Raw genomic sequence first — 144,179 nt, 5'->3', positions numbered from 1 at the left:
AGCGGCCTGAACCAGCTGCATGTATTCCCTCACGCAGTTTCCGCCTTCAAAGTCTGGCTGCAGTGGTTTTGTGAGTACCTGTTCTCCATCCATGTAGAGAGCAAAGAAATTGATGTCATAATGCTTAAAGTTAAATGGGTTTTTATTATGGGCCCCGCTGAAGGATTCGTTATCCAGCAATCCGATAACCAGCAGCTTGGGCAATTGCCCCCAAAACAAATTCTCTTGGTTGCTGACACGACTTCCTGCAGGGATGCTAAACACTTTGATGCCCACGCGGTCCACAGGATATTTGGCATTAGCTGTGAAGAGCGCCTCGGCATGGCCTAAACGGACACCCGGGGCTACTCTGACTTTCTTGACGAAAAGGGAGGCAGACAAGATTTTTAATTTGCAGTCCCTGTTTAAATCATCCGCCATAAGGCAAAAAGCATCTTTACTGCATGTCAGTTTAATTTTGACATCCACGCCATTTAAGAGCAGTTTTTCTTGGAAAAATAAGTCGCTGTGAAGCTGACCCAGCAAATCTATTTTTCTGCTTCCAGCCGCTAGAGCTGCTCTTTTAACAAACCCGTCGTTGTCCCCATCCAAGGCAGTTGATTCATGTTGAGCAGCTGTGTCTTTGTAAAACAGGCCTGCAGAGAACTGAGTGTTCAGAGTATCATTGCTGTAATTCAGCACAGCTTCTATAAACCCTCTGTATGGATATGCGTTATGCGACTGCGAGATGAGCCTGTCTCCCAGAGTCACATCCAGTTGGCTAAAGATGGACGCTATAGGGTAATTCACCAGACTAACCCTTGCATTTCTGTCAAGGTCTGTCCCATCTTCTTTCACGATTTTGCAGCACAGGTAAAGCAGGGTATTATTTAATAATCATCTCCATTTCCAGCGATGAAAAAGTCAAGTGGCGCTGATTCTGACAAAGCAGCCAGGGGAGGAACTTCAATATATAGACATCTCTCAATGCTGGTTTGCGTAGGGGCTATTTGGAATAGGTCCAGTTCAGATTTGGCGCATTCTTCTGACCCGCTGTGAATAAAAGCCATTGCTGCTTAAAATATATCTCGGGGGCTCGGGAGACGTCTTCCTGCCCTTCTGCTTCTGAGGGGCCTTGCATTTCACAGCTTTTCTTTTAAAGGGGCATGGGGGGGCCAATTAGTTGCGCCCGCGATGCCTTTCTTTTAACTCCGCGCTGTCTTTTAAGGTACATGAGGCCTGAGCCCTCTTGTAGCATAGGGGGAATCATTTTATTTAGAACAGCGCCAGAAACGTGACCTACTACATCTTTGGCTATATTTCTGGCAGCGGTTCTCACTGGGGCTTCATGAGTTCAAACCCCCTTCTCAAAAGAGGGACAGCTTTTCTGAAAAGGCTCCGAAAAATTCCACCTACCCCCGCCCCATACATCACTGGGGCACCATGGTACCCAGGAAGAGCATAGCAAGCCTGGTTCTTGTAGTAATTCCTATAGAGGTCAGGATCCCCGTAGCTTTTTAAGATGACCATCTTTGCGTGCTTAACAGACCAGGCTTTTCCACGGACGAAAGTGAAGCTTCACGATCACCTTATCAAACTGGAATGGCATGTTCTTGTTCTGGTCCGTCTTTATTTCAATAGTGATGGTGTCTATGTGGTGCTTATTCACAGGAATATAGTGTGGCTTGTCATAGATATTGATACAGTTGCCAGTCTCCCCTTGCACAGTGATACAACGCAGTAATGGAACATATGCATCACCCACAATTTGGTGATCCACAATGTCTGTGTAAATGTACAAAGTGCTGAACACCCCTGTGATGTCTGCTGTAAAGTTTAAATTTTTTATTGCCTTATCTGGGGGTGCCCCTAAAAGGTGAGCCAATTCTTTAGAAGCTGAAAAGGTATAAGTAGACGGTGCTCTTAGATTGATCTTCCTACACAGTGGGTCATAGTCCATGCTCAGTTCAGGGGGGAAAAATGTGACTGTATGGTGTTGTTCAGTTTCACCACCAGGTCATGAATGCTTTTATAATAGCCGCTACTGAATCTGTATTTCCACTGTTTCTCCTTGGTAGCGATTACAATGGTGGAATCTTCGGTGATTGTCTTCCAGCTGTAAGGATACTGTATCTTCACAAGCCCAACCTCCCAAGCCCCTGGAAGGTCCAGTGACCGTGCTAGATGTGTGGTAAAGGCCGCTGTAGTGTTCTGTGGAAAAACACTTGCGCAAGTGTTGCTAGGGAGCATGATAAAAAAGCTGCCGTCAGCCATTTTTTTTTCTTTCTATATAGGATCACAGAGTTGAGAAGCAGGAACCCAGCTGTTAAATTTATCAGGCCACCCTAGCCACTTCACTAGATGCTGTTTTCTCTTACCCCTGCCTTTGGAGGCTAAGATTTTCTCAATTCGATACACTCTGTCTGCTTTACTCTTAACTTTTTGTAGCTCTTCAGGATAGAATGAGCCTAAGATGGGGTCTCCGGCATAATCTTTGAGCAAGTATACAGGCCTTTTGCCTCTACAGATGACCTGTTCTACTATAAATAGTTCATCTGTGAAGCTCCGTTCATATCCTTTTACAAAAACTCCTTTGCTTTTAGACACACGCACGTGATCTCCTTTTCTAATGAAAGGCCTCTCCTTTACATTTGTCCCAACACAGTCTCCGTAAAGCGTTTTCCACACGGTCTGAGCATTGGTGTGGTTTACATCTGCATGACGGACTCCAATTGTCCTGTGAAAGCTGTGGTTGTAACTTTTAATAAGCAGCGGCAGCACGTCAATATATCTGAAGGTGTCGTTGGCAGTAAAATACCTCCACATTTTTGTTTTTAATGTTCGATTGAAGCGCTCCACAATAGCTGCTTTGACTTCATTATGGGTGTAAAAGTGGTGGACTCCGTGCTGCTTTAACACGCTGCTTACAGACTGGTTTAGAAACTCTTTACCTGCATCAGTCTGAAGCTTGGCAGGTATTCTACCTTGTTTGAAAATTTCCTTAAGGGCTTTTGACACCCTCCCCCCTGTCTTGTCTTTTAAGGCCAAAGCCCAGGCATATTTAGACAATATGTCAACAACTGTTAAAATGTACTTGTAGCCATCATTATTTTTGGAAAATTTCTGCATATCAACTAAATCTGCCTGCCACTGGGCATCGAGAACAGAAACCATGATCTTGTTTCTCTTAAAGAGGACATGAGCCTGCTTATGCAATGTGTAAGCATCTTGCTCTGAAAGCCAGTTAGTAACATAGTTTTGAGTGAGCGCTTTACACTGCTTTTTGGCTGCCTGGAAGAGAGGCCTCACCCCGCCAAAGCTCCCTGCTTCTCCAGGCATATAATACACGTGTCTTAAGGTCTCCTCTTCATCAACTGCCCCCATCATCACCCCACTTAACTCAGAAATGATCACACAAGGTTATAAAACAAATGCATTTATTGTATCAGAACTACATCTTCCGCTTATTATTCATTTTATTCTTCTTTTTCTTGTCGCGCTGGGTAACTTTGGTACAGAAACACGACACACACGATAGATTCACGTCAACAGGGTTACCGATGTGAAGATTACTGAAAGTCTGGATAAAATTCTCATCAAGCTGTCAAAATAAAATAAAAAGAACAGCTCAGTTAAAAAGCCCATCACCCGCCTTCATTATACCCCCATTCACAAACACTGCTTTACCTGATTACCTGTGAGTTTGACACCACATTCTCTTGTTCTGTGGATTCGTCTAAAACCTCTTCAATTTCTGGAGTTTCAACATCTTCAAACTGCTCAGCAGGGTCCCGGTAAATACACCACAGAGGGTTGGGAATTCCCAAGTCAATCTCGTCTTCAGGGTGGCTGGAAAGCGCCATCCACGCATCATGCCGGCTTCCCCATGCAGGCATCATCGTGTTTTCTGTTCTGCCATTTACCTCTGGAGTTGCGGAGTGCTCGGGCATCTCCGCAGCCTCATTGGAGACCCGGTAAGAACTAGGGATGTGCAAAAAAAAAAAATTCGGAATTACACGGATTCGGAAGTACACGGGGAAAAAAAATTCGGATTCCCCATGCACTAATGAATACCGTATTCGGAATAGCCGCATATACGGTAGATGCACGGCTATTACCGAATATACGGCCCTATTATACCCTATGGGCCATTGAAATCAATGGCAAATAGGGTATATTTGAAGCCGCATGGAGGGGAGGGGGTTTGAGATAGAGCCCCCAAATTTGCAGGGGACCTGCAGGGGACTCTCCCCTCCAAGCCCCCCAAGTCCCAAAAAGATTGGGCCAGGGGATCCCATTCCAGGGGCACCCAAAGAGGGTGCCCCTATTCCATCATTATACCCTATGGGCCATTGAAATCAATGGCAACATAGGGCATAATTAGAGGCTACTGGGGGGCAGGGGGTTTGAGGGAGAGCCCCCAAATTTGCAGGGGACCTGCAGGGGACTCTCCCCTCCAACCCCCCCAAGTCCCAAAATGATTGGGCCAGGGGGTCCCTGTCTTTGGGCTCCCCAAAAGGCCCATTGCTAACAATGATGGGGAAAGCCCAATTAGCCACTTCCTCACTGTAATTGTCGTGGGAAAAGTGGCTCTGGGGAACAGGGGGTTTTGAGGAGAGCCCACCAAACTGCTGTGCAGCTTCAGGGCACTGTCCCACACAAAACCCACAAGGCCAAAAAAAAATTGGACCAGGGGGTCCAATTCCTGGGGCACCCAAAGCCAAACCTAACCACATCAGAGAATCTCTATAGGACCCACATGCACTACATCCCTCTATCTACTCTAACCCTGCAGGGCAGGCCTGGAAGCAATATAAAACCCAGTTGTAAGTTGTAACATCACTGCCACACAAAACACAATCTGTTCAAGGTCTGCTCTGCAGACCTGGCTGCAGCAAACCCAGATGCCAGCTCTCCAGCCCTGCCCCAAACAACACGGGGAGACCTGGCCAACCACAACAAACCTACTGGTTCTGGGTCTCTCACCCAGGTGCCAGCTTCCCTGCCACAGAACACACAATCTACAGATGCCAGCTCTCCAGCCCTGCCCCAAACAACACGGGGAGAGCTGGTCAACCACAACAAACCTGCTGCTTCTGGGTCTCTCACCCAGGTGCCAGCTTCCCTGCCACAGAACACACAATCTACAGATGCCAGCTCTCCAGCCCTGCCCCAAACAACACGGGGAGAGCTGGTCAACCACAACAAACCTGCTGCTTCTGGGTCTCTCACCCAGGTGCCAGCTTCCCTGCCACAGAACACACAATCTACAGATGCCAGCTCTCCAGCCCTGCCCCAAACAACACGGGGAGAGCTGGTCAACCACAACAAACCTGCTGCTTCTGGGTCTCTCACCCAGGTGCCAGCTTCCCTGCCACAGAACACACACAACCTACTCTATAAAAACAAGAAAGTGACCCAGCCCACACACAACCTCACCAACCCCCACACCAACCAGAGGCAATTTAAAAAACCAAAACAAAACCAGCAGAATCACAAAAGGCCAAGTGTTAAAAAAGTGGCCTTTTCACCAACAAGAAAATTAGGCCAAACAGCACCCCCCCCCCCAATAACCTGAAGATAAAAGTAACACAGCAGCAAAACAACACAGCAGCAACAAATCAAACAATGAAACAGTAAAAAACTCAACTTTTAATAATACAGGAACTCCCCCCCCCCAAAAAAAAAAACCCTTCACCCTAACCGCAAGAAATCCAAGCCACCCAAATCAGGAGAAGTAAAAGGGCACTGCACTTTAAAAAGTCCTCTCACTAAATTAAGATATGGGCAAATTAGCAAAAAACCCCCACCCCAGGCCCACACCCCCAGCAGAACCTAACCCCCAACCCCAAATAGGCTACTCACCCACCCAAATCTGAACAAGTAAAGGGACTCTAGTCCTTTTACCAACAAAAACTAAAACAAGAACCCCAAAACTCTTACCTTGTCTTCTCTGAGTCCAGGGAGGTCTCTGGTAAGGCAGTGAGACAGCAGCAGGCAGGAGCTAAAGCCAAAGGCAGCAGCACACAGCACAATCTCTCTCTCACCAACTCACACCACATACACCAACACAGCAATGCAGGAAGACTCCTTAAAAAGGTTCTCTGGCCCTACAGAGAGCAATTTCAAAAAATAGCACTGCTCTCTCTGATTGGCCAGAGAACATTGCTTACTTGGATACCCAAGTAAGCAAAAGATCAAAATAACAATGTAGCTGATGGCTGGGCCATCAGCTACACAGTACACAACAACAGCCCTGCAAAGCATGCATTTACAATGCATTTTGCAAATGCATGCTTTTGATTGGCTGCTGGGGCTCCTCTTCCCCCTCCCCCCCTCCCTGTTCGCCACTAAAGGTGCCAAAGAAAGCAGCTCCTTTGAAGCTCCAGAAGCTAATTGCCGCCTTTTGAATTGACAGCCGCGTGTGCTGCTTACGAATAGCTATTCGTAAATACACAGCGAGTCTATTCGGCTGCTGTATAATGGGCTCTTATGGAAGTCGGCTGCAGGCTATTCCGTATGCGGCCGAATCAACACTGATTCGGCTGTAAATACAGCTTGGCCGAACCGAATGCACATCCCTAGTAAGAACAGCGCATAGGGACGCCACCAAAGTACATAGTAGATGCAGAAGGGATGTCAAATACCATCTGCCTGCCAGGAGCGCCAAAGTTGTTGAAGCTAGGCCTCCCCAATGGCGGTGGTGTGTTGAATACATTGGACCTGGCCGGAGTTTCCATGTTCTCAGCAAGAGCCTGCGCACGTGTTTTCAAGAGCAAATGGCTTCTTTCCTAAAATAACCTGGCGAGGGTGGGCTGGGTGGGGGTGGGCCCCATTTGCTATTGGCCAGGGGTGACTGGGCCTGTTGTTAGAGGGGTCACATGGCCCTACTCAGGCCTTCTCAGTGGCGGCCCCCAATTTCCGGGGTGGGGTGCCACAGGCGGAAGTTCAATGACGCTGCAGTGGGTGGCCCTGGAGAAGGGGGCAGGGAGGGGGCTACACATGTGGTTTCCGGCCTGCTCAATTAATATGCAGGGTTGCTAGGTCACAGCGGGGTGGATGTAGACGCTGATTGGCCTGGCTACGCCACGTGGTGTGCGTCAGTAAGGTCATTTCCTGGAGGAGGTGCTTAATTAATTAAATATGCGGGGTTGCTAGGTTACGGCGGGGTGGATGTAGACGCTGATTGGCCTGGCTACGTCACGTGGTGTGCGTCAGTAAGGTCATTTCCTGGAGGAGGTGCTTAATTAAATATGCGGGGTTGCTAGGTTACGGCGGGGTGGACGCAGACGCTGATTGGCCTGGCTACATGGTGGTGGTAGCGGCATGACCTGGGTGACGTCATCGGGGTCATGACCCTGATGACGCAGTTTCCGGTGACGTCAGCGGAAGTGACGTTACTGGCCACGCCCCCTTCATTAAAATTCAAGGGTTGACAGAGCTTCCGGTGATGTCACCGGAAATTCAAGGGTTGACAGAGCTTCCGGTGATTGGCCACGCCCCCTTCATTAAAAATGCATGGGTTGCCACAGCTTCCGGTGATGTCACCGAAAGTGACATCACTGGCCATGCCCCCTTCATTAAATATACATGGGTTGGCCATATACTACTTATGCTTTTGAGTAATTCTGTTCTTTCTATCCAGTTGAATTGTTGCTTTGCCCAGTCTTTTAATTTCAGATCTATTTTTTTTTTACTTAGGGATTTGTAGTTATAGTCAAATAATTCACTTAAATTTACAGGAACATTGACTCCTAGGTGTCACAATGTGAGCACCATTGAACTTAATGGGGAGCAAGATGTTTGCTTTGCTCATGCCTGCCTCTGGTTCTTAACATTTCTACAATGATTGCTTTACAGAACTTCCTAATGGATTCTATTTCAAGCAAAGCTCCATCTCTGAAAAAGTGGGGGGGTTCCTTTTTAAAAACTGCTTACAAATTGCTCCATTTCTTAGTACATTAGTCGTTTGAATGGGAGTTTGGTGTAGTGGTTAAGTGCATGGACTCTTATTTGGGAGAACTGGGTTCGATTCCCCACTCCTCCACTTGCACCTGCTGGAATGGCCTTGGGCTAGCCAAAGCTCTGGCAGAGGTTGTCCTTGAAAAGGCAGCTGCTGTGAGAGCCGTCTCAGACCCACCCACTTCACAGGGTGTCTGTTGTGGGGGAAGAAGACATAGGAGATTGTAAGCTGCTCTGAGTCTCTGATTCATAGAGAAGGGCGGGGTATAAATCTGCATTTTTTCTTCTTCTTAACCTCTTTAATGTAATCTCTCCATGATCTGGAACACCATTTAAGGGTGGACTGAGAAGATTATAGTGATTTAAGAGACCCAGGGTAGGGTGGAGGGTTGCAAATATGTGTTGTTCCATAGTAAACCTAATGGGGTAAGAATTAGCACATATTCATGACACCTGAAATCTAACATGTGAAAAAAATGAAATGTTTAAGCAGTAATTCAATATTCAGTGGCATGAGCAAGGAACTGTATGTATCGGCATTGAGCTGAAACCTTGCTACCCATACCAAGGCAGCTATGGAGCATGGACAGCTCCCAATAAAAGGCAGTGAGGAATGAACTATGTGTGACTTAGATACTGAGGATCTAAAGCCTGATGTGTGGCTAGAAAACCCAAAATTGTGTTATAAGGAAAAGACAACCTAAAATAAGGTGTTTTTAAAAAATACTATATATTTCGATACTGGAGTCTGTATTTTGACTTCAGAGCATGATGACTGTATCACTTCACACCTGAATTTCATTTTTCTGAGTGAGACACATTATTTTAACAGTGACAATAACTTGGCTTCAAATGAGGTGAAACCACCATGGTGATAAATGGGATTTGCTTCGAGTAGTGAATTTATATCTTGGGAATAGGCTCGGCAAGACCACACACCTCTCCTTAACCAACCTTGTGCTCTTTTTTGTTCCAGAGCAGATGGCTACAGATGCTGAGCACTTGTTCCTGGAAAAAGGAGTGCAGCAGTACGGCTCCAAAAATTATCTTTTTCACTAGTTTCTGTGAGGGCTTGCTATTGAGCACTTAACACAGTACCTCCATTCTAATACTTATGACAAGATCTTTGTTTCTTAAACAACAAAATGCCCATAATGCGGGCTTTTTATTAAACAAGACTATTTCATTGAGTGCACAGAGTTTCTCTTGCATTTAACTCAACAGCAACATTTTCCTTCACTTTACTATGGTCGTTTTCGCACTCACCTTAATCAGCAGCGACGACCCTCTTCACCACGTAGGATCTGTGCGGATTTCGCACTAATTGCCACGGAGCACCCAGAAGAGCCGGAAAGTCCCGGCGCTTTTGCGGCGCAAACGGAAACCGCCAAAAACCAGTTTCCGTTTGCACCACAAAAGCGCCGGGACTTTCCGGCTCTTCTGGGTGCTCCGCGGCAATTAGTGCGAAATCGGCGCAGATCCTGCACGGTGAAGAGGGTCGTCGCTGCTGATTAAGGTGAGTGCGAAAACAACCTATGTGTAGAAAGAGGAAAGAGCCGGTGATGCTTGGTGACTAACAACATGACTGGATAGTGCCCAGCTCAGATTTGGCCTCTGTTCCAATCATGTTCTGTGCTGCTGCCAACAATATGGGATCAGGGCTGAACACACTTGAACACAATGAATACATGAAACTGCCTCATCCTGAATCAGACTATTGGTGTATCAGGGTCAGTACTGCCTACTCAGACTGCCAGCAGCTTTCCAGGGTCTCAGACAGACCTACTGCCTAGTCCTTTAACTGGAGAAGCCAGGGGTTGAACCTTAGACTTTCTGTATGCCAAGCATATGTTCTTCTACTGGGCCATGGCCTCTCCTGGTTTTACAGTTCAGTGCTTGGGGCAGTACAATGAGGTGGGTACCACTATCTGTCAATGACATGGATGGTGAACGGCATCTCCTCCTGGACCAACAGCACCAAATAGGGTTTTCAGACCCTGCCAATGGAGGCAGGAGTCCCCCACTGCCGGGCCTCACCTCTCCACTGCTGATCAGCTGACCAGCAGGAGAAAAGTTACCTCCAAAATGAGGGAGCACCATCTAACATGCAGCAACACATCCATGAGAGCCAGTTTGGTGTAGTGGTTAAGTGTGTGGACTCTTATCTGGGAGAACCAGGTTTGATTCCCCACTCCTCCACTTGCACCTGCTGGAATGACCTTGGGTCAGCCATAGCTCTGGCAGAGGTTGTCCTTGAAAGGGCAGCTGCTGTGAGAGTCCTTTCAACCCCACCCACCTCACAAGGTATCTGTTGTGGGGGAGGAAGATAAAGGAGATTGTGGGCTGCTCTGAGACTCTTGAGTGGGGGGGTGGAATATAAATCCAATGCTGTCTTCTTCTTCATGTCACTACTCACATGACCCAGAGGTGACATCATCACATAACAACAAGCTTAATGGCAGTTTAATACCAACTGGAGAGCCAACTCACAGGTTGCAGGATGACAGGAGCGACGGTGCAGGCCGCGATTCTCGGTGCCTGTTGCTGTTGCTGGGGAGGCATCACAGTCGTCTGGGCCGACGCTGGAGTGGAGCCGGGTGTGGCCGCGGGCTGGCGCGGAGGGGGGGGTCGAGCCGATGCCGGAGAGAGGAGTGCGGAGGCCAGGCCGACACCGGAGAGAGGAGCGCGGTGCAGTGCAGGCCAGTGCGACGGGAGGCTTTTGGTGCCGCTGTGCGAGGAACATTGCAGCCACCCGTGCCGACGCCAGGTAGAGCCGGGGCGCGGCCACGGGCGGGCGTAGGAGAGGGGCTGAAGAAAGGACAGTGTGGGCCGGTGTGACGAGGAGGAGGTGGTGAGCGGAGCGTTCAGTGTGGTTGGGGCTGTTGTGAGCAGAGGTGGAAAGTTCTGGGGTTGGTGGGTCGAACGGAGGAGTGGGTGATCCTGGGGCATAGGCCTTGGTGAGCATCCTAACCTCTGTTTCGTCCTACCCCCCACCACCACCCCCACTCTCGCTCCTAAACCCGTCCTTACCCTCGGCTCCTTCCCACCCTTCTCCCCCCCCCACCGCAGCGGGACCAGCAATAGAGAACAACTGGACGCCCTGACCACGAAGCCCTATACGGCTCGGATGCCTGATGTGTGGGGGAGAATTACAACCCATCATCTTTGCCTTAAGAAATTCCATCTGAGAACTGCATACAAAAATCGCCCCGCACTTTAAGGTCTACATCTAGGAACTGCCCTGACACTTTAAACATCGCACCAGCACTTTATGAACGCTGTGACACGTCATAGACACTTATGTACTTTGGCAACCAGTTTTGACTTTTAACATCAGTTAATAGTATCTAACTGCAATATCCCATTCCACCTGCATTGATTTTAGCCTCACTTCGCTTGCTCAACGACTACTAATTTGGATTTATTATTAATTTTATTAGGAATTGGTATATTGATTAGCAATCAGGTTATTATGTATTATGTATTTATCTATTTATTTATTTATTTATTTAAATACATATTGATTGATTATTTACTTATTTGTATTAGCACCTCAGTTTGGATTAGAAGGGGGGACTTAATTTTATGATGTGCTAAGAGATTATTAAATTGACTAATCAGTTAGAGAGGGATAAATTGACTCGATTAGATTGTAGTGAGCCAGATAATTGGGAACTGAGGGTGGAGGGCGGATTAGGGACTATTTGCACTTCGATTTTAGATAACTAGTCAGGTGGGCACGGCCTATTATAGATTATAAGATCATTCTGGAACATAGCTGTGGATGCCTGGCCAAGGGATTCCAGTGCTCCTGGGGAGGGGAAGGTATGACGGTGGGAGGGGACGGAAGAGCAAGGGAAGGGGACCGAGACAAAACAGTGCTCGGCCCCCTTCCAGTCTACTTCCCATCCCAACGGTGACAGGTAGTAGAACTAGGAGGAATTGCCCGCACCCGTCATTGGTGTTATGCAATGCCAGGTCTATAAATAACAAGACCGAGACTCTGAGAGACTTCCTGCTTCGGCAGGATACAGACCTGGCTTGCGTGACCGAGACCTGGGTACAAAAGGGAGAGACAGTGGCTCTCTCCCAGATGACTCCCCTGGGTTACTCGGTCTTTCACCAATCACGGGCAAGCAAGCGGGGGAGAGGGGTGGCGTTACTCATATGGGAGGATTACTCCTTCCGGGCTCTCCTGGCCCCAACGATCGATGGAGTTGAATGTGCTTGCCTAGCGTGGGATGTCGCAGAGGGATTGGCGAACTGGCTGGTGTACTGTCCGCCTAACGCACCAGCCAGCGCCTTACCATCCCTAATGGAGGTGGCATCGGGCTGGGCGTTGGAGTACCCGAGGCTGGTAGTCTTGGGCGACTTCAATGTCCACGCCGATGACGCGATCTCTAATCGGGCAATGGACCTAGTGTCTTCCATGGCGACACTGGGACTCTCAATTTGTTACGACTCCTACGCATCAGGCGGGGCACACATTAGATCCGATCTTTGCGTCCGGGATTCAAGTGAACGATATCGCAACGGAGGCGGTGCCATGGTCGGATCACTTAGCCCTCAAGGCTCGTATGGAGGCGCCACACCAAACCTGTAAGGACGGAGAGCCTATTTTAGCTCGCCCGCGGGGCCTGATGGACCCGGAACGGTTCCAGATGGCACTTCGGGACCCCTGGTCCTCTGGCGATTCCCTTGATGCACTAGTCGAGGCCTGGCAAGATCAACTGTCTGGGACAATCAACAAGATCGCACCTCGACGTCCTCTGCGCCCTCGTTCGAAGCTGGCTCCATGGTATACCTTGGAGTTACGCCAGCTAAAACAAGGGCTTAGACGACTAGAGAGGCAGTGGCGGCGCACTCGTGACGAAGCGGCAAGAACATCCTATAGATCATTTATGAGGTCTTATGAGATGGCACTCAAGGCCACGAAGAAAGACTACTTCGCAGCCAAGATTGCGTCTGCAAATTCGCGCCCGGCTCAATTGTTTAGAATAATTGGAGATTTAACTACACTGCCTCAGGGCAGGCCAAATGTTAGAGAATTGGAAATAGGCTTGTGAGGCTTTTGTGAAATTCTTTGCAGACAAAATCACGTCGCTCCGCCAGGACCTGCCCATCACATTGGATACAGTACATGAACTGGAGGCTCCGTGGCTGTCTTCTGGTTTAGTCTTGGATCATTTCGACCCACTCAGTCTGGAGGAAGTCGACGGAATTCTCTCCTCTGCACGCCCAACAACTTGTGATTTGGGCCCGTGCCCCTCTTGGCTGATTAAACCTTGCCTGAGGGAGCTTGGATGCCCTTTACGGGACATCGTAAATAGATCCCTCTTGGAGGGGCGCTTTCCAACGCCCCTAAAAGAGGCCTTGGTCCGTCCCCTCCTGAAAAAGAGTACAGCAGACCCAGCCGAATTGGCAAACTACTGACCGGTCTCGAATTTACCGTTTTTAGGTAAAATTATAGAGAGGGCAGTGGCGTTGCAGTTGCAGGGCTTTCTGGATAACACTTCCGTCCTGGACCCTTGCCAGTTCGGCTTTCGCCCATGCCATGGGACGGAGACAGTGCTGGTCGCCTTAGCGGATGACCTCCAGCGGCACCTGGATTGAGGCGGTGTGGCGGTGCTGATGTTGTTAGATCTGTCGGCTGCGTTCGACAAGGTCGACCACCGGCTACTGACCCGCCGCCTCGCCGATGTCGGGGTTGGGGGGTTGGCCTTACAATGGCTTTCCTCCTTCCTCGAGGATCGGGGACAAAGGGTGGCAATCGGGGGAGAACTCTCCCAGAGACGCACACTACATTGTGGGGTGCCTCAGGGAGCAATTCTATCCCCAATGCTATTTAATATCTATATGCGCCCCCTTGCCCAGATTGCCAGGAGGTATGGGCTTGGGTGTCACCAATATGCAGATGACACCCAGCTCTATCTGCTAATGGACGGCCGGCCTGGATGCATCCCAGGGAATATGGACCTGGCACTGCAGGCTGTGGCAACTTGGTTAAGACTGAGTGGGCTGAAACTGAATCCAGCGAAGACAGAGGCCCTTTGCTTGGGTCGGGGCGCTCTGGGAGGAGAAATATCTCTCCTGGTTTTTGACGGGGCGCCACTGAAGGCGGCGAGCCGGGTCAAGAGCCTGGGAGTTCTACTGGAGCCTTCATTATCAATGGAGGCCCAGATAGCAGCCACAGCCAAGTCAGCCTTTTTTCACCTGAGGCGGGCGAGGCAGCTGGCTCCCTTCCTGGATCGTCGGGACCTGGCAACAGTGATCCACGCAACGGTCACCTCGAGATTAGATTACTGTAATGCCCTCTACATGGGGCTGCCTCTGTGCTGAACCCGGAAGCTGCAGCTAGTGCAGAACGCGGCTGCCAGATTACTGCTGGGGCTCCCAAAGTGGGAGCACATACAGCCATGACTGCGTGAACTGCACTGGCTACCAGTCACTTACCGGATTCGTTACAAAGTGCTGGTGATCACCTTTAAAGCCCTATATGGCTAAGCAAGTTCGCCGTCTAGGTAATAGCACAAAATAATTTTACTGTTTTAGAATTTTAATAGTTTTAATTAATTGTGATTTAATTGTGATTTAAAATGTTCTTTTGTATTATGTATACTGAACTCTGTTGTTAGCTGCCCTGAGCCTGCTTCGGCGGGGAGGGCAAGATATAAATAAAAGCTATTATTATTATTATTATTATTATCATCACATCTGAGACATTGGGACACCTGTGGAGGGCAAGGTTTGGGGAAGCAAAGGTCCACCCTCCACGGGAATTAATCCCAGTCACCTGGAGATCTGTTGTAATTCTGGAAGATCTCCAGTTCCCACCTGAAGTTTAGCAACCCCAATACTTCCTGAATAAAAATTTCTTTAACAAAAGTAATATCCCCATGTGCCAAAAGTAATATTCCCATGTGCTTCTAAAAGTTAGCAGGCTATGAATCACAGATTTAATTTCTTTATTCTCCAACTTCTTATTGAACTGGCTATGTGCCAGGGAGATGTAGTGACATAAATATGTGGGATGACTAGAAGACATATAAATTTTATTTATTTATTTATTTATTTATTTAGATTTATACCCCACCGAAGCGGGCTCAGGGCGGCTTACAGCTGTTATGGCTTGCAGAAATGTGAGTTGCTTTGACATCAGTTTAATTCTGACCTCTGTGGCAGCCTTTTGACAGAGTCTGGTGTAGTGGGTAAGTGTGAGAACTCTTTATCTGGAATAACCAAATAATAATAATAATAATAATAATAATAATAGATTTTATTTGTATCCCGCCCTCCCCACCTAGGCGGCTCAGGGCGGCTGACAACATTTTATACATTTACAATAATGAATAAAAACTTTAAATTTGACAATAAAAGATTAAACATTATAAAAACCAGTTAGTATATTTAAAATACATAATTTAAGTTGATTTAAATTAATCTGGCAGCGATAGTAATATTCTGACGCCGGTTCTGCCAGTTTAAATAGTTCCATAGTAATGTAGGTCCCTAAAGCAGGACCATGCTGGCGGATCCTTTATTCACAACAATTCAGCAGTCGATGTATGCTCGTTTAAAAAGGACGGTCTTGCAGGCCCTGCGGAACTGGTCAACGTTCCGCAGGGCCTGCACTTCCTCTGGAAGCTGATTCCACAGGGCAGGGGCTGCAGCTGAAAAGGCCCGTGCTCTGGTGTTCTGGAGCCTGACCTCTCTCGGCCCAGGGATAGTCATTTTATTTTTTCCGACTGACCTCAGTGCCCTCTGGGGTTCATATGGGGAGAGACGGTCCCTCAGGTAGGCTGGTCCTCGGCCATATAAGGCTTTAAAGGTAATGACCAACACTTTGTACTGGACTCGGTAGGTAATTGGCAGCCAGTGCAGTCCGCGCAGCCCCGGCCGTATGTGCTCCCATTTTGGGAACCCCAACAGTAGCCTGGCCGACGTGTTCTGCACCAGCTGCAACTTCCGGGTCCGGCACAAAGGTAGCCCCAAGTAGAGGGCATTACAGTAGTCCAATCTTGAGGTGACCGTTGCATGGATCACTGTTGCGAGGTCGCGACACTCCAGGAAAGGAGCCAACTGCCTTGCCCGCTTCAGGTGGAAGAATGCTGACTTGGCAGTGGCTGCTATCTGGGCCTCCATTGATAATGAAGGCTCCAGTAAAACACCCAAACTCTTTACCTGGCGTGCTGGTTTCAATGGTGCGCCATCAAAGGTTGGGAGAGCTATTTCCCCTCCTAGCGCGCCGCGACCCACACAAAGGACCTCTGTCTTCGCTGGATTCAGCTTCAGCCCACTCAATCTGAGCCAGTTTGGTGTAGTGGTTAAGTACGTGGACTCTTATCTGGGAGAACCGGGTTTGATTCCCCACTCCTCCACCTGCACCTGCTGGAATGGCCTTGAGTTAGCCATAGCTCTGGCAGAGGTTGTCCTTGAAAAGGCAGCTGCTGTGAGAGCCCTCTTAGCTCCACCCACCTCACAGGGTGTCTGTTGTGGGGGGAGAAGATATAGGAGATTGTAAGCCGCTCTGAGTCTCTGATTCAGAGAGAAGGGCGGGGTATAAATCTGCAGTCTTCTTCTTCTTCTTCTTCTGAGCCACGTCGCAACAGCCTGTAAAGCCTGATCCAGATTCCCTGGGGCGGAGCCGGGCTGGCTGTCCATTAGTAGATAGAGCTGGGTGTCATCTGCATATTGATGGCAACCCAGCCCAAACCTCCGAACAATCTGGGCAAGGGGGCGCATATAAATGTTGAACAGCATTGGGGAGAGAACTGCTCCCTGAGGCACACCACAATCTAGTGTGTGTCTCTGGGATCGCTCCCCCCCAATAGCCACCCTTTGTCCCCGACCTGAGAGGAAGGAGGAAAGCCATTGCAAGGCCAACCCCCCAACCCCAATGTCGGCGAGGCGGCGCTTTAGCAACTAATGGTCAACTGTATCAAATGCCGCCGACAGGTCTAATAACATCAGTACCGCAGCGCCGCCCCGATCCAGTTGCCGCTGGAGGTCATCCACCAAGGCGACCAGCACCGTCTCCGTCCCATGGCCCGGTCGGAAACCAGACTGGCTCGGGTCAAGAACGGAAGCGTCATCTAGGAACCTCTGTAGCTGCAACGCCACTGCCCTCTCAATGATTTTACCTAAACCTAAGTTGATTCCCCACTCCTCCGTATGCAACTTCTGAGGTGATGTTGGGTCAGTCATCATAACTCTTGAGCTGTTCTGCTCAAAAGCAGTTCTGGAGAGCTCTCACAGCCCCACCTACCTCACAGGGTGTCTGTTGTGGGGAGGGGAAAGGGAAGGAGATTGTAAGTGTTATGTATGTGCCTTAAAGTATGTACTTCCTGCCGGCTCATTGGAGCCAGGAAAGCAGAGCTTGGGGACTGTATAACAATGGGTAGTGGGATACAAATACTTGCCGCCCTGCACCAATCACAGACCCCTGAACCAATGGCAGGCTAGCGCAGGAGATTAGAGTTGTATATAGGTTTGGCCCACAGGCCCTTAGTCTTTGTTGGACTTCACCATCCTTCCCTTAATAAAGAGCTGTCCTCACTATGATCTCGTCTCTGCAATGCTTTGAACCCACTGTATTATGGTGGCGATGGATGTGGAATTCTGGTATGCGACGCAACAGGCAACAATGAGGTGACACATAGACCAGTTACAGCCTCGCAAGGCACCAGAGGGCAGGGTAGCAAGTAAATGAAAGTGTAAAAACACAAAAAGCAGCTAAAATGCACAGTTTGCAAGCTCACGTTGTTGTGATGATCTCCCTGGGGCTTTACTCACAGGAACTGCTGTTCTTCAGGCTAACACAGGCAAATAAAAAGAGGGAGAGGTGTTTTCCTCCATCCCATAAACAAGTTCCTATACAAAGACTCGGAAAACAATGCAAAACAAGCATAGAGACAGACACACACTATTACTGCCTCCCCTACAAAGACTTCTAAAAAGTACACTCTCTCTCTCACTGGGTCTGGTTCCTCCACAATGACAGGGGCTACGCTGCTCTCTCTCTCTCTCACTCACACACACATACACTCTCTTACTTGCTCTGAAATGAAAGCAAAACAAACAGAGTAACTGTGTTCCCAGAGGCTGCTGCTGACCCTTCCCCATGAAGTACTTTCTGCTTCCTGCTTAACTTTAAAGGCGTACACACACACACACATTTTAAAACTGGACTTGTTTCTAAACCTGCGGGAGATCTAGAAGTACTGGTGGCTGTGGGGAAGCCTGTAAAACCAGGGGATCCCTCAGTGGGACCTGGGGATTGGGAAGTCTAAGACAGGGGTTGATGCATATTTTCTCCTTATTCATGCATATTTTATCAATGTCTGCAATAGAAAATCATGGCTGTGTTGTGATAGTACAAAAACATTATTGTTAGACATGCATACTTTAGAGCAGTCTGGCATGATGCAAATCAAAACATACAAAAAATGCCCTAGACCACCCCTCCGCCCTGTTGCATTGCTGATGTTAAGGGAGTGTCAGGCAAGCATTGAGAAAATTGTTTTCTTTGTCTCCCAAAAGAGGCTTTATAATGCCTGCCAGCTGAAAGGGTCACCATTAAGCATCTTGATCCTCCTCTGTCCCGGAGAAAGCTTTGATTCCTGAAGCACAGATAATTCAGCTGGCTAGATCTGAAGCCCCTGATTCAAGCCCCAGAGATTCCTTACAGCAACTTTCATACACAACATAAAGCACTGCTCTGATGATATCTTATGAGCATCATAATAACATCAGAAGAGCCCTACTGGATCAGACCAGTGGTCCATGAAGTTCAGCATCCTGTCTCACACAGTGACCAGCTAGTTCCTCTGTATGGCCAACAACACAGCATAGAGGGCCTTCTCCTGATGTTGCTTCCTGACACTGGGATTCAGAGGCTGACTGCCTGTGTGGAAGTTCCCCTCAGTCACCATGGCTAATTGCCAGTGGTAGTATTGATCTGTCTACTCTTGCATAGTGTTCCTTCAAAGCTGTGCATGTGAACCGCACAGGATCTTGCACTGCCCATTGCCACATTTTAAGATTACAGCACTTACATTCTGCTCAGGCTGTGAACTGCTCCACTTAGTAGGGGAGAAAATTAGAGGGAACACTGCTCCTGTGGCCATCACAATATCCTCTGGCAGTGAATTCCAGATTTTCATTACGCTCTATGTAAAGTAGTGTTTCCTTTTTTTCATCCTGTTCCTAATGCCCATCAGTTTCATTAGAAGCCTTCAAGTTCTAGTATTTTGGGAGAAGGAGAAAAAGTTCTTTGCCAGCTCTCTCCACCTTGTGCATAATTTTATAAACCTCTATCTCCCTTTAGTCATCTCTTTTCTCCCTTTAGTCCTCTCTTTTCTAAACTGAAAACTGCCACACTCTTCATGCCAATACACAGAGGGAGCTTCCCAGATATGTACATGGCTCAGTCCTCGACTGAAGGGAAAATGTACTGGAACATACCTGGGGCTTTGGTTAAATTTCTTTTCCTGTTTTAAAGTTTGCAAGTAAAAACAGGAAAAGGCAACCAAATAGTGCCAAAATCGATCTGAAAATGACAGCTGCCTCCCTCTATCTTTGTACCTGCCTTTTTGTAACTGAAGGGGGGATGGGGTCTCCTTGTCACAACAAAAGAGGTTTGTGGGGAGTAGAGCTGAATGTCCTCCACTTCTCCCCTATGCTACCTCACTCTGAATTTTTAAACCAGACTGCAAAGAACCAGTGAATCCTCACTCACCCAAGAGTTTCTGAGGTAGCCACCCTCTCTCACAGGGTTGTTGTTAGAATGAAATACTGAAAGCAGTGTCTCTTGTCTAAGATGTGCAGTCCAGCACCACAGACACATCTCTCCTCAGCCCTGCAACCTTTTGTTGTTATTTATTTATTTTTATTTATTTATTTATATTTTGACTTATATCCCGCCGTTCCCACCGAAGTGGCTCAGGGCGGCTCACAACACATAAACTTACATAAGTTTATCTTAAAAACATTTACATAGTAAGGATTAAAACAATAAATTAATAAAACATAAGACATAAAAACCAGCGGTCTGTTAAATGCATTCTAATTCCATCCAGAAATTCTCAGTGTCAGTTAGTTGTTGTAGGCCAGCCGGAAGAGGACTGTTTTACAGGCCCTGCGGAACTGCCCTAGGTCCCGCAGGGCCCTCACCTCTTCCGGCAGCTGGTTCTACCAGTAAGGTGCCGTTACTGAGAAGGCCCGATCCCTGGTGGATTTAAGACGGGCCTCCTTTGGCCCGGGGATTACTAGCAGATTTTGTGAGCCCGATCGTAGTACTCTCTGGGGAACGTGTGGGGAGAGACGGTCCCTAAGGTAGGCAGGTCCTAGGCCATATAGGGCTTTAAAGGTAATGAACAACACCTTGTACCGGACTCGGAATGTTATTGGCAGCCAGTGCAGCTCCCGAAGCCCCGACCGAATGTGCTCCCATCTTGGGAGCCCTAGTAACAGCCGGGCAGCGGCATTCTGCACTAACTGCAGTTTCCGGGTTCGGCACAGGGGTAGCCCCATGTAGAGGGCATTACAGTAGTCCAACCTCGAGGTGACCGTGGCATGAATCACCGTTGCTAGGTCATCGTGCTCCAGGAAAGGGGCCAACTGCCTCGCCCGCCTAAGATGAAAAAATGCGGACTTGGCAGTGGCTGCTATCTGAGCCTCCATTGTCAATGAAGGCTCCAATAGTACCCCCAAACTTTGGACCCTGTGCACCGCTGTCAACGGTGCCCCGGCAAAATCTGGCAGGGGGATTTCCCTTCCCGGGCCACAATGACCCAAGCAATGTGAAGAAGGAAGAGACACATGACCTCCCAGGTTTGGCTGTTGCCATCATGTCTAGTTTGATTTGGAGCGCTGACTATCTTCACTCTGGTTGTTTCAATGTGATTTACTGACATAACTCCAGGTGGACTAGAGATAAACTGTTCAGTTTTGCATTTTTTACTTTGGTATAAGACATTTCATCTGGAATGTCACATGATTTTGCTTCAAGTGCTTACGGTTTGTCTCAGGAACATGGGATGAACTAACCTCCAGATTTCAAACAGCTGGAAATTATTTGCTGCCAAAGGAGCAGGAAATTTGTAATTCTCACATCATATATGCATTTACTACCTATGGGGGAAAATGCATACCTTTTGAGAATTTCTACTAACTAATTCATTTTGACACATTTGAGTTTTCACGGCTATGGCACACTGTGTTATATGATTCAGGTGGGAAGCCACATTGGTCTGAAGCAGCAGAACAATGATTGAGTCCAGTTTTATTCCAAGTATGCCACTTTTCAAACTGGATTAATGTTGGAGATGCATTCTGTTTTAGAAAGTGCAAGCTTGGTACACATTTACTCAGACAGGTCTCTTTTTTGGTGTAGTGGTTAAGTGTGCGGACGCTTATCTGGGAGAACCGGGTTTGATTCCCCACCCCTCCACTTGCAGCTGCTGGAATGGCCTTGGGTCAGCCAGAGCTCTCTTATCTGGGAGAACCGGGTTTGATTCCCCACTCTTCCACTTGCAGCTGCTGGAATGGCCTTGGGTCAGCCAGAGCTCTCTTATCTGGGAGAACCGGGTTTGATTCCCCATTCCTCCACTTGCAGCTGCTGGAATGGCCTTGGGTCAGCCAGAGCTCTCTTATCTGGGAGAACCGGGTTTGATTCCCCACTCTTCCACTTTCAGCTGCTGGAATGGCCTTGGGTCAGCCAGAGCTCTCTTATCTGGGAGAACCGGGTTTGATTCCCCACTCTTCCACTTGCAGCTGCTGGAATGGCCTTGGGTCAGCCAGGGCTCTCGCAGGAGTTGTCCTTGAAAGGGCAGCTGCTATGAGAGCCCTCTCAGCCCCACCTACCTCACAGAGTGTCTGTTGTGGGGGGAGAAGATATAGGAGATTGTAAACCGCTCTGAGTCTCTGATAAATCTGCAGTCTCCGTCTTAATAAACTGGGTCAGCATATCACCGCAGTCCAGACCTTCCTTTCTTCACATGTGCCTCCCCAGAAGATGAGCCCTGTCGCTCTGCTCATGAAATTAACTTTTGGAAAATAACTGAACCATGTTAATAAGGCTTTTGAATAAACATGCCCAAAGATGTTATAAAACTGACAAGTGAATCTAATTATATATCTTTTTGAAAAAGGAACCTCAATATGTGTGTACGGATTATATCCAGAAACCACGTTGGACTTCTTTGATATATTTTGGAGGATTTCTTTGATGTATCATGGACTCTGGACCTTGGTGGTATTTTTGTGATTGTAACGACCACTTAGAGTATTGCTTGTTTGTGATTTTTTCCCCCTTATGTTACAAATGTTATGAATGATCTCTACTGTTCCGGAGCCCCAGGAGCTTAGCTAGCTCTGTGTCCAGGTGTGGTCAACTCACGCAAACAAACTTGCAGAACTTTTACAGACTTTATTGAAATCCCAAGACATATTGCACTGTGCCCTGTCATCAGGCGGGAAATGCATGCTGTGATAGCTCTTACAAATTTCTCTCCCTGATGCTGTTTAACATCTTCATGCGCCCCCTTGCCCAGATTGCCCGGAGGTACGGGCTGAGTTGTCACCAGTATGCTGATGACACCCAGCTCTATCTACTGATGGGCGACCGGACTGGAGACGTCCCTGAAAACCTGGACCGAGCGTTGCAAGCCGTGGCAGGATGGATCAAGTCGAGTGGGCTGAAGTTGAATCCAGCGAAGACAGAGGTCCTTTGCATGGGCCACGGTGGACCAGGGGAGGAGATCTCCCTACCAGCCTTTGACGGTGCATCACTGATACCAGTGCGCAGGGTCAAAAGCTTGGGAGTGCTACTGGAGCCTCCTTTGACAATGGAGGCACAGATAGCTGCCACTGCCAAAGCCGCCTTTTTCCATCTGAGGAGGGCAAAGCAGTTGGTCCCTTTCCTGGAACATGGCGACCTAGCAACAGTGATCCATGCAATGGTCACCTTGAGGTTGGACTACTGTAATGCCCTCTACATGGGGCTGACCCTGTACCAAACTCAGAAACTGCAGCTGGTGCAGAATGCAGCGGCCAGGCTGTTAGTGGGACTACCTCGGTGGGAGCACGTGCAGCCTAGGTTGCAGGAGCTGCACGGGCTGCCAATTGTGTTCCGAGTTCGTTACAAGGTGCTGGTTATTACCTTTAAAGCCCTATATGGCTGAGGACCTGCCTACCTTAGGGACCGCCTCTCTCCATACATTCCCCAGAGAGCACTGAGATCTAGCTCCCAAAATCTTTTAAAAATCCCTGGACCAAGGGAGGCCAAATTGAAAACAACTCAAGAGCAGGCCTTCTCAGTAACGGCTCCTCACTGGTGGTACCAATTACCAGCAGAGGTTCGAAACATGCGGGACTACAATCAATTCCGCAGGGCCTGTAAAACCATCATTTTTCAAATGGCCTTTCAAGAATGAATCTTGAAATGACATCCAGCCATCTGACATACATTCGATAGGTCTTGTATTATAGCACCTTAATTGTAATGGTTTTAATTAATTAATTAATTAATTAATTTAATGGATTTTAATGGATTTTACTGTATAATGTATTGTTGTAATCATGGTACTTTCCATGTCTGTGAGCCGCCCTGAGCCTGCCTTGGGGAGGAGGGCGGGATACAAATAAAAATTATTATTATTATTATTATTATTATTATTATTATTAATTCATATCTTGCCCTCCCCACCAAAGGCAGGCTCAGGGCGGCTCACAAACCAAGGGTCGACACAAACACATTAGTGTGACCGATACAATAAACAATAAAAACATAAAAACAATTTAAAACAATTGCATGTGCTACTATCATAATTTCAGGCAGCTATTTAAATTCTGGTGGTTAGCAAATGATGAATGCGAGGTGAAAATACAGATGCATCCCCCTGGGCCTCCATGTTGCACCAGTTACTTAACAAAGGGTTGTAAAGCAGACAGGAAAAGGACAAAAAAACTTTCCCAGGTCCGCAGAGGGGGCCAGAACCTTCCACAATTAGCCAATTAAGGGGACTATATAATCCCATCTGACCTACAGCATCTAAAGAACTACAAAACCCATAACCCAACACACTTAAAGGTGCAGCATTTTCCTCTCCTTACTGAATTAATTCTCTGCCATCTTGTGCGGGCAGAACAAATGAGATAATATATTGTAAAGGTGTTGTGTTATTTCACTAGTTCATAATATAAAATTACACGTTTTTCATCAAACATTTGAATTTATTACGATTTTTGAAAGATTGTTGTAGTAAGATATTGAACTTCTTTTACTCACAATGTCTCTCTCTAGGGTCTCAGACAGATTTTTCACATCACCTGATCCATTGGTGAAGCTAGCGATTACACTTTCTGCATGAATTGTGGGCCCCAGTTTGGGCAGCTCTGTTTTCACAAATTGATCAATCAAGAAAAATTCCCAAGGACTAGGAGCAGCTATCATCATCCCCATATATAAAAAAGGCAACAAAGAAGATCCAAACAACTAAAGGCAGACCAGCCTGTTAAGTGTAACAAGCAAGCTATATGCTAGACCCCTTCTGTGGAAATTTAGAGACTGCCTCAAGAATGATTTTTGCCTAGGTGAGGAACAAGATGGCTTCAGAGAAGGTTGTACTTCCTTTTATCTGTTTTAACCTGACTGCTCAGCAATTTCATTGAATGCCCACGAGTTCTTGTATTGTGAGAAAGGGAGAAAAGTACTTCTTTCTCTACTTTCTCCATCCCATGCATTATCTTGTAAACCTCTATCATGTCACCCCACAGTCGACGTTTCTCCAAGCTAATGAGCCCCAAGCGTTTTAACCTTTCTTCAAAGGGAAAGTGTTCCAACCCTTTAATCATTCTAGTTGCCCTTTTCTGGACTTTTTCCAATGCTATAATACCCTTTTTGAGGTGCGGTTACCAGAGTTGCACACAGTATTCCAAATGAGACCGCACCATCGATTTATACAGGGGCATTATGATACTGGCTGATTTGTTTTCAATTCCCTTCCTAATAATTCCTAGCATGGCGTTGGCCTTTTTAATTGCAATCACACACTGTCTTGACATTTTCAGTGAGTTATCCACCACGACCCCAAGATCTCTCTCTTGGTCAGTCTCTGCCAGTTCACACCCCATCAACTTCTATTTGTAGCTTGACAATTCGATGGCCAAAGTATTTGAGCTTCACCATCTGACCTTCCAGGGAACAGTCTGGGTTGATTTCCCTTAAGACTGGCTAACTGGATCTTCTTGCAGTCCAAGGGACTCTCAAGATTCTTCTCCAGCACCACAGCTCAAAAGCATCCATTCTTCTGTGCTCGGCCTTCCTTATGGTCCAGCTCTCACAGTCATACATTACTACTGGGAATACCATCGCTTTGACTATACGGACTTTTGTTGGCAGGGTGATGTCTCTACAAGGAGCAAACATCTTTTAATTTCATGGGTACAGTAACCATCTGCAGTGATCTTGGATCCCAGAAATGTGAAGTCTGTCACGACTTCCATGTCTTCCCCTTCTATTTGCCAAAGTGTGATGGGACCGGATGCCATGATCTTCGTTTTTTGATATTGAGTTTCAAGCCTACTTTAGTGTTCTCTTTCACCCATAACAGGAGGTTCTTTAGGTCCTCCTCACTTTCTGCCATTAGAGTGGTATCATCTGCATATCTGAGGTTGCTGATGTTTTTCCCAGGAAGCTTGTGGTTTATTCAGGCCAGCATTCCACATGATGTACTCTGCATATAAATTAAATAAGCAGGGTGACAATATACATCCTTGTCGAACTCCTTTTCCTATTCTAAACCAATCAGTTGTTCCATATCCCGTTCTGACAGTTGCTTCTTAACCCTTATACAGGTTTCTCAGGAGACATGTGAGGTGGTCTGGTACTCCCATCTCTTTAAGAACTTGCCACCATTTGTTGTGATCCATACAATCAAAGGCTTTAGCACGGTCAATGGAACAGACGTTTTTCTGATACTCCTGTGCTTTCTCCATAATCCATCGAATGTTGGCAATTTGATCTCCAGTTCCTCTACCTTTCCAAACCCAGCTTGAACTTCTGGTAGTTCCCAATCAACATACTGCTGAAGTCTAGCTTGTAGGTTCTTTAACATGACCTTGCTGGCATGTGAAATGAGTGCAATGGTGCAATAGTTTGAACATTCCTTGGCATTACCCTTTTTTGGGATTGGAATAAAAACTGATCTTTTCCAATCCTGTGGCCACTGTTGCGTTTTCCAGATTTGTTGACATAATGTGTGCATCACTTTAACAGCATCATCTTTTAGGACTTTGAATAGCTCAACTGGGATATCGTCATCTTCACTCGCTTTGTTGTTAGTAATGCTTTCTAAGGTCCATTTGACTTCACACTCCAGAATATCTGGTTCAAGGTCAGCAATTGCACTGTCATGGTTGTCCAGGACATTGAGATCCTTCTTGTATAATTCTTCTGTGTATTCTTGCCACCTCTTCCTGATCTCTTCTGCTTCTGTTAGGTCCCTACCATTTTTGTCCTTTATCATGGCCATCTTTGCACAAAACGTTCCCTTGATTTCTCCAATTTTCTTGAAGAGATCTTCCCATTCTGTTATTTTCCTCTATTGCTTTGCATGGTTCCTTCAGGAAGGCCTTCTTATCTCTCCTTGCTGTTCTCTGGAAATCTGCATTCAGTTGAGTGAATTTTTCCTTTTCACCTTTGCCTTTCACTTTCCTTCTTTCCTCAGCTATTTGTAAAGTCTCATCAGCTTTCTTGCATTTCTTTTTCTTTGGGATGGTGCTGATTGCTGCCTTCTGTACAATATCATGAACCTCTGTCCATAGTTCTTCCGGCACTTTGCCTATCAACTCTAGTTCCTTAAACTTATTCTTCACCTCCACTGTATTTTCATAAGAGATGTGATCAAGGGCTTGTTTGACTACATCCAGCTTACCTTGATTCATAGATCTTACATTCCACATTCCGATGCAGTATTGTTCTTTGCAGCATCGGACTGTTCTTTCACCATCAGACACATCCACAGCTGAGCGTCCTTTTGGCTTTGGCCCAGCCGCTTCATTCTTTCTGTGGTTACTTGGAATTGCCCTCCGCTCTTCCCCAGTAGTATAATGGGCACCTTCTAACCTGAGGGGCTCATCTTCCAGTGCCATATATTTTAGCCTTTTGTCCATGGGGTTTTCTGTTACTGTCCATGGGGTTTCCTTGGCAAGGATACTGGAGTGGTTTGCCATTTCCTTCTCCAGTGGATCCCATCTTGTCTGGGTTCTTAGCTGTGGCCTGTCCATCTTGAGTGGCCCTGCATGGCATGGCCCACAGCCTCACTGAACCACACAAGCCCTCTCGCCATGTCAAGGCAGCAATCCATGAGAGAGAGTTAGTTATTACAGCCTTTCAAAGCAATACCTGAGTTCTCTTATGATAATGCTAGGGATATAGTGAAACAGAGAATATTGAATGTTGTCAGACAAACTGACCTTAATAGCACAACAAAATGGTAAGTTCTGACAGAACCAATCAACAGGGTGACCCCAATGCCCTACCTATACCGCTTAACAAATAATTAATCCTTGTCCTCACTCCAAGAGCGAGCACCCGATCAAGTAGGGGGAATGGAGTTGGATGAAGACCAACTAAGACCAGGTATTTCCCAACCCAAATGTAATGTAACTTGGGGGAAAGGGGGGGGGACCCAGGAAGACCCACTACTGAGTAGACCAAATAAATATTTTTAAAAGTAAATAACCACAGGATGGTTATCAATAAAAATAAATAACAGTATTGATTATATATATAATTTTTAAAATTTAATTTAAGTTTTTAATAAATATAATCAAACTGATATCCTTAGACGAGAACTGCAGAACACTCTTAAATGAATGACTGCAAGTGAGTGACCAGTATTAATGTAAAAAATGACAGCATTGGGCACTTTAAGGGGCCAAAATGCTGAGTCAAAGTTATGTAACTCCAGCTATACAGGATAATGAATAACATGTGAGTAGCATGTGCAGCTAGTTAACTAATCAAGGCATATGATTGGCTAGCTGCACTATAACAACAGAGGCCAAACTCTCAGTCTCTGGTGGGTCGATAGGAGAGGAGGACGGTGTGTAGGAGAGGAGAGATATTTGGATCAAGACTGTTACTCTGTTGGACTGGATAACGATATTGATGTATGGACTGGTATGTGTTGACTACTCTACTGGATTCTGATTCTGTACTGTTGACTTGGCTGGACTGATTATCTGCATACTGACCATTGGACTGACTATAACTACTTCTATTGCCTTAATCCCAAATATATCTGTTGAAACGGCTTTGTTTGGAGTTTGTCTTCATAGAACAGCAGCTGGGGCTACACTTATCAGAGTACTCAAACCGAAGAACTTCCCACGCACACTGTCAAAAAAGCTATGCACTTATCTCAAGAATGAAAACATTGAACCAAACAATGAATGAAAAAAGATTCACCTTTAAAATAAATCCTAACCCTAAACTTTTTTGACCCCTTTACTATTTAATCTTTCTCCTTATCAATTTTAATTTTTCTTATGCCACCTGATTATTAGATTTTTATTTTGACTTTAAGATTCATAAATCCAACATCCCCATGAAAAACATTTTAAACGATAAATATTAGCAAATATTTTAAGTACCCTTTACTGTTTAAATTTTTTCACTATCAAATTTTATTTCCCTTATACCACAAATTTCTTAAACCTTAATTTTAACTTTAAAAATCATAAGCCCCTTTGAGAAATATTAATTCCAAAGTTTTATAGCAATTATAGCAGTCTTATTGTGTCTTCTTTTTGAAGGCCTTCCAGGTTTTGATCCACTTGATTTTGCAATAACCCTGCAGATTTTTACTGAGATCTGCTAGTAGACTATTTTCCCACTGTATAGAGAGCATAGCAACAGTAAAATCTTTTTGAGTAATTTCAGCTTCTGCTTGGTCTTATACCATCTTCCTCATGGTATAACTCAGTCCAATAGCAAAATCAGTTGAGACAAGAATCCACTCTGAATTTCCTCAATTAATAAATTCTTCCTTCCAGATTTTACTTAACAATTTATCTTTTTTTTAATTCCAGTTAAATTTAGTTTAGTCCACATAAAATCCAAAATATATTTCTCATCAGTTGCTTTCAGCCTTTATAGTATTCTATTGAGAGTCCCATTCCTACTTGTTTAATTTTAAACCAAATCAATCAATCCAAATTCTTCTTTTTAAGATGCTAGCAGCTCCTAAGCTTTCAAGATGGCGGCGGCGGTAGAGCTCGGGTGCTAGAGCTCCCTTGAAACACCTCAGAAACAACTTGGTTCGCACTTAGCTAGCTTAAAACACCAAGTGCAACTGACAAGATATCCCACCTCAGAGCAGGAGAGTGCGGTACGGTGCTGAAGGGTCCCGCGGAGCTTGCCGGAGTTGCTGCTGACTTGCGGGGTGAGGCGGGGCCTGGGAACGAGCGCGGAGGAGGCTGAGATGCCGGGCTGGGCTGCGCCGTTGGCCGGGCAAGGTCGGACGGCAAGAGGAGCAGCTGGCGAGCGGAGGGAGTGCGGAGCGGAACAGCTGGGACGCCCACGCCCAACACATACGAGTGGCGTGTGGTGAGCAGAGAGACTGGGCGAGTGAACAAACAGAGGTGGGTGAGCGACCGGAGACCTCTGCAACCACGCAACGTGAGCGCCGAGTGAGGGCGCGGCCGGGGTGATTGACAGTGGCGACTGGGGCTGTTACCGATGAAGGGAAGTCTGCGGCGGCGGCCCCGAGGCCACTAGCCATCCTGGTGGACCAAGGGTCCCTGATTGGACTGGCCAACTCCACCAGAGCAACTGTGGAGGCCTGAGGCGTGACTGGGGGGCACGGGGGGGGGGGGGTTCGCTTCCCTGGGCCTGCCGAGTTGTGCCAGGGGTGTTGGCCGAGAACTCATGGACCCTGTTATACACCCCACCCTCGACCGCTGCCCCCACTGCCCCCAGTGTAACACACATCGTGGTATAAGCTCGATGCCTGCACCTGTCTTCGCACTTTATCTACTCAGCACCTTACTTAGCACTTTACCCAAGCACTTTATCTACTCAGCACCTACTTAGCACAGTCCTTGCACTGACTAGCACGATAGCACTTTCCTTATTCAACATCCTACCTCCATCCACTCACAATCGACTATTTATAACTTAAGTTTTAGCCAATTAACTCATTTGTGATTTGTGATTATTATATTGATTGGGTCTGATTTTTATATGATATGTTATTTGTGATTTGTGATTATTATATTGATTGGGTCTGATTTTTATATGTTATTTGGCAAATAAATTGAGGGTTATTAGGGAGGGATTATATTAATTATTGCCATTGATTTATAATATGTATTTTACCAATTAATATAAAGAGATTGTGGGGCAGGCTTAATTGGGTTGATTTGGAATTGGGATTAGTGGAGTGGAGTGGATTGGGGAGTAGTTAAGGGTGGTGCGAAAGGTTCTAGAAGTGGTGGCTACGATAACAACAAACACCACCAGCGGGAGATGACAGGCCCAGGGATTCCAGTGCTCATGGGGAGGGGAAGGTATGGCGATGGGAACAGACGATACAAGGGAAGGGGACAGAGACCAATTAGGGCTCGGTCACCTTCCAGTGTGTCCCATCCCAAGGGTGGCAGGTAGTAGGGCCAGATTAAATAACCCACCTCCGTCATTGGTGTTATGTAATGCCAGGTCCATTAATAACAAGACCTCTGTCCTCCGAGAGTTTTTACTCGAGCAGGACATGGACCTGGCTTGCGTGACCGAGACCTGGGTACAAGAGGGAGATCTGGTAGCTCTCTCTCAAACAGCTCCCTCGGGTTACTCGGTCTTTCACCAATTGCGGAGTAGTGGGCGGGGGGGGAGGAGTGGCGTTGTTCATACGTGAGGTTTACTCCTTCAGGGCACTCCCGGCTCCAAAGATCGAGGGTATTGAATGTGCGGGCCCGGCGTGGGAGGTTGGAGAGGGGTTGGCGATTTGGCTGGTGTACCGGTCGCCTAGCGCACCGGCCAACGCCTTACCGTCCCTGCTTGAGGCCGTGGCAGGCTGGGCGTTGGAGCACCCAAGGCTGATGATCCTGGGTGACTTCAACGTCCATGTGGACGACCCGACCTCTAAGCCGGCGGCGGACCTAGTGTCATCCATGGCAACACTGGGACTCTCTCAATTTGTCACAACCCCCACCCACCAGGCTGACCACATGTTAGACCTGATCTTTGTGGCTGGGGTTATGGTGGACGATGTAACTACAGAAGTAGTGCCATGGTCGGACCACCTTGCTCTCAGGGCTCGCGTGGACATTCCATTCCAAACCTGCTTAGGCGACGAGCGTATTATGGCTTGTCCGCAGAGCCAAATGGACCCGGAACAGTTCCAGATGGCTCTACGGGATCCCTGGCCCTCTGGCGGTTCCCTCAATGGCCTTATTGAGTCTTGGAATAGCCAACTCTCTACAGCCATTGTTGCGATCGCACCTCGGAGCCCTCTGCGACCTCGGATCAGGCTGGCTCCGTGGTATAACCCGGAATTACGCCAGCTGACGGCTAGAGAGGCAATGGCGGCGTACTCAGGATGAAGCGACTAGAGCATCTTATAGAGAATTTATGAGGTCCTATGAGATGGCAGTCAAGGCCGCAAAGAAGACATACTTTGCGGCTAAGATTGCGTCTGCAAATTCGCGCCTGGCACAATTATTTAGAACAATTCGGAATCTAACTACATAGCCACAAGGCAAGCCAAATGTTAAGGAATTGGAGATAGGCTGTGAGGCTTTTGCGAAATTTTTTGCAGACAAAGTCCAATCACTCCGCCACGATTGCCCTGCCATGTTGGATACAGTAAGTGGACTCGAGGCTCCGTGCCTGCCTTCTGGTTTGATCTTGGATTGTTTCGACCCCCTCAGCTTGGAGGACATTGACAGAATCCTCTCTGCTGCATGCCCAACAACTTGCGATTTGGACCCCTGCCCCTCCTGGTTAATTAAAGCTTGCCAGGAGGAGCTAAGATGTCCTATACGGGACATCATAAATAGATCTCTTTCAGAGGGTCTTTTTCTAACCCCTCTGAAGGAGGCAGTGGTCCGCCCTCTCCTGAAAAAGGTTACATCAGATCCAGCCGAATTAGCGCATTACCGGCCGGTCTCAAATTTGCCCTTTTTGGGCAAAGTAATAGAGAGGGCTGCGGCGTTCCAGTTGCAGAGTTTTCTGGATGACGCTTCCATCTTAGATCCTTTTCAGTCCGGCTTCCGCCCGGGCCACAGGACAGAGACTGTGTTGGTCGCCCTCATGGATGATCTCCGGCGACATCTGGATCGAGGCGCTGTGGCGGTATTGCTGTTGCTAGACCTATCGCCGGCGTTCGATATGGTCGATTACCGACTGCTGACCCGCCACCTCGCCGACACAGGGATTCAGGGGTTAGCCTTACAGTGGCTTTCCTCTTTCCTTGAAGGTCAGGGACAAAGGGTGGCGATTGGGGGAGAGCTGTCTCAGAGGCACCCACTTAACTGTGGGGTGCCTCAGGGGGTGGTTCTCTCTCCAATGTTATTTAACATCTATATGCGCCCCCTTGCCCAGATCGCCCGGGGACATGGGCTGGGTTGTCACCAGAATGCTGATGACACCCAGCTCTATCTATTGATGGGAGGCCGGGCCGCCGACGCCCCTGTAGATCTGGACCGGGCATTGCAAGCCATGGCTGATTGGATCAAGCTGAGCGGGTTGAAATTGAACCCAGCGAAGACAGAGGTCCTTTGCCTAGGCCACAGCACCCCGGAAGGAGGGACTCCCCTTCCAGCTTTTGATGGGACGCCACTGGTACCAGTGCGTGAAGTCAGGAGCTTGGGAGTGCTACTGGAGTCTTCCTTGACAATGGAGGCCCAGATAGCGGCCACTGCCAAATCCACCTTTTTTCATCTTAGACGGGCGAGGCAGCTGGCCCCCTTCTTGGAGCGAGGCAACCTGGCAACAGTGATCCATGCAACGGTCATCTCGAGATTGGACTACTGTAATGCCCTCTACATGGGGCTGCCCCTGTACCGAACTCGGAAACTGCAGCTAGTGCAGAACGCAGCAGCCAGGCTACTAGTGGGACTACCTCGGTGGGAACACGTGCGGCCTAGGCTGTGGGAACTGCACTGGCTGCCAATTGTACACCGGGTTCATTACAAGGTGCTGGTTATCACCTATAAAGTCCTATATGGCCAAGGACCTGCCTACCTCAGGGACCGCCTCTCTCCATATGTTCCCCAGAGAGCACTGCATTCCAGCTCACAAAATCTTTTGGAAATCCCTGGGCCTAAGGAGGCCAAACTTAAAACAACTAGGGAGCAGGCCTTCTCTATAAAAGCGCCCCGATGGTGGAATCAGCTGTCGGAGGAGATGCGGGCCCTACGGGATCTCAACCAGTTCCGTAGGGCCTGCAAAACTGCCCTCTTCCAAGAAGCTTTTAAGATGTAACCAGAATGAATATTACGCTGCCTGGATAAATAGAGACACTGTAGCACCACTGTATTGTTTTCGCTTATTCTTAAAATTAATTTATATTTTGTATTTATATTGTTGATTGATTTTATCTGTTATTGTCATACCATGATACTGTATCATGCTCTGTAAGCCGCCCTGAGCCTGCCTCGGCGGGGAGGGCGGGGTATAAATAAAAACTTATTATTATTATTATTACTGAAGATTAGTTTTTTTTAATTTGAAAGCTGATCCATTAAGGGGGGATGCCAGTTACCCCTCCCTCCTCTTTCCAGTCAAGTGGATATTAAGTTGATGGGTAGTATGCAAAAGTGAACTTACTTGCAAGGTATTTCTTTGTTGATTGCAGTAGAAAAGCACTTGAAATCAGATTATTTTAATGTCTGGTAGTCATGACTAGTGCCATTTCAAAATGGCGATTGCAACAGCAAGGCTTCAGAGCAGACAAAAGAGACCCAGGGTTCAGCCGTCACTAAATTCCCTGGCTTTTGTTGCACATGGAATTAGAAATCCATATGACCGGACTCCCTGAATCCATGCAATTCGAGGGGGGGGGCTGCAAGAGCGAGCGCTGAGATCATCCCCTCCCCCAATCTTGTCATGCTGAAGCCAGAAGCCCCCACAAAATCACATTGTTTCTGGGTGGCATGTTACATCAATATGGTGGCTATCACACAACATGGTGCACAGCATTGACAGGATGCTACATGGTCCTGTCACATTACACATAACCTCCTGTATATGGATGAAGATAAGGGAAGATTTTAAAAATGCTTGGACTGGGCCCATGAAACCACCTTCCCTAGGTTTCGCCAGCTCCACCACCAAACTCTCCAGGTATTTCCCAACCCAGAGCTGGCAAAAATATACACAGATACCAGCAGACCTTGAATTCAGCAGGAGCTCACAGAAGCACAGCTCCTGAACCTTTCTGAGGATTCCCCCCTTGTCTACCTTGTCCATTGAATGGTAGGTGTGGCTGCATAACAATCCATGGATGAGATCCACCACCTATTTTTCTACAAAACGACCCCTGGATACTCGTACAAACAGAAGATGAGGAGGTACATGATGTAGGTATGGACTTGATGATAGCTTGGCCAAAGCAAATGAACAGTGTGCATAAACCTCTAAAGAGGGACATTTGCTTTGTATGGAGAGCTTGTTACTCCAAGGCTGCTTTCAAATGATGATGATGATATTGGATTTATATCCTGCCCTCCACTCCAAATCTCAGAGTCTCAGAGAGGCTCACAATCTCCTGTATCTTCCTCTCCCGCAACAGGCACCCTGTGAGGTGGGTGGGGCTGAGAGGGCTCTCACAAGCAGCTGCCCTTTCAAGGACAACCTCTGCCAGAGCTATGGCTGACCCAAGGCCATTCCAGCAAGTGCAAGTGGAGGAGTGGGGAATCAAACCCGGTTCTCCCAGATAAGAGAGCTACGGCTGACCCAAGGCCATTCCAGCAGCTGCAAGTGGAGGAGGGGGGAATCAAACCCGCTTCTCCCAGATAAGAGAGCTCTGGCTGACCCAAGGCCATTCCAGCAGCTGCAAGTGGAGGAGTGGGGGAATCAAACCTGGTTCTCCCAGATAAGAGTTCGCATACCTAAGAACTACACCAAACTGACCCAATATAATCTCCCAGGTGGATTAAAAGGGCACAGTCAAACAGGCATAGCTGCCAGGATTCCACTCTTGCACTCATCCCTGTCTCTGACAGCTCAGAGATGGATTAAATAGCCACCAGGTGAAAACTGGTGGCAAATGCTACTTGTGCACTCCTCTCATGTTTCCAGATGTCTGACCATGGGGAAGCACAAAGAAAATGGATTGGCAGTGCAAATCAATCTGTTCCAGGCTTTTTTTGTTGTTCTTCCTTTGCAGTCCTGTGGTGTACTTATGCACATTGGTAAGGGATCTTAAAAAAAAACAACTTTCCAAATGGATGGCATGCTGCAAGTATAAACAAATAATAAAAAAGTGTTGACACTCCAACCTGCCCACTGTATACACAGGCATGTCAGGATGGTGTGTCTGACCAGATAAAACCAGAGAGATCTGCCCCACCTCCTACACACCCTCTGCTCATAGCTCTAATGCGCCCAAGTCAATCATTTTTATTACCACCACCTTCAAGCACACATACACACAAAAAAAAACCATACTCACTTCCAAACATAAGCTTTCCATAAGAACATAAGAGAAGCCATGTTAGATCAGGCCAATGGCCCATCCAGTCCAACACTGTGTCACACAGTGGTAAAAAATTTATATATATATAAATTTAATCCATCCACCGTCAAAGGCTGGTAGGGAGATCTCCTCTCCCAGCCCGCCGCGACCTACGCCCGTGCCTTTGGGCAATCTGGGCAAGGGGGCGCATGTAGATGTTAAACAACATCGGGGAGAGAACTGCCCCCTGAGGCACCCCACAATTAAGTGAGTGTCTCTGGGATAGCTCTCCCCCAATTGCCACCCTTTGTCCCCAACCCTCAAGGAAAGAGGAAAGCCACTGTAAAGCTGACCCCTGAATCCCTGCGTTATCAAGAGAAATGGTTTAGAAGGAGATAGACAAATTATTTAGTTGTATTTTATGTAATTTGCTAAGGACAAAGAAATGATTTTATGTGCTTCTTTTAATAAGGATTTTGCTAAATCAACAATCTAATTTGTGCTTATAATCGGCTTAAGTTAAATAAGATAAAAATGGCGTTGAGACAGTTTTGAAAGAAAAAATCTTTTTCCTTAACTGGTTATATTTAATTTGTGTTTAAGAAGAAGTGTTTTAGATTTACATAGATTTACTAGTTTATTAAAAGAAATTATTCCTTTTTTTATTCTGGTAAAGGAAGAAAGAAAGGTAATATTTAAGGAGATTTTTATACTTGTAGGTTGAATGATATGAGCATTTTATTGGGAGGTGGACTTATAATTGATATATTTGTATTGGTTTGTGTTTCTGCTTTTCCCATTCTGTCAAGGCCCTTTTCCCCACTTTTCCCCTCTTTTTTTTGTATCTTCTGCAATGCTTCTTTTTTTTTTTTTTTGTAGTTTAAATCAATAAGACTTTTTAAAAGTGAAGGCCTACAAGCTGAATGTGGAAGCCAAGGCTTCCCTAATTTTGGGTTGGTTTTTCCAATTAGTTGTTGCCCCCTCAGCATGATTCAGCATTTGAACGAGCTAGGGAGTAACTAAGCTTAGGACTGCACTGTGGAAGTATTATGAAAAAAATTGAAATGAACACATTGAAGCATATGTATCAGACTAAAGTAGAATGTGTCTCCTAAGGGACGGTAAACTTTTCCTACATGATTTTGTTTTACGTTCTCTACATAATTAATAAAAAGGTAAAGATAAAGGCAGTCCCCTGTGCAAGTACCAATTGTTTCCAACTCTGGGGTGGTCGCATCACAATGTTTTCACTGCAGACTTTTTAACGGGGTGATCTGCCATTGCCTTCTCCAGTCATCTACACTTTACCCCCAGTAAGCTGGGTACTAATTTTACTGGCCTCGGAAGGAGGGAAGGCTGAGTCAACCTTGAGCCGGCTACCTGAACCCAGCTTCCACCAAGAAAACCATACTCACACAAAAAAACCATACTCACTTCCAAACATAAGCTTTCCATAAGAACATAAGAGAAGCCATGTTAGATCAGGTCAATGGCCCATCCAGTCCAACACTCTGTGTCACACAGTGGCCTGCAGTACTGCAGTGTACCACTCTGCACTATAGGGTTCTTTCCAATATTTATAATTAATATCTTCTAGCAATTAGCCCTTCCCCTCAGGTTGCTAAATATAATAGCTGCGCTTTATAATGTAATATTTCTTTATAGTTTGAGATTGTAAATATTTCAGAAGATTTAATGCTACAATAAAACTTCAATGTTCTATTACAAAGCCTAGAAAGATCATTAGAATCTTTTTGGATAGTCCTTGCTTTCACTTAAATTATTGATTTATACAGGGCTTTTTTTTTTTTAGCAGGAACGCACAGGAATGCAGAAGGCTGGCTTTGTATCGTATACCTGATAAAATAAAGGGGAAAAATTCTCAATCAAATAATTCTCCAACACTAATAAACTAGGAAAAATTAAATCCACAATTTTCTTCTGATTATATTAAACCTGAAGTATATAAATACAAATTACATTTAAGTCAAATTCAAGAAAAGTAAATCAGAAGCATTGGAAGTGGATCTTCTGGAATTATAGCTCATATCTCAGTTACCATGGAGAAATGGATATTTTAGAGGGTAGATTCTTAACGTTGTACCCCACTGAGGTCCCTTTCTTCCTCATGCTCCACCCCAAATCTCCAGGAATTTCCATACTTGGATCTGGCAACCCTCATCACCTGCTGTTGTCCAGGGGGGACCTGGCAACCCGAGGAATATACTGGGCCTTTTGCAGGGTCAAAAGTGTGGTTATGCAAAGAGTTCCTGGACTGCCCCCAACTGCTCCCTTTCTCTAGTGTCCAGTATTCTTGCTCCAGTATTTTGCAGTACATTTAAAATCATCCTCAATATTGTTTTGGTAGCTCTACTACATATTTCTAGGAAGAGAATTCAGGAGTCCCTGATGCTATAGTGACATAATGTTGTAGCTGCTAGATATCTTCCTTGCTATTGTTATCTAAAATTGTTGGAGGGCAATGAAAGCAAAGTCATCAAATGAGGCATTGTGCTCATAGCTACAACCAATTACTAGCATCTGTGTGTGTCTATGCTGTACGTCTCTATGAATTTAAGCAGTGATAGGCATTCGACTGCCATCTTGTGGACATTCTCTGCCAGTACAGCACAGATTTTTAGTAAAACGTTTACACACATCATCCTGCTTTGTGATGCAGTGGATCAGTTTAGTGCAGTGGTTAAAAGCAGCAGAGAACCAGATCTGATTCCCCACTCCTTCGCATGCAACTGCTGGGGGACCTTGGGCAAGCCACAATTCTCTCAGAGCTGTTCTCTCAAGACCAGTTCTCAAAGAGCTCTCTCAACCCCACCTACCTCACAGGGTGTCTGTGGTGGGTAGAGGAAAGGAAGAAGATTGTAAACTGCTCTGATATTCCAAGTGAAGGGTGGGGTATAAATTCAATCTCTCCTCCTCCTAGGAGGAAAGACTTGGAAATGTTCATTCTGGAGAAGTGGAGGTTGAGGAGGGACATGATTATTCTCTATAAGTATTTGAAGGGCAGGGAGCTGTCCTGTTGGTAGCAGAGGAAAGGTCAATAATGGATTTAAATTAAGTGGTTTTAAATATGGGTTCGATGCATTGGTGTTCAAAACAGGAACATGCTTTATTAATAACTGAGGAACCATTAAAAAAATCTGCAGGGCTATGACTCCGCTTATATGCATGCAAAAGAACAACCCTCTGAATCCACATACACATATGAATCCACATATGGCCGAGGACCGACCTACCTGAGGGACCGTCTCTCCCCGTACGAGCCCCAGAGAGCACTGAGGTCAGTAGGGAAAAACAAATTGACCGTCCCTGGGCCAAAAGAAGTTAAACTTCAGAATACCCGCGCACGGGCCTTTTCTACCACGGCCCCATACCTTTGGAATCAGCTCCCAGAGGAGGTGCGGGCCCTGCGGAGCCTTGATCAGTTCCGCAGGGCCTGCAAGACCACCCTCTTCAAGCTGGCATTCATGAACTGCTGAAGTATAGTTTGTAATAAAGGAAAACGCCAAAATGGTTCGGTTCAGGGACCTTGTTATTATTATGTCAACTGACAGGGATAGCGTCAAAACAACAATGTTACCGTCAGATTTAGTAATGTTTTAATTAAGTATTGACTGGTTTTAAATAATGTTAATTTAATGTTTTTATCTACTGTATTGTTCGCTTATGGATATTGTTAGCCGCCCTGAGCCTGCACTGGCGGGGGAGGGCGGGATATAAATAAAATTTTACTTACTTACAACTGTCAAGCTTCGCACCGCAAATGCTCATGGGTTCCTGTTTAGAGTCCAAGTCTCAAAGGTGTACAAAGAGTCTCTTGCACCTTGCCAGGGGCATGAAAGCAGCCCACCAAATATAGTCTATTACATAACAGGTGGGAAGGTATCAACTGGATATTAGGAAAAATCTTTTTACAGTCAGAGTTGTTCAGCTATAGAGGGAGGTGCTGAGCTCCCCCTCACTGGCAGTCTTTAAGCAGCAACTGGTCAGAGATGCTCTAGGCCGATCCTCCATTGAGCAGGGGCTTGGACTGGATTGCCTGGATGGCCAATTCCAATTCTATGGTTCTATGATTCTATTATTCTAGTGGAGACAAAAGGCTGAAACCTGGTGTACCAAGTCATATTAATGGCATCATACTCCTATGGCAGTTCTGTAGGTTCTGTAGCTCACCATCATTATACCGTTACAACTGATGGCAAGGAGAGAGTGAGAGTTTCTCTCTTTTCTTGCAGTAGTGGTGGTGGTAAACGTAACATCTACAGCTGGCATCTCATTGTAGGTTGATGACATCACAGATGTCAGACTGTGGTACAAGCTTAGTACATGTATGGGTTGTCATTTTGTAACCTTAATTTGTAACCTAAATAGTAAGCTAAATTTGATGCGGAACTGCAGAATTTACGAGTAGCCATTGGACCATATTTGAACCCTGTATTTTTTATAATTTCATAAATCAATGAATATGTAAAGCTTTCCAATAGTTTATAGATGAAAATACAAATATCCGGTTTCCAGGTTTTGGCATCTTGAGCTCGGTTGGGTCCGTGGAGCTTGCTCTTGGCAGCCCCCTGAACCAGGCGGTAGGAGGGGTGCCACAGCTGTGGCATCTTGAGGGAGACCCTGGAGGGGTCTCCTGGCAACAAGGGGCTTTACAGGAGCCAGGGAAGCAGCGGCTGGTCCTTGTTCCTCCTGTCAGCCCCGATGCTCCAGCATGATGGAAGCAAGAGAGGGACACCTGACTGCTTTCTTCTTCTAACAAGCTTCTAATACATCATATTTCCTTAATCATTGAAATACTATCAAGTAAGTCTTTCTTTTTACTACTACCTGTAAGCACAGAGAAGAAATCACTTTATTTCTACATGGTATCATATAGTCAGTGACAATTCCTTGGTTTTATTGAGGAATTCAGCTGTGCAATGTATTACGTTTAGAAGAGTGTTTATTCTCCAAGGAGAATAAATGGATTCCTGTAAAGCCCTGAGAAGAAATACCTACTTTGTACGATTGTAACATAAGAAGTCAAAGTGACCATAAAAGACGAAACCTTGGTTTTCTTCAGGAATTCTTCTGTGTATTCTATTCAGCTTAGAAGCATGTATATTCTGCTAAGAGAATGAAAGGATTCCTGTATGCACTGAGAAGAAATCACTACTTTGAAACATGGAATTGAATTAAGCATCAAACGCAATTTATCCTTGAAAGAGAATCAGTGGATTTCTTTAAGCCCTGAGAAGAAATCACTATTTTGTAAGATTGTAGCACAGGAAGTCAAAATGACCATAAAAGACAACACTGTGGTATTTTCCAGGAATTCTTCTGTGCATTTTTTTAGAATTAGAAGACTGTGTATTCTCCGAGGAGAATCAATGCATTCCTATAAGCACAGAGAAGAAATCACTACTTTGTAACAGTGTCAAAATGCTGCACATTGTATTGTTAAGAAGGCTGCTTATTCTCCCAGGATAATCAATGGATTCCTCAAAAACACTGAGCAGAAATCACTACTTTTAAATGTGGTAGTCAAAGTGAGCATAGCAGACATTCCCTTGGTTTTATTCAGGAATTCTGCTGTATTAAGCTTAGATGGCTGGGGATTTTTTCTAAGGAGAATCAACGTATTCCTGTAAGCACTGAGAAAATATCACTACTTTGTAATGTGGTAACATATAGAGTCAAAGTGTGCATTAGAAGGCTGTATATTCTCCGAGGAAGTGAGCATAACAGAAATCTCTTAAGCTTTTTTCCCAGGAATTCTTCTGTGCCTTGTATTAAGCTCTTATTACTTCATCTTTCATTTTTTATGCAACAAAAAGACCTACATTTTCTTAATTAATTTTTCATTTGTATAGTAGCTTATCAAAGGGAGGCTGCTCTCATCTTTGAGGTTTATCTTTGGCAGTTCTAGATTCAATTTGCTTTCTTGACCACCAGTCCAAAATTGTTAGAAACGTATTGGTAGTTGTATCCCAATCTTTTTCAGACACTTTGCTGTTTTTCTATCTTGTTTTCTATCAAAAACTGCATTGTAGTCCCCAATCAGGCAATATTCTGGATAGTTATATTTCATTAATATTTGCTGCAGTGACAAGACTGATTTAATTTCCACCATAGAAGCAGAACCTAGAGTCATCAACACAAGCTGAAAGTCATATGTCTCCAGTAATGGCTGAGAACCCCCTTCTGAGCAGGAATAGTGAGATCGCCTGTATTGTACTGTATTAACACAGCACCATGAAATGGTTTTAAATAATTTAAATATGTAATGTTTTATATGTTTTATTGGTTTTAATGGTAGTAATGTAATGTTGTGAGCCGCCCTGAGTCCACTTGCGGAGAGGGCGGGATATAAGCTTAATGTAATAATAATAATAAATACGTCAACTAATTAAGCATCTCGAGTGGCTTGAGTAATGGATTTCATGATACCAAGGACACCTGTGTTTCATGATACCAATGAACTAACTAGTGAAGACTGACTCACCACCCCTTTCATACTCTCGCCATCCAAACCCTTCACCGTTCTGGCTATTAAGATCATCTCCTGGAATGTGGCTGGCTGGCAGAATAAGGCCAAGGATGCTATATAAGTTATCTTAAGGGGTTTGACTCCAAGAAACCTGGACTTCACACCAGTTCTAACTAGAAGGGTACAAGTCCTATTCCCTCCCAGCCTTCAGGAGTAATACAAGGGGTCGTCTATAATACAAGGGCTCGTCTATACAAGGATTGTCTATACTTGTCTCCTCACATTTTTCCTGGGAACACATCACTCTACAGGCAAACTTCTCTATGGTGCAGGTCATCAAGATTCTCAAAAAATTCTCAATTATTGTGAATTTATATGTACCACCCTCTTGAGATAAGCTAACTCTTTTGCAATATTGGGAGCACTTGGCCACACTCATGAACTAGAGAGGAAATTCCCAACCATAGAAATAATTCTAGTGAGCGACTTTAATGCTAGGGTAGGGAAGGACTGTAGCATATTTTTTAAAGCTATTGATGTTAACCAAGACGACACCCACCCATTTTCTCCTATCCAAGATACTCTAAGGATAGCCTAAATCCAGCAGGCATCTGTCTTGTCAAATTTTGTATGCAATACAGCAGAATTTGGTTAAATGGTCTTATTGGCTACCCAAACTCAGGACAATTTACCTGTCTCCCCGAGGGACTGTAGCATAATTGATTACATTTTAATCTCTCCTTTATTGAAACCTTATGTCAAAGATTTTAGATTTATTATCAGTGACCATTTCCCCCTCATTTTGACTCTTCAAATTGGTCCTCATATTTATCCTTCCTGCAACTTGTCCTTGCAACCTTACAAGACTGACTTATTGCCCAGAATTCCATGTAATGATTGCAGTTTGGAAAACCCAACAGCTCTTCAGATCTGGTCCCGCTGTAGAATACAGATCCTCTTTAATATGTGCATCTGACCTTAATGTATCTACATCAATTTACAATTCTTTAAAATCTTATATCTCTGAATCCCTGTCTTTCCCTTCCTCCTCTTCTTCAGTACTATTTCAATTTTTCTTAAAATTCTTTCCATATTTTCCCATGAAATCATTTGCTTTGAATATAGACCTAAAATATCTGGCCAGCATAAGTAAAGAAGATTCCCTCTTGTATCAACCATCTATAAGAGATGGAATTAGCATTCAAATTCCTCCTATTTTGTCTCATTTTCCAGGCAACTTCTTTCAGTATTTTTATCTAATTTCCTTTTATATTAAAAACTTTACCTCTTATTTAGTAGGTAAAATGTGGTTTGGATCCTGTTACCATTAGGTGGCTCTGTAACTGGTTGACAGATTGCACCAAAGAGTGGTGAATGGTTTGACCCAGGTCAAAACGATACAACATGTCTCCTGGCAGAGAGCAGGGTTAACAAGATTGAACTTCTTGGGAAAAGGCAAACTTATCTCCAAAGCGAAATTGGAAGGAAAATTAGGCTTTAAAATTATGTGGCTATGATATGCCCTAATTCAATCATTATTTAATTCCTCAACTATTAAAAAATTCATAGAAAGACTTTTCTTCTGAACTTCTACTGATTTTGAACTTCTACTGAAAACAGACACAAATTCTAAAGGCTTACTGTCTAAAATACGAAAAATTCTCCTTAATACAGGACAGCTCCCTATTTTAAAATACCAAAAACTTTGGCATGCAGATATTGGCTACACACTAAGTGAACAAGATTGGTTAAGCAAATGTAAACACTGATCTGGAATCAATACAATATCTATTTCAAAGTGACAAGAACAGAAATTCTCTAAGCTTCCCCCCCCCCCGAGTTTTCCTATTCTCTTTATTGTACCTTTGTTTCCCACTTCTCCTGCTTGTAGGTGTGAAAAGGTCTCCGTGGTGATATGCATTATCTTAAATGTGGCCTTTTTCACTTTGTCGTAATCTGCTGCATTGGCAGGATTAAGACCTTGTTAAATAGCAAGGGCCCGTCCTGTCAGAAATGGCTCTAAGATGGTTGCCCATTGGGCCAGCAGCCCAGCTCTGTGTCTGCCTCCAGTTTCTGCAGTTTCACCCCTCAGGTTCACTGTTTAAATCCCCCATGCTACCATCTGGCTTCCTTGTCAGCAGCTGTGGCAGGTTCCCTGTAGGGATCGGCTGTGCTGCTTTCAGGCATCCATGCTTCAAGCAGACGCACTGCTCTGTTCTGCTAGGCTCTTTATAATTTCCTTATCAGAGTCTTTCAAAATTGTTTCCAAGGGTCTGCTGGGAATCTGCTGCATCTCCCACGTCTTTTGCAACACAAAAGGTACTAACCTTCCCCCCAGCAAGCCCTGAAGTTCCCGCTTCTTCTCCTGGGCCTTCTCTTCTCTTGAAAAAAAATGGCGTTTGGCTCCTCCCCTGGCCCAGATGAAAGCTCTTTATTAACTGCTCAAACTTTCCATGCTGTTATAACGTGCTTGGAAGAGACCATAGGGGATAAAATCTCCAATGCGATTGCCCCCATTCAATCTGAACTTAAAAAAATAAATGAAACATTAGGGGCAGTAACCCAAACTGCTGATGCAGCATTTGAGATGGCCACCAAAGCTCATGACGCTGTGGAGAACCTCCAGCGTTCAGACTTCTGGCTTCGTGAAAAGGTCCTATATCTGGACAATAAATTAAGGGCGGCAAATTTGAAATTTAGAGGGCTGCCTGAGCAAGCTGAAGAAAACCAAGAGACCAAGACTTTTATTTTATCCCGGCTTGCTTCTGCCCTTCTGTTCCAGCGGTCCAAGAGCCAGACTTCTTACTCAGGGAAATTCCTTCTTCCAAAATAAAAAGCAAAAACCGACATCATGTCTGCAGGAAGTTCCCTAAACCATCTTTCAAAGCAACCAGAGAGCAAAGACCTTCTTCAAGACCTTGTAGAACAAACCACTACTTGGCTTACGCAGAAAGAAAGATCAACCATGAACCTTTATCCTTGAGTTTCCGGAAACATCCTTCAGACTGATGCAGGCCATGTCTCCCCTAATAATGCTTCCACCCCTCTGAGAGACCCCAGGGAGCACCCACAGCTTCTGGAGTATCCCTTCTCTCCTCAGTCTGCTAACAAAGCCTCCGATTGGCTTCCTCTCCAGCAGAACTATGGGAAAGATTCAAGAAACCTACCCAGGCCGGAGGCCTGTGATCAGCAAACTGCAGCACCATTATTCTTGGGAAACTCAGAGGGCATGCTGGCAGACGGGGCTTATCTTCTGACCCAAAAGATGCGCACTCTCACGCCACCAGTGCTCAAGAAGCCCAAAATGGTCATCACTAACACTAATGATTGCTTTAAAGCAGCGTGTGATAGCATTGCAAAGCTTAGATCTGGTTTTGATAATTATATAAAGGAAAAAATGAAAGTTCTAGCTAAGTTTGTGCCGGCTTTGCTGTGGACAGAGACACTGTCATAAGAACATAAGAACATAAGAGAAGCCATGTTAGATCAGGCCAATGGCCCATCCAGTCCAACATTCTGTGTCACACAGCGGCCAAATATATATATATATATATATATACACACACACACACACACACACACACACACACACACACACACACACACACTGTGGCTAATAGCCACTGATGGACCTCTGCTCCATATTTTTATCTAACCCCTTCTTGAAGGTGGCTATGCTTGTGGACGCCACCACCTCCTGTGGCAGTGAATTCCACATGTTAATCACCCTTTGGGTGAAGAAGTACTTCCTTTTATCCGTTTTAACCTGTCTGCTCAGCAATTTCATCGAATGCCCACGAGTTCTTGTATTGTGAGAAAGGGAGAAAAGTACTTCTTTCTCTACTTTCTCCATCCCATGCATTATCTTGTAAACTTCTATCATGTCACCCCTCAGTCGACGTTTCTCCAAGCTAAAGAGCCCTAAGCGTTTCAACCTTTCTTCATAGGGAAGGTGTTCCAGCCCTTTAATCATTTTAGTTGCCCTTTTCTGAACTTTCTCCAATGCTATAATATCCTTTTTGAGGTGCGGTGACCAGAACTGCACACAGTACTCCAAATGAGACCGCACCATCGATTTATACAGAGGCATTATGATACTGGCTGATTTGTTTTCAATTCCCTTCCTAATAATTCCCAGCATGGCGTTGGCCTTTTTTGGCCTCTCCCGAGGCTTTAGAAGTGATGGAGACCATCCAGGCAATGGCTGCCTCCTGTGACTACATTGTAGAATTTTTAAATTTGAGCCCCACACGCCTAAGCATGGAAAGGGGTCAGTTGAGGCTGAGGCCAAGGGGGGCAGGCTGGGTCAGGGGGTGCCAGCTCTCACGCCAAAGGAAAGGCAAGCTTTTGAAGTCAGAGAAGTTGTCTCAAAGAGGTCTCTAAAGCACCTCAATGCAAAATTGGGCAAAGCTTGGCCGAAAAGGAAGCGTGCCTGTCTTACATCTTCTAAGTATAATCAGAAAACTTGAAAGGTGACATGATTGCAAGGTTGTTGGTGATTTTTGCTTCAGCTCAGGAGGAAGAAGGCCCCAGCCGTCTTCCCTTTGTCACTGTCCTTTCTTATTGGCCCTCCTTCCTAGCTTTGTCTGTGAGCCGCCCTGAGCCTGCCTTTGGCGGGGGAGGGCGGGATACAAAAATAAATTTACCTTACCTTTACCTTAATCTTCAGGATGGCATTGCTCCCCTTATTGACTCTGCTTATCACTTAGGTGCCTTACAACCTAACTCAAAAGACTTCCCACATGACATTCTGGCTATGATCCCAGATTCCAGGTCCAGAATCTCGATAATACAGAAAGCCCGTTCTGAAGAGGGCTTACTTTTCAAAGGAAAGAAGATCCTAGTCTTGGCTGACCTCTCCCCAGAGACTTTGCAACATAGAAAGGACATGAAACTTATTTTAAATCTACTTGCTGAACACAAGATCCGCTTTCATTGGTCCTCTCCCACTCAAATCCTGGTGATTCATCAGGGTCTCCATCTGTCAGCTTATGACTTTGCCTCTGGATGTGACCTCCTCAAACAACTGCATATTGACCCTCCTTCAGCCATCGACCCAAATTTGGCCAATGTACTCCGGCCACCTAACGTGCCATTCTCTTCTAAGCCAAGACGACGACACTAAGTTCATTCTACACATTCAGCTCATCTGGTGTATATTCTTACTTTCAACTTATGATTGCTGTTCTTGCCTTACCTATGTTCTATTTTCACAATTCCACAAGCAACGCGGGGGGGAGGGGGGGTTCTTTTACTTTAAACTTGTGTTTGGCTACAAAGAAGTCCAGTCCAAGGTTACTGGGCCTCTCGGTGATGTTAGAGCTCATTATTCTCCTTACTTTTTGATATGCTATTGTTATGTCAGACCTAAAGCTAATTTCTTTTAATTGTAGAGGTCTTAACAATGTTGTCAAAGCCAAAAAGCTCTCTTTTGCGTTGACAAAATTACAACCTGACCTTTTTTTACAGAAAACTCATATCAAAAAGGCAAACACCAACATCCTTCGTTCAAAATGGTTTCAAACACAATTTACAGCTGCTGGTTCATCTAAATCATGTGGTGTGGCCATTATACTCTCTAAAAGAGTTAGATTTGTACCTTCAGCTCAAGAGGTTGATCCTCAGGGGAGATATATTTTTGTAAAGGGTATGCTTAATGACTCCCTATTCACTTTGGTTTCCTTATACGCCCCCAACACAGCACAACTCACTTTCATAAAAGCCACATTGTCTAGACTTGCCCACTTTCAAGAAGGGCCAGTCATCATCGGAAGTGATTTTAATCAAATAATCGACCCTATCTGGGATAGATCTTTCAAATCACATCCCCCCACAACCACCCCCTCCGCACCCTTGCAAGCTATTTTTCAAAACTCTAATTTATGTGATATTTGGAGAATTCATAACCCTGGAGTTAAAGATTCTACTTATTTTTCGGCTGTGCACAACACCTTCACGAGAATTGACTACTTTCTCACTTCCCCTTCCTCTATTGAATCAAATCTCTCATACCAACATAGGCCTTAGAACCCTTTCTGATCACACCTGGCTGGAATGTACATTAAATATTGCTCCCCAAGATAGACCTATTTATAATTGGACGTTGAATAAGATGCTTCTTTTAAATCAAGAATTCTGCACACAAATTGAACAGGAGATCAATATTTATTTTGAAAATAATTCTGATTGCGGGGTTCCCACCGACATAGTTTGGGATGCAATGAAAGCAGTTCTACGAGGCAAGTGCATCTCTTTGAATTCGGCCTACAAGAAAAAAAAACTTGAGCTTAGACAACTTTTATTGGATAACATTAAAGTATTAGAACAACAACATAAGCAAACTTGTTCAAAAAAGCCGGGGGGGGGGGGGGCAAAAGCAGCCCTGAATGAAAATCTAGTTCAGGCCTTGAGGCCTAGTGCTTTTCTTAGAGCCTCTATTATGGAAACTGCTGAGTCACTCCCTGGCATTTCTACTGCATCACAAAGCCAGGAACTTCTATTGACCCCTACAAATTCAGCAATTCTGTTGCTAAAGGTTTTGTAGGGTATCCTCTGAGTGAGGAAAACCCTTCACAACAGCTCCTTGGACAGAAAAACTTTACTGGATCTGCTCGCAGGGAAGGGGCCATTAAACAAAAGGACTTGGATGATTTCTCTGTAAAGGCACAACAGCTTTCCAAACTGCCTCTGTGTGCAGCCCCTACAGAGACTGGGTCTGTTGCTAAGATGGAAGATTTGACTGCTATTGGAGAACAAAGGGATCTTTCTTTTTATCAGAATTTTGACTGCCCTATTTTGGAGGCTTCACCCTCCATAGGTTTGCTCAATGACACCCCAATACACGAAGAGATCATAGTATTGGCTGACCCATTTAAGCTGACTTCAATTGGGGAAGTAGATAATAGTGACACCACATTCCCCATAGCATCCCCACAGCTACAGGGCCGGAGGTTACCTGCACCTATGGAACTATCAGTGCAAGCCCAGAAAAATGAAGCTCCTGTGAGGCGGCCTGCAGTGGATGCTCTTCCAATAAAGGAGTCCCCACCACTACTTTTTATTCAGGAAAGGCAAGCCTCTGTGCAAGTGGCAGGTGATGTTTTAAATTTAAGTTTGAATGCTCCTGAGGAGTATGTCCTTATGGAAGGATTGCCTACATCTCTCGACAAAGGTGAGGAAGCACAGTGTCCTTTGACCCCTGTCCAATTTAAATCTCCCAGCTTACCTCCCTCTGTTAAGAGACCAAAAAGGGAAAGGGCACAGCCTTTAGAGGCTTCCCAGGGAAGCCCACCTATGGTGGAAGGTTCTTTTGATAATTTTTACCCCAAAGAGGCATTTGAAGACTACCATGGTCAGTAAAAATATTTGTGAATCCCTTTTCCCTGGCCTACTATTTCCCTCTGAACTGACCCCTGATTCTGGGAGAATACAAAAGAAATTTTTCCTAGGTAAAGACGCCAAGATTCTTGCCTGCTGGAACTAGGATAAATATTTTTCTTTAAGTGCCAGTTTGGCCATTCTGAATCCTAAGGTGATGCAGAAGACTGATTTAGCTAAGTTTTGGGGTTTTTTTCTTTTTCATCTTTGAATGCCAAAGGTTATCACAATTGCCTTAGATAAATGCAGAAAAGATGCCATCATTGATATGTTGGACAAACTGAAGGAAATTTTATGTGACTTTTTATTTTATGAACAAGATGACAATCCAAACGATGATCCGGATCTGTTAGATAAAATCTTTTATGCTCGCAGCTTGTCTATTCAAATTACAGAGTGTCTGCTGATTGAGAGGAAACCTAGGTCCTCATCAGAGGAGTACCCCTTTTGGTTGACTGACTGGTTTTTCAAGCATGTTAAAGGAGTTTCTTAGGCTGGCAGAATAGATAGATACAAGAGCAGACTACTACATATGGGACATGGAGGGATCCAGGATGGTACAGTTCCAAGGTAACAATGGATAGACTGGCTTAAGGCGGCCGTCCACGCGATGAAGATCCGCATTCGGCACAGAAAGGACCAGAAACTTTCTCCACAATAGATGGCTTGTTCACAAGTCATCCCCTACCAAGGAAAACTTCTACCAAAGCCTCAGCGACTCAACCAGAAAAGGAAAACGACTGTTCCAGATGGGACAATGGCTGCCTCAAATGGGACAGTGATTGAACTGACTGAACATTTGCCTTTAGGAGGGAGAGCGTCTATAGTAGACTTGTCCATGATTACGACGGAATCAGAATACCCGCAAACTGGACTGACTGCTTCGATTGTGAGTAAAAATCATAGAAGCACAGCTTTGACACATGTAAATCTTTCCACAAGGCCTCGGAGACTTTGTGCAAAGATTCATCACAAAATGTTATCTCTGCAGATGTTTTTTCAACTCAACCTGTGTTCACAGCTATGGGGTTAGGCTTGGAGACAACTAGTACATTAGACATAAAGAGTGATCTGGATCAGATAGGGGGGAAAGATCAGGTAGAGGGAAAGGGTAACAGTGAACACTCTCCTCCCTCATTGATGTCCATGGGTACTGATGTCCTTCCACAAGAGGGACCTCAGGAGGTTATGGATACAGAGGGTCAAGGAAGGTCCAACCAGGGATCTGAACATGGGAATTCTAATTTGGGTACTGTGAGACCCCTTCTAACTACAAACCCTACTTCTGACCCTAATTCCCTTACTCTGGCCACAGATACTGTCACTACTACACTGGTAACTAGGGCAACTACATCTAACCCTTCAGCTGTTCCTGTAGTGAAGGTTACAACGACTGCTGGCCATTTCACGTCTACACCTGTTACAGCCTCCAGATCCTTCCCTACACCCAATGTCCTCACATCGACACAAATAAGGTCATGTGCACAGATGGTGAAGAGGGCTCAAGGAAAGTCTGGGGAGGCAGAGCAAGAGAAAGAAGGGGAGACACTTAGAGAACCTCCCCGTCGGATGCTGCATTACGACAAAGAGAGATTATAGGATGAGAAATTTCTAGAAGCCTTTTTTGGCGAAAGAGAGGAGGAGGAGGACTACGATCCAAGACAGTGGTTCATTGTAAGGTTTAGATACAAAGGGTTAGACCCAGAGAAACTGGATGAGGACCATATAATGGGTGACATCTTGACAAACTTCTTAGGGATTTCAAAGGAAGATATTCTGGCCGTAATTATGCCACCTGTGTTCCACGAGACTGACGTCTGCTTTACCTCAGAAAGGGCGTATCAAAAATTTGGGGGGAGGCCTCGGGAACTTATATGTTTGTCCACGGGTCCCTTACAGGACTATGACATTATCCCACTTTTCCGAGGCGAATCAAGGGTTTTGATCATAGCTTTTAGGACAACAAATATTCCTGAGGCAGATGTAGAGGACTGCTTACAGAAATGTTGTAAAGTGTTGATGTCCCCCAGAAAATCTCTTAACACATGGGGGTTTGGACGGGGGAGTATAGGGCAGTGGTAGCCCTACACAGAGACCATAGAAGTAACCTGGAGCATCTTCCCAAATACTTCTTTTTAGGAAGCGATAGGGGAGTCACGAGATACAGTGGCCAACCCCCAGCTTGCTTCCATTTCGGGGGGTTTGGCCACATCAGGCAACTCTACCATGCCTTTATGTGCTGCCTGTGGCAAGAGGGGTCACGACTCCATCCGCTGTCCAGTTGACATCATATGTAATTTCTGTAACCAACTGGGACATACCTACCTTCTGTGTTCTTCTTCATACTATAACAGGATTTATCCCAGTGCATATCAAAAAGTTATTCGCACTCATCCTCATCTGCATACAACCACTCAGGACATATCTGTCAACCCCTCTGAGGTTACCACCATCATACCCTCATCCATCTCGACTAAGGGGGATGGTGGCACCAAACGGCCTGATCCTACTGCTGAAGGATGGCAAGAAATAGTCAGGCCGAACCATAGACAAACCATAGGTATTGTGAAACAGGCAATATATAGTCCTATAATGACTGCAGTGCAGAGTAGCAACTGCTTTGGTCTATTGGGTCTAGCAGAAGAGGTGTTGGATGTAGAAGAGGTAAACATAGAGAAAGAGTCCATTCCCATTTCTCCAACCAGGCAGGGAGATTTTTTTAGGTCAGACACAAAGCAGAAAGGGGGAAGAACAGAAGTGGAAGAAAAGAGAGAAACAGAAGTCCAAGAGCGGTTCGCCAAGAAGGAATCACCACACTATGGAGGATATGACGGAAGACGACTTACAACACTTACTCCAGGATACGAAGCGGGACTACCAAGTGGTGACAGATGACTATTCAGCTGTGATGGATGCTTCTGGAGACACTGAGGCACGCCTAAAGAGAAAACCATTGTACTTGAGAGATAAAATTGCAATTATAAATTGTGAACTAAACAAAAGGCGAGACCAGCAAAGCCAACCCGTCGATGATGAGGGAGAAGGATCACGGATGTCAGGTGAGGCACAGGTGCAGACGGAACCAGACACGCACAGTTTGGAAGGAGGAATGGAGACGGAGGAGGCGAGACAGGAACAGGAACCACAAATGGAGGTAGAGGAAGAGAATCAAGAACAGCAACCTCCCAAACAAAGCAAAACAAGGGAGGTGGATGAAGAGAAGGAACAAGTCGAGGAGATGGAATGGGCAAAGGGAACTTTGAGTACAGAACAAGGAGACCCTCCATCGGGCGCATCTTCGGTTCCTCTTCCTCCTGACCAAGAACTTTTCTGTCAACTGCAGCAACGACACAGATATCATCCTCCATTTAAACTTCAGGAACCTGAGGATCCCACTGCGATGGGTTCCACACTGCCACACAATAAGGCCACACCTCCAGCTCTACAGGAGGGGGTGGAAATAGAGAATAGCCAAGAATAAGAAGCAGTGACTCAGGGAGAAATTCATAAGTTAGGCATGTGTTGATTTGCAGAGAAATATGTGAATCATAAGGAAATAAATAACTGGACGTGACTTTGAATTTGCATATTCCTTACTCAATTTATTAGTTGTTTTTTTTGCATTATGTATTCCACCGTTTTCCTTTTAAACTCACAGAGAGCTGCATTTCCGTTCCTTTTATGGCTTCTTCCTCATTGTTCCACCTTTTAATATTAATAATAACAATTATGGATTTAACACTCATCACAAGGAATTGCAGAGGGCTGCGTGAGAAATGATATTTACAACCATTGTAGTAAAGTAAGGGCAGATATCCTCATACTTCAGGAAACAAATATCCGATCCTCTCGAGAAAGGAGCGCAGCCCAGAGAGCTTGGACCTGGGGTCCTTCTTGCTGGAGTCTGAAAACAGAGGATGGACCGGGGGGGGGGGGTGGCCGTTTTATTTGTGTGAAGACGGGACCTGCACGTAATTGGGACGCTAGAAGTGCTTCCGGGCCATTTGCTAATTATAGGTTTTAATTTGCAAGCATCTTCAGGAAGCCCAGAAACTAAATTTAGACTTTGTGCCTTGTACGCTCCTGTTCTTGGTGCGCACAGGCGCACCATGCGGCAGACTTTAGAGGACTATGTTAATTCAGGAAGGACTCTTCTCATAGCAGGAGACTTCAAGGTCAGATCGGAGGAAGGAGATAGAATCAGTTTCCAGACTCCCGTTACAACCACGCCAAAACCGTTTACGATAGACGAGAGGAAACTCAAGAGCCTGTTGAAGGATAGGCTTAACTTGGTTGATATGGGGCTTGGAATTGAGGGAGAATTGGATTACCTTCCCACCCATCACAGAGTGACTTTTCAGAAACGGTTTCAAGTGGAGCTGGGATGCAAAATGACTTATTTCCATCCATTGGCGGCAAGCCAATTAGACCATATTTGGGCGCCAGCAGGGTTTACTCCCACCACATGCCAAATTTTAGTTACTCTTTGGTCAGACCATGCTGTTGTCTCTGTCTTTCTCTCTAATGGGCCAACCCGAAAACAGAAAACAGAGGTCACGGTGGCGTTTGAGAGAGGTGGACCTTCGGACTTTTTGCATGGAGCCAGACATTATTTTTACCATTGAACATTTCAAATGGCTTCAACCAGGGATGGACATTCTGGAGTGGTGGGAAAGGTTGAAGGCCACTATCAAACACGCCTCAATCAAAGCCAAACGTGTTCACGCCAGCTACGAGCTAAACCGGTACCATCGAGCCATACAACATGTCCTCGTGGCAAGATGGAAGATGGATAAAGGTTGGCAGACGGACAACAACAAATTACAGCACAATCAGGAAATCATTAAAAGTTAGCAGCTTACCCAGCGACAGAGGCGAAACCTATGTTGGGTGGCCAGAGCCTCGGGACCATTGATCCGAAAGGGCGAATGGCAGAAAGATCGATCACCTCACTCGTGCCAACCCGTCGGCTTTACAGGAGATGGTAACTGAAGAACCGAAACGGGATGTGACTGGAATGGCGGAGGTCATTTCTCAGTTCTATTGTAAACTTTATGCTGCACCAGAAGACTTTCCGAATGAGACCCGTTTCTGTGCATATCTCGAAGTGACACTAGGTAAAGGTCAAGTAATACCACAGAAAGAGCTTGATAGCCTTTCCCAGCCTTTTACACAAGAGGAAGTCAACCGAGTGCTAAGAGGTGGGAAACGCAGCTCTGCATCGGGACCCGATGGCCTTCCTTACGGTCTCTACAGGAACCTGAGGGAGTACTTCGTTCCCATCCTGACATAAGTTTTTAACACGATGCTGCGATGCATGAAGGTAGGGCGCAGCTTTCTAGAAGGTACTATGATTTTGTTATACAAGAACGGAGACTCCACCTTAATTACTAACGGGAGACCCATCACGGTGAATAACATGGATTATAGGATCCTTACTTGAGCTATTAACAACAGGCTGAAATGAGTGGCAGACAGATGGGTGCAGGTTGGTCAGACAAGCTCGGTACCTGGATGAAGAATGGCACATACCACCTGTCTGTTCTGACAGATATTTGAGCAGCTGCATCAGCAGAAACACCATCTATGCCTATTGCAGCTGGACCAAAGTAAAGCCTTAGATCAAGTGGCCCATCGTTATCTGTGGTCAGTATTACGACATTGTGGGGTACCTGAGCTTCTGCCTGGTCTCCTCCAGGCTTTGTATACAGGCGCTCAAGTGATTCCAAGTATCAAAACCTCCCTAACCCCTACTTTCCCAGTCTTCACTGGTGTTCGGCAGGGATGCCCTCTGAGCCCTCTGCTCTACATTCTTACCTTGGACCCTTTACTCAGGGATATTCAGAAGGACCAAAACATCAGAGGGATGTCACCTCCCAATTGCCCAGTGTATTGGATTACAAACCTGGCGCACGCAGACGATTTTTATGTTTTGCTCCGAGGAAGGCAGGACTTGTCTCGTGTGAGAACTCACTTGAATCATTACGAAGCCGTGTCCAGCGCCAAAATCAGTCAACTCAAAAGTAAGATCTGTAACCTGGATGGATTGACTGGCAACATCAAAGTTACCCCGATGGTGTCAGAGGAGGAGTCTCAGGAAGGAAAGAGTGTTCTGGGACAGACGCAACTACAGGCAGAAACGCTGACAGATGTTAAGTCGGTAAAGATCCTGGGTGTCCTGTTTACTTTGCAGCCCAACGGTTGGAATGAAAATTGGATGCTATGGCAACAACGGGTTTTCGAACAGTTGGAGAAATGGAGGCATTGGAGGCTGACTACCGGTCAGAAGATACAATACTTTACAATATATTGTATCCCAGCGGGAAATTATCTGGCTGCGATTTACCCCCCTCCACCAGGGCAGTTTTTAAATGGATCTTCGGGACTGTTAATTTCCCCCTTGCCAGGGTAGTAGTCTTCAAAAAACATAAGGAGGGTGGTTTGGGGCTCTTAGAGATTGGTTTGTGGTTTCTTTCTATTTTTCTTCTTTTTAATTGTGGCACTTGGAAACCTAATTCATCTGCAGCCGTGACTCAGGAGGCCTAAGCCTCAGGATGTTTTTCTTTAGCAGTTGGAAGACTACAAGGTGGGTGACTGGTGGAAAGAGGATTCTTTTTCCTACCATCTCACAGCAACTGCGAAAAGAGGGCTGTCAGATTTTATGGTGGAGGTGGCCAGAGGGGTCCAAGAACATCACATCAAGGCTTCGGAAGTGGCAGAGGCGGACCCAGGGGTACAAGGATCCACTGGAAAGTTATATTGGAATGCCCTGCATCATAGCAAACTGACTCCTTACAATGAGGGGAGGTACCTTAAAACCAATTTATCGCCCTACCTCAGAGAACAGATAGTCCCCATTCTAACTTTCGCTGATAACACCATACCATATGCGCTTAGGGATCTGCGCGGAGGGCTTACCATCAGATTCTCCACGTAGGGCCACTAGATTCAGCGTGAATGAGGATCAACGACGGTGCCCCAGAGTAATCTGTAAGAGTCTCAATCAGAATGCCCATGAAACCATCCCTCACACCGTTAAGGAATGTATAGCAGTCAATAAAGAATGGGCGGGGGTGGCAAGAGCATTAAGATGGCCCTTTTTGATTTTTCAGACATGAGAGACCATAGTTTCTGGATTGGAACTGGAGGAAGGATACAGGAGCCCGGGGGAGCAATGGGGACCACACGGAAGGGAACAGGGACCCCTGGAACAGAACACAACAAAAACCCCTTGGTTGGTAGTTTGTCTCCTTAATCTGATTTTTATCAGTAGCGTGATGAAAAATAGGAGACAAGAAGCATGTCCAAAGCAAGGGGTGACCCTAAAAGACACTGTTCGGTGTGTCATCACCTATCTAGGTAATGTGGGATGGTGGGAGGAAAGGATACTAAAGCCTAGGGTCTGGTTGAACAGGTGGAGGTGGTACAGGGAAGTCAACTCTCCCGTGTCTTAAGAAGTGTTTTTTCTTTTCCCTTTTTCCTTTCTCTTTTGCTTTTCCCTTTTTTTCAGAATGCCTGTAGAAGTATAGACCTTTTAGAGCACAATGAACGCAAACAGCTCGGGAGGTTCCTAATTTGCGGCATCATAGGGATTGTCATCATGATAGCAATCATCATTTATTTTGGCATTATGGATTTATGGAACTTTTGAAGAAACCTGTGACTAAATACATAGTCTTATATGTTCATAGCTCATAGTTTAGTTTAGTTTAGTTTAGTTTAGTTTAGTTTAGTTTAAATAGTTAACATAATTATAAGTACGGTTTACTCTGGTTGTTTATAAGGTTTATAAACGTAATAATGTTTGAAAGTGAGTTTTACTGTTTTGTAAATGTGTACTAATGTGTTTTAAAATATGTTAAATGTGCACAATCTGTATAATGTGTACAATGGAAATAATTTCAATATGTATAATGTACATGATTCAATGTATCTGATTTCAATGTACATAATTTCAATGAATATAATTAGAATGTATACAATTTCAATGTATATAATTTCAATTTCAGTTTGTAATCTAAAGTCCTGATACTTACACAGTTCAGTAGTTTAGTATGTAGAATGGTTGATTTTAATAAAAAAAATTATTTTCCTAAAAAAAAAATTATTTTCATAATCCTAACCCCAACCCTAACCCTAACCCATGCCATCCTCTCACGGCAGTTAGAGGGCTGGGTAGGCAGCGGGGGCTTCACCACGGGCTTCATGGTGACTGATGGTGGCTCCAACACCAAGGCGACTGTCCAGCATCAGGGCCTACAACACCTTCCTTGCATGGCCCACCTTCTCCACCTCGTGGTTAAGGACGCATTGGGCCAGACGAAAAGCCAGGATCGTCAGTATCTAGCCGCGAGCCATGAGTACCAACTTCTGATCCAGAAGAGTCGGCACATCACGGGTTACTTCTCACGCAGCAATACGGACACCTGATCAGTGACATCAGCACACACTGGAACTCCACCTGTGCCATGCTGGAGCGCATGGTGGAGCAGAGAGCAGCCCTGGATGCCTTTGTCTCCGAGACAAGGGACTTTTGGGATGAGAACCATCTCACCCAAGAGGATTGGGCAGTCATTTCTCAGACTGTGGAGGTTCTTGGGACCTTCAAGACCCACACAGAAATGCTCTTGTCTTACATGGCGAGCATCGCACTGGTCGTCCCCATGGTCCACATGGCCCGTGAGGACCTGGCCTCATTTCTAGTGCTAGCTCAAGGTCGTGCAGACGTTCTTCCAGTGCTGCGCGCCCTGGTTGTTAGGCTGCAGGAAGGGCTTGAGGCCCGCTTTCAGACTTTCACCCAGGATAAGGTCTACATGACGGCAACCATGTTAAACCCGTGACTTAAGGGCCCAGTCGCCGAGCGGGCCAACGAGCTTGATCGCTGGCAAGATGAGCTCTCCCAGAAGGTTGAGAGTTGCAGAATCAGGGGGGGCCCAGTGCCAGTAACTGAGGAGGGGGGTGGAAGCAGCTCATCTGCCACTTCCACTGCTGTTCATCCCCAACCTCCCTGGCTAAGCAGTGTGTCCCACCAGACTCACGCCACGAAGAGTCCTGAGATGACAATCATCAGGTGGCTCGTTGGTCCCTCTGGGAGAAGTAGGCCCCTGAGAGCGGAGATGGGTGCTGCGATGGTAAGGGACTATCTTTCAGAGCCCAACAAGTTGCAGGAAATGTCTCCTTTGGACTACTGGGTCATGAAGGAGGGAGTCTGGCCGGCCCTCTCCTCCATGGCCAAGGCGTTCCTCTCATGCACGAGTGTGCAGAGCGAGCGCGTCTTTTCGCATATGGGTGACATTGTCTGCCCACATCGCAATCGCCTGCAACCCTGGACAGTTGAGCAGTTGGTCTTCCTGAAGGTCAACTTGCCTCTGTTCGGCTCCCCGAACATAGACTTTGAGAGTGAATGAAGTGAGCACCTACTTGTACCTGCATCCTCTCTTGGCCCGCGCTTGGAAGGTGGTTGTAAGATGCTCTCCCACTAAAAATAGACTAGAGTCCAAAGACAGCCCAAAAATTCACTCACAAATTGATTGGCAGTGCATCCCCACCCCCCACCCCTGCTGGCATCTGTAGATTGTGTGTTCGGTGGCAGGGAAGCTGGCTCCTGGGTGAGAGACCCAGAACCAGCATGCTTGTTGTGCTTGGCCAGCTCTCCCCGCGTTGTTTGGGGCAGGGCTGGAGAGCTGGCATCTGTAGATTGTGTGTTCTGTGGCAGGGAAGCTGGCATCTGGGTGAGAGACCCAGAACCAGCATGCTTCTTGTGCTTGGCCAGCTCTCCTCGTGCTGTTTGGGGCAGGGCTGGAGAGCTGGCATCTGGGTTTGCTGCAGCCAGGTCTGCAGAACAGACCTTGAGCAGATTGTGTTTTGTGAGGCAGTGACATTGGCATTGGCAACTGGGTTTATATTGGTTCCAGGCCAGCAGGGTTCATAGAGTAGATAAATGGATGTAGTGCATTTGGGTCTTATGGAGATTCTCTGGTGTGAAGTTAGGTTTGGCTTTGGGTGCCCCAGGAATTGGACCCCCTGGCCCAATCTTTTTGGGACTTGGGGGTTTTGTAAGGGAGAGTACCCTGCGGGTTTCCTGCAGTTTTGGGGGCTCTCCCTCAAACCCCCTGCCCCCTAGTAGCCTCTAATTATGCCCTATGTTGCCATTGATTTCAATGGCCAATAGGATATAATGGTGGGATAGGGGCACCCTCTTTGGGTGCCCCTGGAATGGGACCCCCTGGCCCAATATTTTTGGGAGTTGGGGAATTTGTAGGGGAGAGTCCCCTGCAAATTTGGGGGCTCTCCCTCAAACCCCCTCCCCTCCAGATGGCTTCCAATATACCCTATTTTGCCATTGATTTCAATGGCCATAGGGTATAATGGGGCCATATATTTGGAAATAGCCGCACATCTACCATATATGCGGCTATTCCAAGTGCCCGTATTCGGAAATATCCAATTAATTCCAATTTTTTTTTTTTTTTGCACAACCCTACTTGGGAGATCGCAGGTTCTTGGCCACATTTGGGTGGGGTTGGTTTTGGAATTCTCTCCCTACTGTCACGTTGGGCCCCTCCTTGTTGTTTGCAGTGGAGGACTATGATTTTGTGGCGATCTTCTATTCTGTAGGCTTAGTTGGATCCACTCAACTAGAGTCTGAGGCTCTCTCGTTTGGAGGGCCTCCTCGAAGATGCTTAAATTCAAACCCCTCTTCAACTGCTCGACTCTCGCTTCATCGTCCCATCTGTGAATTTCGGAGTTGAGGGAGCGGAACTCACTTGTATACTCTTGCATGGATCTTGCTCCTTGCCACAGGTCCTGTAGCACCAGGACTGCATTAGTTTCTTGCAGGTGGTCTTCGAAATGGTGTCGCAGGGCCCTCAGTAATTTTCGTGCCGAGGAGAGCGACTCTCAAACAGGGTGACGAACCAGTCCGCCGCGGCTCCTTGCAAGCGGCCTCCGATGTACCGATTGATTGCTCAGTGGAGAACCTTCCAGCCCACTCACTGAGATGTCCACTCACCAACACGATGAAATAGGCTAGTTTTGCTGGGTCTCCATCAAATTTCGCCTCACTCACTCGTGGGCTCCCCGGCACCAGGACTGGCTCCTCTGGTTAGGGTGGAGGGGGAACCGGTTGTTTCGCCCACTGTAGGTGGACCCTCTGGTCTCACTGGGGGTTCAGCTGGTGCCCCCCAGCAGTCCGGCAGGGGGTTCCTGGCTGGGTGGTGCCTCTGCCACTCTTGCCGTGACCTCATGCAGCTGCTGGGTGATTCCCTGAATTTCTTGCACCAGGAATGCATTCATGGCCAGCATCCTGTCACGCAATTGTCGGTTTTGGGTAGCTAATGCCTCCTGCACCCACTTGCCAGAGCTGTCCCTGAATCCACTCCTTCTCGAGTGATCCATGCTCTCATTCTCGCCTTGGAACCCCCAAGGAATGTCAAGAAATTAGATCTCAAAGAAATCAGTCCTTGATTTGAAACAAAGTATGATTTATTGATAATCCAAGATATTGCTATTGAGTTGAGGATTGGAACTGATACATAGTAACAGTGGAAGGCATACTTAAAGGTGGCACATCAAAGGTTTTCTAAACAAAGCTACATTCTCTAAACAATGCTGTATTCACGTGTGAATCTTCACACGGCAATCCCTTATCTCCCCTGTGGTTTCCTTCCCTGGGATCAGGCTTGAGAACCTGTCCCTAGAGGCACTTTATCTTCAAAGAGCAAATTCCTGCATTTGTTAGTAAAAGCAAGAGAGGCGAAAGAGGCGCGAACTACACTCTAGATATTTCCTGCTTTGATGTGCCTGGCTGGTTCATGGTTAGTAACATTCATGAAGTTTTACAGATACAGTCAGTTAGCATCATATTATTAGCATTCTATTATTGAAAGAAAGATTCACATTGCTTGATACAAGGATGGAAGGTTCTTTGCAGACCCGAAGTTTGAATCGTGAGGAGGCATCGCTGTGTAGATCTCCAATAATACTCTCCCGAAAATCTATGGCCCCCCACTATTTCTTCCTGACCGTGACAGTGGATGGGGTCACGTTGGGCCCTTCTGGCTTTGGCTCCTTATCACTGGTCAGAGTAGTGGTTGTCGTTCCCGTAGCTTGATCCTGCTCATCTGCCATGGTAGGGATGGTCAGTTAGCATGGGATTCACGTTATTGCCTAGCATCCTGCCTGCAACACTCCTCCCATACCTTGCTGGTGCCTCTACTTGCCTCATTAGAAGAACTTAGATCGCACTCATATCACACTTTAACAACTTCTACCTCCACTTACCCGTAATCCACTAGTTTAAAAAAAAATAATTGTTTATTAATTGACTCACTCTGATTAGTTTGCTGTATATATTGGATTTGGATTGTTTAAATATTTTTAGCTAATTAACTTAAGAATGGTGAATAGGGGGGATTATAATTAATTATGCTATTTGAGTTAAATTTTTACCAATTATATACAAGGGAAAGTTAGGGCGGGGGTTCTACTGGGTTAATTTGGAATACTGGGACCTAGTGGGACGGAGTAGTGTGAGAGTATTTCTGATAGCAGTGCTTGATAGTGGTTAAAATAGCAGCTGCTGCCAACGGGGAATGGCTGGCTCAGGGATTCCAGTGCTCCTGGGGAGAGGGAGGTATGGTGGTGGGAGCAGATGCTATAAGGGAGGAAGACTGAGACAGGATAGTGATTGACCTTCCTCCAATCTGTGTCCCATCCCAAGGGTGACAGGAAGTAGGGTCAGGCCGAATAACCCGCCTCCGTCATTGGTGTTATGCAACGCCAGGTCCATTAATAATAAGACCTCAGTCCTTCGGGAGTTTCTGCTCGAACAGGACATGGACCTGGCTTGCGTGACTGAAACCTGGATTCGAGAGAGAGATACAGTAGCCCTGTCACAAACAGCTCCCCCGGGTTATTCAGTCTTCCACCAATCGCGGACTAGCTAGCGGGGGGGGAGGAGTGGCATTATTTATACAGGAGGCTTACTCCTTCAGGGCGCTCCCGGCCCCAAGGATCGAGGGTATTGAATGTGCCGGTCTGGTGTGGGAGGCCGGAGAGGGGTTGGCGATCTGGCTGGTGTACTGTACGCCTAATGCACCAGCTAGCGCCTTACCATCACTGCTCGAGGCAGCGACAGGCTGGGCGCTGGAGCACCCAAGGTTGATAATCCTGGGTGACTTTAACGTCCATGCTGATGACCCGTTCTCCAGTCAGGCGACAGACCTAGTGTCTTCCATGGCGACGCTAGGACTCTCTCAATTTGTTGCAACCCCACTCACCAGGCGGGGCACATGTTGGATCTGATCTTTGCGGCCGGGGTTACAGTGGGCGATATAACTGCGGAGGCAGTGCCATGGTTGGACCACTTCGCCCTCAGGGCCCGTGTAGATATGCCTCCCCAAACCTGTTTAGGCGAGGAGCTTATTATGGCTCGCCCATGGAGCCAAATGGACCCGGAACGGTTCCAAATGGCACTGCGGGATCCCTGGCCCTCTGGCGATTCTCTCAATGGCCTGGTTGAGACCTGGAATAGCCGGCTCTCTAGGGCCATAGAAGAGATCGCACCTCGACGCCCTCTACGACCTCGGACTAGGCTGGCCCCGTGGTATACCCCGGAGTTACGCTAGCTGAAACAAGGTCTCAGACGGCTAGAGAGGCTATGGCGGCATACCCGTGACGAAGCGACTAGAACATCTTATAGGAAGTTTATGAAGTCCTATGAGATGGCAATCAAGACCGCAAAGAAAACATACTTTGCGGCTAAGATTGCGTCTGCAAATTCGCGCCCGGCTCAATTATTTAGGATAATTCGGAATTTCACTACATTGCCACAGGGCAATTCAAATGCTAAGGAATTGGAGATAGGCTGTGAGGCTTTTGCGAAATTTTTTGCAGACAAGGTCCAGTCACTCCGCCGCGACTGCCCTGCCAATTTAGATACAGTAAGTGAACTCGAGGCCCAATGCGTGTCTTCTGATTTGACCCTGAATTGCTTCGACCCGCTCAGCTTGGAGGAAGTCGACAGGCTTGCCAGGAGGAGCTAAGATGTCCTATACGGGACATCATAAATAGATCTCTTTCAGAGGGCTTCTTTCCAACACCCCTGAAAGAGGCAGTGGTCCTCCCTCTCCTGAAAAAGGCTACCTCAGACCCGGCCGAATTGGCACATTACCGACCGGTCTCAAACTTGCCCTTTTTGCGCAAAATTATTGAGAGGGCTGTGGCGCTGCAGTTACAGGACTTTCTGGATGACGCTTCCACCCTAGACCCATGCCAGTTCGGCTTCCGCCCGGGCCATGGGACGGAGACAGTCTTGGTCGCCCTCATGGATGACCTCCGGCGACAACTGGATCGAGGCGGCTCGGCAGTACTGCTGCTGCTAGACGTATCGGCTGCGTTCGATATGGTCGATCACCGGCTGCTGACCCACTGTCTCGCTGACACGGGAATTCGGGGGCTAGCCTTACAGTGGCTCTCCTCCTTCCTTGAAGGTTGGGGACAAAGGGTGGCAATTGGAGGGGAGCTGTCTCAGAGACACCCACTTCATTGTGGGGTGCCTCAGGGGGCAGTTCTCCCCCCGATGTTGTTTAACATCTATATGCGCCCCCTTGCCCAGATTGCCCGGAGGTATGGGCTCGGTTGTCATCAGTATGCTGATGACACACAGCTCTATCTATTGATGGACGGCCGGACTGGCGATGTCCCTATAAATCTGGACCGGGCATTACAAGCCATGGCTGGCTGGCTCAAGCTGAGTGGGCTGAAGCTGAACCCAGCGAAGACTGAGGTCCTTTGCGTAGGTCGCGGCGGGCCAGGAAGGGAGATCTCCCTACCGGCCTTTCACGGTGCGCCACTGATACCAGTGCGCAGGGTCAAGAGCTTGGGAGTGCTACTGGAGTCTTCCTTGTCAATGGAAGCCCAGATAGCTGCCACTGCTAAATCTGCCTTTTTCCACCTTAGGAGGGCGAGGCAGTTGGCTCCCTTCTTGGAGCGTAGCGACATGGCAACTGTGATCCACGCAACGGTCACCTCGAGACTAGACTACTGTAATGCCCTCTACATGGGGCTGCCCTTATACCGAACACGGAAACTGCAGTTGGTGCAGAGCGCGGCGGCCAGGCTATTGGTGGGACTACCTCGGTGGGAACACGTGCAGCCTGGGCTGCACTGGCTGCCGGTTGTGTACCGTGTTCGCTGTAAGGTGCTGGTTATTACCTTTAAAGCCCTATATGGCCGAGGACCTGCCTACCTTAGGGACCGCCTCTCCCCATATGTTCCCCAGAGAGCACTGAGATCTAGTTCCCAAAACCTTTTAAAAATCCCTGGGCCAAGAGAGGCTAGATTGAAAATAACGAGGGAGCAAGCCTTCTCAGCTATGGCCCCCCGATGGTGGAATCAACTTCCAGAGGTGGTGCGAGCCCTGCGGGACCTGAATCAGTTCCGCAGGGCTTGCAAAACCATCCTCTTTCAGCTCGCTTTCAAGATAGAACCCGGCTAAATTGATTTCTAGCCATCTAGCCATCTCATATATGACTGTGAATTGTAGCACCTTAACTATTAACATTTAACAGCTGTTTTATCTAATTTTAACCAATTTACAACGGTAACTTAATTGTATTTTAATGGTATTTTAATTTGTCTTTTGTATTGTTTGTATTTTATTGAAACCATGGTTGCTCCATGTCTGTGAGCCGCCCTGAGCCTGCCTTTGGCGGGGGAGGGCAAGATACAAAAATAAATTTACTTACTTACTTACTTACAGTGAGTTTCAGCAATATGTCAGACCCCAGAGTCAAGGGACTTGGTGTAATTTGTGTCAGACTCAGGGACACTCCTATCTGTTATACCCTTCTGCTTTTTATAACGAAGCCTTTCCTGAAGCCTTTGAATTCTTAAAGAAAACACATTCACACCAGAAAACTCCTGGGAGGGAAACTACCTCAGTGATGGAGTCCAAAGGGGGCAAATCAAAAGATAAATTAGCTGAGGGAAGTTTAAGGAAAACCTTAGTGGTGAGTTCCAAGGGAACCTTGTGGGAGATAGAGATGGGTCCCACCAGACACAGAGAGGCTGGATTAAAGGCAGAGATCTCTCAGGCAGACTGTTGGACGCAAGTTACTGGTAGGAGGGGTCGGTCCAGGTCTCTGAGGTAGCCCAGACAATAGGCAAGGGAAGGGGAACATAACAGGACTGATGTAAAAAAAAAAAGGTTTCAGGTATTACAGCGCGACGATATCTCACCCGATGAGTCGATGGAGATGGTGGATATAGGAAGGGCATGTTTGAATTCTGATCAAGAAGAGCAGATGGGGAAAAGAAGGGGGAAGGGAGGGAAGGATGGCGGTGATTCAAGGAACGTTTGTAAGGACACCAACACAGAGAGTAAGGCTCCGTAGTCTAAGAGCAAAACTTACCATACCTTGGAAGAGATATCCATTTCAGAACTAGAAGAGTTGATCGCCAATACAAAGAAACAGTATTAGAAGGTAAGGAAAGAAAGGCAAGTAGAGGGAGAGGACCCAGATAAATTTCAGGGAGAGTCCTCCGAAGGTACTGAGGTATTGCATAAGATTAAATGGTTATGGGAGAAATATAAGTTCTTAAGAGATAAAGTGACCCTTTCTTGTGTGAACTTAAGAAGAGTAGGGAGATTGAGGAAGAGCAAACTCCAGTGTTAATGGAGAAAGGAGAGCAGACCTCTCAGGACAAGTAGATGAGGAGCATCTTTTCCCACCCCCAGTTAACTTACAAGAAACTAAAGCAGGGATGACTTAGGCTGAACCTCTAATCTCCTTTAGAGGAGGTGGAAATAAATCTGGGCAACTGAGGTAAATTTTTCATTCGCTATTGATTTATATGTGAAAGTCCATTCATTATTGTTTAATCTTTATGTTTAATCCTCATGTTAATGTTATGGTTAACTTTAGTTTGCAAATGTATAATGTAGATTTATTTATATAAATTATTCGGTATTATTTATGTACGATTGTTCATTCACAACTAATTTTTATGCATTAGCCCATTCGTCATTTTTAATTAACATGTTAATGTTATCATTAACTTTATTTTGCAGAATTATCAGAAGCTGGAACATGTAAGATTATTCACATAGACTTTCTACTTATGTATATTTTATATTGATTATTAATCATCAATTAATCGTCTAAGTCAATTTATCATCTAAAAGTTTAATATTAAGAATGTGATATTTCAAAAGTACTGTTCGAAATTTCTTAATGATGTTTATGAAGTTAATGATGTTTATAATTTTAATGTTCATAATGCAATTTGAGCTTGTTTGAGCTATCTTGGATTTATTTATTAAGTTTTTCTCTCAGTACTGTCAAATCGGCAGATTCAATAACAAGTCATTGTTGATACAAAGAAACTAGTTTATTGAGATTGTTACTTGAGGTTAGTCCAAGATTGAAAGACTGAAGAGCATACAGTAGATACAAGTATATATGGGACACTTCAAAGGAATTCCTACGGGGGGGGGGTTATGCAGGGAACATTCACACATTGATGTTACCACTTCGTTCTCAGGCCTACTTTGGCCTTGATCGTAACCGGCTCCTGACTCCCTTCTGAGCCAGGCCTGAGAAGGCACAGATAAGGCTTTCACATCTTTCCATTTCAAAGCAAAACTACATAACAAAAGAAAGGGGGGAATGGGGAGTTTAGCTAGCAGCATTTGAATATACTTTGGTTCTACCCAGAATGCTCTTTGACTGAGCCAGAGTTATACACAGACTTGACAAGTACCTTGAGTCTCTGGATAAGTTTAAGAAAACTGTAAGTCTGGAAATGTCATTCATCGGTAAGACTCTTATTTTTGCTGTTTCAGTTACTGTGAGATAACAACTTGATATATACTTGAACTTTGAAGGCTTGAGGTTCCAGAAGATAAAACTTTAATCTGACCTTCAACTAATACTGCTGTTATGCTTATGGGTGCTGCGGGGGTGGGGGGAGAGCTGCTGACTGTAAACAAAGACTGCAATTAGCTGCTTCCGGTGATTTACAACTACCTTTTTAAGACTCTAAGGGTTATTTTTTCCTTTCTTCCTGTGGAGGCTGCATTTTTACTCCCTTGCATATCTACTCTCCTTTACTTAAGAGTAGTAACAACTATTAAGACCTTAGTGACTTGCTACATAATTTCTGAATTTATTGAAGGAGAGTTATTTTCCAGTAGTGAGAAAGGGACCGTTTAAGAGGGCACATGTCTTGCATGGCTCAAGCCCATCTCCAGTTTGCAAACTGACTAAAATGGTTCTTTTTTACCTCAAACTGATTCTCTCCTCTGGCAAATGATGTGTCTAAATCAGTATGATGAGTGGAGTGATCTAAGTACCTGCTTCCATGAGAATAATGAAGCTAATAAAGATAAATCCAGAGCTACAGATACCTTAAATGACTTCTCCCACCTGACTGCCAAAATTGTGGACCTTATATTTAGAAGATTAAATAATATTGATCTCAAAATTGAGCAACTGATCCAGTTGATGTGCCAAGCATCGATATTTCTCAATAATCAGTCTTATCACATAGACAACTCGAAATATATGTGTACTCTCCCCAGCCCTATTGGCAAAACTGATCATAATGCTATCTTACAAAAAGGAGAGACTACAAAGACAAGCAAGCAGTAGCTGTGGATGGGGCATTACAATACCAGTTACAGCTGCAACGGTGCAAAACGTACATCACTATATGTAGATTTAGAGGCCAGATGCTCTTCTGGGGTTCCAAACAACAGGTCAAACATCATGTACGGGCCCTTATGGGGCTGAACTTTTCATTAATTGATTTAATTTCAATACAGCCTCTTCATAACTTTAATCAAGCTCAAATAATTTTTCTTACTTTTGGCAGTTCTAGAATCCCTACAATGCTGCTACGTCTAAAGTGGATTCTACATCCAAAAGAGTTTCTTCCGGTAAGAGTTTTTAACAATGAAGTTTTATCCTCTCTGTTGAAGAAGTCTCAAGACTCTCCCAATTTGAAACCCGATGAAGGGTCTTCTAAAGGTTGATCTCCTGACATATCTCAGAAAGATCTGACAAAATGGATTAATCTACCTGCACACCCTACTTTGGGGTCTGAATACCATGAACATCTTGAACATTTTTCAACTGAAAATACGATAGAAGAGAACCTTTTAAATTCCTTTTCAGGTCTTCCCTCTACAGAACAAACAAAGACTACTACTAGAATGAAGCATTTAAGACTGAAGCTTTTGAATATCAAAGAAGATCCAATAACAGCAGCATCTGCAGCTTCTCATCAGAACAATGAAACCTTTGACTGTTTACCTGAGGCTAAACCTTGTTGTTCCCTGCATAAGATACAGTGAATTATGAGTCCCATATGAATCAGACAGATAGGCATTCCAAATTTAATCTTACTCAGAAGAGCCCCGAACCAAATTTGTCCAGTAAGCCTACAGTGACTGTAAGAGAAGAAGAAATTGGATTTATATCCCACCCTCCACTCCAAATCTCAGTGATAGAGCTGCTCACAATCTCCTTTATCTTCCTCCCCCACAACAGACACCCTATGAGGTGGGTGGGGCTGAGAGAGCTCTTTACAGCAGCTGCCCTTTCAAGGACAACTCCTGCGAGAGCTATGGCTGACCCAAGTCCATTTCAGAAGCTGCAAGTGGAGGAGTGGGGAATCAAACCAGGTTCTCCCAGATAAGAATCCGCACACTTAACCACTACACCAAACTGACCAAGAGGTGCTGTCAAGCGCTCTGATTTAATAAAGTGACAATGGTTGAAGTCTGGTCAAGTAATGGCCCTGGGTATCATTCAGTTACAACCCCCCTCTTCTCACGTTCTTGTAGCCATCTGGCAAGGGAAGTTTACTTAAAGGAAGTGTCTCACTTTGTTTTAGTACCAACACTCCCCCTAAAAATTCCAGGCCACGCTTAGTCTTATCTTGGTCACAGGCTGGCGTTAGAAGGCTATGGCTAGGTAGAGGAAAATTACTTCTTTGCCCTATGAACTCTGAATTCCAAACGTGTCTGTTTGTATCTATATAGCTGAATGTAACCGTATCTTTTTTAGTCTTCTCAAAGACGTCTTATCTGCAACATGGGGTTTGAATAAAGACCTAACTTTGCTAAACCAAAGGAGTCTATTCTTGAACTACCTGCGCTTGACATTTTGAGAATACTTTTTGTGGGATTACAACTGAATTTTGAAACTCTGTGCACTATGGCTGATGGAGGTCCAGACAACGGGGAAGAATCATAGACTTGGAAGGGACCTCCTCTAGGATCATCTAGTCCAACCCCTGCACAATGCAGGAAACTCACAAACACCTCCCCCTAAATTCACAGGATCTTCATTGCTGTCAGATGGCCATCTAGCCTCTGTTTAAAAACCTCCAAGGAAGGAGAGCCCACCACCTCCCGAGGAAGCCTGTTCCACTGAGAAATCGCTCTAACGGTCAGGAAGTTCTTCCTAATGTTGAGCTGAAAACTCTTTTGATTTAATTTCAACCCATTGGTTCTGGTCCTATCTTCTGGGGTCACAGAAGACAATTCCACACCATCCTCTATATGACAGCCCTTCAGGTACTTGAAGATGATGATCATATCACCTCTCAACCGCCTCCTCTCCAGGCTAAAGATCCCCAGCTCCTTCAACCTTTCCTCATAGGACTTGGTCTCCAGACCCCTCACCATCTTCATCACCCTCCTCTGGACCCATTCCGTCTTGTCTATATCCTTCTTAAAATGCGGTGCCCAAAACTGAACACTGACAAAACACACAAGAGGGGGAACCCACAGCTGTTGTTACTATTACTAAATACCCAGCTGCTAATTTATAATAATAAACTTAATAAAATGTTACGTAGGTTCTTTGGTCAGGGTGTTACCAGGTCCCAGGTCTACCAAGTAAAAGGCAAAACATATAGGAAAATATATAAACTTTATTTACAAGATAAGAGGGAAAGAGAAACACAAAATGGGATGATAAAAACCAATAAAACAAGCATACTGTGCACAAAGGAACACTTCAGGCAATTTGCGTATCTCCCTACACTGGACTGTGTAGTAGTTGGCTAATTTCCTAGACTAATACTCACTGACGCTTTTCTACTGTGAGGCCCACAACACCAGAGAGACATCTTCCAAAGTCCCATCCTCATTCACCTGGTTGTGTTGTTACCTTCTCCTAGATCTCCTGGAGAAGACTCCTGGCTTCTGACTTGGAAAAGTAGAAGCTCCTCCTTTTGTGGGCACCTAGCCTGATTTTATCCAGGCTGACTGACTGATCAGCCAATCGCTGACAAGATCGAATTTAAAAGCTGCCATCTAGCCTTGACTCTAGATTCTAACCTGTCAAGGCTAGATCTAAAAAATCTATTCACTTGGGGCTGACTTCACGGGTGTATTCAGTTAGTGACTACTTAAGTGCCTATTAGCTTTGACACAGAGCTGGTACAAATCTTGAAACGCTTATAAATATACAGACATTGAGTACCCAAACAGGTGCCTCTCAGTTTCTTGACAAACACAATTCTCCAGGTGAGGTCTTACCAGAGCAAAGTGATACCATCACATCACGTGATCTGGACACTACAATTCTGTTGATACAGCCCAAAATTGCATTTGCCTTTTTAGCCACCACATCACACTGTTGACTCATGTTCAGCGTATGATCCACTAAGACTCCTAGATCCTTTTCGCACATACTACTGCTAAGACAAGTCTCCCCCATCCTATAACCATGCATTGGATTTTTCCTACCTAAATGCAGAACTTTATATTTATTCCTTTTAAAATTCCTTTTATTGATTTTAGCCCAGTTTTCCAGCCTGTCAAGGTCATCCTGTATCCTGTTCCTATCTTCTTCTGTGTTTGGAACCCCTCCCAATTTAGTATCATCTGCAAATTTAATAAGCATTCCCTCTATTCCTTCATCCAAATCATTTATAAGATACTGAACAAAACAAGTACAAAGACAGATCCTTGAGGCACTCCACTTGTCACTCCTCTCCAAGAAGATGAGGAACCATTCACAAGCACACTTCGGGTGCGATCTGTCAACCAGTTACAGATCCACCTAACGGTAACAGGATCCAAACCACATTTTACCAATTTGTCAACAAGGATAGTATATTGGAAGCTTATCAAAAGCCTTACTGAAGTCAAGATAAACGATGTCTACAGCATTCCCCTGATCCAGCAAGGTAGTCACTTTCTCAAAAAAAGAGATCAGGTTACTCTGACATGACTTGTTCTTGAGAAACCCATGCTGGCTCTTAGTAATCACATCCATTCTTTCTAAATGTTCCAGGACCGACTGTTTGATGATTTGTTCCAAAACTTTTCCAGGTATAGACATCAAGCTGACGGGTCGGTAGTTACCGAGATCGTCTTTTTTCCTTCTTGAAGATGAGGACAACATTCGCCTACCTCCAATCTTCCGGCATCTCTCCTGTTCTCCAAGAATTCTCAAAAATAATAGCCAGAGGCTCAAAAATTACATCCGCAAGCTCTTTTAGAACCGTTGGATGCAATTCATCTGGCCGTGAGGACTTGTTTCATTTAAAGAAACTAGGTTTTTATGTACTACCCCTATGCTGATCCTAGGTTGCAATTTCATACCCTCCTTATATGTTGTTTTTGCCATGTTGAGCATTGTTTCCCTCAGAAGAGAACACTGAGGAAAAGTAGGAATTGAGCAGTTCTGCCCTCTCTTCATTACATGTTACAATTTCACTTTCCTGCTCTCGCAATGGGCCTACCATGTCCTCTGAGCAAAGAGTCTCCAATCACCACCATCTTCCTCTTCCTATATTGTTCCAATGGTTCAGAATCAGTTACTGTGGGGAGATCCTGGAACCTATTGCTGAGCAGCAGGGGATCAGAACATCTCCTGATTTTCTTCCTTCTTCAGGTTACATTTTTCCAGGAACCCTCCTCCTTTGTTGGGTTCTCTTCTACTTGCTGAGATACCATTTCCTCTTCCTCTTCTTCTCCTTTCAAGAGTGCCTCATGCGTTTTGTCAAAAAAATCCTCACCTTCCCTTATACGCTACTGTGTGGACAATTGTGGCTCCAGTCCCTGTATCTTCTCCTCCAGCAGGGCCACTAACTTACACTTGCTGCAAGTGTAAATCGTGCTACTCATAGAATCATGGAGACCACATCCCCTGCCGTTCCGGCGGGCGGAGATCCAGACCCAGGAGCAAGACCCAGGCTGCCTCCGTGGCACATCCTAGACGCCCAGAGGCAAGTCGGGAGAGGCCCCCCGCTACACGTGAAGCGGCTATTTATCACCCCAAAAGATTATCACCGCCTTCTAATTCTCCTCTCCGCCCCTCTGCTTCTGAGGCGGGGCCCAAGAGGGGCCACCCACAGCTGCTTCCCTACCTCCGGAGCCCTTGAGGGAGAAGGCTTCGGAGGGTCAGTGAGAGGCCAGCAGAGGGGAGGAGGGGAGGATCCTTGGGAGGGCGGCCACCTTCCGCTTCTCCTCTCCCCACCTCTGCCGGAGCACAGGAGGCGCCCCCCACAGCCCCTTCTCTCACTCTGGAGCCCTCGAGGGAGAGGGCTTGGGAAGGTCAGTAAGAGGCCAGCTAAGGGGCGGGATGGAGGGCGGGGCCTTGAGAGGGTGAGCGGCAACTTTTTGCTTCTCCTCTCCCACTAGCATCTGAGGCGGGGCCCAGGAGGCGCCACCCACAGCCCCTTCCCTCTCTCCGGAGACCTTGAGGGAGAGCGCTTAGGAGGGTCATCAGAGGCCAGTTGAGGCGTGGGACAGGGGGCGGGGCCTTGGGAGGGTGGGCGGCCACCTTCTGCTTCCCCTCTCCCCCCTGAGCTTCTGAGGGGGGCCCAGGAGGCGTCACACACAGCCCCTTCTCTCCCTCGGAGCTTTTGAAGGAGAGGGCTTGGGAGTGATAGTCAGAGGCCAGATGAGGGCCGGGACGGAGGGCGGGGCCTTGGGAGGGTGGGTGGCCACCTTCTGCTTTTCCACTCCCCCCCCAGCTTTTGAGCGGGGCCCAGGAGGCGCCGCCCACAGCCCAATCCCTCCCTCAGAGCCCTTGAGGGAGAGGGCTTGGGAGGTTCAGTCAGAGGCCAGCTGAGGAGCGAAACAGAGGGTGGGGCCTTGGGAGGGCAGCCGCCTTCTGCTTCTCCTCTGCTTCTGAGGCGGGGCCCAGGAGGCGCCACCCACAGCCCCCTCCCTCCCTCAGGAGCCCTTAAGGGAGAGGTCTTGGTAGGGTCAGAGGCCAGCTGAGGCATGGGACAGAGGACGGGGCCTTGGGAAAGTGGGCAGCCACCTTCTGCTTCTCCTCCCCCCCCCCCTGCTTCTGAGGGAGGCCCAGGAGGCGCCACACATAGCACCTTCTCTCCCTCTGAGCTTTTGAGGGAGAGGGCTTGGGAGGGGTAGTCAGAGGCCAGCTGGGGGGCGGGATGGAGGGCGGGGCCTTGGGTGGGTGGGCAGCCACCTTCTGCTTCTCCACCCCCCAGCTTCTGAGGGGGGCCCAGGAGGCGCAGCCCACAGCCCCTTCCCTCCCTCAGGGACCTTTGAGGGAGAGGGCTTGGTAGGATCGTCAAAGGCCAGCTGAGACGTGGGACAGAGGGTGGGGCCTTGGAAGGGTGGGCGGCCACCTTCTGCTACCCCTCTCCCTCCCTCTCTGCTTCTGAGGCGGGGCCCAAGAGGCGCCACCCACAGCCCCTTCTCTCCCTCGGAGCTTTTGAGGGAGTGGGCTTAGGAGGGTCGTCAGAGGAGCTTTGGAGAAGGGTCCTTTGAGGCTTTGAGGAGTCTCAGAAGTTTGCAAAATTATCGTCTGCAAGATCTCTCAGAGCCATTGATTTGGCATAAGCTCGTCACGATCCTAACCTTCTGGGACATTTTTCAACAACTAAAGTCTTGGAAGACCAGTGGAACTTGGATAAACAGAGGAAAAAAGGTACAGAAACTCTTCTTTCACTCCGGAGCTATTTACAGACTAAAGAGACGTTTTAAAGGTGGAAATAAGGGGAAAATATAAAACTTGCAAGTAGAAGAAGGGAAGGGTGAAGTTTGGACTATTTTGACATAAAAGACAGTGTTAAAAACTGCTAAAAATTGAAGAGAAATCATTGTTGTGTCTACTTACGATTTGTGGAATGTAAACAACCATACTGCGCAGGAATATACTGGAACAGTCCTCTAACTCTACTGAGCAAGACAGGAAGTGCGTCAAGCAATCTATAAGGTTGAAGGTGACAGAGACAGGAAGCAGTAAAGAAAAAAGCCTACTCTACATCATAGAGAAACATCGGCAGCCATTGCTGGGAGGTCCAATTTAAAACATCGTTTTAAAAAGATTTGGGACTTTAAAAAGTGACAGAAACGACAGGGAAAAGGGTAAGAAGATAAGAACTATTGACTACATTATTGGTGGGCTCCTGGGGTGATTTTAAAAGGGGAAAAAAAATCTTTAAAAGGAGAAAAAATCGCGGCCGCCATTTTGGATCTTTTAAAGACTTTTTTGTTAAATATCTTTGCTTTGGGGGCTCAGAAACCAGCGAAATTGGGCTTGCTGGAAAGGGCAAGCCCTGCTCTATTGAACCTGACTGTCAGATTTTAAATTGGTGAGGTCAAAAATTTCGTCATTTTTTTAAAGGGGAAAAATTCTTCAAAAATTTATATCTGGGCCTGGGAAGCTCAGAAGAAAACAGAACAAAGTTTAATTGAGAGAGAAAATTTAGACCTTCTGAACTTGGTAGTCAAACTTGCAAATTGTGCGACAGAAATTTTTGGTATTTTAATTGCATCCCCCTTGCTCTTTGCTTAAATGTCAGAGCCCAGGCAGCCCCGAACAAGAGCCCTTTCATTAGATAAAATGCAAGACCAAATGGAGGCTATGGAAGCCAGGATTATGAAAGGAGTTAAGAAAATGATGGAAGAGTTGAAGGAAGAACTTACTACAGTGATTAAAAAAGAAGTGGATGACCTCAAAAACCAAATTGGGAAAATAGACAAGAAAGTACAGGAGGTGGAGGAGAAAGTTAAAATACATGATACCACCTTGCTGAAAGTACAAGAAAAAGTGACGATTCACGACTGCAAATTAATGGAAAATCAGCTACGTTTGAGAGGAGTACCTGAGGAAGAGAATGATGATTTGAAAGGATATATAACAAACATAATCGCAGAATTCTTAGAAGAAGACCCTGATAAGACTAAAAGCATGTATGATCACATGTATAGAGTCAACTCGCTATATGCCAAAAAAAATAACTTACCAAGAGATGTGGTTGTAAGATTCATGACAAAGGAAATGGTGGGAAGGATTATGAAGAGAAACTTTGAACAATCATTGATAGTAAGAGGTAGCAGAGTGAGAATTATGAAGGAGCTACCGAAAGAAGTGATAAATGACAGGAGAACATATAAAAAGTTGACAGAAAAATTGAAAGACAATGGCACAAGGTATAGATGGATAATCCCCGAGGGTGTGAGCTTTGAACTTCAGGGGAAGAGAGTCACGATCACAAATGCCCGAGAACTGAGGAGATTTTTTGAAGAAAATAAAGAATTTGCACCATGATGGATTACAAACTATTGTCTTGGAATGTTAATGGACTAAATTCACCACAAAAAAGAAGGGCAACTTTTCATTGGATTAAAAAGCAAAATTGTAATATAATTTGTTTGCAAGAAGTCCACATTAAACAAAAGGATTATAAATTTTTATGGAACAAACAATTGGGAAGGGAATTTTTTTCGTTAGCTGACCAGAAAAAAAGGGGAGTAGTTTTTTATATTAAACAAGACCTGGAGCCAAAATTGGTATTTAAAGATAAGGATGGAAGATTTGTAGCAGTGGAAATAACATCAAATGGGAAAAAAACGCTGTTATTGGGACTATATGCACCTAATAGTGCAAAAGATGTTTTTTTTAAAGACATTACACAACAACTAGATGAGTTGACCTACGATCAAATACTCTTAATGGGAGATTTTAATGGAACAGTTGAGAACTCATTGGATAGATCCGGAGGGAAAAAAAATAGTGGAAAAGAAGGAAAATTGCCAAAGTCTTTTTTTGAATTAGTAAAACAGGAAAATTTGGAGGACATATGGAGAAAGTTTAACCCTGAAGTGCGGGACTATACTTTTTTTTCTGCAAGACATAAGACATTTTCTAGAATTGACATGCTATGGGGAACCAGAGATTTAGGCCTCATAACAAGAAAGATAGAGATTTTGCCTAAAATTGGCACTGACCATAACCCAATAATGTGGATTACAAAACTGTCCAAAAGATTGAGAAGATGGAGATTGAATGAAGACTTGCTACAGAACAAAGAAACAGTGACTTTCCTAGGAAAAGAAACTAAAGAATTTTTCCAAGTGAATGATAAAGAAGATATCGATTTTCAGACGGTCTGGGATGCTTATAAAGCAGTAATGAGAGGGTTGCTGATTACTTTGAACAATAAAGATAAAAGGGAAAAAGAAAAACAACTACTGGATATTCAAAATGAAATAAAGAAAAAAGAAGGAGAGCTGAGGAAAAGACCAGGGAAAAAGAAAATTCTAAGGGAAATTTCAATATTGCAAACTCAACTAAGACATTTATTAAACAAAGAAGTAGAATGGAATTTGAAAAGGCTCCAGCAAAAATCGTTTGAAGGAGCAAATAAGACGGGGAAATACTTGGCGTGGCAGCTGAAAAAAAAGAGGGAAAATAAAATAATTAATAGAATTGTGATAGATGAAAGAGACGTAGTTACTCAAGAGGGAATAAAAAGAGAATTTTTTAAGTATTATGCCAAGCTGTTTAAAGGTGCTGAAGTAAAGAGAAAAAAGATAGATGAATATCTACAGAAAATAAAAATTGAGCCATTAACTGAGAATATGAGAAAAATTTTGAATGACCCAATTGAAAAAATAGAAATTGAGGCAGCAATCAACGTGATGAAAAATGATAAAGCTCCCGGGCCAGACGGTTATACAGCCAAGTATTTTAAAATGTTTAAAGATGAATTAATACCAAAATTACAGAAGCTGATGAATGCAATAAGAGTCAAAGGGAAGGTACCAAATACATGGAAAGAAGCTGTTATTTCTTTGATACCTAAAGAAGAAAGAGATGTTACAAATGTGAAAAATTACAGACCAATTTCACTTTTGAACAATGATTATAAAATATTTACAAGAATTCTGGCAGAACGTCTTAAGCAATATTTGATAAATTTTATAAAAGAGGACCAAGCCGGTTTTCTTCCCAAAAGACAAATAAGAGACAATATTAGAACTGTTGTAAATATTGTAGAATATTATGAAAGACATCCAGAAAAGGAAGTAGCGCTATTCTTTGCGGATGCAGAAAAAGCATTTGACAATTTAAATTGGGACTTTATGTTTGCAGTGATGGAAAAAATGGAGCTTGGAGAAAGTTTTATAAGAATGATAAAGGCAATATATTCTGAACAAAGTGCAAGGCTGTGCATCAACGCAGATCTTACAGATGAAATGAAAATTAGTAAAGGTACCAGACAAGGCTGCCCGCTTTCGCCATTGCTGTTTATAATGACTCTTGAAATTTTACTAATGCAGATTCAAGAAGAAAAAGATTTAGAAGGACTACAAATAAAAGGATTTACCTATAAATACAGAGCATTTGCAGATGATATAATGTTTATAAATGAAAATCCTTTACAAGTTACACCTTTGTTGTTAATGAGAATACAAGAGTTTGGGGAGTTGGCGGGACTTTATATAAACAAAGAAAAATCAAAAATCTTATGTAAGAATATGCAGAAAAATAGACAACAAGAACTACAAAGACTAACGGGTTGTGAAGTTACCTCTAAGGTAAAATACCTAGGGGTAGAGATAACAATGAAAAATATTGATTTGTTTAAGAACAATTATGAAAAGCTATGGCGTAAAATAGAAGAAGATATGCTAAAGTGGAACAAGCTCAATTTGTCACTGTTGGGTAGAATAGCTGCAGTAAAAATGAATATTTTACCAAGGATTATGTATCTGTTTCAAACCATCCCCATTGTGAAAGATGCTAAGCAATTTGATAAATGGCGAAGAAAAATTTCGGAATTCGTGTGGGCCGGGAGGAAACCTAGAATTAAAATGAAAGTCCTGATAGATGCGAAAGAGAGAGGTGGATTCCAATTACCAGATTTGAAACTGTATCATGAAGCAATTTGTTTAGTATGGTTAAAAGAATGGATAACGTTATTAAATAAAAAACTTCTAATGTTAGAAGGCCATGGAAAAAAATTCGGCTGGCATGCATATTTGTACTATGGAAAAAAGAAGATGGACGGTCTTTTCTCTCACCATTATATAAGGAGTAGCTTATTAAATGTGTGGATAAAGTACAAGAAATATGGTGATGAGAGGAGACCTTTATGGATAGTGCCGGCTGAAGTGATAAAGTTAACGGCCAAAACAGTCAAGGAAAAACAACTATCATACAACCAGTTACTAAAAATACAAAGCGGGAAAATAGAATTGAAAACTGCAGAAGAACTAAACTATAAATATGATTGGTTTCAAATGCAACAAATAAAAAGTTTGATGGAGAATGATATCAAAGCTGAAGGAATAAGGAAAGAACAAACAGAAATGGAAAGAGTTCTGCTTGGAGATAATGAGAAATTAATTTCAAAAGTGTACAAATTACTTTTACAATGGGCTACAGAAGATGAAGTAGTGAAATCTCAAATGATAAAATGGGCAATTAATGTAAATAAAGAAATAAAGATGGAATCTTGGGAATATCTGTGGAAAAATTCCATGAAACTCGCAACATGTCATAGTATTAAAGAGAACTGTTTTAAGATGATGTATAGATGGTATATGACTCCAAAAAAATTAGCAAAGATGAACAATAAGATGCCAGATAGGTGCTGGAAATGTAAAAAGCATGAAGGTTCTTTCTACCATATGTGGTGGACTTGTGAAAGAGCTAAAATGTTTTGGCAAATGATTCAACAAGAGATATCTAAGATCCTGGGATATGAATTCAATAAAGAGGCAGAGACTTTTCTGCTGGGATTACAAATGGAAAAATTTCCAAAAGAAGATAGAACATTAATATGGTACTTGCTCTCAGCTGCTAGGACATTGTATGCGCAGTTGTGGAAGCAAGAAAAAATACCAGAAAAATGGGACTGGATTATGAAAGTTATGTCATGGAGTGAAATGGACAAATTAACAAGAAAATTAAGAGACTGTGATTTAGAACTTTTTAACCAAGAGTGGAAGAAATTCAGAAGATATGTAGAGAAAGAGTGGAAAATAAAAGGACATTGGACAATTTTTGAGGATTAAGATTTTTAAGATAACAATACAACTCTTGAAGGGGGTTCTTCTTCCCTATGTTTCTTTTTTGTTTCGTTTTTTTTCTTGATAGTTAAGGGTACCTTTAATATCTGTTTTTTTTAAAGAAAATAACACTGGCGGGGGTCAAGTAATTGGGGGAGGGGTGGGAGAAAGTAAGATGTGGGGTAGAATGATGGTCTTTTTCTTAATATATATTAAGCTTTTTATAAGTTGTAGTTATAGTTCTACTACCATATGTTACTAATAAAATTGTTTATTCGAAGGAGGGTCGTCAGAGGCGTGGGACAGAGGGTGGGACCTTGGGAGGGTGGGCGGCCACCTTCTGCTTCCCCTCTTCCCCCCCTGAGCATCTGAGGCAGGGCCCAGGAGGCGCCACCCACAGTCCCTCTGGAGGCCTTGCGGAAGAGGGCTTGGGAGGGTCAGTCAGAGGCCAGCTGAGGAGCAGTACGAGGGTGGATCCTTGGGAGGGTGGGCGGCCACCTTCTGCTTCCCCCCTCTGCTTCTGAGAGGGGCCCAGGAGGCGCCACACATAGCGCCTTCTCTCCCTCGGAGCTTTTGAGGGAGAGGGCTTGGGAGGGGTAGTCAGAGGCCGACTGAGGGGCGGGACGGAGGGCGGGGCCTTGGGAGGGTGTTTGGCCACCTTCTGCTTCTCCACACCCCCCCCCCCCCCCAGCTTCTGAGGGGGGCCCAGGAGGCGCCGCCCACAGTCCCATCCCTCCCTCAGAGCCCTTGAGGGAGAGGGCTTGGGAGGTTCAGTCAGAGGCCAGCTGAGGGGCGAAACAGAAAGTGGGGCCTTGGGAGGGAGGGCAGCTGCCTTCTGCTTTTTCTCTGCTTCTGAGGCGGGGCCCGGTAGGTGCCACCCACAGCCCCTTCCCTCCCTCAGGGCTTTGAGGGAGAAGGCTTTGTAGGGTCGTCAGAGGCCAGTTGAGGCGTGGGACAGAGGGTGGGGACTTGGGAGGGTGGGCGGCCACCTTCTGCTTCCCCTCTCCCGCCCTGAGCTTCTGAGGGGGTCCCAGGAGGCGCCACCCACATGCCCCTTCTCTCGCTTGGAGCTTCTGAGGGAGAGGGCTTGGGAGGGGTAGTCAGAGGCCGGCTGAGGGGCAGGACGGAGGGCGGGGCCTTGGGAGGGTAGGCAGCCACCTTCTGCTTCTCCACCCCCCTCCAGCTTCTGAGGGGGGCCCAGGAGGCGCAGCCCACAGCCCCTTCCCTCCCTCAGGAGCCCTTGAGGGAGAGGGCTTGGTAGGGTCGTCAAAGGCCAGCTGAGGCATGGGACAGAGGGTGGGGCCTTGGGAGGGTGGGCGGCCACCTTCTGCTACCCCTCTCCCTCCTTCTCTGCTTCTGAGGCGGGGCCCAGGAGGCGCCACCCACAGCCCCTTCTCTCCCTCGGAGCTTTTGAGGGAGAGGGCTTAGGAGGGTCGTCAGAGGCGTGGGACAGAGGGCAGGACCTTGGGAGGGTGGGCAGCCACCTTCTGCTTCCCCTCTCCCCCCCCCCCGAGCTTCTGAGGCGGGGCCCAGGAGGCGCCACCCACAGCCCCTTCCCTGCCTCTGGAGGCCTTGCGGGAGAGGGCTTGGGAGGGTCAGAGGCCAGCTGAGGAGCAGTACGAGGACGGAGCCTTGGGAGGGTGGGCGGCCACCTTCTGCTTCCCCCCTCTGCTTCTGAGGGGGGCCCAGGAGGCGCCACACATAGCGCCTTCTCTCCCTCGGAGCTTTTGAGGGAGAGGGCTTGGGAGGGGTAGTCAGAGGCCAGCTGGGGGGTGGGATGGAGGGTGGGCGGCCACCTTCTGCTTCTTCTCCCCCTTCTGCTTCTGAGGGGGGCCCAGGAGGCGCCACCCACAGCCCCTCCCCTCCCAGGAGCCCTTGCGGGAGAGGGCTTTGGAGGGTCAGTCAGAGGCCAGCTGAGGAGCAGGACGGAAAGCGGAGCATTGGGAGGGAGGGCAGCCACCTTCTGCTTCTCCTCTGCTTCTGAGGGGGGCCCAGGAGGCGCCACCCACAGCCCCTTCTCTCCCTTGGAGCTTTTGAGGGAGACGGCTTGGGGAGGAGTAGTCAGAGGCCAGCTGCGGGGCGGGATGGAGGGCGGGGCCTTGGGAGGGTGGGCAGCCACCTTCTGCTTCTCCACCCCCACCCCCAGCTTCTGAGGTTGGCCCAGGAGGCGCAGCCCACAGCCCCTTCCCTCCCTCAGGAGCCCTTGAGGGAAAGGGCTTCGTAGGATCCTCAGAGGCCAGCTGAGGCGTGGGACAGAGGGTGGGGCCTCGGGAGGGTGGGCAGCCACCTTCTGCTTCCCCTCTCCCCCCCTGAGCTTCTGAGGGGGGCCCAGGAGGCGCCACCCACAGCCCCTTCCCTGCCTCTGGAGGCCTTGCGGGAGAGGGCTTGGGAGGCTCAGTCAAGAGGCCAGCTGAGGAGCAGTACGGAGGGCAGAGGCTTGGGAGGGTGGGCGGCCACCTTCTGCTTCCCCTCTCCCCCCTCCCCCCAGCTTCTGAGGCAGGTCCCAGGAGGCGCCACCCACAGCCCCTCCCTTCCCAGGAGCCCTTGCGAGGGTGGGCGGCCACCCTCTGCTTCTCCTCCCCCCTCTGCTTCTGAGGGGGGCCCAGGAGGCGCCACCCACAGCCCCTCCCTTCCCAGGAGCCCTTGCAGGAGATTCTTGGGAGGGGCAGTCAGGGGCGGGCTGAGAGGGGCCTTGGGAGGGAGGGCTGCCCGGCTCGCGGTCTGCTTCTGAGGCGTGGAGGGGCGGGGCTCAGGAGGCGCCACCCACAGCCTTTCCCTTCCGCCTCCCCTTCCCATAGTCCCGTGGCGTCGGCGGTGGGCGGGGCCGGCGAGGAGGTGGAGCCCCTCCGGTCCCTCCTGATTCTACTGGGTGAGGTGAGTGCGCGCATGCTCAGCGGCAGCCTCCCCCAACCGTCATCAGAGCGCGCGCGAGAGAGAGAGAGAGAGAGACGTTCTGCGCAGACTCGCCGTCGCCGTGGGATCCGCTGCCGGGCCGCCCTGGGGTCCTGCCTGCAGGGGGCGCCTTCTCAGCCGGGGGGCTCCTCCGCCTCCTCCTGCGGGCGCCGGAGAGTCCCCGGTGGGTGAGAGGAGGGGGGAGGGGCAGTTTGGGCTGAAGCGCCGCCCCCTCCTCCCCCCCCCCCACGGCGGCCTGAGAGAGAGAGGGGGGGGTGGGGTGGCTGGAGTCCAGCAGCTGCGCCTGCGCCCCCGCGCCTCCCCCCCTCGCCCTGAAGAGGGGGCACCGGCTCCCCCCTCCTCGCCTAACCCCCTCCCCCCCACACACACTCAGCGCTGGCCGCCCTGGGAAGGGTCTGGGGGGGTGAAGGGGAGCCAGCGTCGCTTCCCCAATGGCTGCCGGGGCAGTGCTCGAAGCGAGGAGGAAGCCTTGCCTCGTCTCCGCCACCCCCAGCAGGGGCTCCTTCAAGGCCAAGGAAAGGCTCTTCAAGCCAGGGATGGACTTTCCTGGTCCGAGGGTGGTCACAGAACTCAGCAGCTGGCCTGCTGCTTCAGACCAGGACAGGCTAGGGTGGCCAATCCCCAGGTGGTCGTTGTACCATTTTACATTCTAAACCACCGCCTACCAGGTAATTTTACTTCACTGTCATTGGTTCTTAAATCTGTACCATGTTGCATTCTGGGCCACTGCCTACCAGCTCTGTGTGGCTCTGCTCAGCTGTGTATGGCTTTGCTCACTGTGCTGGATTCCTCTTCTGATGAAGTGTGCTTAAGAGCACACAAAAGCTGACGTTCTCAATAGAAATGGGTTGGTCTTAAAGGTGCGCCTTGACTACTGCTTTGTTCAACTGCTTCAGACCAATACGGCTGCCCACTTGGATGTCTGTGCAAGTATTCTTCCACATAGAATTTGCCAGCAGGTTATATGAAATCTTCTTGAAAAAGGAGCAAAACTTGCAGGCAGTTCAGAAAACAAGTTTTAAGAAGTTGGGTGCCATGTTCAGTGTTCAGATATGTGGGCAATTGGTGGTGGTGGTGGTGGTGGTGGAATGGGCCCTCTGGTCACAGTCAACCTAATGGGGTTTTGAAGGTAAGAAATGTTCAGAGGTGTTTTGCCCTTGCCTGCCTCTGTGTCCTGACCCTGGTATTCCTTAGAAGCCTCCTATCCAAATATTAGCTGACCCTGCTTAGCTTCTGAGACTAGATGAGATCAGGCTCGGAAAGAGAAGTGCTAGAGATGCACCCTTGATTGGTGGTCTGTCTGGTCTTGAAGGTGATTTTTATGTTGCATTTTTGCCATGGGAGAATCTTTCGGCCAGCCTTTCCCTGGGTCACATGGAAGAAACACAAGCTTTAGTCCTTCACACCACCTTCAGCCTTCATGGGAACTGCATCTTTCCCTCACTACAAGTGTTCTTAAGGGAACAAGGAAGACCATCAGTCTCTCTAGTTCAGATAGATAGATAGATAGATAGATAGATAAATTTATTGTCATTGTTCTCAACAAAAAGAGAGCAACGAAATGAGGTGCTCTTCCACAAACATACCAACACATCAAACACACATATTCATAAACCATTTAAAATACATCTAAAACCATTTAAACCATTTAAATACATCTAAAACAGATAATCTTTCATAACCCTGCATTTAACCTAACCACAGCACTTGGATAGAAACTGTCCTTAAATCTATTTGTCCTAGCCTTCAACACTCTAGGATTGCTCACACCAGATGGTACCTTGTCTGCAGGGACTCACTCACACAGAAATTCCAGTCCTGCTACCGGAAGTCTTTTTATGAGGAGATGCCGGCACTTGAGCCAGGGCCATTCAGGGTGCAAAATGTATTTGGAACATTTAATGCCAGTGCTGTGCCAATTGCACCAATTACCTCTTGACTTCCAGTCCCAGTTCAAAGGGCCGACTTTTAAAGCACCCCATGCTCCTCCTACACATTCATCTCCTGATAACCTCCTTAAAGTGCCCACTCAGGATAGTCCAGGTGTTGATACTGTTGGGGGCCCAGTAATATGGAGGGAGATGTGAAAGGTGGACAGTCAGGGTGGAACTGTGTGTTACTCAGAAGATGACAGCCCTGTATCCAGATCCAAGTGGGCAGCCGTGTTGGTCTGAAGCAGGAGAACAAAGTAGGAGTCAAGTGTATCTTCAGGACCAACAAAGTTTTATTCAGAACGTAAGCTTTCGTGTGCTCCAAACACACTTCATCGGATGAGGAATCGGGTACAATGAGCAGAGCTACATATAGGTGATAGGCAGTGGTTTAGTATGCAAAATGGTACACGTTTAAGATCCAATGATACAATAGTAAAATTAACAAATTGAGCAAACCTTTGATCTGGGTAGCAAGAGTATGAGAAAGCAGTAAAACAGTAATATGTCAAAATGTGAGAATGTCTGTTAATCGCTCTATTGTATAAGCCTGGGCCAAAAAAAAGAGGGCGTTTCTTTCTCAGAAATTTTTCCCATCCAACTAATTTACCTTTTAACATGGAACATACATATAGCTTGCCATTAGAAGAAAAATACATTAAAATATAGTGGAAGATGGGTTTAGAGTATGTAATGAAATAAACAGCCAATATCCCTATTTGAGTTGTCAATAAAGCTACAAGAGAAATACATTGGATAGTGATGTTCTTGTCCCCCTAATTTACTATTCAACATGTAAATACCATTCTAGTTTGCCATTAGAAAAAAGAATACAATAAAATATAGTGAAAATGGGTTAAATATTTATAATAAGATAAACAGCCTTATCCCTTTTTTGAGAACACTATTCTAAAAGAGAAATACATTGGAATACTGTGGATGTATAACTGTACTCAGCAGGGCTTTCTTTTTTAGCAGGAATGCACAGGGACACAGTTCTGTCTGGCTTTGTGTCAGGGGGTGTGGCCTAATATGTAAATGAATTCCTGCTGGGCTTTTTCTACCAAAAAAACCCTATGTGAAACAATGATGACATCAGGGGGTGTGGCCTAATATGCACATGAGTTCCTGTTGGGCTTTTTCTACTAAAAAAGCCCTGATACTCAGAGTGGGTTTAGCATCTGTAATGAGATAAAAAACCAATATCCCTGTTCAGTCCTGGAGAGGGGTTTGTTCCAAGTTTCATAATAATTTGTAATTCAGCAGTTTCTCCATTCTGTTTTTGAAGTTCCTTTGTAGTAAAACAACTACTTTGTGGTCACCCATTGAATTCTCAGGAAGGTTAAAGTGTTCTCCCACAGGTTTCTCGGTTCTATAATTCCTGATGTCAGATTTGTGTCCATTTATCCTTTGTCATAGGGTTTGTCCTGTTTGCCCTATGTAAAGGGCATTGTTGGCATTTAATGGCATACATAATGTTGGAAGATGAACAAGTAAATGAGCCTGAGATGGTTGTAGTTAATACTGTTAGGTCCAGTGATTGTGTTGTCTGGGTGTATGTGGCAGCAAAGTTAGCACTTGGGGTTACTGCAAGTTCTGGTACCGTCCATGCTCAGATGAGATGTTGTATTGTGGTGGGTGAGGAGTTGTTTGAGATTAGGGGACTGTCTGTACAAGAAAAGGTTTACCCCCCAGTACTTTTGAAAGAGAGTTGTCATTATCCAATAGAGGTTGTAAGCTGTTGATGATACGTTGAACTGTTTTCAGTTGAGACTTGTGTGTGACCACTAGTGGTGTTCTGTTATTGTCTTTTTTGAATCTGTCCTGTAACAGGTTTTCTCTGGGTATCATTCTGGCTTTGTTAATCTGTTCCTGACTTCATCGGGTGGGTACTTTAGTTCCAAAAAGGTTTGTTATAGATCTAGGGATCAGTCAGGAAACAGATTAACAAAGCCAGAATGGTAGCAGCTAGTTCAGCTTAACCTGTGTTTGACATTGTGCGGTTGTGTGTTTTCCTGTCCCTTACTGCACATCAGCGACTTCCGTGGTCTGTCAGGGAATTTGAACAAGAGGAAAAGAAACTTGGCAGTGGATTGTGTTTTTGAAAGGTACCCTGTCACTCTTTGGAACGTGTGCCTTTTGTCTCAGAAAGGGAAAGGGAAATAGTTGTGCCTTTTTATATATGGAATTAATTTTACTAAATAAATTAATAAATTTCCTCTTCCTGTTTTAGGTTAAGTAGTCTTGCTTGACATTCCCATGGTCTTTAAAAATGCGTATATCTGCCTTTCTCTCCATGGCATAGATCATAAGGGCTGTGCAGAAAATTTACATCTTTTTTTAACAGAGAAAATATTAAAATGTTTAAAACTGCGACAAGTAGAAGGCTTATATTGCAAGAATTGTATTAATGAATTGTTCTTACAATTTCAGGAAATGTTTCAAGGTGGTGATGAATTCTCTCAGAATGTGGCCAGTGACCATGAAGAAATGGATACATCGGACACCCAGTGGGGATGGTTTTACTTGGCTGAATGTGGGAAATGGCATATGTTTGAGGTATTCATTTAAATCTGTAAATGCAACATCTGATTCAAAATTCTGTAATCTTATCCTTACAATTTATTATTTTTCCCAAATGACAGGTGGGCAAGTGAGGTTAAAAATCTTGCCTGACGTAAAGACCACCATAGTCAGCCCAGGGAGGGTGTCACTGCTTGGGTGCTCAGCAGAGAGGGACATCTGATGGCCCAGGATAGGACAGGACTGGAATCCATTTTTCCTGAGGCCATTAAGCTTCTCTTTATAAGTTCTGAGCACGCATGTAAATATCTCAGTAGTTAGAGGGTTTTAATTGTTGAATAATCTGTGGTAGATATGAGGAGTCTGGGCTTGGCATTTTAGCGACCACAGTTTTTCAGTCAGGCTTTTCGGCAAAGCTATATTAACGCAATGTGGGTTTCTAAGTGTGTTCTCAAACAGGAGCAGCAGGCCACTCAAGCATAGCTGTTGCAGTCCAGGCCACAAACCTGGTTGCTTTATTGAGTCGCTGGTGAGCCATAGTGCATGGTTGGTGGTGGGCTGCGTTCAGCATGAGAGACCACAGGTTGTAGGGAATCCTAACGTATAACAATTGCAAGAAAAAACATTCAGCTCCTCGTTAGCATCAAGCCACAACTGACTTACGGTGACCCCTTGTAGGGTTTTCAAGGCAAGAGATGCTGGGAGGTGGTTGGCCCATGCCTGCCTCTGTGTAGCCCTCCAGGTTTCCAGGGCTGTCTCCCATCCACGTATTAACCAGGGCCGACCCTGTTGAGCTTCCAGGATCTGATGAGATGGGGCTAGACTGGGCCACCCAGGTCAGGGCAGTGCTGAGTGCTTAAAATGCATTTTGCTTTTGAGATATCTGTTAGTCAGGGGCCATTTTTATAGGGTCCTTTGCTGCATTCTCCCCTTTCTTCTCCTTGCACTTGTTTTCATGTTATTTCTGCTTTAATTTATGTGTCCTTTTTCTTTTCATGTTGTCTATATTCCAGCAGCTCTTAACACAAGTACAGTGTTGAATAAATTATGCAAACTGTTTATGATCAAATTTATTTTGGATAATTTCAAGGTGGGGTCGTTTTTCCTTGTTGCAGAGGTTGGGGAAGAGGCTAATGTTTGTAGTGTCCGTAGCAGAACTGGATAGGAGCTCACCTCCACTCTCAAGTGACCTTGGATGAGTCTCTCTGTCTCTCTCCTCTGCAAGAGGGCAGGGCCATTGTTGTCCTGCCCTGAAAGGTTGCTGTCAGAAGTACTGTGATAAAGGTTGTATAACAGAGGTGTCAAATGTCTGGCCCGTGGGCCAGAAGCCGCCTGCTCGGGGCTTTCATCAGGCCTGTGGCTCTTTTCTCCCCCCCCTCCCCCTCCTGTCCTCACCCTTTGAAATTCTGGGGCTGCCAAAGTTCCCAGCTCCCTCTGCCTTATCTTTGCTGCTTGAGCCTGGGCTTGTAAAGCTGCAAAGAAAATGTGGAATGGATTTTCCTTTAAGATCTCTATGCCCAGGTAAACTACTCTGGGACTGTTTCCAGCAATAAGGGCCAGATACCTTAATGGAAAATCCATTCCATGTTTTCCTTGCAACTTTTTCTGTGCTGCAACCTATTTCAATGGAGTTTCACTTTTCCAGCATAGGTATGGCCAGCTGAAGCTGTTGCTTGCTGGAGTTGCCTCCTTGCAAATAGAGTTGATGCTTTGAGCCAGCTTGTCTCTGCTGAATGGATCTGAGAACGGGTGCTTAGTGAGTACTCTAAACTGAGAACCCACAGCCAAAGGGGCATATTACACTGGACAGCCATTGCCACTCTGAGTAGACTCGGAGGGGGGGGGCGGGTTTGCATTGCCCTGCCATTTCATATTTTCCTAAGCTCAGAGCATTTTATATTTTTAGTTTATATTTTTAGATTCCGCTGTGCTTTTTTTTTGATGTTTTATTTTTAAAATTGCATTACCAAATCCCACCTTTCTATTTTAAATGAAATATTGCAAGAGTTCTAAGTGTGTTTGTATTTTAAGTTAAAAAAAATCTTTAATTGTGTTTGTCTGTGTCCTTTATAAAGTTTATATTTCCTCTACCTGGCATTTACACGGCTTGGCCCCACAAAGTCCCATTTGTAACAAACGTACTAAGATGTCATTGATGGGCTGAGTATCAAGCCCCTGCTGCAACATCTTTCCAAATGTGCTGTCTGCTTATTTTGAAGACTGATTCCAGTAGTCACTGTTCAGTTAGCACAGAAGACATTGAAAGGAGCTTCAAAATGAATCCACAGGACCCTGTTTGCTTCACAACTGCAAAATTTACCTACAGATTAGACTTCTCAGGTATATGTCTGCTTGTTTATACCTTTATGGGGTTCCTGTGGCCGGTTTCTAGTGGTGGGAGGTTGTCAGCAACCAGCACTGAGAGGCTGAACCCCTACTGGCCTGATTGAGGGGATGTTGTTTGTGCTGTGGCTGCTTGCTTGGTGGTTGTGATTGTTAACACAGCTAAGCCTTGTGCTGCAGCTAAGAAAACTCTTTTGTTTTTCATTGCTTAGTAAATGAATGCTGATATTACACAAGAGGAAGCACAGAAGTTTAGTGACTTCCTCCCACCCACTGCAAAGATTTAAACATTGCTTGTTTAGATATTTATACCCAGCTTTGTCCCCCAAAGCAGCCTCCAGAATCGTTCTCCCCTCTGCTATTTTATCTTCCCAACCAACCTGGTTTTGTCCCAGGTCTTTGTGGGCCCTGGGCAATGGAGTATAACTGGGCTCCTTTTCCCATTTGATACAGCCTTTTTCTTTTCTAACTCCACCCCTTCCATTTGACCCCCTCCCCTTTGGCTCCGCTCTTCCTTTCTTTGTTAACCATACCCTTTTCCATTTCTTGGTTTAATGAAAATCTCAGAAAATCCTCACTGCAGCTAAAATGTAAGATCTTGGCTTTCAGTGGAAAACTGATTGTATTACTACACTGTACCATTAATGTGGAAAAAAAGAGTTCACGTTTGCATCATGTTGCAGTATGCTCACAATTCTACAGAAACAATTCCAGGGACTTCTGTTCCCTCATCACTCTCATTCTGATTCACAGGATCTTTACACCTGCAGAATATTTTCCACCATTCTTTATGATAAAGTTGGTTGTTACTTTTCATGGTAAACTTCTCTACCGCTCTTCTAACTATTAGTCTTTCCTGTTTCTGTTGTATCTCGTACACCCTGAGCAGCAGAGCCTTGCCTCCTTCTAGAGGCATCCTTGGAGGTTCTCTGTCCTGCTTGTACAGAAACTCTTCCATCCTTTTCTGTTCCCCTCTTTGTCTTGACTGGCACAGCTGACCCACATTAGTCAGAGCTCCTGCAGTTCCAACTCACCCAAATAGCACATTGGATTTTGTACAGGTGGGGTGCAGTGTCTTATGAGGAAAGGCTGAAGGAGCAGCTGGGTATGTTTAGCCTGAAGAAGATATTGGATTTATATCCCGCCCTCTACTCCGAAGAGTCTCAGAGCGGCTCACAATCTCCTTTACCTTCCTCCCCCACAACAGACACCCTGTGAAGTGGGTGGGGCTGGAGAGGGCTCTCACAGCAGCTGCCCTTTCAAGGACAACCTCTGCCAGAGCTATGGCTGACCCAAGGCCTGGAGAGGAGACTGCTGAGAGGTGATGCAATCATCATCTTCCAGTACTTGGAGGGCTGTCATAGAGTGGATGGTGCAGAACCAATGGGCTGAACCAATGGGACCAGAACCAATGGGCTGAAATTAAATTGAAAGAGCTTCCGACTCAACATTAGGAAGAACTTCCTGACAGAGCGATTCCTCAGTAGAACAGGCTTCCTCGGGAGGTGGTGGGCTCACTTTCTTTGGAGGTTTTCAAATAGAGGCTAGATGGCCATCTGACAGCAATGCTGATTCTGTGAACTTGGGCAGACCATGAGAAGGAGAGCAGGAAGGGTTGAATCAGTGCCTAGTTCTTGTGGCCATTTCTTACACCCCCAGGGAAATACTGTTCTCCACTTAGGATCAGGCAGCAGTTTTTCTCCAGGCCAGTTTGCCCCAGATCCTGAAGGGTTTTTTGCCATCTTCTGGGTCACTGCATAGAACCATAGAGTTGGAAGGGATCTCCAGGGTCATCTAGTCCAACCCCACCTGCACTATGCAGGAAACTCACAAACACCTCCCCCTAAATTCACAGGATCTTCATTGCTGTCTGATGGCCATCTAGCCTCTGTTTAAAAATCTCCAAGGAAGGAGAGCCCACCACCTCCCGAGGAAGCCTGTTCCACTGGGGAATCGCTCTGTCAGGAAGTTCTTCCTAATGTTGAGTCGGAAGCTCTTTCAATTTAATTTCAGCCCATTGGTTCTGGTCCTACCTTCTGGGGCCACAGAAAACAATTCCACACCCTCCTCTATATGACAGCCCTTCAGGTACTTGAAGATGGTGATCATATCACCTCTCAGCCACCTCCTCTCCAGGCTAAACATCCCCAGCTCCTTCAACCTTTCCTCATAGGACTTGGTCTCCAGACCCCTCACCATCTTCGTCGCCCTCCTCTGGACCCGTTCCAGCTTATCTATAGCCTTCTTAAAATGTGGTGCCCAAAACTGAACAAAATATTCCAGGTGAGGTCTTACCAGAGCAGAGTAAAGTGATACTATCACATCACGTGATCTGGACACTATACTTCTGTTGATACAGCGCCAAATTGCATTTGCCTTTTTAGCCACCACATCACACTGCTGACTCATGTTCAGCGTTATGATCCACTAAGACCCTTAGATACTTTTTGCACATACTAATGCTAAGACAAGTCTCCCCCATCCTATAACTATGCATGGGATTTTTCCTATCTAAATGCAGTACTTTACATTTATCCCTGTTAAAATTTATTTTATTGGTTTTGCCCAGTTTCCCAGCCTGTCAAGGTCATCCTGTATCCTGTTTCTGTCTTCTTCTGTGTTTGCAACCCCTCCCAATTTAGTATCCTCAGCAAATTTAACCATTCCCTCTATTCCTTCATCCAAATCATTTATAAAGATACTGAACAAAACAGGTCCCAGGACAGATCCTCCAAGAGGATGAGGAACCATTCACAAGCACTCTTTGGGTGCGATCTGTCAACCAGTTACAGATCCACCTAACGGTAACAGGATCCAAACCACATCTTACCACCTTGTCAACAAGGATAGTATATGGAAGCTTATCAAAAGCCTTACTGAAATCAAGATAAACGACGTCCACAGCATTCCCCTGATCCAGCAAGGTAGTCACTTTCTCAAAAAGAGATCAGGTTAGTCTGACATGACTTGTTCTTGAGAAACCCATGCTGGGTCTTAGTAAACACAGCCATTCTTTCTAAATGTTCCAGGACCGACTGTTTGATGATTTGTTCTAAAACTTTTCCAGGTATAGACGTCAACCTGACGGGTCAGTAATTACATGGAACCTCTTTTTTCCCCTTCTTGAAGATGGGGACAACCTTCGCCCGCCTCCAGTCTTCCAGCACCTCTCCTGTTCTATAAGAATACTCAAAAATAATAGCCAGAGGCTCAGAAATTACATCCGCAAGCTCTTTTAGAACCCTTGGATGCATTTCATCTGGCCCTGAGGACTTTGTTTCATTTAAAGAAACTAGGTGTTTATGTACTACCCCTATGCTGATCCTAGGTTGGAACTTCATACCCTCCTTATATGTTCTGTTTTTGCCATGTTGAGCACTGTTTCCCTCAGAAGAGAAGACTGAGGAAAAACAGGAATCGAGCAGTTCCACCCTCTCTTCATTACCCGTTACAAGTTCACTTTCTTGCCCTCACAGTGGGCCTACCATGTCTTTGCTCCTTTTCTTACTCTGAACATAAGAACAGAACCCTTTTTTGCTGTGTTTAGCATCTTTGGCCAGCCTAAGCTGATACTGACTTTTCCTAACTTTTTCTCTACAAGCACTGGTGATTTGTTTATATTTACTCTTGGTTATAAGGCCCTCCTTCCAATTCCTAAAAGAGTCTTTTTTATTTCTCATGTCTTTAGAGAGCTGTTTATGGAGCCACTTCAGCCTCTTTAGGCTTTTTTCCATTTTTTCTTCTCATAGGAATCGTCTGTGATTGCGCTTTCAGTATTTTGCTTTTAAGAAACTCCCACCCCTCCTCAACCCCCTTCCTTCTAAGTATTTCTGATCATGGGATTTTACCCAGCATAGTTCTAAGTTTATCAAAGTTTGCCTTTCTGAAGTCCAATCTATAAGTCTGACTATATATAGCTTTTCCCTTCCCTAAGACTGTAAATTCCAAAATCACATGGTCACTACCACCCAGGGTGCCCACTATTTCCACCTCTTCAATAAATTCTTCCTTGTTGATGAGAATCACATCCAAGATAGCAGATCCCTTCATTTCCTTCTTCACTTTCTGGAAAAGGAAGTTGTCAGCAAGACAAGTCAGGAATCTATTTGACTTTTCATTTTTAGCAAAGTTGTACTTCCAACGGATGTCTGGGTAATTGAAATCTCCCATGATCACTGTATCCCTTCTCTTGGAGAACTTTGCAATCTGCTGTAGAAGTATCTCATCCAAGTCCTCTGCCTGACTTGGTTTGTCCAGAGCAGACCCCCACATTAATATCACTTTTGTTTCTTACTCCTTTTATTTTTACCCAGAGACTCTCAACTGAGATGCCATGCTCCGATTCACATATTTCCTCACAAGTGTATACCTCCACATATACTGCTACGCCTCCGCCCTTTCTCATTTGCCTGTCCCTTTTAAATAAGTTGTACCCCTAAATCCTAATATTCCAGTTGTGTGTCATCCCACCATGATTCAGTAAGGCCTATTATGTCATAGTCTCCTTCCTTTATTAGGACTTCCAGTTCCTCCTGTTTGTTTCCCATACTCTGTGCATTAGTGTAGAGACATTGGAATCCACGTTTTATGCATCCCAAGGGTTTGGTTTCTGTACAAGCCTGCAAGTTAACGATATCTAGCGTATGCGCCACTCTTTGCAAGTCTTTAACGTTCTTGTCCCCAGTTTCTGGCAACATATGAGGCATTGAATTATTGTCTTGCTCCCCCATACAATTTAGTTTAAAGCCCTCCTTATTAGGTTAGCAAGGCTGTTACCAAACAACCTTTTCCCTACCGCCGTAAGGTGCAAGCCATCTCCTGATAGAAGACCACCATCTTGAAAGCATAAGCCATGGTCCAAAAATCCGAATCTTTCCTGACGACACCATCGATGTAGCCGATCGTTTGTTTGAAGTATTCTTCTTTCTCATCCTAAGCCACGGCCTTCAACAGGAAGAACTGACGAGAACACAACCTTTTTTTTTTTCCATTTTTTATTTTATTGTGTCTCAAATATTACATTACATAGAATACATTTCCAATTCTCTTGTGACACCATTTTTACCCCTATTTATATCCCTCCCCCCCACCAAGTGACCATACTAAAGTTACAATTAAATTTTTAACCATGAGCACACTTTTCCCAATTTTTCAAATATAGCTTTGTTGGCTTCCCCCTTAAATACCCATGAGAAGTATATATCCCATTTCTCTTTTATCTCTTCAATTTTTCTATCCCATATCTTATCTTGTTTTAAACATTCTAATATGTCTGATTGTATATATTCATACAAATAATTGTTCCATCTTTCCAGGGTCCATTTTGAGCTCTCCTTCCAACCATATGCTATCACTGCATGTGCTGCTAATATCATTGCTTTGAAAATGCTCTGGTTTTGTTTCTCAATTTTATTGTTTTCCAGTACCCCCATAAATAACAACTCCCCATCTATATCAATATTAAACTTGCATACCCCCACTATTTTTCCCCGAATTTTCCCCCAAAACTCTATAACCTTGGGGCACTCCCACCATAAGTGGGAGTACCACCCTTCTTTTGCATTGCAGTGCCAACAATTTGGTTTCATCCCTTTAATCATATATGCCAATTGAGCCGGCGTCCTATACCATTTCAAGATTATCTTCCTTTCCAGTTCTCTATATTTCTCTATCTTAATTTTCTTCAAATTCATCATTAACTTATTCACCTCCCCATCAGTTATTTGTTTTTCTTTATTCCATTTGTTCTTTAAGGTTCTATACATGAACTCCTTATCTTTTACCAATTCAAGGTAAATAATCCCTGACAGTCCTTTCTTCCTTTCATCCACATATAGTACCTTTTCTATAAAATTGTCATCTCTTTTAATAGCATCTTTATACTTTTCTTGTCGGATTGTTTGATATAATCCCATTAGATTTAACCAATATTGTTTCCCTATCTTACAGTTCAACTCCTGAAGTGGTAATAAGGCCCCTTGGCTATTGTACAAATCCTTGACTCTTATTATGTCTTCCCTTTGCAGCTCTTCATAGAATTTTGGGTTCATCTCTTTTTCCCAGATATCCTTAAGTGGGATCCATTTCGAGGTTAAAGGCATTAAGATCTTTTTCCACCTCTTCCACACCATTAAAGCTATTTTTCTTGGACCTTCGGTTTGTATCATTACCTTTTTTATCTCTCTCGTGTAAATTCCACTACTACCTGCTCCCTTATTGACTGCAGATTCAAGTCTTACCCATTTATCCCCTTTCCTCCATTCTAGCTCCATCAATGCTTTCAACTGAACTGCATCATAATAAGCTTGTAAATATGGAACTCCCCATCCTAGTTCATCTTGGGGCATATATATCAACTTTTTTTGTATTCTTGCTTTTTTCCGACCAAAGACCCAATTTTTAATATGTTCATCCCATTTCCTTATCGTTTCCTGATCTAATCTTATAGGAAGTACTTGAAATAAATATAGCAGCTTTGGGAGTATAAACATTTTTATTGCTCTAATTTTCCCTAGGATACTCAGATTTTTGTTCTTCCATTCCTTCAATTTCTTTAAAATCTTTAACCACACCTTATTATAATTCATTTTTTGTAGCCTCTCTATATTTTTATTAAGATAAACTCCTAAATATTTAATTTTGCTAACTCCTGATTTCATCCCCGTTAAGGCTAATATTGCCTTCTTGGTTTCCCCACCTACATTAATAAACATTATTTCTGATTTCTTAATGTTTATTCCAAGTCCCGAACATAACTTAAAATCTTCTAAAATAACTAACAATTCTCGTATTGCCTGCAGTGGATTACTTATTGTCAACAAAATATCGTCCGCAAAAAGGTTTAATTTCAATTCTTCCTTACCTATTTGAAATCCCTGAATTCTACCACTATTTCGTATCCTATCTGCTAGGGGTTCAATTGCTAATGCAAATAACAGAGGGGACAATGGGCAACCTTGCTTTACTCCTCTCTGTATCGAAATTTCTCTAGAGTGCCCATCATTTATTCTAATTACTGCTTTACCCCCCCTATAGATTTCCCTTACAACATTTAAAAAGGGCCCATCAAAACCAAAGTTTTCCAATACCTGCATTAAATAATTGTGATTTACCGTATCAAACGCCTTATACACGTCTAATTTTAACAAGGCTAAAGTTTTCTTATCCTTACAGAACAAAACATTCAATATATTTCTCAATGGATCTGCAATAAATCTACCTCTAACAAAACCATATTGATCTTCCTTAATCAAGTTTGGTAAATATTTTTCTAATCTATTAGCTAGAATTTTTGTAAATATTTTATAGTCTTGATTCATCAGGCTAATTGGCCTATATGAATTTATTTCTAGGGGATCCTTCTGAGGCTTCAAAATTGGTAAAATTTCAGCTTTTTTCCATGAATCTGGTATTTTCCCCCCTTTTAAAATATAATTAAATAAACTTTGCATTTCTGGTATCATTAACTCTGCCATTTCTTTATAATATTCTGCCGTAAAACCATCCAAACCAGGGGATTTCCTATTTTTTAACCTTTTTAATACCTCTATTATTTCCTGCCGGGTAATTTCTTTATTCAGGCTCTCTCTCTGTTCTATCGTTAATTTATTATCTAACTGTTCCTCGAATCTTTGGTTTTCTCCCGATTTGAATAGTTGTTGATAGAATGTAGCAAATTCCTCTCTTATCCGAGCGTTTTTAAAAAATTGTTTATCCCCATTTCCCTTAATACATCCAATTTTTTGTTTTTCCTTTTTCGTCTTTAAATAATTCGCCATTCTTCTCATTGTATTTATATTAATTCTATGGTACTCATTCTTAACTAATATATCCTTTTTCCACATAGATAATGAATCCAAGTTCTCTAAATCTTTTTTAAGTTTTTTGAATAATTCATATGACTGCCTATTATAATTTCCCTGCAGGTCTTTCTGTATTCGTTTAATCTCATTTACTATCCTACTTCTTTCCTTATTATTTTCCTTTCTAATTCTAATTTCCTTAGCTATATAAGCTCCTCTTATAACTGCCTTAGCCGCATCCCAAACTACTCCTTCTGTGGCTGAATTTCTATTTTCTCTAAAATAGCATTCTATATCCCTTCTTAAATCCATCCGATCTTTTCCTGTCAAGGGCAGATATGCCTTATATTTCCAAGTAAACTCTTTTCTCTCTTCACTTATTCTAAATTGCACCTTTAAAGGAGCGTGGTCCGAAATCCATAATGGCTCAGTTACTGCCTTCATCACCTCTAACTCATTTGATTCCTTTACTAAAATATAATCTATATATGAAAAAGTCTTAAATCTATTAGAGAAATATGTAGGTTGAGGATTGTTCCCTTCATATGTGAACACATCTTTCAATTTCCATTTCTTAAATTTCAAGGTTTTACTTTTCTTAAAATCATAATTCATGTCCCCTGCCACTACCACATCCCCTTCATAAAAGTTCTGCAATTTCTGGAATACCTTATTTAAGAAGCTCACCTGACCCATATTTGGGGCATAGATAGATGCTATTGTAAACTTCCTACTATTCAACTTAAATTTCAAAAAAACATATCTTCCCTCTAAATCAGATATTTGATCCAGTACTTCTAACTTCAAGCTAGAATGTGTAAGTATCGCTACCCCTCTTGCCTTCCTAGTTCCTCTTGCTTCCACCCTTGTTTCCCATAGTGTAGAGTTTAGTAGGGGTTTTTTATCTTTTTTACCTTTATGGGTCTCCTGGAGACACACTATATCTATTCCCTGTTTTTTTAGCATATTTTTCAGTCTATACCTTTTTAAATCTGAAGCCAACCCATTTATATTTAAAGATAATATTTTAATTGTCTCAACCATTTTCCTTTGTAAATCTCATACATATGTGCTCATTTCTATCCTCTCTTACTTGATGGTCACTACCTTTCCCCTTCCCCCTCCCCGAAGAAGAACCCTCAAAGGGTATACAGGTGGCATAACCTCCTGACCTCTTCGTTGCTAAGTTGGGGTCCACGTTCCTTTCCCTTCCTCCCTATCTAATTAATATAACTCATTTCAATATTTCTCTATAAGCCATCTTATTCCAAAAAAAATTTTTTTTTTTTTAAAGTAAATTGAAAGCAATATTAAGTTCCCTTGGAGACCCTCATTACTAAGAGCCCCCAGTGTCTTTTCTCAAACGCTTTGGCTTGCTTTGCAATGTCTGACTCGACTCTCCTTCTTCTTCACTGCTACTTGAAGTGTTCTCACAAGGTTCCTGTTGCTCGTCTTCTTGCTCCTCCACATTTCCTGGTTCTAACGGCCTCATGTTGATTCCCAATCTCTCCAACATTTTTCTTGCCTCTTCTGGATTTTTAGCTCGCAGCAGCTTGCCTTCTTTAAAAACCAAAATCACTGCCGGGTAGCCCCATGAAAATAATATTCCATTTTCAAAAAGACTTTGCGTATAAGGTCTTAGTATTGCTCTTTGCTGGAGTGTCTCTGGAGAGAGGTCCTGTCTTACTATAACTTTATTATCATCAAGCTGTAAATCCTTCTGAAGTTTCAAACATTTATAAATATTGTCCCTTATTTTCTCTCTTGCAAAAGCCATAATAACATCCCTTGGCTTTGCTCCCAGGCTTGGCTTGGGGCGGAGAGATCTGTGTACTCTTTCTATATCTTCCGTTTGTATCCTTAAATCATAACGCTCAAGCCATTCCAGTAGTTTTGATTCAAGGTCTTTCTGTGTAATCTCTTCAGGGATGCCTGATAAGCGAATGTTTCTTCTCCTTTGACGATCGCTTACAAACGCTAATTTGCTCGTTAGCTCTTTAATTTTGTCTTCATTAACTTGAGCTTTTTGGGCTGCCTTATCAGCCACCTTTTTTATGTTCTTAATTTCTATGGCCATCTGTCTCAAGTCTGTTTTAAGAGCTTTAATATCGCCCCTTACATTCTGTTCTGAAGAAGCAATGAGCTGTGTTAAATCCTTCAGCTCCTTTTTAGTCGCCATGTTCTCTTCTCGCTTTCTGGCCTCCTCCCAGGGAGCGGAGAGTAAAGAGATGATAAGAAATCACACTTCCAAAGACTCACTCTGATTAATGCCCTCCAGGTCTTGCTTCCTTCCACAAATATTTCAAACTGTTTTCAAAAGTTTATCTCTCTTCTTCGATGGCTTAATAACAAATTTCTCCGGGAGTACGTTCTGGGAGCGTCTTAACCGATTTGACGCATGCGTGGTTCCCTCACGAGAACACAACCTGTGCACCCAGCTCCTTCACCTTCTGACCCAGAGCCACATAGTCTTTTTTAATACGTTCAAGGCTATGACGGGCAGTATTGTTTCTTCCCACGTGGATCAGCAAGAAAGGATAGTAATCCGTGGGCTTGATAAGTCTTCCAATCCTTTCTGTAATGTGCAGGATGTGTGCACCCGGCAGTCAACAGACCTCTCAGGATGACGAGTCCGGTCGACACGCTTTGGGCAAGGAGTCCACCCCTCTAAGCAAGGAGTCTCCAGTCACCACCACCTTCCTCTTCCTATATTGGGGAGCAGAAGCTGCAGGCTTCTTATCCACAGGATCCTGAGAAACTTTCTTCAAGCTTCGTGGAGGCTGGGGAAGTAGCCCTTGTTCCAATGGTTCAGAGTCAGTTACTGTGGGGAGATCCTGGAACCTATTGCTGGGTAGCAGAGGTTCAGAACATCTCCTGATTTTCTTTCTCCTTCGGGTTACATTTTTCCGGGAACCTCGTCTTCTAATTGCTGAGATACCACTTCCTCTCCCTCCTCTTGTCCTTTCAACAGCGCCTCATGCATTCTGTCAGGAAAATCTTCACCTTCCTTTATACACTGCAGTGTGGACAATCATGCCTCCAGTTCCCATATCTTCTCCTCCAGCAGGGCCACTAACTTACACTTGCTGCAAGTGTAATTGCTGCTACTCTCAGGTAGAAATACAAGCATCCCACAGTCATTACAAGTCACTGCCTCTGCTCCCTCACCAGCCATGCTGCTGTAATCCATTTCAAAATTTTCTGTATCTTGACTTATCTTTAAATCCCACTACCAGCTGACACTTGAAACTACTTGTGAGTAAGTACCCACCTTTCCACAGAACCCCCAGGCTAAGAGTCACAGGCCAAGAGCCCTTTGGCTCTTGCCCTTCAGCTCTTGCACTTCGGCTCGTGCCTGTGGCAAGGAGGAGCCTTGCAAAATGATGTGTGAGCAGGTGAAGGTATTTGTGAATTTCCTGCATTTTGCAGGGACTAGATGACCCTGGAGGGTCTTTCCAACTCTGTGTTTCTATGATTTTAAAGTAGAGGGAATGAGAAGGGGCCCTTGCATTGGGAAGGGTGAAGTGGTGAAACCTGCCAGTTTAGTTTGGATCCAAAACATAAAAATTATACAACTTACTTAACATTATCACAACTTCAAACAGAAATCCACCATGCTCATTAGTACAAACAAGAATCTTCATTTCTAGAATAGGTAGAATGTAAAGAACAGCATGCTGAAGGCCTTCCAGTTCACCAGGACTCTTCATCAGTCTGGATATTGGAAAATTTAAAAAAGTTAGGTGGGGAGATGATTCAGGCCATGAATTTTAAGATTTTGGTCCTCCTTACTGTGCTAATGCAGGCAGACGAGCAGATTTAAAGTGGTGGCCTTGGTGTCAGGTTGCTAGTTCCTGTGACCAAGGAAAATCAAATGGTGTTTCTCCATTGGAATGCCAAAGGCCAGCAGGTATCTTAAATACTCAGCAAAATTAACAGATCCCTTGTAGGATGAGAGTAAGAACCCGTGGCGCAGAGTGTTAAAGCTGCAGTACTTCAATCCTAAACTCTGCTCATGACCTGAGTTTGATCCCTGGTGGAAGCTGGGTTTTCAGGTAGCCAGCTCTAGGTTGACTCAGCCTTCAATCCTTCCGAGGTCGGTAAAATGAGTACCCAACTTGCTGGGGGGGGGGGGTGTAGATGACTGGGGAAGGCAATGGCAAGCCACCCCGTAAAAAAGTCTGCCGTGAAAACGTTGTGAAAGCAACATCACCCCAGAGTCGGAAACGACTGGTGCTTGCACAGGGGACCTTTCCTTTCCTGTAGGATGAGATAAGAGAGCAAAAGAATTATTCAATCATTGTATTAAGAATTTTGCCCAGCCAGCATCCGTGGCAGAGTCGGGGTTCAGACTGGGGTCTCCCAGATCCTAGTTGATGCTCTAACTGTGCTCTACAACACTGGCAAAGCTGAAACTGGGCAGTTAAGAAGAAAAGGGCTAAAGTAGACAGGACAGAAAAGAACAAGTGGTGGAATGCATCCATTGACTGTGGGGGCGGGTCTGCAAGTATATGATGCCCTGATTGTGATGAAGCTGAGTAAGTGCTTGGATGGAGGGCTAGCTGTGAACTGTTCATGCAGTCAACTGCCTTCTGTTCTCTGAAGGAAAGGGAGGACGTGTGTTGCATTAGGGAAGAGGAGAGCATATTGCTGATGACAATAAGGTAGTAACCAAGTGAAATGAAATGTTTTTTTTCTGGAGTTCTTTTATGGCAGCACATAAATGTAAAGAGATCAGTGCAATTTAGCTTTAATGGACAGGTTTCTAAACAGATATTTAGAATAATTTGGCGGTAATAATTGTTGTATGGTACAGCTCTGAGAAGCTATGCTTGACAAAGTATGGTCCATTTTGCAGGCCTTGACTAACTTTGATTTGATACACAGGGATGAAACAGACTAACCTAACAACTGGAAAACAACGTCCCATAAAACGAGCTCCATTTTCTATCACTGCTTTCAGGTAGAGTGAATTGAGGTTTCCTTGTTCTGCAAATTTACCTTTGTGGAGCCTTTCCATGCTAATGTTGATGGCAGTTTTTCTCTCTTTGAACATCTGTTGAAATGCAGAAGGTAGCAGGCCTGGTGAAACTAGACTTCACAGTTTTGCATGGCCAGGTCGCGCTTTGTATAGGGCAAGATCTAGGTGCAGACAGCTCGCAATATCTTCATACAACTTCTGAAATGTCTGAGAAGGGAAAATAGTTACCTTTTGTTTTGCATCACTGAAAAGGAAATTAAATAGCGCCCCTTTTACAGATCAATGAAATTATTCCAGTATTGGCTTCATCAGCTGTATGAACTCTGCTGAAATGCTGCTGCTGAAATGAACTCACCTGTCCTGAACACAAACACGAAGCAGCAGTGGCCTTGTACCAACTGGTCTCCCCGGGATCCATCAAGGTCAGCCTTGCGGCAGCTGCTCACCTCCAAAGGCCTTCCGCATCACCAACGGCCTGGTCCTTTGAACTGGAGAGAGTGGCAACTGACCCAGGCTTTCCCACTAAGCCAGAGCCCCCAATTCATTGTTATTAGTCTGTGAGGTGGCACTGGTCTTCTGTTGAATTTCATTGCAGCAGAGTAACATGGCTTCCGCTTGAGCACTTACCACTGAAATTCCTTTCCGTCATTCTGAAGTCTGCTTTTGCAGCTCTGGACCCCATCCTCCCACCAGGGCTCTCGGCCCAGTCCCATTCAGTGGGAGCTGAGCTGAACAGCAGCACACCGTCTCTCTCCACCCTTGGATTGTTATGCAAGTGAGCAAAGAAGTTTTGCCTCATAAGACTAAATACATTGAACGGGGTTTTCTTCTAATTTGCACTTGAATCACTGGGCGAAGCATGCAGACAGCTTCTGTGCTGGTTTCTGAAAGACCAGGCAAGCATCGCTTCCCTTTCCAGTATGCTTTGGGACCCTTCTCTGGATGTTCAAGGCTGCTTCCGCCCAGGGTGGAGGCCACACAGAGCGGGGGAGGGGGGCTGGCAGCTGCATCCCACTCCGTCCTCAGCTCTCTCCTTGCTGATGCAGCTCCACCGGTTTGGCTCAGGAACTCTGCCAGGGCCACAGTCACCCCCAGCCTTGGCAATCCCCTTTCCCAGCTAAGCCATGGGGCGAAGCTGGGTAACAAAGAATGCTTCCTCCAGTGTTCCCTCTAAGCTGTGGAGTCTTGGGAGCAAAACTTCTACTGAGCGAGCTCCTGGCATTAAAGTTTGCTCTGGGGCCATTTTGCCTGAGCTAAGACAAAAATGTGTGAGCCAGGGGCTAAAAAACTGTGAGCTCGCTCACACTAACTCAGCTTAGAGGGAATACTGGCTCTCTCTCCAGGCGGACTGGTAGGCCACATCACTGTGTTGTGAGCTTTGAAGCCCCCAGTGTATAATGAATTGGTTGTAAGAATGTAAGAGAAGCCATGTTGGATCAGACCAATGGCCCATCCAGTCCAACGCTCGGTGTCACACAGTGGCCAAAAAACCAGGCACCATCAGAAGGTCCACCAGTGGGGCCAGGACACTAGGAGCCCTCCCACTGTTGCCCCCCCCCCCCCAGCACCAAGAATACAGAGCTTCACTGCCGCAGACAGAGAGGTCCATCCATATGTGGTGGTGGTGTTGGCTGTGCCTCTGGATGCCCCTGCTCTTCTGGGGGGTCATTTGTGTGGAGAAAGGGAAGAAGGGCTTGCGTCGTTTCCAGGTGGCACTCCTGCAGTGGTGGTTCCTGGTGCATGTGGAAGCAGCAGTTACAGGATGGTTCTCTCCATCCCCCCACTCCCCCAGGAAAAAGTTATAAATAGTTTGAGAAATAAAGTTCCAAGGATCTGCCAGCAGCTCTTGCGTATAGCAGGGGTGGCCAATGGTAGCTCCAGATGTTTTTTGCCTACAACTCCCATCAGCCCCAGCCAGCATGGCCAATGGCTGGGGCTGATGGGAGTTGTAGGCAAAAAACATCTGGAGAGCTACCGTTGGCCACCCCTGGCATATAGGCTTGATTTAAACAGTTGAATATTGAAGCAGAGCATTCGCTTCCGTGGGGATTTCATTTAGTGTTTATCTCTCTCTAATATTAGACAGGAGTGTGAAATAGGAAGTGATAGAGTGCTTTTTTCTTTTGTGTTCAAAGTTATGTCTGTGAAAACCAGTCTATCCCAATCCCTTCGCACTGGGAGAATGTAAACTCTGAAGAGCCCTACCAGGTAAGCCTTCAGCAGACTCTGTTGAGTGTGCTGGAAAGAACAGCGGATGGACTTCAGTGAAGAAGATTGGCTGCTTTCTCTCTTTCAGCTTATTCCTTTGCAAAAGCAGACAAACGAGTACAGAGAAGTTGCTAGTCTTTTTGGGAAAACGATGGAAGGCAGTCGGATTAAAAGAATACAGAGAATTCAGAATCTAGACTTGTGGGAATTTTTTTGCAGGTAAGACAGTTTCTAATGTGATTTTTTTGGGCTAAGCACCCCAAATGGGATCATTGTCTGCTTTGAAAACCCTGTTGTTATTTACATTTGTCTAAGTTTTGAAGCATGAAGTGCTCATTCAGTGACTTGATCCTGGTAGCCCCAACTAGCCTGATCTCCTCAGATCTCGGAAGCCGAGCACGGTTGGCCCTGGCTGGTATTTGGATGGGAGACCTCCAGGGAATGGAATCCCAGAGCCAGGACACAGGGGCAGGCAAGGGCAGGCCACCTCTCTGAATAGCTCTTGCCTTGAAAACCCCACTGGGGTCTCCGTAAGTCAGCTGTGACTTGATGGCACTTCCCACCACCACCACCACGCTGTCACCCAAATGACAGGCTCCCGTAGAAGCCTGCCTGCCACTAACGTGTCTCCTCCCCCTCGTCTCTGATGACATCATGGAAGCGGCTCCTTACGCACATTGCCTTGCCCTCTGTCCCCCTCCCACGTGGCACTCAGCTGGACTGGGAGGGATGGGGAAAGGCTGCTTGTGAGGATGTTGCCACCGGGGTTCTTGCAGTGGCAGCCCTAGACATTCATGGCAAGCTACAGCTTGGGGCTCGACAAGCGGCTCAGTGCAGGATGACAGAACCCTTGGATGCCACAGGTTGCAGCAGCTGCACAGAGAGCACGGAGCGAAGACCGCTTCACACTGGAGTCCTGAGGGGATCAGGCAGCTGAGGCTTGCGCTTCATTCTCTTGCCTGCTTGCTGAAGAAACACTGGAAGGCTAATGTTCCCCTGGAGAAGCCTGTGGGAGAAACGCGTAGGGCCTTTTCACGGCGTGATTTTTCCTTTATTTGTTCCATTGACCTTGCCTTATCTTTAATCTCTTAGTGGCTCGTGCAGCCCTTTGATTTTCTCCAGCTAGACACCTCCACCACTGGGGTACTTCAGTCTTGTGGTCCGGTTTGGGTGTTCCTGTAGGATGCTGTGCTTTCCCCTTGGAGAAATAACAGAAAAAAATACTGCTTTTAAAATGAGGACCGTACAAATAGCACAGCCTGCCAGTCTCAGAGCAGAATGCTGACGACACCCCACTCCACACACAGCAATGCTAGCACACCTCATGTCCGCCAGCCCCACCATGCCTCATGACACGAGTGCGCCTCCCCTACCGACACAGCACTGCGAGGAGAAGTGGGAATCCCTGCAAACGAGGAGGAGGAGAGGCATTGTGTGCATCTCCTCCTCACTTCCACAGATGATCTGAGAGAGGAAGTCTTAGAGGAATTGTTTAGGGCCCTTCTAGGATAAGATTTAGGACCCCCACCCCCCACCCCAGCAGTTTGCTGGGTGGCCTCTCGCTCAGCCCAGCCTAGTTCATGGAATTGTTGTGGGGACAGAATGGAGGAGGTTAGGGGGGGGGGGTGGAAATTGCTTTAGGTCCCTTCTGGGGAGAAAGCAGGGTATAAATTTCTAAATAAATATGAACAAACACAGAGGTGAAGCCAAGCAACGAGACTTCAGGCAAGCACATTCCCTGGCCGGAAGGTGTCCATGTCATCTCCCTCAAGAAGAAGAAGAGTTGGTTTTTAGGCCTGCTTTTCTCTACCCAAAGGAGTCCCAGAGCGGCTTCCAATCTCCTTCCCTTCCTCTCCCCACCACAGACGCCCTGTGAGGGAAGTGGAGCTCAGAGAGAACCTACTGACCCAAGGTCACCCAGCTGGCTTCATATGGAGGAGGGGGAGCAGGGGGAATCAAAGAGGCCTGTAGCCACAGGTGGCCTGGGGGGGCATAGCCCCCCCCCCCCCGGACCTTTATGAGTAAGAGCTTCACTGTAACACAAGCTTAGGTACTGAATGAACTGCTTAGAGTTGTTGCTGTTTTGAATATATTGTACGTGGCTTAGAGCCTGCTATGGTAGGATTGGTCCTCCATACTTTAATAAATCAATTTTGGACCACGTCCGCTGACTCTCTTGGGAGGATATTGACAGGGTCCTGTCAGCTGTGAAGCCGGCCACTTGCCTCCTCGTCTCATGTCTAGTTAATGCCCATGGGGATGGTATCCTGGCTTCCCTGGGAGAAATTACCAATCTGTCATTTTCTTCTGGGACTTCCCCAGCAGTTGAAGGAGGCAGTGGTTCATCCGTTCTTAAAGAAACCAACATTGGCTCCTGTGATCCTGGCCAACTACTGCTCTGTTTTGAATCTTCCATTTCTGGGTAAGGTAGTTGAGAGAGTTCCAGGCCTACCTGGAGGACTCACCCAGCCTTGACCAATTCCATTCTGGTTTCCACCCTGGCCATGGGACAGAAATGGTGCTGGTTGCCCTCATGGATGACCTTCGGAGACACTTGGATCAGGGTGGCTCAGTACTGCTGTTGCTTTTAGATCTAACAGTGGCACTTGACACAGTTGATTATGCTCTAATGAACCACTGCCTTGCCATCATTGGAGTTTGAGGGATCACTTTCCAGTGGTTTTCTTCCTTCCTCCATGGGCGTGGATGGAGGGTGGCACTTTGCGAGCAGATCTCCCCATGACACCCACTGGGATGTGGAGTGCCGCAGGGGGCAATACTCTCGCCAGTGTTGTTCAACATCTGCATGGACCCCTCGGCCAGTTGGTCCAGAGTTGGTCCAATATGCAGATGACACCCAGCTCTATTTGTGGTTGGATGGCTACTCAGACTCTGCCCCAGAGAATTTGGCTGGGGCATTGGAGTCTGTGGCTGGGTGGTTGCAGCAGAGCTGCCTGAAGTTTAATCCAGCAAAGATGGAGGTCCTGTACCTGAGTCAGGGTGGAATTGAGTCAGGTATCAGGATGATACCTTGGATGGTACATTACTTGTGCCGGCCCAGAAGGTGAAGAGCCTGGGGGTGATCCTGGATGCTTCAGTTCCCATGGAGGCCCAGGTCACCACAGTTGCCAGAACTGCCTTTTATCATCTTTGACAGATCAGGCAGCAGGTACCTTAAGTCCCCCATCCCCCCCTGGACTCAGCTACAGTGATCTATGCAGTGGGCCCTTCCAGACTCGATTACTGTAACTCCAATTTTTTTTTCACTGTAACTCACTCTACACGGGGTTAACTCACTCTACACAGGGTTGCCCTTGGGGATGATCTGGAAACTCCTGCTAGTGCAAAATGTGGCAGTGTGCCTGCTGACTGAATTGCCTGTGAAGTGCTACATCAGTTTTGCACCAACTACCAATTAAGTACCAGATCCATTTCAAGGTGTTGGTATTAACATTTCAAAGCCTTGAGCTGCCAGGGAGTGACATATCTGAGGGACCGCCTCTTCCCATATGTGCCCTGAACTTTATCCCCAGCCAGTCAACGTCTGCTGGCTGCCCCTGGCGCAAAGGTTTCCCACTTAGCCTCTATTTGAGCCAGAGCATTTCCTGCTTGAGGTCAGGGCCCTGCCAGACCCTTTACCATCCTACAGGGCCCATACAATGGAGCTGTTCCACCAGGCCTTTGGATGAGGCAGCAGGAGTCCAATTAAGTTGGCCTCCCTTGCTGAATTTTCCATCAGATGGGCCAGCCTGGTCAGGGCTTATAGGCCTGACAGCCCTGGCTTCTGTGGTATTACATTCATTGACAGTGCAACCTGTATTTTGAATTTCTTATTGTTCTTAATTGTTTTAAACTACTGTATTATTGTTCTTATTAGTTTGCGCTGTTGTGATCCACTCTGAGCCCATTTGCAGGGAGGGTGGAGTAGAAATAGAAATCAAAATAATAAATAAGGGTAAGGAGTGACTTATTTTCTCCCCCAAGTACATCCTTTCCTTTTTCCCTTCCCTGACCCCCCCGCCCCCAATTTCTCCTTCCCCTGCTTTCTTCTCCTTCCCCAGCAAACCTGCCCTCTTGCACCCTGGCAGCGTTGTGTGCTGGTGAGTGGCAGGCCAGGCACAGTTGGAGAACCAGCGAGGATTTGCTCTTGTATCCTTTTCCTTATGCTATTTCTTCTTTCCCTCCTTCTGGCAGCCCCAAAATATCCTCACATTCCCGGCTTCCCTTTCTCCTTTCCAATAAGCAACCAGCCTGCTTATATTTGTTTATTTACCTCGTTTATGCCCCACTTCCTCCCCCCCCCCCCGAGGACCTAGAGCAGCCTACATCATTCTGTTTTCCTCCATTTTGTCCCCATAACAACCCTGTGAGATAGGTGAGGCTGAGTGTGCGTGACCTCAGGTTATCCAGCCAGCTTCTGTGGTAGAGTACAGATCTGAACCTGGAGCTTTCAGCTTGTCACCCGAATCTCTGGCCACTGTACCAGCGTGGTGTTTGTAGGATGGCTCCTGTTGGACACTAGTGAGCAGACAGATCCTACAAGCTGCATGGTGTATCTAGTTGCCCAGTGGTTGCTGCCAGACCAGCCCCTAGAAGGGGCCCTGCTCCCTCTGCCTGATTTATACTGAGAGAACCAAGGCTGAAAGGCTGACAATACTGTGTAGTTGCCTAGTAACAGCAAGTGAAGCTCCCGGTGTGTGCAGCGGCTAGGCCTGGAGTGGCTCGCGGAGTGCTCCGCAGCCGGGCCTGGTGCCTCTCATGACATCTGCCGCTGCTGCTGAGGCCAGGCAAGGTGCTGCTCCTGTGTCTTCCTCCATGGCTATCAGGCCGGAGTGATTCCTTGCAGTGCTGGGAGTCACCCCCCCCCATTCCATTGGGAAGTGCATTGTCTGCACATGTGCAGATACTTTTTTTTATTGGGGGGGCAATTTAACCCCCCTGCCCGCTATATATTGCTAAGATTTGGGATTTTTGTGCAAGCTTAGGGGGTCCCCAAAGTTTGCAGAAAAATCTCTTTGTTGCCCTGTGGCCATGATCCACAGATTTAGTTATCCAAAGATGGGGGCACACATGGCTTAATAGTATATAGATAATGATTGCATTGGGATGACAGCATAATTTGCAAGCATGAGAGACAGTGTTGTGAAGAGGCTTCAGTGTCAGACCTTGGAGATCTGGGAGACCACCGAGGTTTGAATCCGCACCCTGCCCTCGGAGCTTGCTGGGGGACTTTGGGGCAGTCACAAAGCCCAGCGCACTTCACAGAGTTTGTGATGAATATGGAGGAGGAGAAGGAGGGTGGAAGCTGCGTTGGAGAGAAAGGTGAGCAATAAATAAAGTAAAAGAAACAAACATTTTATTTCCTTCCAGACTCCCCCACCATAGTCCTCACACAGACTCCCCAAGAAATTTCTTTGTCCTTTGGTCTTTTATCCAGCGTTCTCACTTAATTCTCATAGCTCTTAATTTCCAGCACAACAGAATATGTAAAAAGTGCTAAGCAGGGATCACTGCTGAGCTTCTGGGATCTGACAACATCAGGCTAGTTTGGGCTATCCAGATCATGAGGCAACGAACATTCTGATGTATACTGTAATATGCAACATTTTCAAGGATTTTGTTTGTTTAAATGTTTGGATAATAATCAATAGAGTACCTGTGCTTAATAATGCCTTATTGAAGAGTCGAGTGGTTTCACGAACAGTTTGAATCGACATGCAAGGCTGCTGGTGCCCTTTTGCCTGCCTTCCTGCTGCCAGGCCAGACGAGGGCTCCATCCAATCCAGCACTGCGTTTTGCACAGTCTATGCTTGGGCCCATCACTACGTTCTCTGGCTGTGAATGCCACATTGTAATCAATCCAACCCCTTAATTATCTCGGTTGCTCTCTTCTGCACTTCTTCCAGCTCAACAATATCCTTTTATGTATATGGCAACCAGCAGGGGTGGAATTCTAGCAGGAGCCCCTTTTGCATATTAGGCCACACCTCCTTGATGTAGCCAATCCTCCAAGAGCTTACAAAAAGAGAGGATTGGCTACATTAGGAGTGTGTGGCCTAATATGCAAAGGAGCTCCTGCTAGAATTCCACCCCTGGCAACTAGAATTGCACAGCATTCCCAATGATCTTGACAGGCTGGAAGACTGGGCTAAAACCAATAAAATGAATTTCAACAGGGATAAATGTAAACTTCTGCATTTAGGTACGAAAAATCCAATGCGTGGTTATAGGATGGGGGAGAATAGAGGCTAGATGGCCATCTGACAGCAATGAAGATCCTGTGAATTTAGGGGGAGTTATTTGTGAGTTTCCTGTATAGTGCAGGGGGTTGGACTAGATGACCCTGGGGATCCCTTCCAACCCTATGATTTTAAGCCACCTTATGCAAGGGCATTACAATAGTGGCTGTTTCATTCCCTATGACATGGAGTTTGCTTCTTAGCCAGACCTTAAGACATGCAGTCCCCCTCCTTTGTCAAATATGGATATTTATTCAAAGGTTTTCATGTGAAGGTCTTTCTCCAGCACACACACACTCCCGGCACTAACATTCCTGTTTTCATGTTGCAGCTTGTGTGCAGGCCGTGAGAGCATGAGATTTTTTTCCCCCTCTATACCAGTGCTTTTAACGTAGTAAAGTTCCTGATTTACAGACCTTGCAACTCTCTTCAGTAGTTTATGAGTTGCATTATAGGAATGCAGTTGGTTCTAAGTCCCTCGATCAGTGTACTCATTCTGCAAATCACAAAGAGCCAGACTTGCATTTGCCATCAGCCAAAAAAGCCACACAAATATTGATCTCTAATACAAGGCTTTCACCTCAGGGAGGTTGGCAGTTTGCCTGTTTCTCAAGCTGTGGCTGTTTCATGGTCCCACTGGGCATGTGGATGTCAAGTACTGCAAGGAAGGAAGGATGGACATGTTTTAATGTTTTAGGTAATTCAAGTTCTACAGTTGCTTTGTTTATTACCTTCTTGATGGGGAAAGGTCCCAAGAATTTAAGCCCCAGTTTCATAGAGGGCTGACTGCTGGGGAGGTTCTTGGTGGAGATGTAAACCAAGTCCCCAGGTTTATAGTCCCACGTGTTGCAATATTTTTTGTCAAAATGTGCTTTATAAGTATGTTTGGTTTTATCCAATTGGCGTTGGATGCTTTTCCAGCTTTGGATGTGCTGGGACCACCATTCGTTGAAGTCTTTGCATTTGGGACTTGCCTCCCCCCTGGTAATTCCACGAGAGGTTTGCCTTGGTAACTGTTAACTATTAAGAAAGGACTGGCATGCGTAGAGCTGTGCACACTATTGTTATGTGCATATTCAGCAAAGGGGAGGAGGAACACCCAATTGTCCTGTGGTGGGTCACAAAACATCTGAATAATTGTTCCAGAATGCCATTAACGCATTCGGGGAGGGACGGTGGCTCAGTGGTAGAGCATCTGCTTGGGAAGCAGAAGGTCCCAGGTTCAATCCCTGGCATCTCCAACTAAAAAGGGTCCAGGCAAAGAGGTGTGAAAAACCTCACTTTGAGACCCTGGAGAGCCACTGCCAGTCTGAGAAGACAATACTGACTTTGATGGACCAAAGGTCTGATTCAGTAGAAGGCAGCTTCATATGCTTCATATGTTCATTCACTCTGGCCATCTGTCTGGGAGTGGTAGCCTGAACGGAGTCCTTGCTCAGTGCCAGTTAATTTGCACAGTTCCCCCTAGAACTTGGCAATGAACTGTCTGCGGTCGGAAACCACATTGGCTGGGGAAGAAGAAGACGACTGCAGATTTATACCCCGCCCTTCTCTCTGAATCAGAGACTCAGAGCGGCTTTCAGTCTCCTATATCTTCTCCCCCCCACAACAGACACCCTGTGAGGTGGGTGGGGCTGGAGAGGGCTCTCCCAGCAGCTGCCCTTTCAAGGGCAACTCCTGCAAGAGCTCTGGCTGACCAAAGGCTATGCCAGCAGGTGCATGTGGAGGAGTGGGGAATCAAACCCTGTTCTCCCAGATAAGAGTGCACACATTTAACTGCTATACCAAACTGGGAAGAATGGAGTTTGACCATGTGATGTAGAAATAGCTCAGCTAGCTTTCTTGCAGAAGGTAACTGTGTACATGGAACAAAGTGGGTTTGTTTGGAGGAAGTGTCCACTACCACCCAAATCACCATTTCCCCCTTGGACAGAGGTAGATCTGTAATAAAGTCCATCATGATACAGTCTCGAGGGCGGGTGGTGGTCTCTTGGAATTGTTCACCCAGGACCCCCCCCCCCCTTTTTGGCCGTGATACACATGGGGCAACCTGCCATGTATTGGGAGATGTCCTTATGTAGCCCTGGCCACCAGAACTGCCTTTGAACTAGGTGGAGCATTTTTACAAATCCAAAGTGGTCCCCAAGTTTACTGTTGTGGGACCGTTCCATGATTTCTTTCCAGAGGGTGGGGGGTGGAATGTATAGTTTTTCCTCTCTGTAATTCAATCCGTCCGCTCTTTTGCTAAGCTGCTCTCCCTCCCCCTGTGGGTCCGGGGTGGAGCACTTAAGCTGTTCCTGGAGCTGTTGTCATAGGTCCTGAGGAGGTTGGGGCAGTGGCAATTGAGACTGCACAGCTTGTCGGCGGGTGACAGCACTCCCCCCTAGCCGATTGGCTGTGAACATGGAGTCAGTTATCTCCTCCCTCTTGCTGGAGGCGGGCCAGAAAGTTCTGCATCCTGGGGCGGTGCTTGATTGTGAAATGAAACTTCGAGGAGAGCCCTGCCCATTGCACTTGTTTCGTGGAAAGTCAGCGTGGGGCTGTCGGCACCTCCAAATGTTTGTGATGGTCCAGATTTCAAATGGTACCCTCATGCCTTCTAGGAAATGGCACCAGATCTCTAGGGCTAGTTTAATGGTGGAAGCTTCCTTGCTCCACATTGAACTATTCTGCTCCATGGTGGTGGAGTTCTAGGACACATAGGCGCAGGGCCTCAGTCTCCCATCCTCCCCCTCTTTGAGCAGCACTCCCTCCCGCACTTGAAGCAGAGTCGGTGCCTCACTCGTCTTTCCCTCTCGGTGGGGGCAGACGTATTCTTGGGGCCTGACTTCCTGCCGGAGTGCTGGTCCCAGTGTCCCCCTCCTGATTCTTGTTACTGGTGGTGCAGGTTCATCATCCTCTGGCAGTTCTCCACCTCGCAGGCTAGTTGGATCCAGCCCCCTTTATGGCCAGGCACTCCTGTGTGAGTGCCTGGCCATAAAGGCTGGAGTTCAGCCCCTTCTTTCACTGGTCGATTTTCATAGTCTCATCCCAACTGTGGACCTTACTGGCTTGGGCACAAAACTTGGCTGCATACTCCTGCACTTAATGGCTTCCGTTCCTACAGGCACGTTCTTGCATCTCTTGGAGGAGGCCCTCAAACGGGTCTCCGAGGGCATATAACCCCCCCCCCCCCGGGCTGTCTGGAGCTCCGGGGCCTGCAGTTCATGGAGGGTCACATACCAGTTGGGGGCTGCTGCCTTCAGGCAGGATCCCAAGTAGATCACTTTTGCTTCTTCCAAAGGGAAATGTCGCTCTCAGGCTCTCCTGTAGCCACAAACCTTTACCAACTCGTGGTCAGCCTCGTGGCGAAATCATTTGTTATAAGGGCTGGATTTGACATAAATGAGACCTTATCAGGCCGGTCTGTGTCAGGTTGGGCCAAGCCATGTCAGGCCGGGCCATGTGTGTACCTATTTAAGATTAGTAGCAGAGATACAAACTTTATAAAGAACACAGACAAACAGAAATGTATTTTTTAAAAACTTAAAACATGCTTAAAACGTTAGCACTCATTGGATGCTTTCTTTGTATTTCTCCCATGGGATCCAGGGAACTGGGCAAAGGAAGCTCTGGCTCTTTCCTTCCTTCCCCAGGGGGCTGGGGGGGGAGCCTCAGCCAATAAAAGGAAGAGAGGCTTGGCTCAGTAGCTCTGCTGTGCAATTGAGAGAGCCTGGCAAAGCAAGCTATCCCTCCCTTCCTCCCCAAGGGAGGAGCCCTTAGCCAATGAAGAAAATAGAGGCTTTGTTTTGTAGCTCCTGTGCAGTAGAGCAAGCCTGGCAAAGCAAGCTGTTATGCAGAAGGAAGCGAGAGAGGGAGAAGGAAGCAGATAACAGCCAGTTGCTCAGGGGTCTGATAGGAGCTCTCCAGGGGTCTGATTCATTCCCCAAACTGCATGTTTGACACCCCTGGCCTAGATCATCAGGTGGCACAGGGTGACACCAGACAGGATTGGATGGCCTATTCTGGACTAGGGCCAATCACTAGCAGTCTCAGCAGGCAGGCGGCCCCTAGACACATTGGACTTAGCCCCGCTGTTGTTGGTCATTAGTGCACACACCATCGGGGGGGGGGGAGGGAAGGGCAGCAGTTGATTCTGAAGAGATGCAAAAAGTCGATGATGATGATGATGATGATGATGATGATGATGATGATGATGATGATGATGATGATGATGATGATGATATTGGATTTATATCCTGCCCTATACTCTGAATCTCGGAGTCTCAGAGCAGTCACAATCTCCTTTTGTCTCCCCACCACCACAACAGACACCCTGTGTAGTAGGTGGGGCTGAGACAGCTCTCACAGCAGCTGCCCTTTCGAGGACAGCAACTATAAGAGCTGTGGCTGACCCAAGGCCATTCCAGCAGCTGCAAGTGAAGAAGTGGAGAATCAAGCCTGGTTTTCCCTGATAAGAGTACGTGCACTTAACCACTGCACCAGACTGGCTCTCCAGAGGTCCAAGGCATCCCTGTAGGCATCCTCCAATCCCTACTGATGCCATAGCAGGTCGAGGACCACTCCCCCCAAAAAGCTCAACCTGACAGTGGTGACCCCCTCCACCCAACACGTCATCAGCATGCATGCCAGGGGAACCACAGTCTCCAAGAGGTAGAATAAGTGTCACAAAGGAGTTCTAGGCCGCCTGCATCTGGTGTTTATGGACAGCTGGTCACCTCCTCCCTCTCCTCTACACACAACATGCACCCTGTGCTGAAAATTCCATCCTTGCATCTAGCACTTCCACCAGCATGGTCTACACACCAATCCACTGCAGAAGACAGCCCCTCTCCTTTTGCAGTTTCCGAGGAATGACGGGCCAGGAGTGGAGGCAGCCCCTTCCATGGACCCCTGGCACATTCTGCCAGTAAACAGATGAAGAACAAGTGGTAGCTATGGGTAGTCTTTATTGAAAGGCATGTCATGATGATTTGCTTAGCCCACTCATGCCTCACACCATAGGGCAACAGCCCAGAGGCAGGGGGATCTATGGAGTGTTGGGGGTCCCTGATACATAGAACTGGGAGGTCAAGGGTGGTGGTCCACCTCTCCCTTGTTACCATTGGGGGGGGGGGGTGCCTGAACCACCACCGGTAACCAAGTTCACCCTGAAGCAGCTTGCCCTGCAAGAGCAAGAGATAGCTGCAGCCTGGATGGAGGTGTCCACCTCTACCTTCTGTGGCTGCACCAAGAGGGGGCCACAATGCAAGCATTGGGCAGTGCTGGGTGGAGGTTGGGCGCGCGTGTCAGTTGTGCAGGCGGCTTCTGTCCAGTCACGGACAAGAGTGCCAGTCAGGTGGACAGCTGCTATGGTGTTCTCGCATGGCTCCTGCACTGCATGGCCCCTCCGGTGGGCCAAGACAGCTAGTGTGCAGCGGCTGCAGAGGCTCCCCTGAGCGAGTGGTTGATGTTTGCCAGGAGTCTCCTGATCCTCCTTTGCCACTCCATCAAGTCCCTGGCCATTGTGACTAGGCCTGACAGATGGCCACTTCCTGTGGAAACCATCTCAGCAAGCCTACCCATCCATTGGTGGCCTGCAGCTGTCGTGTCACGCCACTCCCACTGGCTTTTGAAACATTCCCACTCGGGCCACCCACACAGAGGAAAGGGTAGGTGGGATTTGCTGAGCTGGTCATGGTCCCCGAGCCCTAGGCCCTGCAGCATGAGACCCCACATGCCCTTCTACCCTGCTCTGCCTAGGAGTGCTTCCCCAGCCACCCTGACCTCTGGGACTCTGAGGGGTGGGGCTGGGGGTGCCACACTGTTATCTGTGGTTGCCCCATAGGCATCATCCAAAGCTCGGTCCTCTAGCCTGTTGGGTGGGGATGTCCAGGGTTGCAGAATGATGGAAGCATCCAAAGCGATGCATCTTCTGGAGGTCAGTCTGTGCAGGTTTTCCATGACATGTCTGGCGAGTGTCAAGGAGTGTCCACCTCTGGGTGTCAGGTCAGCACCTGGCCAAGGTCATCACCCTGCAGGTCCATGTCCAACCGCCCAGTTACACACCTTTCGGAGGTTGCCTCTCTGCGTACAAGCAGGGGTTAGTGCTGGCCATCTCCATCCCCTTATTGGCAGATGTATCCTCCAGGTGTGTTATCCTAGCTGGTGACAAGAATTCCCCAGTTGTGGAGTCTGGCCCACTGACAGAATGGCTGGATTGGGCATCCTGGTGCAGCCACTGACAGTCCTTGAAGAATCCTCATGGGAAGGAGCGGGGCCCACCAGTGCCCATGGCTCAGCATGCCCCAGGGCTGAAGGGGGGTGAGCAGCCATGCAGCGAAGGGATGCAGGGGCCAGCTTAGCACAGTGCACCTCTACTCCGTGTGCAGCCACCATGGGTGGGGGTGGGATCAGTGACCGCATCACCACCTTGGATCTGTGAACCCTCCCACCAAAACTTGTTTGTTTGTTTTTTTGGTCCCTAACCTGTCCCTCTTTGGGTTGGGGTAGTAGTAGTCTGGTAAAGTTTAGGAGACTAGGTGATCCTGCCTCTACCTGGCTACAGTTTTTAAAAGGCTACCTTGAGATGAAGGCAATCCTTGTTATAGCCTCCTAGTTAAACTTCTAACTAGATCCTGGGACAAACTTGATTTCCTTGCAAACTAGAAATCAGGTGTCCCTTATAACTTGAGAGAAGCTGTGGTTTACCCTATGGAAATCTAAGGATGCACCGGCTTTCAGTGGCTGAAAGCCAGATGCACTGCTGCAACCCTAGTCTCTTCAAAAGGGAGCCTGATGTGGCCTAGTAGTCACGCTGCCTTTTATGAGAAACCTAACATCTTTTTAAATCACCCCTATCTGGCCTACTTGAATTTTGAAAGGAGATAAAGCCCTAAACTGGATTATTTTTTTTAATTTCAAAAAACACAATCCCTAAAAACACCCTTATTAATGGGGCAGCCTATTTAGTGGCCCTAGCCAAACCGAAAGCACACTCAGACTCCAAAAATAACTATAAAAATATGAAAGTGACCCAGCCCACACAGCCCACACACACCCTCATCAGCCCCCACACCAACCAGAGATAATTAAAAAAAAAAACATGACAGAAAGAAACTTAACTTTTAACCCACCCTTCCCACCCCCCAAAAAACCAGCACAATCAGAAAAGACCAAGCAACTCAACTGTTAAAAAAGTGGCCTTTACACCAATAAGAAACCTCAGGCCAAATCAGTCAACAACACCCCCCCACCCTAAAACCAGAACCAGGAAAAGGGGGACAATAGGACAGGAGGATGCAAAACCTGCAGCAATAGAGAATAGATCCAAACAGAAGGCCAACACAAACTCAACTGTTAAAAAAATGGCCTTTTAAACAATGAAAATTAGGCCAAAAAGCACCCCCAAGAACCAGAACCAGAAGAGGAAAGGAACAACAGCAGCACAACACAGCAGCAACAAATCAAACAGAATCCTTTTAAAGCAGTAAAAAAACTTAACTTTTAACAATACAGGAACTTTACCAAACCCCCCCCCCCCAAAAAAAAAACCCTTTACCCTAACCCCAAGAAATCCAAGCCACCCAAATCAGGAAAAGTAAAAGGGCACTGCACTTTTAAAAGCCCTCTCACTAAAGTAAGATATGGGCAAATTGGCAAAAAAAAAAAAAAAAAACCACCCCAGGCCCTCTCCCCCAGCAGAACACCCTAACCCCAAATAAGCTACCCACCACCCAAATCTGGATAAGTAAAGGGACTCTGAGTCTTAAAAAGTCCTTTTACCAACTAAAATAAAAACAAGAACCCCAAGACTGTCTTACCTTAGACGTCTTCTCTACTCCAGGCAAGTCTGATAAGGCTGAGAGAGAGCAGCAGCAGCTGAGGCCAAGAGCCAGCACAGCACAATCTCTCTCTCACACCAACACAGCAGCAATGGAGGAGTCCAGCCAGGCAGACTCCTTAAAAAGGTTCTCTGGCCCTACAGAGAGCAGTTTCAAAAAATAGCACTGCTCTGTGATTGGCCAGACAACAGTGCTTACTTGGATACCCAAGTAAGCAAAAGATCAAAAGAACAACAATGTTGCTGATGGCTGGGGGATCAGCTACACAACAGCCCTGCAAAGCATGCATTTGCAATGCATTTTGCAAATGCATGCTTTGGATTGGCTGCTGGGGCTCCTCTTCCCCCTCCCCCCTCCCTTATCCCAGGGAGGCTATGGGAGAGGTGGGAAAAGGCTACCAGAGGCGGGAAAGGAAGCAAGCAGCTCCCCTGAGGCTGCAGAAGCCCCTTTCCCACCTTTTCCATGGATTTCCGTATACTTCCAAATATCTATACGGAAGTATACGGGGAGCCATACTCGGCTCCCGCATAATGGGCCCCAATGGGATTCGGCTGTATGCGATTCTGTATACAGCCGAATCAGGTGATTTGGCGGTTGATTCGATTCGGCCGAACCGAATGCACACCCCTACTCAGGGCCTCAGTTCCTACAGACAGAGGGTTGGGCCCATCCATTACACATTCAAAATACTAAGCGCCAAAATCTACTAATTGCAGCCCCCCAGCCCTCACGAGCATTCCTAATAACATCATTGAACAAGAAAGGACAGTACATTCTCTGGGAGTCAGATAACGCAGGATGACCTTGGTAGTGCACCATTGTGTTCTGTTTTCCCAGGGCAGAAGTGGTTACCTTGTAAGGTGCAGACATAATTGAGCTGTAGCTGATGTGAAATTGCTGCTGGAGACGCTCTGCGTCCCTCTTTTTTGAAAATTGTGTAAAGAATCTATATAATTGAATCAATATTGGTCCCAGGTCTGATGAAGACTGGAAAGAAACAAGTACTTAATCGATTGGCTTGACATAACAGGCCAAGCATGCAAAAGTACAATAATAATAAGCCAAGCTGGATCCAGTGAGGTTATTTTCAGCCACGTAACAGTCCTGAGACTAAATTCATGGCAAAAAGCACTCCTGACACCTGGTGAAACAGCTCCGCTTTACAGGCCTTCTGGAATTGTAACAGATTCCGGAGGGCTCTGTTCTCAAGTGGGAGCTTGTTCCACCAGGCTGGAGCCAGGGCACAAAAGGCCCTGGCCGTACTGGAGGCCAGTTGGACATCCTTGGGGCTGGAGATAACCAGATTAGGTTGATCAGATAAGCATAAAACTCTGTGTGGCGCAAATGGGGAGAGATTGTCCCAGAGATATGCAGACCCTTGGCTGTATAGGGCTTTGAAAGGTACTGCTAGAACCTTGAGCTGGATCCAGCACTCTGCTGGCAGTCATGGCGGACTGCTCCACATGGGTTCTGTGTCCCATGGTCAATACCCATTCTGCTGCCATAAGTCACAAGGACTGGTAATAAAAGGTTGTGAAGCTGCATTTTGTGGTGGCCAGCACAACTTCTTGCCCACCAAGCTGAAAAGCAGGGTCTTCTCTGTCTCCATCCAGTTTGGCTGGCGGAGCCCATCATCTGCTCCTCCTGGATTTCTGGCAGCCATGGCTACCACATGCCCAGGAATGCAGAGGTGCTCTTATCCAACTGGAAAATGTCTCTATCTCATGGGCAGCCTTGCCTCCCTTTCCCACAGAATGGAATCTGGTGGTGAAAAGGTCCCAGTGGTTGGCACTCGTCAGGGACAGAGTAATATGGGTAGGTTTTGTTTCAGACCCCTTGGAAGCATCCAGGATGCCCAGTGTGTTTCCTCATATCCCCTTTGAGTCTCACTGGTGCATTTGCCTACCTACAGGGTCCGCACTGGAGTGCCCGGCTTTTTGTCCACTTTCCCCGTCTCCCTGCATGCTGGGAGTCCACCACATCCATGTACTGTACATCTGGGTGGCATGTTGGTGCAGGTGCCGTCACAGGGCACACAGGTTCCTGTCAGGAGGACACCACTGCCTGAGCCACTCTCACCTGGGCCACGGAGGTCCCCAGCCTCTGTGTGAGGAGCTGGGACCTGCCCTACAGCACCACAAGCTATTCCTGTGTTGCAGAAGTTTTTTCTCTCCCTACAGCTTTTGGCCTCTCCTCTTTCCTCCAGGGGGTCATGGCTGAAGTAGTGATGTCACTCAGAGTCCTTGGCCAGCCACTGCCTCCATGCATTCCTTGATGCCATATTGGTCAGGCTCCAGGAACATGTCTGCTTTCCCATGGGGAGGGAGATCTAGGGCCTGCCCAAGCTGAGTTCACTGCCATTTCTGGGTTTCCAAGTGTTGGGGCTGTTGCCTAGGACACGCATCACCCTCAGCATCCCCTGTGAGGAGCTGCAGGTCCACTGTAACTGCCTTCATTTTTACAGCTTAAATGTCCAGGTGTCATGTGACCACCAGGAAGTCCTGACTGATCTCATTGCCGAGTTCCCCGGAAGTGTATGCAATGGCCAGAATTTGCTGTGTCAGGGTTGAATCTCCTTGCGGCCTGGTCTAATGGCAGGGGTTGGCTCCTGAGTAAATGCCTTGTTAGCAAAAGAGGAGGGGAGGGGCCACAGAACACAGCCCTCATAGGAACATCGGAGAAGCCATGTTGGGTCAGGCCAGCAGCCCATCTGGTCCAACATTCTGTGTCACACGGTGGCAAAAAAACCCCAAGTGCCATCAGGAGGTCCATCAGTGGGGCCAGGACACTAGAAGCCCTCCCCCTGTGCCACCAAGAATACAGAGTATCACTGCCCCAGATAGAGAGTTTCATCAATATGCTGTGGCTAATAGCCACTGAAGGACTTCTGCTCCATATGTTTATCCAGTCCCCTCTTGAAGCTGTCTATGCTTGCAGCAGCTGCCGCCTCCTGTGGCAGTGAAGTCCAAGTGTTAATCACCCTTTGGGTGAAGAAGGACTTCCTTTTATCAGTTCTAACCTGACTGCTCAGCAATTTCATTGAATAATAATAATAATAATAAATTTTATTTGTACCCCGCCCTCCCCCGCCGAAGCAGGCTCAGGGCGGCCAACAACACAATGACCATTGGTATATTAATAAATAAAACATTAATAAACAACATAGTAACCAATGGTGCATTAATAAAACAATTACATTAAGAACATTAAATTAAGCATTAATTTGACCTTAAAAACCAGTAGAACATTAATTAAAACAAACTATAACATTATCATTGACGCTATTCTAGTTAGTGCTAATGGCAGATTTTCTTCGTTGTAAAATTGTACAATGCGCACGAGTTCTTGTATTGTGAGAAAGGGAGAAAAGCACTTCTTTCTCTGCCTTCTCTAACCCATACATAATCTTGTAAGTCTCTCTCATGTCACCCCTTAGTCGACATTTCTCCAAGCTAAAGATCCCCAAGCATTTTAACCTTTCTTCATAGGGAAAGTGTTCCAACCCTTTAATCCCTCTAGTTGCCCTTTTCTGGATTTTTTCCACTGCTATAATATTTTTTTTGAGGCGTGTGACCAGAATTGTACACAGAACTCCAAATGAGGCCGCACCATCGATTTATACAGGGGCCCTAGGATACATATCCCTCTCCTGCAGAAGACTGGGGCTACCCGCTGTGGCCATATCTGCTGACACCCTTTCCAGAGGACACCCCAGCTGGCCAAGTAGGCACACCGTGCCTCCTGAATGATCATTGAGCCTGCATTTGGCCAACTCAAGATGTGCTTCCGCTACCTGCCCCACATGGGGGGACGCTGATTGATGCAGCCCTTGCCAGCGACCAAGCTAGCTGGTGATTGGTCTGTGCCACATTCTGCAACACTGCCATCAGGCAGTGCCTTCCCTTGGTCAGTGGGTTCTGTGTGCACAGGCCAGGGCCAAGCAGTGCGGAGACATGAGGCCTCCCCACATCAGGACTTCAGTGGGCACATCCACAGGGAGCGTGTCTGACAGGGCATCTGGACTAGAACCCATGCAGCTGGGGCTGGAGGTCTCACTGTGCTTACTGAGAGCCACTGGAGGAGGGGAGGCCAGTGCATCCATGGGTAAGAGGTTGGGGTGCCATGGTTAGTCCAGGTCAGGACAGACAGCCCCTGGGCACAGACATCTCTTGCACCATCCTTGTCAGAGCACTGGCTCTGCCATCATGCTGCCACCATGGCAGCCAAGGCAGCTGCTGGTGTGGTGCTGCCACAGCGCCAAGGTCACTGGCCCTCTTGGATGACTGAGTCATCTTGGTTAGGTTAGATTAGGTTAGGCTTATTCCATTCATTTCCTGCCCTCCCTGCCAAAGCAGGCTCATGGTGGCTCACAGCTCACAAGAAACAACAATAAAACATTGAGTTAAACATTACGTTAAAAACAATGCAGGTGCTGATTCCAACACAATTTAAAGATGGCATTCAGTGGTCTTAAAACATCCATTCAATTCTGATATCCTCGGCGATGGCCATCCTTTCGGTTGAATGCTGGCTGGAATAGCATAGTTTTGCTGGCCTTTGCAGAACTGGGCCAGTTTCCGCAAGGCTCTGACATCCTCTGAGAGTTGGTGCCACCAATAAGGGGTGGCAATTGAGAAGGCTCTTTCTTGTGTTGCTTTGGGTTTTGCCTCCCTCGGCCCAGGGATCGAAAGCAAATTCTAGGTTCCTGATCTAAGTACCCTCTGGGGAGAGATGTCCCTAAGGTAGGCAGGTCCTCGGCCATATCTTGATGCTGGACCGTGCCCTTTCCCTTAAGCCTTATGCAGCTTAGTTCACAGGTAGGAAGCAGGGTGTCCGCTTGCCTAGTGGGGGCTCTGCCCATGGTTGCTGTGACAGTGGTGAGGAGTTGTGAGACGACATCACTGAGGAAATCCATAGAGGCTCTCTCATGACTCCTGCTACCTGTTCTGAGGCCCCTTGTCCTCACTGCAACATGGGGCATGGACCAGTTGACATCATCCCAGGTGGACATTGCATTGGAAAGAAGATAGCCTTTTGAGTGGAACCTCTCCATGAACCCATGGCCTGGAGAGAGGGGTGTGGGCAGTGTCAGTTTGGTGTAGTGGTTAAGTACACAGACTCTTACCTGGGAGAACCGGGTTTGATTCCCCACTCCTCCACTTGCAGCTGCTGGAATGTCCTTGGGTCAGCCATAGCTCTGGCAGAGCTGTCCTTGAAAGGGCAGCTGCTGTGAGAGCTATCTCAGCCCCACCCACCTGACAGGGTGTTTGTTATGGGAGGGGGGTGATAAAAGGAGATTGTGACTGCTCCGAGCTCCAGAGCAAAGGGCAGGATATAAATCCAATATCATCATCATCTTTTTGCATCTCTTCAGAATCAGCCGCTGCCCTCCTCTCCTCCCACATCAGTGTGTGCGCTGATGACCAACAACAGTGCCACGGTTGCCTGCTGTACTTGGGTGGCCAAGTCACACTCCCATGGAGGCCGCCCAGCCCCCCAGGTTGTCCGCTGCACTCAGGAGTCCCAGCTGTCCTGCGCAGCAACTTCCTGGGGCGTGTGGTGCCAGTGAGACCTACCTTTCTTTCTTTCTTTCTTTCTTTCTTTCTTTCTTTCTTTCTTTCTTTCTTTCTTTCTTTCTTTCTTTCTTTCTTTCCTTCTTTCCTTCTTTCCTTCTTTCCTTCTTTCCTTCTTTCCTTCTTTCCTTCTTTCCTTCCTTCCTTCCTTCTTTCCTTCTTTCCTTCTTTCCTTCTTTCCTTCTTTCCTTCTTTCCTTCTTTCCTTCTTTCCTTCTTTCCTTCTTTCCTTCTTTCCTTCCTTCCTTCCTTCCTTCCTTCTTTCCTTCTTTCCTTCTTTCCTTCTTTCCTTCTTTCTTTCTTTCTTTCTTTCTTTCTTTCTTTCTTTCTTTCTTTCTTTCTTTCTTTCTTTCTTTCCTTCTTTCCTTCCTTCTTTCCTTCCTTCCTTCTTTCTTTCCTTCTTTCTTTCCTTCTTTCCTTCCTTCCTTCCTTCCTTCCTTCTTTCCTTCTTTCTTTCTTTCCTTCTTTCTTTCTTTCCTTCTTTCTTTCTTTCCTTCCTTCTTTCTTTCCTTCTTTCTTTCTTTCTTTCTTCTTTCCTTCTTTCCTTTCTTTCTTTCTTTCCTTCCTTCTTTCTTTCTTTCCTTCTTTCTTTCCTTCTTTCTTTCTTTCTTTCTTTCTTTCCTTCCTTCCTTCCTTCCTTCTTTCCTTCCTTCTTTCCTTCTTTCCTTCTTTCCTTCTTTCTTTCTTTCTTTCTTTCCTTCTTCCCTTCCTTCCTTCCTTCCTTCCTTCCTTCCTTCCTTCCTTCCTTCCTTCCTTCCTTCCTTCCTTCCTTCCTTCCTTCCCTCCTCTCTCTTTCTCCTTTCTGTTTTTTTTTTTTTGTTTCTTCTCTTTTTGTTTACACAGAGTGTGACTAACACCACAGACGCTGGAGTAATTTTCAGCTATTGGGCAAGACCTTGTTTTGTTTTTTTTTAAAGAACTTCAGTTTTTAATGCAGGCTTAATGTATATTTTCCGTGGTAGTGATTCCATTCTGAAGATGGAATGATAACTTTTAAATGAAACGGTGGTAGGAAAATGCATGTTTTAACAGGGTGGTGGTAACTAAGAACAGTGGTAAGTTCCATATAAAATTTGTACTAGTGGTCTATATTTCATGTTTGTACGTTTGTGGACTGAATTTTTTTTTTAAAAAAAAAATTAAAAATGCAGGCCCATTTCTGATTATTTCAGGGGTGTGGCCTAGTATGCAAATGAGTTCCTGCTGGGCTTTTTCTACCCCCAAACCACTGCCTAGCACAAGCCAGAGAAAAGCAGTATCCAGAATGTTGTGCACCTGGCAACAGGGAGACAAAAGCGGGGGGGGGGGAGGGGGGAGTCCCTGGGCAGAACGCCTGGGATGACTAGGCTGGCTGGGCTTGGGGGCCGCCTGCAGGATGGATATGCCTTGAGGGCACAGCGAGCAGCCGCAGGACGCAGTGCCTGACATGGTGCTCTGGGAGGACATCAAGGACTGAGGCAACATCCATCCCCATACAGGATCCCCGTCTTCACCAGGGAAGGTCCTGTGCACTCCCATTCCTGCAGTCTCTTCCTTTGCAGGAAGATGAGCCCTGCAGAGTAGGGACCGAAAGCAACCCCTGCACTTGTTCATTTCCACAGGGGGACACGTTGTGCTGACCCCTTGAGCCTGATTTCAAGAAGGTCTTGTCAGCCTCCATCAGATGCTGCTCTCCTTGGTGGCCCTCCCCACATGCTCAGGCCTGCTTTCAAGGCCATTGGCCTGTCTCCAAGAGGCTTATGCAGCCACACAACACAAATTACCCAAAACAGTGGCATGGCCCATGAAGCCATCCACCAGCCCATATGTGACGGAACAGGCACCTGCCCTCAGTCCTTGCAACTATGCAGCCGTCTGAGGCTTGCAAGTCCCGCTGCCGCCCTACCCCACCCCGTGGTGGGTGTGACCTTTCTTTAGTTCGCTGCCACCACTCACTGAATTTGTCACTGCCGTCTTAGAGGGACAGGGAGACCCCTCTGACTGAATCTCCTGGTTTGGAGGTGAAATCTCCAATCTTTGGGGTGGCCCTGGAGAGTTGGCAACCCAAAAACAGCCCTCTCCCTCCCTTCCTTCCTTCCTTCCTTTCTTTCTTTCTTTCTTTCTTTCTTTCTTTCTTTCTTTCTTTCTTTCTTTCTTTCTTTCTTTCTTTCTTTCTTTCTTTCTTTCTTTCTTTCTTTCTTGGTAACGCGCAGAGCGGGGCAGACTTAAGTGGTCAGAGCACGACTCCAGTAGTTAACTTCAAAAATATATACCGTATTTTTCAGACCATAAGACGCACTTCCCCCCCCCCAAAAAAAGTGGGGGGGGGAGTGTGTGCGTCTTATGGAGCGAAGGGACGATAGGACGTACCTTCCTCCGGGGGGGGGGGGGCGATCCACTGCCTCCGCCTCCGATCCCGGCGCTTCCCCCACGCCTCCCTGCCTGGCTCCAGCTCTGCTTCCAGCAAGCACTGGGATCGCTCCACACTGCCCCCACCGCAAACCCAGCGCTTCGCGAGCGCCGGCTGCGGAGGGGGCAGCGTGCTTCCTCCGTGCCTGTCTGCCTGGCTCCAGCTCTGATGCTTACAGCAATCGCCAGGATCGCTCCCTCCGCCCTCCGAACCCGGCGCTTGCTTTAAGCATCAGAGCTGGAGCCAGGCAAACAGGCACGGAGGAAGCACGCCGCCCCCTCCGCAGCCAGCGCTCGCGAAGCGCTGGGTTTACAGAGGGGGTGGCATGCTTCCTCCGTGCCTGGCTCCAGCTCTGATGCTTAAAGCAAGCGCCGGGATCGGAGGGCGGAGGGAGCGATCCCGGCGCTTGCTGTAAGCGTCAGAGCTGGAGCCAGGTGGACAGGCACGGAGGAAGCACGCTGCCCCCTCCGCAGCCGGCGCTCGCGAAGCACTGGGTTTGCAGTGGGGGCAGCGTGGAGCGATCCCAGCGCTTGCTGGAAGCAGAGCTGGAGCCAGGCAGGCAAGGCGCGGGGGAAGCGCTGGGATCGGAGGCAGAGGCAGCGGATCGCCCCCCAGGAGGAAGGTGCGTCCTATGGTCCGGAGCGCCTTATGGACCAAAAATACGGTAAGTATTTATTCAAACTGTTTACACTATAAACAGATAATACATATATTGGTTGGGTAAGGAACACTACAAGGGAAAACTTACAACAGACTGGTTGTAGCTGAATGTCTTGGGGTTCCAGCTCTGACTTGCAGGGTTCTCCACCTCTGTGGCCTGGTCACCCTGCACAACCCTTCCACAGGAGTCTCTCCTACTCTTCAGTAGCTCAAACACTGCCTGCTTCCTGGTTGGATAAGAGTCTATATCACGGTTGCCCCGCCCCTTGGGGAAGTTCTTTTTCTCCGCACTTTTTAGGCCCAAGGACTGCTGGGCCTTGTAGGTCAGAGGAGGAGGACATTTTATATCTAAGACTACAAACAGCAGCCATTTTAAAACCAACCAACTGCCAGCACTTTGACCATTTCGTTACACCATGCATGAGGAGAAGGCACCTGCACAGGTGCGTGCGGTGCCATGGTCCACAACCATTTGCATTCCTAGACAGACAGGGCAGCATCACACATGGTCTCCTGGCCCAAGAAGGGGACACCTCTGGGGTATCGTGGCCCCAAGTGGCAAAGATGCTACACATGCAGCCATGCCACAAACAGCACCCACCTGTCATCTGAGACTGTCTTGCAAGGAGGTCTGGACATCATCTCCCTCACCTCACACACCTGCTGGAGGGGACTGGGGCTCACCTGTGGAATAAGGGAATCATATGCAGGGAATGCTATGCCATAGGGCACCAAAATATCACGTTGACCCCTGCCAAGCGGAGCCTGCAGGGGATAGCACAGGCATTCCCCTGACTGAACTCTGCCTCGCAAGGTGGTCCTCCAAGAGTGGAATGTGGTAGTGTTGGAGCAGATGCTGCAGTCACGGGCCGTGCACACCACCGCAGGGCGCCACCATGCCCTGAGGTGGTGAGGGTCCATGTGCCCAGGGGGGCCCATCGGGAGAGCTGATGGGAGGGTGGATCAGGCCAAACCCTTCACCTGGTCCGCAGGACACATAGCCTGATTTTGGCAGTGCCTGTGGTGATTTGCTCATGAGACAGGCTGCCACTCAGGGCGGCAGAGTAGTCTGGTCCTCACCGCCCAAACACCACCCTTTGCTGGAGACACCTCCACCCTGGCATCTTTTCCCTCTCCTCTCTTCAAGGCTTGCTAGGAGCCCATGAGGATGCAGCTGCAATTGTGGAACTAACCAGACACCCAGCTACCGTTGGAGATATGTTGGCCGTTATCTGGCTGTGCGTGATATGAGCTCCCACTTCATTCTCGATCACACAGCACCTATATCCAAGACTACTCTCTAGTCCCCTTCCCCCCAAGCATGAACGGGGGTGGTGTGCCAGAGAAGATGGGATTTCAGTCATGTCCCCACCAACTACCAGTGGGTCATGAGAGAAGGCCAGCTGCAACACCCACGGGACCTTCCACTTTAACACAACACAGAAAGGGACCTGCTAGAGGGTTCGGGGCCTGGCATGGGGGAGGTTATAGTCGTTCCCTTGTGGTGTGTTTGAAGATACAAACAAGTGCACACTTGAAGCAATACATTGACTTTATTGTGTGGGGATCCATTGAACGTTGGGACAGATGTCATCCTAGTTCAATCTGGGGATGGCAGATTCCTGGCATGGCATGAGGCTGAGCATGGAAGCATTTCCAAGGGTGATTTGAGAGCCTTGGCTGGCACTATGCTCCATGCAAAGTGTCAAGACCCCAGCAGTTCAGTGATCACAAACAATCCATTCATGAATAGCTATTTATTGATACACACCAGTCCAAGGCAAGACGGACCTTGCGAAAACTGGCTTTGGCAGGCTTTTGCCCTTCTCTTATAGCCCTGGCTTAGACCGTTACATTGTCAAAGGAAAGCAGGAAGCATCAGTCCCTCCCCTGCCCCCAGGTCTTTCTCAGGCCCCTTTGCACATAATCGGCAAGCATGACCTTGGTAACTCTTGAGACCAGGCAAAGAGGAATGTGGTAACTGTTACATAGAGATAGCAGCAAGGCGAAGCAGAGACGCAGGGAAGTGAAAGTACTTCAGTATAATAATGGCAAGAGTCATCTTGACAGGTTGGATCTGCAGCCTGGGGCAGTTGAGGGGGGTACATCATGACACAGGCCGAATTTTCTCTCCAGTATTGTCACAATCCTAGGCCTAGTGGGGCCTACAGGCTCCAGGGAAGCCTGTGCAGCAGTAGGTACAGGGCCTACATTTCCCAGAATCCCTTCTGTCCCTCTGATTGGGTGGAAACAGTTTTGGAAGGGTGGGACCTGGGTGGAAAGCATGAAAAGGCCAGCTAGAGAGGGAAGTGGAGAAGGCAGCAGGAGGGAATCCTCATCCAAGGAGGTTGAGCTAGTCAATTGCAATTAGAGAAAGGGAACATTTATTTAGTCTTGTCAGGGCTGTTGTTTTGTTTGTACCAACCTTTACGGTTGCTATAGTCACTGTGCTATAAAGCTTTTTACAAACCACTTACTGTTTTGAGCGCTAATAATAAGCCTGTTGCTGTTCTACTGCCTGGGTCCTCACGTCTCTTTGGTCACAGAGAAGAGAGAAGGTGTTTTTTGAGAAGGAAGACATTGGGTGCTCTGGGCCCTCCCAGAGCGGGGGCAGCCTGTAGAAGGCCCTTCCTGGCCCTCTGCGGTGTGACAAGTATCCAGCTGCAGAAACAGCGAGAGGCAGGTATGGCAGGCAGCCACTAGTGCTGTGAAGCCTGTGGCACATGGTGGGCCCAGACAGGATGGGCAGTTGCTGCTCAAGGTGTGGGCTCGCCACAGACCCATGGACATGGCGCCCCATTCTGAACTGTACCTGCTGCTCCCATGTGGCAGCTGTGGCTCACCCCCTGGATGCTGGAGGGACAATCGGTAACCGGGGTCTCCCCAGCCAGGCCCGACCCATGCATCTGAGCAGCTGCCAGGCTCTCACCAACAGCTCGAGCACCAAGTGGAACGGGGGAGGGATGATGGCTCAGTGGTAGAGCATCTGCTTGGGAAGCAGAAGGTCCCAGGTTCAATCCCCAGCATCTCCAACTAAAAAGGGTCCAGGCAAGTAGGCATGAATAACCTCAGCTTGAGACCCTGGAGAGCCTTGAATGGGGCTGTGGCTCAATGGTAGAGCATCTGCTTGGGGAGCAGAAGGTCCCAGGTTCAGTCCCTGGCATCTCCAACTATAAAAGAGTCCAGGCAAATAGGCGTGAAAAACCTCAGCCTGAGACCCTGGAGAGTCGCCGCCAGTCTGAGTAGACAATACTGACTTTGATGGACCAGTATTGTCTGATTCAGTATAAGGCAGCTTCATGTGTTAACAGCTCTGCGGGGCCACTCTCTCAAGGTCCCCTCTCCGAGTAATGTTGCCCCTCGAGTGCTGCTAACAGTTCACAGGGGTGTGCCAACATAGCTCCTTGCACACCACAGCTACAATGGATAGTGCCTGGGGGTGGTCTTACAGCACCCAGAAGCATTTTGTGTGGGGGGGGGGGAATCGTGGCCTTAGCTTATCTTTTGGTGGGTGGTTGCTCCTGTGGGTTGAGCCTCTGCTGGCCTGCGAGGGTTCTGTGATGAAAGAGGTCAGGCAAATGGTCCAGACTTGGCATGCCTGCTTGGGCGCCTGTGGTGCTAATTCCCCCCTCTTTCCCCGTTGCCTGCTCTGAGTCCACCCAGCAGGGAACTCCGTGCCAAAGCCTTGTGCCTGCCTGGCACCCCAACCACTGAGCTGCTAGGTGTCCTGGCAGAGGTCTTTGCGGAGTGGCGAGAGGGGGGATTGGCTGATAGTATCGTTGCCATCCCAGTCTCCTAGGGGCATTATGGAGGGGGTAAGGTGGTGGAGAAAAACCGTCTTCACTTGTTCCATGGGCACCAATGCTGTGCTTTTTGAAGGTGTATTTTTGGGCTTAAATGGAACTTTTTCATCATTGACTTATTTTTCTTCCTGGCCGGGGGTGGATGTTTGCAGCAAATCCATCTACTAAGCAGAAATGTGTCCGTCCCCCCCACGCCCCAGAGAGGAATGTTACAGTTGAGGAGTCTAATGTGTAGTGCAATCCAATGCAGAATAATTAATTTAGTCCCACTGAAATCAGTGCATTTAGACAGGAGGAAATACATTGGATTGCACTATTCATTTATGCACGATGGTATCTGAAATTCTTGCAGATGCGTACAATTTTCTTTACAAGCGGCAAGTTGTCAAAGGGAATTGTGTGTGGAAGCCATGTCTTCTGAGTGTAGGGTTTTCATAAAGCCAACTCTGTATGCACAACAGTATGAGGTGGCAGAAAGGATTATAGCCTTGCAGACTGCCAGCGGGTGGGGCCTGTTGCTCCCCACATAAAAGACATGACTGAAAAGCTCCCTGTGAGTGGCAGGCAAGCACGATGGGATGCAGCTGGTCACCTCCCTGCCCTGAGAATGGTGTCCCCCCCCTTCCCCCGCCCCCCGCAGCCTCCAGCCAGGGCAACCCCTCAGGATTCCACCCGCACATCCTGCTGCAGCTGAACATGTCACAGGTCTGGAAGGAAGGAAGCCTCTTCCGCTAGTCTTGGATCTTTGCTCTTGCTTTATACTGTTTTAGTGCTCAGTTTCCTTGACAACTTCTTTGTCGCTGCAGGAAAAGGAATCAATTAAAGAAGAAAAGAGGTGTCTCTTTTATTAATGAACATATGTTGTTTCATGGCACCAGTGGCGAGTTTGTGGAAGCCATCTGCATTCACAACTTTGACTGGAGGATCAACGGCATGCATGCTGCTGTTTATGGAAAAGGTAAAAAGCTGAATGTTAGTCTTTCAAATGGCTTTTCTACGTAATTTAAATTGATTTATTTAAAATGGTTGTGTCCAACTTTTTTGCCCAGTTAGCACTATCAAGGTGGTGAAGAGTTAAAGAGATGTTAAAATACTTGCAACAGTTACCTCCAGGCTAGACTACTGTAACTCGCTCTGCACTGGCCTGCCCTTGAGACCGATCCGGAAGCTCCAACTGATTCAGAACGTGGCGGTGCAAGTCCTGATGGGAAATGTCATGGATGACACACAGGCAATCTGTTTTGCACCAGTCGCACTGGCTTCTAATGGAGTGCCGAGTCAAGCTCAAGGTTTTGGTGCTGACCTTCAGGGCTTTGAATGGGCAGGGACCCATGTATCTGCAGAACTGCCTCCTCCAGTATGTCCCCGGGATGGCATTACGTTCCTTAGATAGAAATCCATGACCCTCATGAAATCTGGCTGTCCTCAAACAGGGCCTTTTTGGTCCTGGCCCCAACCTGGTGGAACTCTCTGCCAAACACCCTTAGGGACCGTGGGATCTTATGCAGTTCCGTAGAGTTTGTGAGGCAGAGATGTGCTGCCAGGCTTTTGCTTGAGGACAGCGAGAGTTTCCATGCTGGCTGGCACCCTCCCCTCCTCCTCCTCAGATTGCTTTACTCCTTCTTCCCCCAACCCACAAGGTAGTGGCAATCCAGAATTGGGAAGAAATTGTAACTTTTGCCACCTGACTCTTAGATTGCTGTATTAGTTTTACCTATGTTTTTATTTTACGGCCTCTAATGTTTTAATCGTATGTTGTATATCATCCATCCAGAGTTCTGCAATGGCAAGGATTGGCAATTCATAAATTCAGCAAATAATAATAGTAATCAGCATTAAAAATAACACATATATGTAAAATGGCAAATTAAAGCAACACCGAAGAAACAAAAAATAATAATCTTCAACTGCTGGTAGAAGACAGTGATAGGGTGAGACAGGCAAATATCCCCCTGGAGTCGGAATTCCATAGTTTGGGTGCCATGACTGAAAAGGCCCTTTCTTGGGGGCATCCAAGCAGGGGCTTCAAAGACGGCTGTCGCAGGGGCAGGTGGGAGCCTGTGGTCTTGAAACTCTGCAGCCCCCCCCCCCCGCAGCTTCTCCGGAGCAGCACCGCAAGGCTGGTCTCATGGATTTTAATATTGGTTTAAGTTTAATGATTTTAATACTGTACATTTTGGTTGATTGTTAGCTGCCCTGAGTCCGTTTGTGGAGAGGGCAGGATATAAATCCCAAGTAAATAAATAAATATAGCTTGGAGAAACGACAACTAAAGAGTGACATGATAGAGGTATACAAGATTCTGCATGGGATAGAGAAGGTAGAGAAAGAAGCACTTTTCACCCTTTCTCACAATATGAGAACTCGTGGGCATTCAATGAAATTGCTAAACAGTCGGGTTAGAACAGATAAAAGGAAATACTTTTTCACCCGAAGGGTGATGAACACGTGGAATTCACTGCCATAGGAGGAGGTGGCAACTACAAGCCTAGATGGCTTCAAGAGAGGATTGGATCAACATCTGGAGCAGAGGTCCATCAGTGGCTACAAGGTGTAGATGGAATTCTCTGTTTGGGCCAGTGATGCTTTGTCTTCTTGGTGCTTGGGGGGGGGGGAGCACAGTGGGAGGGCTTCTAGTGTCCTGGCCCCACTGGTGGACCTCCTGATGGCACCTGTTTTTTTTGCTGCTGTGTGACCCAGAGTATTGGACTGGATGGGACATTGACCTGATCCATGGCTGTTCTTATGTTCTTATATACGGCTTTTGAAAGTTAACGCAAGCACCCTGAATTGGGCCCAGAAGCCAACTAGGAGAGGGCAGACCCCCATAGAAGGCATTGCAATAGTCTAATTTAGATGTTACCTGTGGTGGAGCGGGTTAGGAACTACTGTCTACATGTGGTTTGGATGTAGGCAGGGCTAGTGCATAGGAGTAGGCTAGGTAGGTGGCCACCTAGGGCGCCATCTAGCCTATAGGCTACGTAGGTGGTCACCTAGGGTGCCATCTGGTCCTCTGCTGCTCTCGCCTTCCCAGGTCTGCACAGACTCGAGAAGGCAAAACCAGCCAGGCAGGATGTCAGCATGTGTGCTCCTTCAAGCCTGCCTTCCCTTACAAGGGAAGGTGGGCTTTGAGGGGAGCATCGGTCATCTGCCACTCTTGCCTTGAAGGTGAGAACAGCTGGGTGGCACGTCAGTCTGTGCTCTCCTCGGAGCCCACCTTCCCTTGCTTGGAGGGGAGCACATGCTGCCCCACCACTCTTGCCTTGAAGGTTAGAGTGCCTAAGCAGCACTTCAGTGTATGCTCTCCTCCAAGCTTCCCTTCCCTTACAAGGGAAGGCAGACTCAGAGGGAAGGATGCACTGCCCTGCCTCTCTCACCTTGAAGGCAAGAGTGGCGGGTGGCGCAGCAGTGTGTGCACTCCTCAGAACGCCTTCAGCTCTGCCCTGCCCCTCCCTTGCCCTCTCAGGTCTGCCTGGAGCAGGGGCGGTGCCTAGGGCCCCAAGAACCCTGGCTCTGAGACTGAATGCAGGACAGAATGATGAAGTCAAGTCACATTCTCTGGACCAGGATGTCAGCTGGAGAGCACAGCAGAGTCAATGAAGACTATGAAGGATAACTACATGTTGATTTTTTCTTCCTCATCTCCCTTGAAGTTTGTATTAATGTATTTGCTTTATTTATAGTCTGCTTTTTTCTATGAGGCTAAGGCAGATTACAACTAATAAACAACTAAAAGCAGTGCACTAAGAACAGTATAATACATGTACCCAACAATAGTAAATTAAAGAACATAGCACAAAAGCATAATTCAGACTGTAACACAGGAGTTGGAGGACTGTAGAACAATGCAGTACTATACAGTGTCACAAAGCTGGATTACAAAATTAGAAGACAATGCAATAAAACAGCATACTATAAAGATATCAGCAACCAGTGCTTCCTCTAAGCTGTGGCGTCTGTTGAGCAAAAATTCTACCTCGTGAGTTACTGGCATTAAAGTTGTGATCTGCTGCATAAATTAGTTTGCTCTGGGGCCAGCCTTCCTGAGCAAAGACAAAAATATGTGAGCTGGAGGCTAAAAAACTGAGCTAGCTCACACCAACTCAGCTTAGAGGGAACTCTGCCACTTACTACTATTAATGGAAACCCAAGGAGAGATGTGTACAGTTGTGTGTTTCCCTGCTCCTCTGGGCAGCCTGCGTGGTGGGTTGGGCCACGAGGACATCATGTGAGCGCAGGAATACAGACAGGTGGAGAGAAGGGAGGGGGGTGCAGGGGGGTTGTTTCTGGCAGTAACCCCTCGCTCTTCCTTGTGTGTAGCTCTGCCCTAAGTAATTGGAACAAGTCTGTTTGTAGACTATGCTAAAGCCCCTCTTTCTTTCTTTCTTTCTTTCTTTCTTTCTTTCTTTCTTTCTTTCTTTCTTTCTTTCTTTCTTTCTTTCTTTCTTTCTTTCTTTCTTTCTTTCTTTCTTTCTTTCTTTCTTTCTTTCTTTCTTTCTTTCTTCCTTCCTTCCTTCCTTCCTTCCTTCCTTCCTTCCTTCCTTCCTTCCTTCCTTCCTTCCTTCCTTCCTTCCTTTTCTTTCTTTCTGTAGGGACGTATTTTGCCAGGGATGCATCCTATTCGAGCCGCTTCTGCAAAGACGACATGAAACACAGCAATACATTTCAGATCCATGGTGTTGATCTGCAACTTCACATGTTCAGGAAGCATAAAGTGATGTTTCTTGCTCGTGTGTTGACTGGAGATTATATTACTGGGGACTCCAAGTATGTGAGGCCGCCTTCAAAAGATGGGAGCTTTGTGAACCTGTATGACAGCTGTGTGGACAACACATGGAATCCGAAGATTTTTGTTATCTTTGATGCCAACCAGATCTATCCAGAATATTTAATAGAGTTCAGCTGAGACTTGGGGGAGGGGGTGGATGCCCCCCCCCCTCTTTTTGACTGGTGACCTGTTACTTCTTGTAAAGAAAATAAAAGTTCTTTAGCAGGTAAACGTGTAGCCGCAAGTTAAGACAGAACTGTGGCTGGCCCCGCTCCTCGCAGGATTTAGATTTCCACCTATGAGAAGGAGCCTGAACATCAGGATTAGTGCCCTGCAGTACATTCCAGGGATGATCTTGGGAAGGATTCTGCAAAATAGGAATGGATCATCCCAGACAGATGGTTTTGTTAGCTTATTCCACAATTGAGAAGAAATTAAATATAACATTGAACTGATACCACTCACAGTCAGGAAAGACCTCAGTAGAATTGTAACCTCTAGACATAATTTGTCATTTTTTGTAATAAATGCTAGAGCAGTAAGTGGATTAGAGCGAAAATAAAAAGCAGTGTTCTGTCACCTTAAAAGCCAGTCAGTCTTCGGCAGAAAATGCCATGGACTACAGCCTCCTTTCCCACCTGCCTGAGGTGTGTCCTCAGGTGGCAAATGCTTGCCCGTCGATTGGGTGGAGGGAGATGGGAAATCATGGGGTGAACAGGCAAGGAAAGGCATGAGGTCCTGTCTCTCGAGAAAGCGGAGGGGGTGGTGTTTATCCCGTGGGCTGGCAGGCTCAGTTGGGCAACACCAGAGGCTTCCAAGGCAGAGGGAGGGCTTCCCGGGGGGGGAGTGGGAAGATGCCCCCCAGCAGCTGCCCCAGAGGCCTCTCCCAGGTGTGGCCAAGCTCCAGTCAGCTGGGCCTTTATGCCTGGGGAGCCTTGACAGCTGATTTCCCCCAAGACTGTGGGGTGGGCAAGCAAAGAGGGCAGAACCTGCAGCTGAGGAGGGCAGTGCAGTCCTTGGACCGCCCTGTGGGAGGGGATGGCCTTGTCTAGACATCGGACGGGACCAGGGCCCTCCAACAGACTCCTTGTTCGTGTTCGTGTCCCTCAGGAAAGCCTCGCTTGGGCTCAGGGTTTCCATCTCTACCATCAGCAGGAGGGCAAAGGATGGCATTATCTTTGCCTACAAGGCAGCTGGGTTGGAGTCGCCCCCCCCCCCAATGTCACAGCATGCTCCATCATGGGAGCAGCAGCCTCAATGGCACACTGGTTCTTCCCCTCCTTGGAAGTGATCTGTGGGGCCACCACCTGGAAGTCAGTGCACTCCTTTACCAGGCATGACAGGACAGACAGGTGGGCCTTGGCTGAGGCAGCCTTTGGAAGGAAAGCACAACAGCATGCCTTTCCAGATGAGGGGCCCGTTTTCCCCACCCACCCTGGAGCAAGCAGCCTGCTTTTATAGGTCCCAGTGGTGCTGACTGACCCACCCCCAGGACCACAGGAGAACAAAGACTTGCTTCACTTACCATGACTCTTCCTTCTCGGTGGGCCAGCTGATCTCACCCAAGGGTGGTAGTATTGTTGATGGCCCACTTTCTGAGTGGGCAAGCTGGAGATGTTCAGGCTAGTTCCCCCCCACCACCCCTTCTCTGCATGCAGGGCTCAGGGTGGCTCAATGAATTTAAAACAAGTCTACAGTACAGTATTTAACAAAATCCAGACGGCTCAAGGTCTATAAGTGCCCAAGTTCATAAAGGACAGTGGGCAAATACACCCCGCCCCCCTTGAACAGTAGTGACAAAGCTGAGACAGAAGGGGGGTATGGCAGGGGAGGCTGGAATAGTGGCACGCCCACCACCTCAACCAAAGGAGCCTCTCCGCTTTACAGGCCCTGTGGAAGTGAAGCAGATGGATCGCACAGGGCTCTGATCTCACGTGGGAGAGTGTTTCACCGCTGGGTCCTCAGGGCTGGGACCACCAGCAGCGTGGAGCTCTTCAAGGGACATAGTGAGAGAGGCGGTCCTGTAGATACACAAGTCCCAGGCTGCCTGAGGCTCTGAACACTCACTGCAACCTTGAGCTGGCTTCGGTACTCCACCAGGAGCCAATGCAGCTGGCAGAGCCCGGGTGGAATGAGTATGTGCTCTAAAGGTTTTGTGCACAGGATGAGCTTTCGTGTGCAAGCACACTTCCTCAGATACAGTGGGGCAGAATTTCCTCGAGCCCTAAATACAGGAAGATTTTTTGGGGGAAGGGGGCAAGGTCAAGAAAGGCCGCCAGAGCCAAGGTGCACCAGTAAAGCTGGGTCAAGGTGTCCAGTAAGATCAATGAGTGGCAGCAAATTAGCACCCACATGCAAGAGCTAACATTCCTGTAGGTGAGGCTGGAGGGAATTCTGTTCCGCCTGCATCTGAGGACAGGTGCTTGCACACAAAAGCTCATCCCTTGAATAAAACTGTGTCGGTCTTCACAGTGCCTCTGCTGGACTCAAACGGTGTCCTGCTGCTTCAGACCAAGAGGGGTTTCTTAACCTGCACGATAAACAGCCCCTTCCTCCTAAGACTCTGTCTCCTGAGCAAGCAGTATCTTGTCCTTCCCTTTCCAGGAGAGCTGGCATTGGTGGTATCGTTAGAATTAACTGAATTAATTTCAATGCCTTTGAGTGTCATCAGGCTTAACAAGCCCAGGTTGAAAGCAAGATTTGAGGGCCTCAGACTGAGGTTGGCCTGAGGAGAGTGCACACAGGGTTGCCAAACTCCAGGTGGTGGCTGGAGATCTCCCACTTACAGAAATCTGTTCCCCTGGAGAAAACGGTGGCTTTGGAAGGTGGACTCCAGGACCCTCTACCCCACTGAAGTCTTACCCCTCCCCAAACCCTTCCCCCCTCATGCTGTACCCCCAAAATCTCCAGGAACGTCCCAGCGTGGAGCTTGCACCCCTAAGTGCTGGCTCAGATTAACTGAGCTACTTCCAGTTTAGTGTAGAGTTCTGACTTGAAGTAGCAAATTTAATTGAGGCATTTGAGAGGATGCACAGAAATAAGCATATGAACACACATGAAGCTGCCTTCCGCTGGATCAGACCCTCCCCCCCTTGGCCACCCGGGTCAGCCTTGTCTGCTCAGACTGGCAGCCGCTCTTTCTCCAGGGGGGCCTCAGGCCGAGAAGTGCCTTTCCTGTCACCTCCTGCCTGGTCCCTTTGCATTGGAGATGAACCTCTGAGCCACAGCCCTTGCCCACGGGGTTCTTTCTGCTGGTACCAAACCGTAGTGCAAATGAATCCACTGGGTATGTCTCCAGATGTAACATCTCCAGAAAGTTTGGAAATGTCTGGGAAATGGCTTTAACAATATAAAATGCAACATTTACGACTATATATGAAACTGCAATATTTGATGTATTTATGGAATTTAAAAATTAAAAATCTTTAGTTCTGTATATGCAAAATGTATTTATTTATTTAGTAGGCTTGTATTGCAAATACATCCAATACTTGAGAGAGAAAACAGGAAGGTGATGCCCCATGTGCTGTCTTAGCAAATGTATCTTAATTGTTGGCATCTGGTTTGAGAGCGCTCAGGTCAGAGTTTGATGAGGGATTGGTGCAGTTTCTGCCGCGCCTTCTGATCTTTTTCCCCACCAGGAAGTTAAGACAATAAACTGCTTTTTACCCAGTCTGTAGGTTTTTGTGTCACAGGGAGAAAGAGGTGAAAAGCTCGATCATAAGGGAACTGTCAGATCAAAAGGACAACACTTTAGTGTCATCTGCAACTCGGCCACTTCACTGCTTATTCCCAACTCCAAATTATTTATGAATAAGTTAAAGAGCATGGGACCCAGTCCTGAGCCCTGCGGCACCCCACTGCTTACCGTCCTCCACTGCGAAGACTGCCCATTTATACTCACTCTGCTTCCTATTAATTAGCCAGTTTTTGATCCACAAGATTATTTTCTGCAGTTATTGAACACCTGGTAGGTTCCTTAAATTGGGATTATCAGACTGGGACAGGAGATGTAAGCAGTCAACAGCAAATGTGACACACACACATTGGAGGCATGTCCAGTTATCACCCCATTTTGGATAGAAATAACAGTCTAATTTTCACTGTAGAATATTCACTAGGTCTTAATCCACTTACTGCAATATAGGGGAACGAACGATCCTTTTTTCCTAGAATCCCTTGAAAGGACAAAGGTTCTGGATCTTATATGAGCCTTGGAAATAGCTAACTAAACAGTTCTTTAAAAGTGGGAAGCAATAGCTGTGCCGCCTATTGGAAGGAATATGGTTTGAAGCAAAGTTTGCAGTCAAAGAATTGTTTTTAATATACAGGAATCAGATGCGAAATATCAGGACATTTGGTCTGGATTTTGGGGTGTATTTTGGTATGAGTGTGTGTGTGCACTTCAGGTTGTCGACAGTATGGGGTTCGCTGGTTGCTTCACGGCTGAGCAGGTATTTGCTGATACTGTTTCTAATAGGGCTTTTTGGCCTGTTTCCTGCTATCAAGGAATTTAAGCTTCTTTGGACACAAGGCTGGAGTAGACAGATGACATCCTAACTCATGGGCAGGTTATGAAGCTGGCCATAGCGTAGGGTTGCCAGTCCCCAGGTGGGGGCAGGGGATCCCCCGGTTTGGAGGCCCTCCCCCCGCTTCAGGGTCGTCAGAAAGCGGGGGAGGGGAGGGAAATGTCTGCTGGGAACTCTGTTGTTCCCTATGGAGATTTATTCCCATAGAAAATAATGGAGAATTGGTCCGCGGGTATCTGGGGCTCTGGAGGGGGGCTGTTTTTTGAGGTAGAGGCACCAAATTTCCAGTACAGCATCTAGTGCCTCTCCCCAAAATATCCCCCAAGTTCCAAAACAAGTGGACCAGGGGGTCCAATTCTATGAGCCCCCAAAGAAGGTGCCCCTATCCTTCATTATTTCCTATGGAAGGAAGGAATTGAAAAGGTGTGCCGTCCCTTTAAATGTGATGGCCAGAACTCCCTTTGGAGTCCAATTATGCTTGTCACAGCCTTGATCTTGTCTCCTTGTTCCACCCCTAATGTCTCCTGGCTCCACCCCTAAAGTCTCCTGGCTCCGCCCCCAAAGTCCCCAGATATTTCTTAAATTGGACTTGGCAACCCCACCATAGCGTTATTAGCCAGGTTCAGAGTCAGGAGGACTCAGCCCACGTTTTCATGTGCTATTTGCTCGTGGCCATCTTACACCAGACCAGAGTGTTATCAAAAAGACCCTGAAATTATAGCATCCAAATTCTTTTTCACTTGGCAGCTATAATTTTTGTATTAAAGGGTTCATATTTGGCTATATCGTGGTTTCCAAATTATCTATAAATAAACCTCCCAAATGTCTAAAGATTTCTTCCTCCTGTAAGCCTAGATCTTCACCCACATACAGGGTTGCCAACCTCAAGGTGGAGCCTGGAGCTCTCCTGGAATCACGACTGACTCCAGAAGACTGGAGGAAATGGCTGCTTTGGAAGGTGGCCTCCGTGGCAACCGACCTCCCCTCCCACCAGATCGCCAGGTATTTCCCAACCCGGAGTTGGCAACCCCATCTTCCTAACAAAACTTATTTTGAGTGGTTGACCCTGTACCCTGAAATATCTCCAAACATCTGTGCGATATTTTCAGTATTTCTGAGGTTGTAATGTGGGATTTTGTATGTTATGTTGCTGTGGTTTAAAATGCCGACTTGTACAGTCAAGGGGTGGGGCTGGATGCGTGGTTGAAGTGGGTGGTGATGGGATGGTAACCTTTGCCTAAGAGGGGAGGTTGTCAAGAGGGCCTCTTCCCATGTCCCGTTGAGGCTGTGGGGAGGTGTTCTTGCATGTATCCTATAACAACTTCTGCTGCTATCTCTTTGTTCTCACACACTGGATTATTGTGCATGCAACTCATCATGTATCTTTATCTAGTGGAGATCCGGGGCCTACGTAGGGCCTGCAAGACGGAACTGTTTCGCCAGACCTTCGGTTGAGGCTAGCGGACGTCCTTTCATTCTACTGTTTATACCATCTATTGCCCTCCCCCACAATGGGCTATAAAACTACGACGAGCCGAAATATTTGTTTTTATCTGAAATATGTGCCTGCCCGCCTTGTGTATATTTTTGAGCTTTGTTTTATTTGTATATTATTGAGTCATTGCTGTATTTTAACTGTTTTATTATGACTGTGATCCACCCTGAGCCCGTATGGGGAACAGCAGAATATAAATCAACCAAATAATTAAACAAACAAACCAAATACCGTATTTTTCGCACCATAAGACACACTTTCCCCCCCCCAAAAAAGTGGGGGGGAAGTGTGTGCGTCTTATGGAGCGAAGGTACCGGTACCTACCTTCCTGGGGGGGAGGCGATCCGCTGCCTCCGCCTCTGATCCCGGCGCTTTCCCCGCGCCTGCCTGCCTGGCTCCAGCTCTGAAGCTTACAGCAAGCGCCAGGATTGCTCCCTCTGCCCTCCGATCCCGGCACTTGCTGTAAGCATCAGAGCTGAAGCCAGGCAGGCAGGCACGGAGGAAGCACCGGCCCCCTCCGCAAACCCAGCGCTTTGCGAGCGCCGGCTGTGGAGTGGGCAGCGTGCTTCCTCCGTGCCTTTCTGCCTGGCTTCAGCTCTGACACTTACAGCAAGCGCCGGGATCGCTCCCTCTGCCCTCCGATCCTGGCGCTTGCTGTAAGCGTCAGAGCTGGAGCCAGGCAGGCACGGAGGAAGCGCCAGGATCAGAGGCAGCGGATCGCCCCCCAGGAGGAAGGTGCATCCTATCGTCCGGAGCACCTTATGGTGCGAAAAATACGTAGTTCACAGAGATGCTACCAGTTTGCTTCAAGAAATGCAGAGGGTAGGGATGACACGCAATGGGGGGTGGGGAGGTGATTGGTGGGTTTTGGCACTTTTTGCATTAAACTATGCAACAGATGGCTCCCAGGTGGGCACAGCCCTCTGACTTTCGTTTTAGCAAGACCCTGCCTGACTGCCATGTCTTGCTTATCAATAAATGCCTTTGATGAAACGAAGGTGTGTTGCTTGGTGAAGAACGTGCAGTCCTTGGCAGGGCTGAGTGGTTGGTCCAGAGACGCTTTGTGGAGGGAGTGGGGGGGGGGCAGGTGGCACAAGAGAGCAGAGCGGGTTCTGAAAAGTGAGGCCACCATGAAAAGAGTCCAGGTTCTGCGAGGAAGTCATGAGTCTTAAGTGGCAAGTGACACAGTAAACCTTTGTGGCTAGATTTATTTAAGGAACTTCCAAGGAGCAAGAGGAACACGCCGATCGGGAACCATTTTGCTTATCTGTACCTATCTGGAACCATTGCAGGTATTAACTATACAGAAAATGTCAGTTTTCCGTCTGTCTCTCCTTCTCTCATGCTTCTGACATCTCCCTGGTTTCCCGCCCTCTGCTAAGCATCTTGTGAGGCTGCTTGGTCATTTGGGGTGGATAGAAATATTTTTCAAGTCTTTTTGCAGTCCAGTGCTGTGTGAGAGAGACTGGTGTCTCAATTCAGTGGGGCTTATTTCCAGGTAACATTCGCTATATTCACAGTAACAGAAAGCCAAGGGATTCATTTGTGGCATTTGTTTTTGATCAGGATCGTTGGGGCAGGGGGAGAGGACTTGGTGGCTTTCAGAAGCCCTGCAAGAGTCAGAGCCTCCTCTTCTGCCTCAGTCTCTGTTGGCCTGGAGCAGGCCAGTGTTTTGGGTCCCTTGTCTGTCTGTCTGTCTTTTTAAAATGTGGGTGAAAGAATTTGGAAGAATTTGGAGCAGTGTTTCTAGAAGGCTGCTCTCTTGGCCTGGCTGGGGGACAGGAGCAGAAATGAAGAAAGGAATGGCCTGCTGAAGCTTCCTCCTCTTTCTGGCTGCCTTGGTGTGTTGCTTCACAGCCCTTGCTTGGCTGGATTTCTGTCTATGCATTTGCTAGTCTGCTGGAATTTGAAACACTGAATTGTTGAAAGTGAAAGTGGCCCCAAACCTCTCCTGGTTGTCTCCTAACAAGGGTCACGAATGAGCCGGTATTCTTGAGCCACTTTTAACATAAGAAGAGGCTGGGATGCAGCAAAGGCTTGACAGGGAGCTAGAGCTGAGTCTGACTGTCCAAGGAGCCTGAGTGGCTGATCTTTCTCTCTCTCTGTGTGTTTCTAAAAGCGCATTTTTAAAGAAAAATGTGTGTTTTGTGGTTATATGTAGGTACACCCTAAACATGTAACATGAAAAGCCCCCATAAGAAAAGCTGCTATGGTTTACCTGCTCTTACTGGAAGATCAAAATAGCAGGATGTAAATCGAAAGCACCATGTGACCAAACAGCACACACGCATTGATAAAACTGGCTGAGGAAGAACGAGTTTGACTTGCTCTCGCCCTGCCCACCGCCTCCCCTGCACCTGTGGAAACCAGGGGCTGGCCAGCAGTGCTCCATCCCCCTCTTCCTT

General features: G+C 46.7%; 1 protein-coding gene across 2 annotated transcripts; it reads left to right on the top strand.

Moving 5' to 3' along the window:
- Positions 1–87,066: 87,066 nt before the first annotated feature.
- PARP11 (poly(ADP-ribose) polymerase family member 11) lies at positions 87,067–135,981 on the top strand. Of its 2 annotated transcripts, none has more exons than XM_060246173.1 (7): positions 87,067–87,198; positions 89,382–89,502; positions 102,195–102,270; positions 104,424–104,496; positions 104,585–104,715; positions 131,789–131,940; positions 135,575–135,981. In XM_060246173.1, exons 1-7 carry the CDS (start codon positions 87,076–87,078, stop codon positions 135,886–135,888), a joined length of 990 nt encoding a protein of 329 aa, XP_060102156.1. In that variant the 5' UTR covers positions 87,067–87,075; the 3' UTR covers positions 135,889–135,981. The 2 variants fall into 2 exon arrangements, with proteins under 2 accessions (XP_060102156.1, XP_060102157.1); XM_060246174.1 differs by having other exon boundaries at positions 87,073–87,198; positions 89,411–89,502.
- The last annotated feature ends 8,198 nt before the right edge of the window (positions 135,982–144,179 follow it).

Source organism: Heteronotia binoei, chromosome 9 (assembly GCF_032191835.1).
Source record: "Heteronotia binoei isolate CCM8104 ecotype False Entrance Well chromosome 9, APGP_CSIRO_Hbin_v1, whole genome shotgun sequence".
NCBI classification, from domain to species: Eukaryota; Metazoa; Chordata; class Lepidosauria; order Squamata; family Gekkonidae; genus Heteronotia; species Heteronotia binoei.
Note: the sequence above shows the minus strand (reverse complement) of the source record. Positions and strands in the feature narration are given on the sequence as shown.

Bases quoted from the DNA above. Each gene is read 5' to 3' on its own strand.
- PARP11 (XM_060246173.1), top strand. From the start codon at position 87,076: ATGTTTCAAGGTGGTGATGAATTCTCTCAGAATGTGGCCAGTGACCAT. The intron at 87,199-89,381 runs GTATTCATTTAA...CTTATTTTGAAG, and splicing joins GGAAATGGCATATGTTTGAG to ACTGATTCCAGTAGTCACTG. The intron at 102,271-104,423 runs GTAGAGTGAATT...TTGTGTTCAAAG, and splicing joins TTTTCTATCACTGCTTTCAG to TTATGTCTGTGAAAACCAGT.